The 140,272-nt window shown below is 44.6% G+C and overlaps 1 protein-coding gene across 1 annotated transcript; it reads left to right on the plus strand.

The window, feature by feature from the left end:
* The first annotated feature begins 10,538 nt into the window (after positions 1–10,538).
* On the plus strand, positions 10,539–117,352 carry MAPK1 (mitogen-activated protein kinase 1). The gene is made up of 9 exons (XM_007974911.3): positions 10,539–10,879; positions 67,099–67,281; positions 69,213–69,402; positions 75,875–75,991; positions 85,901–86,015; positions 86,318–86,449; positions 103,155–103,264; positions 107,188–107,313; positions 113,425–117,352. Exons 1-8 carry the CDS (start codon positions 10,761–10,763, stop codon positions 107,302–107,304), a joined length of 1,083 nt encoding a protein of 360 aa, XP_007973102.1. The 5' UTR covers positions 10,539–10,760; the 3' UTR covers positions 107,305–107,313; positions 113,425–117,352.
* The last annotated feature ends 22,920 nt before the right edge of the window (positions 117,353–140,272 follow it).

Raw genomic sequence — 140,272 nt, forward strand, 5'->3', positions numbered from 1 at the left:
CTTTAGTTTCACAATGTCTTTTTTTTAAATTTTTTTTTGAGATAGGATTTTGCTCTGTTGGCCAGGCTGGAGTGCAATGATGTGATCATAGCTTACTGCAGCGTCTAACTCCTGAGCTTAAGGGATTCTCCTGCCTCAGCCTCCTGTGTAGCTGGTACTACAAGTACGTATCACCACACTGAGTTAACTTTTTTATTTTTATTTTTGTTTTTTTTTGTTTTGTGTTGTTTTGTTTTTTGAGACAGAGTCTTGCTCTGTCACCCAGGCTGGAGTACAGTGGCTCGGTCTTGGCTCACTGCACGCGCTGCCTTCCGGGTTCACGCCATTCTCCTGCCTCAGCTCCTGAGTAGCTGGGACTATAGGCACCCGCCACCATGCCCGGCTAATTTTTTGTATTTTTTAGTAGGGACGGGGTTTCACTGTGTTAGCCAGGATGGTCTTGATCTCCTGACCTTGTGATCCCCCTGCCTTGGCCTCCCAAAGTGCTGGGATTACAGGCATGAGCCACCGTGCCCGGCCTTATTTTTATTTTTGTAGAGACAGAGTCTTGCTATGTTGACCTGGCTGGTCTTGAACTCCTGGCCTCAAGTAATCCTCCCACCTCAGCCTCTCAAAGCACTGGGATTATAGGTGTAAGCCACCATGCCCAGTAACAAAGCCTTTTTATATTATATATATTATTAATATATATACTATTATATGTGTATATATACATATACATACTATATACATACACACACACATAAATAGGCATATCTTTTTAAACAACAGCATACATTCAGTTTGCTTTTTGATGTGATCTGAGGTTTTAATATTTTAAATAGTAATTTTAGAAATTTACATTTTTACTTGTTTACATCTGGCTTGTTATACCTAATTCAACCTTTGCTCATCTAATTTTCTAATTTTCTAATTTTCTGGTGTTTTGATATTCTTGTTTATAATTCCTTGCCATTTCTTTTTTAATTTACAAATGTGAGCAAAGTATCTAGTATACTTTCTAAGACTCTTGATTTTTGCTTTATGAATTATGTTGTTCCTTTCATCTCATGTAATGAATTATAAGGTATACGTTAGGCTTTTTACACAGAAAAATTACATGAACTTATATATTTTTTAAAATAACTTTTATCCTCATGTTACATAAAACAAAGACATAGTCTCCGGCTTTTCTACCCTCTTTCTTCTCCCCTGGTTTTCAGTGCATAATCTGAGATTTAAAACCCTATCTCGGTTCTCAACTTTTTCTTTTGCATTTTGTTACCATAGCAACAACAATTATTTCAACTTATCAGTATCAGTCTCTACTGAGTGGTGTTTTTATTCAGTTATCTCTCTATCTTTAGCTAGTTTCAAGGCTCATTGCCAGTTCTTTTCTCTCATTTCATCATTCATGAGTTTCTGATTCATGTCTCAGTGATTTATTGCACAGTTCTGAGCAGTTTCTGCAGAAAAATGAGTTAATTGGGTAGTGCATTAGTCAGAACTCTTATGGTTTTAAGTAACAGAAACCTAAAGTTCAGGCTTAGCTATATCCAGCCTCAAACTGTGGCATGAATTAATTGTCTTCATCTCTGTCTTCCTCTCGGAGTGTGTTTCTTGCATCATGGCATGTCTGGCCACAGACTCACATTCACTGTCCACCACCCCAGCAGAAAGGGAACACCTTCTTCCTAATAGTTTCTGCAAAAGTCTGAGCTGAATATCATTGGCTTGAATCAGGTCACATGTCCATCCTTTGAGCCAATGTCTATAATTCTGATTACGGAGCCCTAGGTCACATGGTTCTCTTGAACTTGGGGATGAGGCCAGCCCTTCAAACCACATGAGTGCAGAAGGGACAGGTCACCAAATAAAAACTGGGTTGGCTGGGCATGGTGGCTCATGCCTGTAATCCCAGCATTTTGGGAGGCCGAGGTGGGCGGATCAACTGAGGTCAGAAGTTCGAGACCAGCCTGGCCAATGTGGCGAAATCCCATCTCTACAAAAAAAATACAAAAATTAGCTGGGCATGGTGGTGAGTACCTGTAATCCCACCTACTCTGGAGGCTGAGGCTGGAGAATCGCTTGAACCTGGGAGGCAGAGGTTGTAGTGAGCCAAGATCGCGCCATTGCATTCCAGCCTGGATGACAACAGCAAGACTCAGTTTCAAAAAAAAACAAAACAAAACTAGGTTGATGCTACCAGAAGGAGGAGTCAATGCTGGGTAGATGTCCATTATTTTCTGAGATTCTGCAGCTCTGTGAGTTATTGCCACCGTATTGAGTCAGTAAGAAAGACACTCAGGTAGTCGGCCTTATGTTTAGATGGTAGCTTAGTTATCGTCTGACCATGTTCCAGAGGCTGTTTCTCCACCGTGTTTCCAGAAACTTGTTGTCAGTGGGACTAGATGACTGTTCCCTCTGGGCCTGGCTCATGCTAACCTGACTCAGCACAGACCGATGAGACTAAACCCCATCTTAGAATGAACAGTCATTGCCATAGGACCCAAATGGGGCTGTCCTCTGGTCAGGGAACTTTCCTATCAGAAAACCACAAGTGAACCCAAACTCTAATCATAGGTTGCTTAGTGCCCATGGAACTAGGCAAGAGGTGCTCTCTGGAGAAAATTAGCAGTCAGATGCATCATCCCATGATAGCGTGGTGGTTTTAAATGTCCACCAATGCTGGAATAGTGGAGAGACAACATGTTAGAGGGAGAGAGATGGATACATGCTAAAACCAAAAGACACCAGAGAACTGAGGGTAGATTAGCATGGCTGGTGCGTGGAAAGCAAGGGTCAGGGAGGGAAGAGGAGATTAGGGTGGAGACGTGGCCAGCAAAGCTCTCACTCTGAGTGTGATGGGGGGCCACTTAAGAAGGAGAGGGACAGGCTGAGTGCAGTGGCTCACGCCTGTAATCCTAGTACTTTCGGAGGCCGAGGTGGGTGGATTGCCTGAGCTCAGGAGCGTGAGACCTGGACAACACGGTGAAACCCTGTCTCTACTAAAATACAAAAATTAGCTAAGCGTGTCAGCGTGCGCCTGAAGTCCCAGCTACTTGGGAGGTTGAGGCAGGAGAATTGCTTGAACCTGGGAGGCAGAGGTTGCAGTGGGACAAGATTGTGCCACTGCACTCCAGCCTGGGCAACAGAGCAAGGCTCCATCTCGAAAAATAAAAAATAAAAAAATAAGGGGAGGGACAGCCAGGCATGCCTGTAATCCTAGAACTTTGGGAGGCCAAAATGGGAGGATCATTTGTGGCTAGGAGTTTGAAGCCAGCCTGGGTAATACAGTGAGACCTTGTCTCTACAAAAAAATTTTAAAATTAGCCAGGCATGGTGGCACGTGCCTGTAGTCCTGGCTACTTGGGAGGCTATGGTAGCAGGATGGCTTGAGCCCAGGAGTTCAAGGCTGCAGTGAGCTATGATTACACCACTGCACTACAGCCTGGACAACACAGCAAAACCCTATCTCCTAAAAAATTAAAAAAAAAAAAAAAAAGAAGAGGAGGAGGAGAGACAGTCAGATTTGTTGTGGAAAGATTTATCTGGATTTAAGAGAAAGAAACAATTGGACCGGGGCACACTGAAAGCAGAAAACTTAATTAAGGATGTTGTGGTAGTCTTGGTTAGAGTTGACACAACACGTGAACCAGCAGAGTGGCACTGGGGATGAAGTGGTGACATTTAAAAGTGATTCTCAGCCCAGCACGGTGGCTCATGCCGGTAATCCCAGCACTTTGGGAGGCCGAGGTGGGCAGATCACCTCAGGTCAGGAGTACAAGATCAGCCTGGCCAACATGGCAAAACCCTGTCTCTACCAAAAATACAAAAATTAGCTGGGTGTGGTGGCGAGCACCTGTAATCCCAACTACTCAGGAGGCTGAGGCAGGAGTATTGCTTGAACTGGGGAGGCAAAGGTTGTAGTGAGTTGAGATTGTGCCACTGCACTCCAGCTTGGGTGACAGAGTGGAACTTCATCTCAAAAAAAAAAAAGTAAAATAAATAAAAACAGTGCTTCTCAAAGTTTAAAGTGTGTATCAATCACCTGGGTATCTTATTAAAATCCTGATTTTATTCAGGTTGGGTCTGAGATGCTGCATTTCTAACAAACTTGTGAATAATGCTGATGCTGCTGGTCTGAAGACCACTTTTATTGTTTTTTGAGACATACTTTTTTAATTTTTATTTTTATTTTGAGGCGGAGTCTCGCTCTGTCGCCCAGGCTGGAGTGCAGTGGCGCAATCTCGGCTCACTGCAAGCTCCGCCTCCCGGATTCATGCCATTCTCCTGCCTCAGCCTCCCGAGTAGCAGGGACTACAAGTGCCCGCCACCACGCCTAGCTAATTTTTTTTTGTATTTTTAGTGGAGACGAGGTTTCACCATGTTAGCCAGGATGGTCTCGATCTCCTGACCTTGTGATCCGCCCTCCTCGGCCTCCCAAAGTGCTGGGATTACAGGCGTGAGCCACTGTGCCCGGCCGAGACATACTTCTTTTTGATGTCTGTCGATGTCTTGCTCTTTCGACAAGGCTGGAATGCAGTGGTGCAATCATAGTTCATTGCAGACTCGACCTCCCAGCTAAGTTGATCCTCCCATCTCGGCCTCCTGAGTAGCTGGGACCATGGGTGAGTGCCACTACACCTGGCTAGTTTTTTGTTTGTTTTTTGAGATGGAGTTTTGCTCTGTTGCCTAAGCTGGAGTGCAGTGGCACAATGTTGGCTCATTGCAACCTCCGCCTCTCCTGGGTTCAATCTATTCTTGTGCCTCAGCCTCCTAAGTAGCTGGGATTTCAGGGGTCTGCCACCATGCCTGGCAAATTTTTGTATTTGTTTTTTGTGGGTTTTTTTTTTTTTTTGAGAAGGAGTCTCGCTCTGTCGCCTAGGCTGGAGTGCAGTGGCACTATCTCGGCTCACTGCAAGCTCCGCCTCCCTGGTTCACGCCATTCTCCTGCCTCAGCCTCCCCAGTAGCTGGGACTACAGGTGCCCACCACCACGCCTGGCTAATTTTTTGTATTTTTAGTACAGACGGTGTTTCATCTTGTTAGCCAGGATAGTCTCGATCTCCTGACCTTGTGATCCGCCTGTCTCAGCCTCCCGGAGTGTTGGGATTACAGGTGTATTTGTATTTTTTTTTTTTTTTTTGAGACACAGTTTTGCCCTTGTCACCCAGCCTGGAGTGCAATGGCATGATCTTGGCTCACTGCAAACTCCGCCTCTCAGGTTCAAGCGATTCACCTGCCTCAGCCTCCTGAGTAGCTGGAATTACAGGTGCCCACCACCACACCCAGCTAATTTTTGTATTTTTAGTACAGGCAGGGTTTCACCATGTTGGTCAGGCTGGTCTCAAACTCCTGACCTCAAGCGAGCCACCTCACCTCAGCCTCCCAAAGTGCCGGGATTATAGATGTGAGCCACCATGCCCGGCCACACCTGGCTAGTTGTAAAATTTTATGTAGAGATGGGGTCTCCCTATGTTGCCCAGTCTCAAACACCTGAGCTTAAACAATCCTTCTGCCTCAGCCTCCCAAAGTGCTGGGATTACACACATGAGCTACCACACCTGGCCTGGAGACCACACTTTAGGTAGCAAAGATTTCTTAACTATTAAAGAAACAGAATTTATAGTTCATAATTGATTGGATGGGGTATGGGGTAAGGCTTGAGGTAAAATGTGTTGTTAAAGATTATAGTGAAATCTCCAGCTTAAGTGTCTGGGTGAAGGTGATGCTATCCACAGATACAAGATAAAGAACAGGTTTAGGTGAGGTAGATAACAGATAACATTTAGTGGGTACATAACATAATATGTGTCAGGCTCTTCACATATGTTGTTTTACGTACTCTGTCCAACAGACTTATGTGAGGTAGGCACTACTGTGATCCCATTTTAAGTCTGAGGAAAATGAGGACAAGGTCACACAGCTAGTAAGTAGAGCAGCCAAGATTCAGTCTCAGCACAGAACTCATGCAGTTAACCAATGGCAGTTTAAATTTGTGGCGCTGAAACACCTGTAGGATGTCACATGGAGCCGTCCTGTGTGCAGGTGGACATGCTGACCTGGAATTCAGGAGAGATCTTCTGAGCAATAAAGATCTGAGAGGTGCGGGACACGGTGGCTCATACCTGTATTCTTAGCACTTTGGGAGGCCGAGGCGGGCAGATCACGAGGTCAGGAGTTTGAGACCAGCCTGGCCAATATGGTGAAACCCTGCCTCTACTAAAACTACAAAAAAAAAAAATTAGCCAGGCGTGGTGGCGCATGCCTGTAATCCCAGTTACTCGGGAGGCTGAGGCACAAAAATTGCTTGAACCTGGGAGGTGGAGGTTGCAATGAGCCGAGATCGTGCCATGGCACTCCAGCCTGAAAAACAGAGTGAGATTCTGTCTCAAAAAAAAAGAAAAAAAAAAGGATCTGGGAGGAAGGAGGTGCATACCAATAGTCCCAGTTACTTGGGAGGCTGAAGTAGGAGAATTGTTTGAAGCCAGGAGTTCAAAACCAGCCTGAGCAACAAGTGAGACCCTGTCTCTCTCTCCCTTTTTAAATTTTATTTATTATTATTATTATTATTATTTTTTGAGATGGAGTCTCACTCTGTTACTCAGGCTGGAGTGCAGTGGTGCAATCTCGGCTCACTGCAACCTCCACCTCCTGGGTTCAAGAGATTCTCCTGCCTCAGCCTCCTGAGTAGCTGGGATTACAGGTATGAGCCACCATGCCCAACTAATTTTTCTGTATTTTTAGTAGAAACAGGGTTTCGTCATGTTGGCCAGGCTGGTCTCAAACTCCTGACCTCAGGTGATCCGCACACCTTGGCCTCCCAAAGTGCTGTATCACAGGCGTGGGCCACTGCGCCCACCCCCGTCTCCTTTTATATATAATTTTTCAAAAAAAAAAAAAAAAAAAGATCTAGGAGGAATTAAGGCACTGGAGTGAATGAAATCATCTATGAAGGATCAAAATCTACCCCTTCCAAGTGGTGTCAATCTTGTTCTATTTTTCCTTTGTCTTTTAAGTGTTGCAGAGGAGAAATCCGAAGAAAGACAGTTTTTAGCATTTTTTTTTTTTTTTTCCCTGAGATGAGTCTCGTTCTTATCACCATCTATGAATCTATGAAGGGTCAAAACCTACCCTTTCAAAGTGTTATCAATCTTGTTCCATTTTCCTTTGGCTTTTAAGTGTTGCAGAGGGGAAATCTGAATAAAGCCAGTTTTTAGCTTTTTTTTTGAAATGGAGTCTCGTTCTTGTTACCCAGGCTGGAGTGCAATGGCGCAATCTCAGCTCACTGCAACCTGTGCCTTGCAGGTTCAAGTGATTCTCCTGCCTCAGCCTCCCAAGTAGCTAGGATTACAGGTGCCAGCCACCATGCCTGGCTAATTTTTGTATTTTTAGTAGAGACGGGGTTTTACCACGTTGGCCAGGCTGATCTCAAACTCCTGACCTCAGGTGATCCACCCGCCTCAGCCTCCCAAAGTGCTGGGATTACAGGCGTGAGCCACCTCACCCAGCCATCTTTTTTTCTCCCCCGCCTGGAGACAGAGTCTCACTCCGTTGTCCAGGTTGGAGTGCAGTGGCATGATCTCAGCTCACTGCAACCTCCACCTCCTAAATTCAAGCAATTCTCCTGCCTCAGCCTCCCAAGTAGCTGGGATTACAGGTGCACACCACCACACCCAGCTACTTTTTGTATTTTTAGAAGAGACGGGGTTTTGTCATGTTGGCCAGGCTGGTCTAGAACTCCTGACCTCATGATCCGCCCACCCTGGCCTCCCAAAGTGCTGGGATTACAAGCGCAAGCCACCACGCCCGCTGGCCAGCTCTTTGATAAATAACATTTTTTCCCTAATTGGGTCTATTAGTGTTTGTTCTTTGTCCTTGAAACTTAATAGTTTTCCCAGATTATGTGTTGTTGTTGGTTTCTTATTAATTTTTCTCAATCTCAGTGAACTCACTATATTTCCACCTCCACCTCAGATCTTTTTGCAACCTAAGGAAACTTTTCTCCAATTGTAATTTTGATTATTTACTCTAACCGATTTGCTCTGTCTTCCTGTGGGGATGCCTAGAGTTAGAATCCCTAGATGCTGTCCATCCCCATTATCTTCTCTTACAGAATTCCATCACTTTGCTCCATATTCTTGAAATTTTTCTCATGTTTATCTTCTATGTTGCTGATGTACTCCTCCACATCGAGTCTACTTTTTTTTTTTTTGAGACGGAGTCTTACTCTGTGGCCCAGGCTAGAGTTCAGTGGCGCAATCTCGGCTCACTGCAACCTCTGCCTCCCGGGTTCAAGCAATTCTCCTGCCTCAGCCTCCCGAGTAGCTGGGACTACAGGCGCACTGGCACACCTAGCTAATTTTTTGTATTTCAGTAGAGACAGGTTTACACCGTGTTGCCTACGTTGGTCCCCAACTCCTGAGCTCAGGCAATCTGCCCTCCTCGGCCTCCCAGTGTTGGGATTACAGGCGTGAACCACCGTGCCCGGCCAGTTATTGTGGTTTTAATTTCATGGTACTCCATTTATCTTGGCCTGCTTTTTAAAAAAATACGCAATGTCCTCTTCTGAGAATAACGATTAGGTATTTTCTAAAATCGGGTCCTGCTTCATAGGCTAAATATATTGTGAAGGAGTAAATTTTGGCTGCAGCAGTTTATTCCTTTTCTCATGTGTCACATCCTTTTTCCCCCACAGGATTTTTTGTTTGTTTCTCTGTTTTAGAGACAGGGTATTGCTCTGTTGTCCAGGCTAGCCTTGAATTCTTGGGTCCAAGTTGGGATTACAGGTGTGAGCCACCACACCAGCTTCCATGAGAGAGTTAAACAAACAAAAAACTTTGTCTATTCTCCTTTGAGATTGACTAATTGATCTTTGTTGATGTCTAGAAGTCAAGAGTTGATGGTTTTAAACTTGGAAGTGAGGATATAGGGTCAGCCACTCTTCCTTCTCCCTCCAAAGATGGCAGGGGAAATGGTTCAGAAGCAGTGGCTGGGTCATTGTCTCCTTGTCTTAGCTTTCCTTGGTATCCGCCTGCTTCAGGACTCTAATTTTTATTTTTTCAACCTCTGTTGTTTGTGACTGTTTCTGGGTCTGGTGTGTCTGTCTCTTTATCTCTAAATCTTGATGTTTTGGTTTTAGTGACTTCATCTTTACATTTCTATTTCAGTACCTGCTCTGTCAATATTTCTGCCCATCTGTACCAATCTGGGTCTGTTTCCGAACGCAAATGTATCTCTCATGTGTTTCGACCCACTGACCCCTAATCCCTAATCCCTTACTCTCTGCTTTGTATTTCTTTTTTCTTTTCTTTCCATTTTTTTTTTTTTTTTTGGAGACGGAGTCTTGCTCTGTTGCCCAGCCTAGAGTGCAGTGGCGCAGCTCACCGCAACCTCCTCCTCCGGGGTTCAAGCGATTCTCCTGCCTCAGCCTCCCGCATAGCTGGGATTACAGGCACCCACCACCACGCCAAGCTAATTTTTGTATTATTATTATTTTGTTTTCGAGACGAAGTCTTGCTCTGTCGCCCAGGCTGAAGTGCAGTGAAGCGATCTCGGCTCACTGCAACCTCCGCCTCCCGGGTTCAAGCCATCCTCCTGCCTCAGCCTCCCAAGTAACTGGGATAACAGGCGCCTGCCACCGCGCCTGGTTAAGTTTTATATTTTTAGTAGAGACGGGGTTTTACCATGTTGGCCAGGCTGGTTTTGAACTCCTGATCTCGTGATCCGCCCACCTCAGTTTCCCAAAGTGCTGGGATTACAGGCATGAGCCACCTCGCCCAGACTTAATTTTTGTATTTTCAGTAGAGACCTGGTCTCAAACTCCTGATCTCAAGTGATCCGCCCGCCTTGGCCTCCCAAAGTGACAGGCGTGAGGCACCGCACCCTCCCTTCTGCTCTGTACTTCTTCATCGTACTTATCACAACTTGAGTATTACACGTATTTGTCTGTCTCCCCTCTCTAAAAAGTAACTCCCAGGAACATGGAGTGTGCTCTACAAACATCTGAACCAACCTGATTCGCGTATCCTCTCAGTGTCTCCTTTTAATCCCAACAATTGTGTTTCACACTTTCTCAGTATGCAAATATCTTTCTCGGTCTGGGGTCATGCCTTTCGGTTTCTGCCCCAGTGCCAAGGCCTCTTAAGTTTATCAGCGTGTGGACCACGGATTCGCAGAGGCCTGAGCTGTGGCGCGGCCCGGCTATCGCGCGTCGTCTGGCCTCAAGCACAACCCCTTGTCCCTCGCTGGCTCTATTCGGTACTTCCTTGGGTGCTCGCCCGGACCCCTGACATCTCTCACTTCAGCCCCGTGGGTTCTGCCCCACGTCTGTCTCCCTGGGTGTCTGAAGAGACAAGTCCCGCGCCAACGCCCCCGTGAACGCACGTGACCGCGCCCGGTGGTGCTCCCTTAGTCAACGCCGCCGCAGTGCCCCTCCCGGAGCCCGCCGCTTCCGCCGGGCCGCGCGGCCCCGCCCCCAGCCGCTAGGAACCAATCCGCATGCACGCTGCTTGGCCCCGCCCCGGCACCCTTCTCGGCGCGCGCCCCTCCCTCCGCCCGCCCGCCGGCCCGCCCGTCAGTCTGGCAGGCAAGCAGTCGGTCCGAGTGGTTGTGGGCTCTTCAGGTCTCCCACACGGCGTCTTCTTTCCTCCTCCCGGTCAGCGGCGGCGGCTGCACCGGCGGCGGCGCAGTCCCTTCAGGAGGGGCGATAGAAGCTGAGCGGCGGCCGCCGAGCGTCGAGCTCAGCGCGGCGGAGGCGGCGGCGGCCCGGCAGCCAACATGGCGGCGGCGGCGGCGGCGGGCGCGGGCCCGGAGATGGTCCGCGGGCAGGTGTTCGACGTGGGACCACGCTACACCAACCTCTCGTACATCGGCGAGGGTGCCTACGGCATGGTGTGGTGAGTGTCCGCGCCTGGCCACGCCCGGCCCCCCCGCCGTCCGGGGCCGCAGCGGACGCAGCCTCGGCCTCGCCGGCGCCTCGGCCTCAGGCGCCGCGGCGACCTCGAACCCGGACTTCACTGCGGTCCGCACGCCAGGGCTCGGGCGGGGCCCCGGGCCGGTTGAGGTTTAGGTGGTGTTGCTGCTCTCGCCCTTCCTGGGCCGGTGGTCGCTCGGGAAGGGGCGCAGCGGGGTGGGCGGGGGGCGGAGGCCGGGACTAGTGGACCCTCGGCCCCGGGCGCAGCGCCGCCTTTAAAGTCTGGACCCTCGGGAAGGCAACGGAAGCGCCTCCACCCCCCAATTTGCTAGTATCATGGCCTTCTTTTGGACTTTCGATTGTAAAACCGGGAATTCCATCAGATGCTTGTAGGTGTTGGCGGCGGTGGCTGCTGAGGTCCTGAAAGCGGTTCGCCTCCGTGTGTGTGCAGAACACCGAAATAATTTTTCTCTCCTCGCCTCTGTTTGCAGCCAACGGCTTTCATTAACTATCCTCAGCGGTGCTAATGGTGGTCTCCGCGCAGGCTTTCTAAAATGGATTACTGACATCAGTGTTGGTGGAGTATTTCCGTCTTGAAGTTTGTACTTTCAAGTGGATTTTAATATCGTACTGCTAGCGTTTCAGGAAGGATAAACCAACATTACTCTCTTCATTTATTAAAGATCCATTTAGAGTTGGGCCTAATTTGACTTTTTTTTTTTTAGCCCCCAAGTGAGCTCTTTTACCAGCATAAATGCTCCCAGATGTTTTAGCGCAATTGCTGTGGACTCCTGTTAATGATTTAGTGGTCATTATATATGCAGCCTTAATGGAGTTATTGCAGAATCACGTGTAGACTCCCTCATCTTGATTCAGGTCCCTTAGAAAAGTGAAATGATAGTGAGAGTTTTTCTTTTTCTCTTTTTTTTGAGACGGGGTCTTGCTCTGTTGCCCAGGCTGAAGTGCAGTGGCGTGATGTCTGTTCACTTCAACCTCCGCCTCCTAGGTTCAAGCGATTCTCTTGCCTCAGCCTCCCTAGTAGCTGAGACTACAGGCACGCGCCACCACGCCCGGCTAATTGTATTTTTTAGTAGAGACAGGGTTTCACCATGTTGACCCGGATGGTCTCGATCTGTTGATCTAGTGATCCGCCCGCCTTGGCCCCCCAAAGTGCTGGGATTACAGGCGTGAGCCACCGTGCCCCGCTGACGGTATTGTTTTTAGTAAAGCAAACTAGCGGTAGCATTTTGTGCTGGTGAGGACTTGTGGAAATAGATTTCCTTAAATCTGAATCTTGTGAATGTGTCTTTTGTGTTGACTGAAGGAAGTAAACTAATAATTTTATTGAGCACTTCGTGGCAGGTACTGTGCTACATATATTTCATTTTATTTGAACAGCCACATTGAGGGAAGAAAAGATGGTGTTATTCCTTTTTTCAGGTGAGAAAGTGTTTCGAGGTGAAGCCAATTCCTGAGGTCATAGAACTAGAGTTATTAAGATCGTAGACTGAGATTCTACTAGACACACTGCAGCTCTTTTCAGCTGTTTTTAGGAAAACACTCTGCGTTCTTTAGTGTAATTAATACTTGCAGAATTTTCTGTGTCTTACTGTTACAAAGTAAACATAAGTCTGTTTCAGAAATGTATTCAAATTTCAATTATCATCATTTTAGAAATGCCATAGAAGGCATGTTTTACCAAGTATGGTAGCTAGATAGAAAGATTAGTTAAAATTCTTTTAAAAGAGACTTTAATTGAATCTTTAATGTTTTCACTTTCTTTAGGAGCAAAATGCTGAATACAACTGTGAAAATTAATATGAACTCACAGGCTTAGGAGCCAAGAGAGAATTTAAATTAGGTCGAGCCTAAAAGAAGTAAGGCCCTTTTTGAAAAGTAATGAAGAGAAAGTATTGCCAGTAGCATTATTTCTCCACCATAGGTCTCATTGCTGTTGCACTCACTGGGAAGCGTGCCAGTGAACATGTCTCATTATGAGAGGCTCAGAATTTCCCATCACATCTTTTGGCCCTTTTAACAAGATTAGCTTATCTAAAATGTGGACTGAAAAAAGTCTTTTACGTTTAGGACATGTCAATTGAAAAGATACCCCCATCTGATAAGATTTCTCCTGTCTGATAAGATTTTTACTAGTCTGAAGTTGTTTAGGTGTGGGAACCACTTCTGTCACTGCTGTAGGTTTATTTGACCATCTCACTCTCCATTTGAAATGCTAAGTCCTCTTTTTGTGATTTTCCTTTCCTAAGTGAAATACAAATTGGAATTTGAATCCTAGATCCAGATTATAGCCTTTTATCAGGTTGATGACATACCCTGCTGTTAACCTCCATTGCACGTTATTAGCATTTAATAAAGGTTGGCTAACAGTGCTGGGTTTATGGAGGGCTTGTTGAAATATTCACTAATATTTGAATAGTGATCTTTTAAAAAATGTTTCCAGAAGGATTTATGGATTTTTAGCCATTTTTTAGATTTATCCCCCTCCATTTCCTTATCAATTCATTAGGAATTGTGACTATTTTGTTTAGAACCCTTTCCTAATCATTATGTAGAGGATGTAAAGATGAAGAGTGGGGTTTGAGTTGGGCCTTTAAGAGTGGGTGTGATTTTGATGTGCAGATAATAGGAGCAAGTGACAGCTTGAGCTGTGGAATCTAATCCTGGAAATGTACTTAGGTGGCAAACTGTAGAGGACTCCAAAGGCAAAAGTAAGTTTTACTGTATATTTGTTCAGTGGAGGAAGCATCTTTTTATTTATTTATTTAATTTTTTTTTTTTTTTTTTTTTTTTTTTTTTTTTTTGAGACGGAGTCTTGCTCTGTCGCCCAGGCTGGAGTGCAGTGGCCGGATCTCAGCTCACTGCAAGCTCCGCCTCCCGGGTTCATGCCATTCTCCTGCCTCAGCCTCCCGAGTAGCTGGGACTACAGGCGCCCGCCACCTCGCCCGGCTATTTTTTTTGTAGTTTTATTAGAGACGGGGTTTCACTGTGTTAGCCAGGATGGTCTCGATCTTCTGACCTCGTGATCCGCCCGTCTCGGCCTCCCAAAGTGCTGGGATTACAGGCTTGAGCCACTGCGCCCGGCCTTTTTTTTTTTTTTGAGATGGAGCCTTGCCCTGTCGCCCAGGCTGGGGTGCAGTGGCATGATCTCTGCTCTCTGCAACGTCTGCCTCCTAGGTTCAAGCGATTCTCCTACTTCAGCCTCTTGAGTAGCTGGAACTACAGGCGTGTGCCACCATGCTCAGCTAATTTTTTTGTATTTTTGTAGAGATGGGGTTTTGCCATGTTGGCCAAGATGGTCTCGAACTCCTGACCTCAAGTGATTCCCCCTGACCTCAGCCTCCCAGAGTGCTGTGATTATAGGCATGAGCCACCGCGCCTGGCCTTGTTTTGAAAGAGGCAGTCATACATGGTCAATTTTGAAATTTTTTGGGAAGACGAATCAACACTAGTGGGAATGAAGGAGGAAGAACTGGAGTGGGGAAATAAATTAGGAAAGCATAACCACCTAGAGGTGCAGTAATAAAGTGGTAGCGAAAGGTGGCAGGTAGAGGTGAAGAGCTTTGTATTGACAGAAATAGTAACAGGGACCCTTGTGGGAAGAGTGGTAGAAAGAGTTTTAATCATGGCAAGTATGGGTGGAATCAAACGATGATGAGACCTTAAAGGGTAAGAGACCAAGAGAGGTGGGATTTGGATTGGAGGAATTTCTGAGATAGAGCAAGGCTTGCTGGTTGATTGGCTCTGGGCGGTTGTTCATTCTGAGGCTGGGTTGGGAGCCTGGGAGATGGTGGTGCCATTATCCAAATAAAGGAATACTGTTAGGCAGAGCAGATTTGTCAGGGAGAAATAGTTCTAGTTTGAACGTGTTAAGTTTGTAATGCCTGTAGGCCGTTCAGGCTATGTCCAGAAGCCATCTTAAAATTTGTAAGAGGGGAGCAGGAACTGAAGATGAAAATTTGTGTAAATAGTAGTTAAAATCTTAAGTGGATGAGCACAGATTTTTTTTCTTTTTTTTTTTTTTTTTTTTGTTGAGACGGAGTCTCGCTCTGTCTCCCAGGCTGGAGTGCAGTGGCGCAATCTCGGCTCACTGCAGGCTCTGCCTCCCGGGTTCATGCCATTCTCCTGCCTCAGCCTCCCAAGTAGCTGGGACTACAGGCGCCTGCCACCACGCCCAGCTAATTTTTTGCATTTTTAGTAGAGACGAGGTTTCACCGTGTTAGCCAGGATGGTCTCGATCTGACCTCGTGCTCCGCCCGTCTCGGCCTCCCAAAGTGCTGGGATTACCAGCGTGAGCCACTGCGCCCGGCAAGCACAGATTCTTATTTGGGTCATTGGTTAGGTGAGATTGCAGTCATATGTTTTCTATATTTATCTTTTTGGTAAGAAATACATAGCATTTGATAGAGTTTTTCAAAAGAGTCCATTATCCCAGAAACATTACGAACCACTGAAGTAGAACAGGAGGACCAACCAGGTATCTCTGGCGAAGAAAGAGGAAGCTGAGGACTGGTTAGATGTATAAGAGAACAGTGTAGACAGGGAGGAAGGAGAGGAGAGATTGAAACACTCTTAGTATGCTTGGTCATCTTAGACTAATATAGCAAGTGTCTATTTTGGATAAATTGAGTTTGAAATACTGTTTCTGAATGCGACAAGAGAGCTCATGGGGTCATCTCCATAGAGATGTTAATTGAAGCCTTGAGAGTAGATAAAACATCTGAGAACTAAGCCAAAGGAGTGCCTACCTTTACTATGTCAATAAAGGGCAAGTTATGGAAGAGGACAGAGGAAATGTGGCCAGAGAGATCAAAGAACTGGGAGTGCACATTATCAAAGTAGCCAAGGGAGATGGTACTCATTAAGGGATTGGTATTGAATACTATAGAAGGGAAACAATGCAGCTGACAAGTCATATTTGTTGACTTTCAGCCCTTTTTTTTTTGAGACAGAGTCTTGTTCTGTCTCCCAGACTGGAGTGCAGTGGCATAATCTTGGCTCACTGCAACCTCTGCGTCCTGGATTCAGGTGATTGTCTTGCCTCAGCCTCCCGAGTAGCTGAGATTACAGTTGTGTGCCACCACACCCGGCTAATTTTTGTATTTTTAGTAGAGACGGGGTATCGCCATGTTGGCCAGGCTGGTCTCAAACTCCTGACCTCAGGTGATCACCCTGCCTCAGCCTCCCAAAGTGCTGGGATTACAGTGTGAGCCACTGTGCCTGGCCTCTTTTTCTTTTTTTTAAAGCGATGATGTTCATCTTGGGAAAGCTGAATGAATAAAAAAAAGAGGGGATGGTTTCAACTAAAATTTCACTGTGATCACATTCCTGATGGCAGAATTTCCTGTCTTGTTAAGGTTATTGTGATTATAGCAGACTAGTAGAACTACCACTTATTCAGCACTCTGTTTTGTATTTTACATACGTTAATGCTAAGCCATATAACCGTGCAGCAAAAGTGGTAACTTATGTTTGTTTTTTACCCCACAAGTGAAGAAACTTGAGGCACACAGAGGTTAGTTAACTTGCCCAGTGACACACAGCTAGGAAGTGATGGAGCAACCCCAGTTTGTCTGGTTCCTAAGTAATGCTCCACCGAAGATCAAAGTTGAGAAAATAGATTATTTCAGTAACAAGAAGTATCTGTTGTCTGCTTTTGCTTGTATCACTTTTTAGCATTTAAAACCTTTCATGCAGAGTTTTTACTCAGAAAATGTTTATTGAACTCTTCATCCAAATAATGGGATGGAATTAGGGAATAATACAGAAAAGATACCAGTGCTGTCCAGGAGTTTGTGAAGTGCTGAGAGAAAAAGAAGAGCAGAGTGACTTGGGGCTGTCTTTTATGGCTTCCCAGACTTCTGACCTAAGTGTTGATGTGTGAGTAGGAGTTTGCCCTGAGAAGTGCATTCTAGGCAAAGCGAAGTGTGCACGTAAAGGCACAGAGCATGAACGCAGTGCATCAGGTCAGGAAAGCCACAAATTTCTTGGGATGGCTGGAGTCTAGGGTGCCTTAGTAAGAAGGTGGGAGTTGACACAGCTGAGGGTAGGCAAGGCCAAATCCTGAAGGGCATTATTTGCTAAGGACTTTGGACTTGATCTTGTAGGTGACAGAGTCATTAAAGGATGTCCCTCTTTCTGCCAGTTCCACCCCCACTTTGTCTCTTATGCTTTCTGCCCATTGTTCCTACCTGTTTTTTTTTTTTTTTTTGAGATGGAGTTTTGCTTGGCGGCTCACTGCATCCTCGCCTCCTGGGTTCAAGCAGTTCAGCCTCAGCCTCCTGAGTAGCTGGGATTACAGGCATGTGCTACCACGCCTGGCTAATTTTTGTATTTTTAGTAGAGAGAGGATTTCCCCTTGTCAGCCAGGCTGGTCTCAAACTTCTGACCTCAGGTGATCCACCTGCCTCAGCCTCCCAAAGTACTGGGATTACAGGCGTGAGCCATCGCACCTGGCTGCATTGTGCCTACTTTATCTCGTGGTATTCAGTGGGGGTGATTTTACCTCCCTGCTACAGAGCCATTTGGAACTGTATTGGTGGGGGGGCTTTTTGTTGTGTTGTCACGTTGATTAGGGGGTGTTATTGGCCTTCAGTAGGCGTGTCAGGGGCAGACATGCTAAATGATCTGGATTGCACGGTACACTCCCTCCACTGGAGAATCATCCTGCCAAGATGCCCATACTACATCACCCCAGCCCGCCCCAAGAAACATCAGGCCCTATTTAAGTCCCGCTTTTCTCTAAAGCTCGTCTCTATGAACTTTGCCTTGTTGATTCTTGCTAATGCACTCTCTTCATGGATCTCTGCTGGGTGTTTGTACCAGCTGTTTGAAAGGCAGGAACAGCAATAGCATACCTATAAAAGCTCTAGACCTGGAGACAGAGATCTTGATTGAGATTCTTAGTTTTGCTTGCTCATTGTTTACTTGCCATTTAATCAAGAAGTCTCTTGTACGCTTTTGGAGCTCAAAGATGCAAAGAGAGCAGCTTACGTAAGTAACAGAAGAATCTAGTGTTTCTGAGCAGAGTTTAGAGTAAAAGGATAACTCAAAACAAAATTGATTTTTATATTAATAGTATCCCTAATGATGTATTCCTGGTAGTTAGCTATAACCATTACACCATTCCCGTAATCTGATTTGTATAAATTCAAGTTGAGTTTTCCCAAAAGCTATATGTAATTTATTCCTCACCTTGCTCACAATTTAAATACCTATTGATTGAAAAACACCTGATTCCCCAACAAACATCCAGAGCTCCTTGCCTCCAGCCTACTCCACCCACCCTCTTGCCTAATCCTGAGATGCTTTTTGCTCCCCTTTAACTTTGCTTTTTTTCTTTCACTTCTTGAGGCTCCCACACTGAGAGGTGCCTAGCAGCTCATCCAGTAGCTGCACTGCCTCTGCTCCCTCTAGGAAAGGCCACCCACCTGAGCTTTGAAATGGCCCACACCATACCAGAAGGAGGAAGGGAAATTCCTGGAGGATTCAGACCCTACCCAGGCTTTCTGGAAACTGAGCAGAACCACAGGCGGAGAAAGCTATAGGCAGCTGAACAAAATTTATGTGTTTCTATTTCCCCAGCTATAAAATGAAAGGTTTGGGCTCTGTCTGTGGTTTTCAAACATTCTCCTCTCTTAGGGGCTTCAGGCCTCACCCCAAGGAGGGAAACTTCACATACAGCATCCTCTCCCCAATCCCTGTTTTTTCCATTCTTTGCTCTTCTTTTATCTACCTCCTTCCCCTCCCCTTTCCCTTCTTTCTTCCTCTGTCCTTAGTCTTTTTTCTGTTTCTTAATTTCCTTTTAGTCATTATCATTTTCCTTTTTTTTTTGAGACGTAGACTCGCTCTGTCACCCAGGCTGGGGTGCAGTGGCGTGATCTCAGCTCACTGCAACCTCTGCCTCCCGGGTTCAAGTGATTTCTCCTGCCTCACCCTCCTGAGTAGCTGAGACAACAGGCGCGTGCCACCACATCAGGCTAATTTTTTGTATTTTTAGTAGAGAAGGGATTTCACAGTGTTAGCCAGGATGGTCTCAATCTCTTGACCTCGTGATCTGCCCGCCTTGGCCTCCCAGAGTGCTGGGATTACAGGCATGAGCCACTGTGCCTGGCAGTCATTATCATTTTCAATTCACATAGGTAGTAACTATTAGGGTTAGCAGGGTAAGATTCCATTTGGAAAAAGGATTTGATTGCTTTAAAAATGATGTTGGGCAACCCACAGGATAGATGCTCTCCAAGGTCCCTCCCAGATTCTCAGACTCAAGGCAGGCCCTGGGGTTTGAACCTATAGCCAGTAGGAGCTGGATAGCAGGTGTCTGCATGGTATATGCCATGACCAACTGACTAATGTTAGTTGCAAGCCTGCCTTGCTGGTTTCAGCTTCATTCTCATTCTTGTCTTTTTTCTTTTCTTTTTTTTGAGACAGTCTCACTCTGTTGCCCAGGCTGGAGTGCAGTGGTACAATCTTGGCTCACTGCAACCTCTGCCCCCAGGTTGAAGCAGTTCTCCTGCCTCAGCCTGTTGAGTAGCTGGGATTACAGGCGCCTGCCACTGTGCCCGGCTAATTTTTTTTTTTTTTTGTAGTTTTTGGTAGAGATGGGCTTTCACCATGTTGCCCAGGCTGGTCTTGAACTTCTGACCTCGTGATCCACTCGCCTTGGCCTCCCAAAGCGCTGGGATTATAGGTGTGAGCCACCGCACCTGACCATCATCCTTATCTTTGAGGTATTATATTTTTCACTTTACACATAAGGAAACTAGGTCTCAGGTAACTCGTTCCGGGTTCACAGCCAGTAAGTATATTGCAGAACTGAGATCTAAATTGAGATTTATGTAGACCCCAAATCCTGTGACCTTTTTTTCTTTTAACTACTATAGGTTTTCTCTGTTATACCGAGTTACCTAGAAACGTACTTCCTACAGCCTGGGTTTCTGAATGGATTAGCCCAAAAGTATAAAATGATTATGTCATTGCAGACAGACCTGAAGAAGAGACCAGAAAGGATTAGAGTTAAAGTAACTTTGTTTTTTGTTTTTGTTTTTTCTTTGTCTCCAAAGGCTCTGTCATCTAGCAGCTTAGTTTTTATCAGGAAGTAGTGTTGATTTCTTCCCATTCCTTCTAGTTACCTCTACCAGTTTCTTGATTTTCATTCATTTAATATTATTAAACATGTACCTGATTATGTGCTAGGCAGTAGAAACAAAGTAGTGAACAAAAGTTGTTCTTACACTTTGGTGTTTACAGTCCACCAGGGCAGTAGTAACATTTACTGAGTGTGATGAGGTGTGGAGTGCCATTGGATGATATAAAAGGTGAAGCTACGATATGGTGAGTAGTCAGGAAGGGTTTCCTGGAGGAAGTGGCGTTTAAGCTGGGACCTGAAGGAAGACTTAGAGCTAGCTAGGTAAAAGGTAGGGTAGAGTGCTGGAGTGTTTTAGACACTACCTTGTAGAGACTGCATTATAGAAAATGAAAAGTTCATGATTAAGATCTGGGGGCCTTTGTCGTGTTACTGCAAGGATAGAAAGTGCAGTTAAAGCTTCAGGTATAGTTGGAACGAGGAACTGGAAAATAGACCAACGGAGCTACCTCCCTCCCTCTTTACTGTTACAAAATCTTCTTGCACCCTACGTCTCTGAACAGCTGGGTTTTTCCCCCCTCTTTTCTCTTTTGTCACTTCCCCATGCACTAAGCAGAGGAGAGCTGACCCTAGCTCCCTGAAGGTGTGTGTCTTCAGGTTTTTTAATGACCAGAGGCTGAGAACACTCTGAATCCAATTCCAAGTGGAACAAAATCTGTAAAAACACTGTTAGGGAGATCATTCTGCACAGAAGAGTTAACTCCACCTGGCCTTTCCAGCCTGGGAGAGTGTCTGCCTCTGGTCTAGTCAACTGAGGCCCAAGGTGCGGTCATTTATTAAATAAAGCTGCATATCTCGGAAGGTCTGAAGGGCAAGGTGGGAGTTGTCAAAAGGGGGTCTCTCATTGATTTCTGACTTGTTAGGTTAAAGTTCTTGGTGCTGTTTTCCCTGCCATTCTCCAGGGAGTGTGTATCACTCTCCAGTTTTTACAGATGAGGAAAATGAAAAAAAAGTTGGGTAACTTGCCAGTCACAAGTAAGGGGTCAAAGGATTGTCACGAGGATTAAATAAAACAGTATAGTTGAAGTGCTGAGCACTTGGTACCTCGTTAATTCTCTGTTACTCCTTTGAAGTAAATAGGGTTGGCAAGATGTGAATCCCCTTTTGCCTCAGTCTCTATGTAAAGCAGAATGTGCAGAAGTACAAATATTCGGCTTGGAGGTCAGATGGACTTCACAATGGTATGGAAGTGATACACATTCAGTAGACACCTTACTTCCGAGTACCCATGCAACTGTTCTGTTTTTCATTTTCAATGTAGTATTTTATACATCATATGAGTTATTCTACACTTTTATTATAAAATGGATTTTGTGTTAGATGATTTTGCCCACCTGTAGGCTAGTGTAAGTGTTCTGAACATGTTTAAGGTAGGCTAAGCTAAGCTATGATGTTTGGTAGGTTAGGTGTATTAAATGCATTTTCAGCTAAGCTGGGCGCAGGACTCATGCCCAGGACTTTGGGAGGCTGAGGCGTGAGGATTCCTTGAGCTTAGGAGTTTGAGACCAATCCAGGCAACACAGTGAGGCCTCATCTGTACTAAAGGTACTAAAAATTAAAAAAAAAAAAAAAAGCCAGGTGTGGTGGTACATGCCTATAGTCCCAGCTACTTGGGAGCTTGAGGCTGAGGATCACTTGAACCTGGGTGGTCAAGGCTACAGTGAGCTGTCATTGTGCCACCACATTCCCGCCTGGCCACAGAGCAAGAAGTTTTCCAAAAAAGAAGCATTTCACCTTACGAGGTTTTCCATTTATGATGGGTTTATCGGGATGTAAGCCCGTAGTAAGTCAAGGAACATCTTTATATAGTTAGAATAGGGACAGTCATGTGTTTCATGCATAATTCAGATCTTCAGGAGGCAACATCAGGGAAACCTGAGTTTAGGGATATTCTACAAAATAACTAGCCTGTAAACCTCAAAATTAAGTCAAGATCATGGAACCAAGAAAACACTGAGGAATTGTTCCACATTAAAGAAGTGTACAAAAACATGGCAACTCCATGTGGTTCATAATTCTGAGTCGGCATGATTGGCAAAACTAGAATGAAGATTAGATTGTAGTCGTGTATCTGTGTTAATGATTTTATTTTTATCTTCCTTTTTTTAACTCTTTTTTTTTGGTATTTTCTTTTTTATTTTTTTTCCTTCATTTTTGTTTGTTTTTTTGTTTGTTTTTGGTTACAAACCCTTGTGTCAATGGCTGACTGCTCTGCTGTGTACAAAACCCGAACCCAGGAACAGGTTGTCTATGAATGATTTAGCACTGGGTCCCCTGTGAATGTGCATTGTGTTACGGGCGAAAAGGTGGCTGCCTTTCTACTGCGCCAAGTTTTCCAGCTTGAGGGACTTTCCATATCTGGTCCTCAGCTATGATGTGGTGGGGGACCAGCTATCTGAGGCTAACCGAGGCTCCACAGGTGGCTGCCCTATCATTTCGCTGGGGCAGGATTCTGACTTAGAGGCCTTTGGTCATAATCTTACAGATGAGTGTTGATTATTTCGACGGTTGCATTTTGATTTTGTGGGAGAATAGTCTTGTTTTGTTTGTAGGAAATAGTCACTAAAGTATTGGGGGATAATGAGAAAGAAATATTGACAAACTTACCCTCACATGCTTCGGAGACTAAAAGTTTGATAAGCTAGATGTAGAGCTTTTTTATGGTTTGAGATATAGTTCCTTTTCTCTAAAGAGTTGTTGGTGAGTCCCTTTCAAAAAGGTACTTGAGTGAGGATGTGTTGAAATTTGTGGGAAGCGGTGAAAGGCAGCTTTTAGCTTACTGAAAGAGGACTGGCCTGGAAGGCAAGAGACCTGAGTCTTGGTCCCTGCTTCCGATGGCATGTCACATGGGCATGTGCTGGCCACTCTGCTTCTGCAGATTTTTGCTTTTCTCATCTGTGGAGTTAAGGGATTGGTATGGTTTCTAGGGTCTCTTACAGCTCTAATATTGTCGCCGCCCTCAGGAACATTATATGAAATTAGCGTGTATGCTGTATATTAAGAAGATTCGTGTGTAGATTGTTTCCCAGTTACTGAGCTGTCTTTAGTGTAATTTACCTCAGAAATCTCTGGATAATCATTATTGAGATATAATGAAATAGGAAAAAGCTTGAGGTTAAAAACTAGTAAATTGATTTACTTCAACATTAAAAGCTCACAATTAAACCCTTGAGGAAAATGACTTTTTTTTTTTTGCTCTGCAAGTAAGGTTGGAACTTCGTAATAGTGTATGACAGTAGTCGTTTACCTCACAAATTAGATTATTCATGTGTATTTGACTGAAGAGAGTTTTTACCTAGTGGCTGGAATGAAGGTTAATGCTACTATTTTGACATTGGGAAAAAAAGGTGTAATGAAAAATGTCAAATTTGAGAGATGGAGAAATACTTAAATGGAACTGATTTAAAAGCAGTTCTGAAAAAGAAAGAACTTGGTACAGTCTTTCTATGAAAGAAAAGACTTTACTGCACAGCTAAAGAAAATAAAGCAAAAACAATACATTGCCCCAATTAATATTTGAATTCTCTGAACACAAGGCAGGCTACCAAAGTAGAGAGTAGTATCTTTGCCTCACCTTGGCCACAAGAATTTGTTTTGTTAGTAACCAAGTTCAGTGTACTGCTATTTAGCTTTCTTACTACAGATATTAAAATGTTTCTTTTTGGGGTTTGTTTGAAATTTTTTTTTCCCTTTTCAATTTAGCCATGCTGAACGTATCCTCAAATAAATTTACATTTTTCCCGTTAAATCAACTTTGTTTCTGTTCCATGGTTGAAGCGAATACTTTATAGAGAAAAAAAATCAGTGTAGACCTTTCACACGTTAATTATTACTGCAGGGCTATATAGGCATATAAAAATATTAGATGTTATGTTTTGGACCAGTGAAAAAACAGTTGGTAGTAATGCTAGATTAAGACTTGCCAGAATGTTCATCCCCTTAGTGAGCCGTTCTACCTATGATAACATTTTGTAATGTTTTCAGGCATTCTTTTGGGACAGCCTTGATCACTTATCATTCAAAGGTATGATAAAAGTGACAGTCTTTAGACGTGTTGTAAATTCTTTCTCTCTTTTGTCCAAAGGGAGCTAGAAAGAAAAGATATTTGTGATTCTCTGTGCACTTGAACACAACTGCTAGAAAGAGCTATTTAATTATTGCCACCAAGGCAGTGTAAGAGTTTATAGTAACATTAAGAGTGTTTCCAGTTATCCCAGCAGGGCAAGATTCAGCATTCAAGAACTGGTAAATTTTGGCCACACGCAGTGGCTCATGCCTGTAATCCCAGCACTTTGGGAGGCTGAGGCAGGCGGATCACCTGAGGTCAGGAGTTCGAGACCAGCCTGACCAACATGGAGAAACCCAGTCTCTACTAGGCTGGTCTCGAGCTCCTGACCTCAGGTGATCCGCCCGCCACCGCGCCCAGCCTATTCTTTTTTTTTTTTTTTTGAGACGGAGTCTTGCTCTGTCACCCCAGGCTGGAGTGCAGTGGCCGGATCTCAGCTCACTGCAAGCTCCTCCTCTCGGGTTCACGCCATTCTCCTGCCTCAGCCTCCCGAGTAGCTGGGACTACAGGCACCCGCCACTTTGCCCGGCTAGTTTTTTGTACTTTTTAGTAGAGACGGGGTTTCACCGTGTTAGTCAGGATGGTCTCAATCTCCTGACCTCATGATCCGCCTGTCTCGGCCTCCCAAAGTGCTGGGATTACAGGCTTGAGCCACCGTGCCCGGCCTTACTTATTTCTACATTTACTAGAGTATTGTATTTTCTTACCTCTTTCAATCTTATTTTGAAATATCCATTTAAACATATGTAAGATATAAGTACTGTTTGTGACTGGGCATGGTGGCTCATGCCTGTAATCCCAGCACTTTGGAAGGCCAAGGCGGACAGATCACTTGAGGTCAGGAGTTCAAGACCAGCCTGGCCAACATGGCAAAATCCTGTCTCTACTAAAAATACAGAAATTAGCTGGGCATGGTGGCGCCTGCCTGTAATTCTAGCTACTCCAGAGGCTGGGGCATGAGAATCATGTCAACCCAGGAGGCAAAGGCTGCAGTGAGCTGAGATCGCGCCACTGCGCTCCAGCCTGGGCGACAGAGCAAGACTCTGTCTCAGAAAAAAAAAAGAAAAAAGTACTATTTACAGAATAAGTTAAATATGTGTAATCACTGTTCGAATTGCAAAAGAGAACGTTGCTAGTACCTTAGAAACGCCTTCTCAAATCTCCTTGAGTTGAGTACATTCCGGCTGGGCACGGTGGCTCACGCCTGTAATCCCAGCACTTTGGGATGCCGAGGCAGGCGGATCATGAGGTCAGGAGATCGAGACCATCCTGGTGAACACGGTGAAACCCCGTCTCTACTAAAAACACAAAAATATTAGCCAGGCGTGGTGGCGGGCAACTGTAGTCCCAGCTTCTCGGGAGGCTGAGGCAGGAGAATGGCGTGAACTGGCAGTGGAGCTTGCAGTGAGCGGAGATCGCGCCACTGCACTCCAGCCTGGGCGACAGAGCGAGACTTCGTCTCAAAAAAAAAAAAAAAAAAAGAGTTGAGTACATTCCTTAATTTTGTGATAATTGTTCTTTTCAGACTCTTCTCCCTTTTTATTCTTTACTTTTATTGAAGTATAATATACTTAAAGAAAAGTGGCCAGATGTAGTGGTTCATGCCTGTAATTCCAACACTTTAGGGGGCCAAGGTGAGAGGATCACTTGAGCCCAGGAGTTCAAGACCAGCCTAGGCTGATGATAGACGTGAGCAACCTTGTCCTGCTAGGTATATACTTAGTAGCAGAATGACTGTGTCAGTCTGTGCATAGATTCCACTTTAGTGGATGTGCCAAACAGTTTTCCAAAGTGGTAAGATATTTCCATTAGCAGTGTATTAGAGTTCAAACCAGTGTATATTCTCAAAAACACTTGTTATCATTTTTAGCCTCTCTAGTGGGTATGAAGTGGTATGCATTGTGGATTTTGTTTGCATTTCTCTGATATTTTAGCTCTTTTTTGGTGTTTTAACTCTTTTTTGTATGTTTATGAGGCATTTGGCTATCTCGTGAAGTATTTAAGAGTTATTTTGCAAATTTTTCTGTGGAGATTTTTGTTTCATTAAATTATAGGAGTTCTTTGTAGATTCTGACGAGTCTTTTTTAAGATTTATGTGCTGCAAGTATTTTCTCTCCATCCGAGTGTTACCTTTTCTTTTCTTTTTTTTTTTGGAGACAATCTCAATTTGTCGCCCAGGCTGGAGTGTGGTGGCAGGATCTTGGCTCACTGTAACCTCTGCTTCCTGGGTTCAAGCGATTCTCCTGCCTCAGCCTCCCAAGTAGCTGGGATTACAGGCACGCGCCACCATGCCCAGCTAATTTTTGTATTTTTAGAGATGGGATTTCACTATGTTGGCTAGGCTGGTCTCAAACTCCTGACCTCAGGCGATCCACCCCCCTCCCCCACCCGGCCTCCCAAAGTGGTGGGATTATAGGCATGAACCACTGTGCCCGGCCCCTTTTCACAATCTTAATGGAATCTTTGATTCTGTTTTATAAATGTCAGTTCTTTGGTGGAATTCATCATTTTGTCATCTGATTTCTTGAGCATATTAATTACAGCTGTTATTTTATTTTTTATTTTTTGAGACAGTCTCGCTCTCTGCAGCCTCTGCCTCGCAGGTTCAAGCGATTTTCATGCCTCAGCCACCTGAGTAGCTGGGATTACAGGCAAGTGCCACTATGTCCAGCTAATTTTTGTATTTTTAATAGAGATGAGGTTTCACCATGTTGGCCAGGCTGGTCTGGAACTCCTTACCTCAGGTAATCCACCCGCTTTGGCCTCCCAAAGTCCTGGGATTACAGGTGTAAGCCACTGCGCCTGGCTGAATTACAGCTATTTTAAAGACCATCTTCAGTAAGTAGTAACTAGGTCACTGTGGATATGTTTTTGTTGTCCCTTTTTTCTCGTTTCTGTTTCCTTGTATGCTTGGTAATGTTCAAGCGAATCCTGGATACTGTGTATGAAAATCGTAGATGCTGTAGGTGACATTTTTCTCCAGAGAGAGCTCGCCCTACTCACTGATAGGCAGATACAGTGGTGACAGATAACCATAATTTAGTCAGAGAATGAGCTGATTTGAGGATTGGTTGCAGTTTTTATATGGCTTTGTCTACCTCTGATTTTTGCTCCCCTTTACTCCTAGAAGTGTAGCCGTCCATGGATTCTGAGAACCTGAGGTGTTTATGTTTACTAAGGTTCTTAAACTCCTGATTGATCTTAAGTTACTATTTTTGTCTCCTTAGCACTGTGAGACTGCAAGAAATTATCTTTCTCTTTTCAGTAGCTTTTTGCTTAAAGCCTTGCCTATGGTTTTCAGGTGTGCTGAATCTGGCAGGGTCTGTCTGAACTTCTAGGTTTCTAAATTACTGGAAACAAGTCAAGAGCATTTTCTTTATATTCTTTTTACACTTATCTTCCTGGCCAGACTTACATTCTTTTAGTGATTGTATTCTCTGGAACCTAGAATTTGGCAACTGACTTAACAGACTTTCTTCATGTAGTCCAGTGGTTCTCAAACATGGAGATACTATAGAAACTAGAACATAGGAAGGGAAGTTGGACAGATAACTTCTGTTTTTCCTGTATGCCCTCAGAGTCATTTGTGTCCACAAATTGCCCATTTCAGGTGATTGTGAATTTTCTCTAGTGCTATTACTCCTTTTAGATTTGGAATTTCCAAAGGTGAGAGAAAATCAGATTTCCAGGCATGAGTAGATGTCTAGAAAATCGTTTATGGGGGTTAATTCACTGAATGTTTAATGGCCATCACAACATGAAGAACAGATACTATATTAATGGGGTGGGGGAATACAAGATTAGTAAGATGTGGTCCTGGTCTGTAGAGTTCTTACATCAGCTGCCCTGCATCTGATCAGCAGTGGTCTCTGCAGATATTCTGTGTTCGTCATATATTTGGAGCTCTAGTTGGACGCTCTTCTTCTCTGGTAGGCTTCTTGAAAGCCTGGGTTTCTCTTTCAGGCCCCCCGTCATTGCTGTGGCTTCTTTGATTAGTTTCAGAAGGGCCCCAGATGCCACAATAGCCCTAAAGTCTACCAGTTCCAGATGAACATGAAATAAGGAAAAAGAAAATGGAGGTGTGTTTGGTGAAGGTGGGGGCACTCTATTTGTGTGGAAGGTGATAGACTTGCACTTTACTTACATATACAAGAGTTAGAACTGTGGGGAAGTACTTTCAGATCAGTGGAATAAAGATAGCATGTGAAAACAGAATAATTATAAAAGTGTCTTTTATACAGCACTTTGTACTTTTTAAATTGCTTTCACTGCTGTCACATCAAACCTCTTCACACTTCTTTAGGATAGATAAAGCACAATTATTTCTCTTATGCAGATGGGGAAACAGACCTAGGCAGGGGGTAGTGACCTGCCCACAGGTCTAACAGCATTTGAGTGATAATTAGAACTAAAGTGGAAGAATTTTTATTTGAGAAGTTTAGCAATGAGAGTCAAAATCTTCTTAGGAGCTGTAGGTTTTTGTACCAATGGAGAGATCTCTTTTTCTGTTGGATATAATTGACAATGTTAGAAGAGATATTCACTGGAGGAAGGCCTCGGAGAAGGAGTGAGGAACAGATCTCCTGCCTGTATTGTGCCTCCATTGTCTCTAGTGTAGTTGTAGATATTGTGAGATTACAGATGGGAAAGAAAGAGATCTTCACCCTCAGCTCAAGAGAAGAAGGTAAGGATGCTGTAGAAACAGATGTCACAGCAAAAGCATGCCAATCTGAGTGTGGTCAAGGGATTTTATGCCAGTTGGCTTTAGGTTCTGGTAAGAGGTAAGGTGGGGCATCTGCCAAGAGTGCATGAGGGATCAAGGGCTTGGAAAGTGTGAAGAAAGTTTGAGACAGCTGTTGTGTGCTTAAAATTAACTAAAGATGAATAAAAAGATTGGCCCCTTTCATTGAGAGTAGGGACTTTGTTCTCTGCTGTATCCCCAGCACCTAGTATACACATTGCACATAGTAGGTACTCAGTAAATATTTGTTGAATCAGGCAGATTCATGCCTAGGTCTGTTTCCGCATCTGCATAACAGAGAAATAAGGCTGGCTAACCCTGTGCCATCCCCGTAATAGTCTTCATCTTCTCTTCTCTTCTCTTCACTTTTCCATTCATTTATCTGCATTAGTTGAATACATGAATGAAGAAAGGAATAGCCTCACTGAAGTTATAAACCTTTTTAAGAACAGCAGGTAACATATCTCATTTATCAAATTAGTAACTGCATTTGAAAATTAAGTTCTGGCACTAATGCCTGGGTGACTTAGAGCATGTCCTGTAACTTCTCAGAGTCTCATTTTACTCTGGTGAAACAAGGAGCATGATCATGTCTTTTGAGTGTTGAAATGACTATATTAACTAAATCACTATGTAATCCTAAGAGCAATCTTTATGCATCCCAGGATGGGGTAGAGAATAAAGTATTGAAGTGAATGACTGTGGGATATAGGCTAGACACCTATGTACATAGATAATTTCATGGAGCTTTTTTAAAAGTTATGGTAAGATACACATAACAAAATTTACCATCTTGGCCGGGTGCTCACACCAGTGATCCCAGCAGTTTGGGAGGCCGAGGCAGGCGGGTCACCTGAGGTCGGCAATTTGAGACCAGCCTGACAACATGGAGAAACCCCGTCTCTACTGAAAATAAAAAATTAGCCGGGCATGGTGGTGCATGCCTAATCCCAGTTACTCAGGAGGCTGAGCCAGGAGAATCGCTTGAACCTGGGGGGCAGAGGTTGTGGTGAGCTGAGATTGCATCATTGCACTCCAGACTGGGCAGCAAGAGCGAAACTTTGTCTCAAAAGAAAAAAAAAAATTTACCATCTTAACTATTTTTAGGTGTACTGTTCAGTAGCGTTAAGTAGATTCGCATTGTGCAACCAATTTCCAGAGCTCTTTACATCATGCAAAGCTGAAACTCTATACCCATTAAATAACAACTCTCCATTTTCCCTTCTTCCAAGCCCCTGGCAGCCACCATTTTACTTTCTGTCTCTATGAAATCTGACTACTCTCGTTACCTCATATAAGTGAAATCATACAATATTTGTCTGTTGTATGATCGGCTTATTTCACTTACTGTAATGGCCTTAAGGCTCATCCATGTTGTAGCATGTGTCACAATTTCCTTTTTAAGGTGGAACAATACTCCATTGTAAATATACACACCACTCATCTGTTGGTGAACACTTGGGTTGCTTTTGCCTCTTGTGAATAAGGCTGCTATGAATATAAGTGTACACCTATCTCTTTGGGACCCTGCTTTCGATTCTTTTGGGTAGGAACCCAGAAGGGCACTACTGGATCGTATGGTAATTCTGTGTTTAATTTTGAGGAATCACAAACTCCTGAGCTCAAGTGATCCTCACACCTCAGCCTCCCATACTGTTTCCAAAGCGGCTGCACCTTTTCACATTCCCACCAACAGTGCAAAAGGGTTCCAGTTTCTCCACAACCTTGCCAACACAGTGCCCAGGAGGCAGAGGTTGCAGTGAGCCAAGACCACGCCACTGCACTCCAGCCTGGGTGACAGAGTGAGACTCCATCTCAGAAAAAAAAAGACCTGATTTGGCCATGGGAGTTCTGCCCTCATGAATGTACTTATTAGCTTATTATCACAGAGTGGGTTGTTCTAAAAGCGAGTTGGGCCCTCTCTGTCTCTTATGCTCATGCCTTTGCTTGTCCTTCTGCCATGGGATGATGCAGCAAGAAGGCCTCTGCCAGATGCAGGCCCCCTTGACCTTGGCCCCTTTCATTGAGAGTAGGGACTTTGTTCTCTGCTGTATCCCCAGCACCTAGTATACACTCTGGAACTATAAGAAATACTTTTCTTTTCTTATAAATTACCCAGTCTGTGGTACTCTGTTATAGCAACACAAAACAGACTAAGACAGAAGGGATTTTAATGGGATGGTTGGAAGCTGAATGTGGACTACCTAGAGTGGATGCCATGTTGTTGGTTGTAGCAAAGCCATGTTAAAAGGTAAGCCTATTGCTACAATGTAAAAGTAGGTAATATTTTATTTACATACTGTATCGTAAGTATCAACATTATAAGGGGGATAAGTACACTGGAGCTTAATGTTAAGTGTTCCTGTCGTCTATAACCATTTGATCACTATATCTACTCCTAATAAATCTCACGTGTTCTTTAAAAATATCCTAGTAATTCTTTGGGTTTTGAATCTTTACTCTCCAATACAAGTATGTATACATCTAAATTTTAAAACTATGCATGCGGGCATTCTGACTAGATCTCCAAGGTTTGGCTGACCTGTTAAATGACATAACTCGAGTAAATTATCAGACATATCAAAAGTACAAACTTGATGGGCTTGGTTGAGATATAGTAATCCTCAGCGTGCTGCCTGGTGACCCCTGCACTCTCCCCTCTGACAGGAGAGCTCAGCCTTACCCTTCGCTGAAGAAGTGAGTTCTCTTTGCCTCTTTTCTGCCTCTGATGTCTTCTCATCTCCAAATATGGTCTGTACCCCTCACACCACAAATAAAGTGTTCTTACTTCAGCAAAACCATAGGGAGGAGCCCGTCACCACTGGAATTGGTTCTGATGGTTGAAACTCATTCCTCATTCAGGATCCGTCCACAGATCCACAGTGCTTTATTTGCAGCTCAGGGTTTCAGACCTTTCTGGGTATCTTTTATAAGCTCATTTGGGGCAAAACCTGACCTAGACTGCCATGAGGCTGTTCATAGTCTTTATTTTTCCCATCTAGTGTGATTATTTGTATGTTGGCTGCAGAAATATCAGTGCTGGATTGCTGAATACACACCAGACCTCACCAGGGATGTATGCACATATGTATGCACTGTATTACCTTTCTAAAATCTGAAAAATACTGAATTCTTAAACAGCTTTGTTCTAAGGGCTAGTGAATCTGTGCTTCTCCTGAACTTGCTACAATTTGTAATCCCTAAATAATATAGTTTGATGATCATCTCAGTTTTTTTTCTTTAATTAGAGAAAATTTGGAAAATACAGGAAGGCACCTCTATACAAAAAGCATTCACCTATAATGCTGCTACCCAGGGGTATCTGCTGTCAACATCCTGGCACATTTTTTCCTATTAAAATTTGGATTACATTTTATATACCTCATATCGTTTGGTATTCTGAATCTTTGACCCAACACAGTAGTATAAGCATTTTCCAGACCACTAAACTGTCTTTGAAAACAGTCAAAATTTTATTTCATTTTTTTTTTAGACAGGGTCTTACTCTGTAACCCAGGCTGGAGTAGAGTGGTGTAATCTTGACTCACTGCAACCTCTGCCTCACAGGTTCAAGCGATTGTCCCACCTCAGCCTCCCTTAGTAGCTGGGACTACAGGCGCACCCCACAGCCCGCTAATTTTTGTAGATGAGGTTTCACCATGTTGCCCAGGCTGCTCTCATACTCCTGGACTCAAGCGATCCACCCACGTCAGTCTCCCAAAGTGCTGGGATTATAGGCATGAGCCGCCACAACTGACCAACAGTCAAAATTTTAAAACTGTCTGGGCATGGTGGGCTCACGCCTGTAATCCCAGCACTTTGGGAGGCTGAGGCGGGTGGATCACAAGGTCAAGAGATTGAGACCATCCTGGCCAACGTGGTGAAACCCCATCTCTACTAAAAATACAAAAATTAGTTGGGCATGGTGGCGCATGCCTGTAGTCCCAGCTACTTGGGAGGTTGAGGGAGGAGAATTGCTTGAACCCGGGAGGCGGAGGTTGCAGTGAACCGAGATTGCACCACTGCACTCCAGCCTGGTGACAGAGACTCCGTCTCAGAAAAAACCAAACTTAAAACCGTATCATTATTCATACATTCTTTTACTTGTTAGCAATATTTTTAAATACTAAAACTAAAAGGGCTTAACTTTTTTAAAATAAATTTTTAATTTTATTTAAAAATTTTATCTTAGAGACAGGGTCTTACTCTATCACCCAGGCTGGAGCATAGTGGCATAATCTTAGCTCACTGCAGCCTCAAGCTCCTATGCTCAAGTGATCTCTTGCCTCAGTCTCCCAAGTAGCAGGGATTACAGGCACAATCCACCGTGCCCGGCTTTGTTTAATGTTCTTCTCATGATTAAAGTGGGGTTATGGGTTTGGGGGGCAGGAAGACCACAAAGATAGTGCCATTCTCATCATGTCACACCAAGGGCATATACTGTCAACAGAACACTCTTGTTGACCTTGATCACCTGGCTAAAGTGGTGTTTGCCAGGTGTCTCACTGTTTTCTCCTCTTTGCATAATGTACTCACTGGAAGCAAGTCATTAAGTGTACCCCACACTGAAGGAGTTGGGAGTTACCTTCCACCTCCTTGATGGTGGAGTAGCAACATAAATTATTTGGTATTCTTCTATTTGGGAGATTGTCTCTTCTCCCCGTTTGTGTGTATCACTATGGACTTGTGAATATTAATTTTATATTTTGGATTACAATCCCAGTGGCACTTCGATTTTGGTGCTTATATTTTTCCAGCTTTGGGCATTGGGAGCTCTTTCAGTTGACTTCTGTGTCTCTTTGACATACCTTAATTATTTACATGTAAAAAAATTTTTTGGCACCTTCCTGGCACTACAATATGTTCCAAGTTTATCTAGTATATTTCTTGCCCCAGGGACTTAACTTCAAAAGAACCAAGGCTTTATTGAGATATAATTTGCTAACATTTCACCCATTTAAAGTGTACAATTCAGCATGTTGTTTTTTGTTTGTTTTGTTTTGTTTTTTTTCTTGATATGGAGTCTGTGTCGCCAGACTGGAGTGCAGTGGTGTAATCTTGGCTCACTGCAACCTCAGCCTCCTGGGTTCAAGCGATTCTCCCATCTCGGCCTCCCGAGTAGCTGGGATTACAGGTGTGCACCACCACACCCGGCTGATTTTTGTATTTTTAGTAGAGACGGGGTTTCACCATGTTGGCCAGGATGGTCTCAATCTCTTGACCTCGTGATCTGCCCACCTCGGCCTCCCAAAGTAGCTTTTTAAAATAGATACACAGATATGTTTAATAACCATCAAAGTCAATTTTTAGAATAATCACCTCAACAAGAAACCCTTGACTGGATACAGTGGCTCACACCTATAATTTCAGCACTTTGGTAGGCATAGGCAGGAGTATCGCTTGAGCCTAGGAGTTTGAGACCAGCCTGGGTAAAATAGTGAAACCCAGTTTGTACAAAAAAAAAAAAGAAAAAAGTTAGCCAGGAATTGTAGCATGGCCCTGAGGTCCCAGCTACTTGGGAGGCTGAGGCAGGAGAATTGCTTGAGCCTAGGTCAAGGCTATAGTAAGCTGTGACCATACGACTGCACTCTATCCTGGGCAACAAAGCAAGACCCTGTGTCAAAAAAAGAAAGAAAGAAACCAATCCTGTACCCTTTAGCTATTTACTCTCTTTCTCTCCCCTTCTTTTTCAGTGTAAAGCAACTACCAATCTAATTTCTATCTGTATAGATTTGCCCATCTGGACATTTTGTATAAATGGCATCACATGTGGCTTCTTTCACTTAGCGTAATGGTTCAAGATTCATCCGTGTTGTAGCATTTATCAGTACTTCATTCCATTTTTATGGCTGAATAATAGTCCATTGTGTGGCTACACCACCTTTTGCTTGTCTATCAGTTGATGGAGCTTGGTTTGTTTCCATCTTTTTATTATTATGAATAATGCTGCTACGAACATTTGTGTTCAAGTTTCTATGTGGTCATGGTTTTCATTTACCAAGTCCTATGGTAATTCTGTGCTTAACCATTTAAACATACATTGAAGTATTGATCTTTTTATTTTTTGTTAGAGACAGGGTCTCACTCTGTCATCCAGGCTGCAGTTCAGTGGTGTGATCACGACTCGTTGCAGCCTTGAACTCCTGGGCTCAAGCAGTCCTCCTGCCTTAACCTCCCAAGTAACTGGAATCACAGGCATGCATCACCATATCTGGCTAATTTTTAATTTTTTGTAGAGACAGGGACTTGCCATGTTGCCCAGACTGGTCTTAAACTCCTGGGCTCAAGCAGTCCTCCCACCTCGGCCTCTCAATGTGCTAGGATTACAGGCATGAGTCACCATGCCTGGCCTATTACTGAGTTTTTTTGTTTGTTTTGTTTTTGTTTTTGTTTTTGAGACAGAGTCTCACTCTGTTGCCCAGGCTGGAGTGCAGTGGTGTGATCTCAGCTCACCGCAACCTCTGCCTCCTCAGTTCAAGCGATTATCCTGCCTCAACCTCGCGAGTAGCCGTGATTACAGGCACCCACCACCATGCCCAGCTAATTTTTGTATTTTTAGTAGAGATGGGGTTTCACCGTGTTGGGCAGGCTGGTCTCAAACTTCTGACTTCAGGTGATCCGCCAACCTCGGCCTCACAAAGTGCTGAGATTACAGGTGTGAACCACCATGCCCGGTTCCTATGATTGAGTTTTAAAAATTCTTTATACATTCTAGATACAAATTCCTTATCAAATACATGATATGCAAATATTTTTCTCCCATTCTGTGAGTTGTCTTCATTTTCTTTCTAGTGTCCTTTGAAGCACAAACTTCTTAAATTTTGGTCAAGTCCAATTTATGTATTTTTTCTTTCATTGCTTATGCTTTTCATGTCATATATATAAGAATCCATTGCCAGATTTTCAGGGTTTACCCTGAAGATTTATCCGTATGTTTCTTTGTAGAGTTTTATTGTTCTAGCTCTAACATTTAAGTGTTTGAGCCATTGTATATTGTGAAGTGTAAGGATCCAGCTTTATTCATTTACACATGGCTGTCTAGTGGTACCAGCATCATTTGTTGAAAAGACTATCCTTTCCTCACTGAGTGGTGTTGGCAGCCTTGTCAAAAATCAGTTGAACATAGATGGGTTTATTTCTAGATTTTCATTTCTGTCCCATCAATCTATATCCTTTTTCTTTGTGCCAGCACCACACTTTTGATACTTACCTTGCAATAAGTTTTGGAACTTGAGATGATAATGGGCTTAACTTTTAAATGACTTCCCAAGTAACTAAGGGCTTATACAGGATTTGCTTTTTTAGTTTAGTTACTATTTTTATTTAAAATCATATTCTTAGTTTTCTGAAGTTGTACTAGCATTTTTAAAAAACTAATTACTTAATTTATTTTTTTGAGACCGAGTCTTGCTCTGTCACCCAGGCCGGAGTGCAGTGGTACCATCTCAGCTCACTGCAACCTCCGCCTCCGGGTTCAAGCAATTCTCCTGTCTCCGCCTCCCAAGTAGCTGGAATTACAGGCGCACACCACCACGGCTCGGCTAATATTTGTATTTTTAGTAGAGACAGGGTTTCATGATGTTGGCCAGACTGGTCTCAAAACTCCTGACCTCAGGTGATCCACCCGCCTCAGCCTCCCAAAGTGCTGGAATTATACAGGTGTGAGCCACCACGCCTGGCCGTATTAGCTAGTTTTATAGTGAAAGATTTTATTTTAATGTTGTATTTTTTGACCAGCATCTCTCCAGTCTCCCATGAAAGATTTTTAAAATCAACAAAAACAAGCCTTCTGCTGTACACCACTTACTGAAAAATCACTTTTTGTTACTCTATCCAGTACTTTTTAAATTGATATGTAGTCCTAAATTTAACTTCCTAGGCCCTGCCTCAGAGTCTGCAAGACAAGTGCCATTTGTTCTCTCCCCTTCATAGCCAGGCTTTCTTGGGAATGGTTCATCCTGCTCGCTCTGCTTTCTTTGCCCACCTCTTCTGCCTATGACAGCCAGACTTTACTGCCTACCCCCACTCTTGCACTCTGAACTGATGGTGTGCACACTGTATGTACAGTCTGTTTTGATTTTGATCTTTCTGGACTGGTTGCTTTTTCCTGAAGGCCTTCCTCACCAAAGATTCTTTTTCCCCTTTTTTTTTGCCATTCTCCCTGGAAAATCAAAAGATTTTAATTTTTTTCTGGAGCACTTGATGTTATAAGCCATTTCCTTTTTAAAAAGTTACATCTACTACTTTGCTGAGATACCTCTGTTTTTCCCAAGTCTTTGACTCTTTGTTCTTAGTTCTTGGGCCCTCTGTGTTCCATACACTCTCTCTGGATGATCTCATCCAAATTCCTAGGGGCTGATTACTCTCCTGTCCTAAAAATAAAACAAAGCCAAAACCTCTACTTCCCTTTGAAGCACTACCATCCTTGTTTCTTCCAGGGCCCTGCCCACTGTTTCACTTTCTCCCTCCCACTTCAGGCTACAGCTCCCTTTGCTCTGCCGAACCAGTTCTCAGCAAGGATTGTTTTGTTTTTTAAACCTACTTAATGATTATCCCATACTGTGTGTCCTATTTTTTCCTCTTTCTACGTATCTGACTCCAACATGTAACATCAACATAACGTTAAATTGTATTAAAAACAAGTTGTTTATATAACTGTTCCTCATTTGTTGGGCATTTGTATTGTTTCATTTTTTCATTTTAAAAAAATTTTTAAATTTTTTATTTTCAAGAGACAGGAGCTCACTATGTTGCCAAGGCTGGTCTCAAACTCCTGGACTCAAGCGATCCTCCCACCTTGGCCTCCCAAAGTGCTGGGATTACAGGCGTGAGCTACCACACCCGGCCCTCATTTTAGTTTTAATTTACTTTTAACTTTTTAGAGACAACCTCACTTTGTTGCCCAGGCTAGAGTGCAATGGCATGATCATGGCTCACTGCAGAACCTCCCGGGCTCAGGTGTTTCTACCACCTCAGCCTCCCAAGTAGCTGGGACCACAGGCGCACACCATCACCCCAGATATTTTTTTTTTTTTTAAATTTTGAGACGGAGTCTCGCTCTGTCTTCCAGGCAGGAGTGCAGTGGCGCAGTCTCGCCTCACTGCAACCTCTGCCTTTTGGGTTCAAGTGATTCTCCTACCTCAGCCTCCTGAGTAGCTGGGATTACAGGCACATGCCACCACACCCGGCTACAGATAATTTTTTTGTATTTTTTTGTAGAGGCTGGGTTTCTGCATATTGCCCAGGGCTGATCTCGAACTTCTAGGCTCAAGGAGTCCACAGCTGCAGCTTCCCAGAGTGCTGGGATTACAGGCATGAGCCCTACAGTTTTTTTCTCCCCCTAGATGTATACTTTTAAATTCTGTGTGTGTGTGTTTGTTTTTTAGAGTCTCACTGTGTCGCCCAGGCTGGAGTGCAGTGGCATGATCTCGGCTCACTGCAACCTCTGCCTCCTGGGTTCAAGTGATTATCCTGCCTCAGCCTCCCAAGAAGCTGGGACTACAAGCTTGCACCACTACCACATCTGGCTAATTTTTGTATTTTTAGTAGAGACTGGGTTTTTCTGTGTTGGCCAGGCTGGTCTTGAACTCCTGACCTCAAGTGATCTGCCTGCCTCAGCCTACCAAAGTGCTGGGATTACAGGTGCAAATTGCCCACCCGGCCTATATACTTTTAAATTTTTTACTGTAGGGCCTCTGTCTTGAGTGCTTATCAGCTTTTCTTCTCTGGTGAAGTGGGTTGGCCAGGATAAAAAGTATCATCAAGATGCCGTTTCTCTCCTCTTCCCCACCCCAACTCCCAGAGCTGATCTGTCTCCCTACTCCAGGCTTTCATGCCCTGTTTTGATTACTGTCAGCTTTCCGGAGTGAAGGGATCTCTCTTTTAAATGTTAGCTCCTGAAATAATGATCTGAGAATAGGGATTTTTATCTTAAGGGACCATTTTTTTTTTTTTTTTGACATAATTTACCTATCAGAGAAAAGAAAAACTCCACCTTTAAAAAGTATATAATTTAGTTGTTTTCAGTATATATTAACAAAGTTTTGGAACCACCACCACTGTCTAATCCTCTAATCCCAGAACATTTTATTACCTCAAAAAGCAACCCCACTCCCATTAGCAGTCACTCTCCATTTCTTCCCTCCCCCAGCATGTAGCAACCAGCCTCTATCTCCTTTAACAATGTAGAACCAGCCCTACTTGACTCTGAGTGTGCAAGTGTTCTTTTGCACTCTTGTTTGCTTACATTTCTGCATGCATTTTACTGTTTTGTATCAGGATTTATTTATTTATGTATTTAGCATTGATTTCATAACATCAATTTCGAGAGTAATCATTGTCAATTTTTAATTTTTTTGGCTGGGTCCGGGTAGGTGTCTTCTCATTCTCTTTCTATATTCTAGATCTTTCTTTTTTCTTCTTCCTGCTATTTATTTCTTTAGTTAGTTTTAGAGACTGGGTCTCTGTTGCCCAGGCTAGACTGCAGTGATCATAGCTCATTGCAGCCTCCAACTCCTGGGCCCCTTCCTCCCTCAGTTCAGCCTCCCGAGTAACTGGGACTACAGACAGGAGCCATCATGCCCAGCTAATTTTTAAAATGTTTTGTGTTAATGGAGACTACTTTCTGTGTTGCCTAGGCTGGTCTGAAACTCATAGGGGCAAGCCATCCACCTGCTTCAGCTTCCCCAAATGCTGGAATTACAGGTGTGAGCCATCATGCCTGACTTTTTGTGGACTTCTGATTCTGTGAAGCTGTCTCCTTTTCTCTTGAGCCTTGATGGTTTGTACTTAACACTCCCAGCTCCTTCCTAGGCTGCCCTTTAAAATTTGCTTGCTGTGTTCCTTGCAGTTGAGTCTTATCTTTGTTCTTTGTTTATAATGTGTTTATTTTCTTGGGTTTTGAAGGCGGCATTCTGTACTATTTCTCAGCTTAGCTCTTCCCAGCATTCTGTTGTGTAGGACTTTCTGGGCACATTCTTGTATAATGGAAAGAACATAGAATTTAGAAGAATGAATAAGGGTTAATCCTAGCTCTGTTTATCACTTAGATTCTATGGTAGTACTTTTAACTATTTTAAAGTCCTATGTAGTTATCATGTTCTAGAAATTAGCATATATATGTGTGTGTGTATATATATACACACACAAATGTGTATATATATATATATTTTTTTTTTGTGATGGAGTTTTGCTCGATCTTGGCTCACTGCAGCTCCGCCTCCCTGGTTCAAGTGATTCAGCCTCCCAAGTAACTGGGATTACAGGCATGCAGCACCATGCCTGGCTAATTTTATATTTTTAGTAGAGGCAGGGTTTCACCATGTTGGTCAGGCTGGTCTCGAACTCCTGACCTCAAGTGATCCATCCGCCTCTGCCTCCCAAAGTGCTAGGATTACAGGCGTGAGCCACCACTCCCAGCCTCATAATTTTTGTATCTAACGAAATATAAGGAAAACTGGCCAGGCCTGGTGACTCATGCCTGTAACCCCAGCACTTTGGGAGGCCAAAGCAGGTGGATCACCTGAGGGCAGGGATTCGAGATCAGCCTGGCCAACATGGCTAAACTCTATCTCTACTGAGGTGGCGGGCACCTGTAATCCCAGCTGCTCGGGAGGCTGAGATGGGAAAATCTCTTGAACCCGGGAGGCAGAGGTTGCAGTGAGCCAAGATTGCACTACTGCACTCCAGTCAAGGCGAGATTCTGTATCAAAAAAAAAAAAAAAAGGAAAAGAAATATAAGGAAAACTAGTGCAGAGTTTACAATTATCAACAAAAAGAATAAGAATGATGATTATTAAATTTAATTATTTAAGGGCCACGTGTGGTGACTCACCCCTATAATCCTAGCACTTTGGGTGGCCAAGGCAGGCAGATCACTTGAGACGAGGAGTTCGAGACCAGCCTGCCCAACATGGTGAAACCCCGTCTCTACTAAAAATATGAAAAAATTACAGGGTACCTGTAATCCCAGCTACTTGGGAGGCTGAAACAGGAGAATTGCTTGAACCTGGGAGGTGGAGGTTGCAGTGACCAGATGTTGCGCCACTGCATTCCAGCCTGGGTGACAGAGCAAGACTCCATCTCAAAAAAAAAGAAAAAATAATTATTTAAAATTATATTAAAATAACGAAAAAATGAGATTGGAGATGAAAGTGATAAAAATCTAGATGGCAGTGACACTGTTTGTATTTGTATTGAATTTATGAAACAAGTTCACATACCTATTCATCCAAGTAACCTTATATGTGGGATAAGTATTCTTTACATTTTACGGAGGAAGATACTGAGGTTCAGTGAGGTTAAGATAATTGCCCGAGGTTACAGGCACAGAGCTATGACTGTACAAGAACTTGAATTCAGGTTTCAGGACTTCCAAGACTAAGGCTTTGTATCCTGACCCAAAATAAAAGTTGAATAGTTTTAAGGTGATTTCTTCAAATATACTCTATCACATAAGTAGGTTTTCAGGAGTGAGTGAAGATGGCACAAGTTTGAACATTCGTCCTGGAGATCATCTGTTACTCTGAATGTATCGTGGGTTAGTGTTGTGGGCATAGCTGCTATCTGGGGGCAGGTTGAAAAGCTGCCACATTGCCACTGTCATCCTACGGAATACTAGTCAAACAGAATTATGAGTTCTTGTGAAATTACTCAAATTTTTTATTTCTCAAGTTACAGTGGAAATCTTATTTCTGAAATAAGTTTCTTTTCTTCCCATATTGTCTCCTCACTTGCACTCTTGAGCAGTAAATACATCTGTTCCAAACACAAGCAAAGACCTAGACAGAGAAATAACTGCCAGAATCAGTGGCAATGTTGCAGCTTTTCAGCCTGCCCCCAGATAACAGCCACGCCCACAGCACTAACCCACTGCATATTCAGAGTAACAGATGATCTGCAGGACGACTGCTGAAACTCCTGCTGCCTTCCCTCACTCCAGAAAACCTACTGAAGACCCGAGGAATGGAGGACTAGATTGAAGAATTGGGAAGTCACTGGGAACCAAGGCAGTACTTCTGTCATTCTCTGTGGAGCAGCAGGCCTTGTTTCTGCAGTCCAGATCTGTCTACTACTTGGCTCCTCTCTCTCTGCAGAATGAAGTCTGGGTGCATGTGGTCCATCCCAGCATTCCCAGTTATGCAACCAGATAGTCTTCTGCCAGCCAGCCTGGCCCCTTGGAGTCTCTGTGCTCCAGTTCCAGGCTCTCTGAGAAGAGCTAGTTGGCCCAGCTCTGCCTTAGAATGGATTCTTGTCTGGGCTGGGTAGTACCTCATCAGCTGTGGCCAGGAGCAATACTCTCATCAGCACAGACAAAATGGGACAGATCCCTATTGGGTAAAGGTGATATGGGCTGGGGTAAGTACCCTGAAAGGTGTGTCTGTCACAAAAAACTGCCTGGGAGAACTCTGTCAAGTTCCAGGCTCCACTGTCCAGGGGTTTTGTTCAGTCAATAGGTACAAAATAGAAACTAAGTGTCCACATGTTTAAAAAGCTCCCTGGATGAGTCTGATGCCTCCTCATATTTAGAAATCACTTTAATATGTGTAAATAAATTAATGTGTATTTGTGTTTGCATGAGGAAATAGTGGAAAGATAAGCAACTAATAAAAATGGTAATGGGTGGAGATTGATGAGGCTGGCGAGGATGGGGGAGCAAGATCTCTCTTACACACACACACACACACACACACACACACACACACATTTTAAACAACTTAAAAATTTAAAGAAACACTTCAGCTTAACAATTAGAAGTCAAAACAATGATTTTAAAATTGAATATACTGAGGACCAGAAGGTGCATTGTATCTGGGACCAGGTTTCTCATCTGTGAAGTAATTCCAGGTTTTGGTATCAGTCACTTAAATGTAATTTGTTTTTCCTCATCAGCATAATCCCATAGAAGTTCATACTGGTAGGCAGGAGAAGGGAATAGATCCCAAAGGGAATTGGAAGAATTTGGGTTCTATTGTTTTGTCTTTGTTCTGTAGAGAAAGTACTTGCACGGTGGACCTAAAACCATGAGATATGGGCCCAGGACAAAGTGAGCTGAGAAGAAAAGGGTTGGTGCAGTGACTCTCCATCTTAGTTGAGCTTTGGAATCACTTGGGGTCCTTTAAAAGATAAAATCCCAATTCATATATGCATATACGCACAGTCTGGGACAATTCTTCTTAGGGATTTTTTTGTTGTTTTGAGACAGGGTCTTCCTCAAACTCCTGGGCTAAAGCAGTCCTGTTGCCTTAGCCTCCCAAATAGCTGGGATTACAGGTGTGAGCCACTGCATTTGGCTCGTCTGATTTTTTGTTTGTTTGAGACAGTGTTTTGCTCTTGTTGCCCAGGCTGGAGTGCAGTGGCGCGATTTTGGCTCAGTGCAACCTCCGTCTCCCAGGTTCAATCGATTCTCCTGCCTCAGCCTCCCAAATAGCTGGGATTACAGGCGCTCACCACTGTGCCTGGCTAGTTTTTTGTGTTTTTAATAGAGACGAGGTTTCATCATGTTGGCCAGGCTGGTCTGGAACTCCTTACCTCAGATGATCCAACCACCTTGGCCTCCCAAAGCGCTGGGATTACAGGCGTGAGCCACCGCACCCAGCCTTGTCTGATTTTTTTCATGATTAGAATGAGGTTATGCATTTTTAAGTGCTGTGCCCTTCTCAGCACATCGTATCTGAGAATTCATGATGTTGCTGTGTCTTAGATGTTAATCATTTGGTTAAGGTGGTATCTGCCTGTTTATCCTTTTACAACTATTGTCCTAGATATGTTAGGGGATGTACTCTGAGACTGTGATCAGTTTTACTCACTAATTTTAGCATCCATCCATGGGTCTTATCTGAAACTATTATTGTGGTTTTTGCCTAAGTCTGATTTTTCCCCCAAATTTCCTTCATTCCTTCTGTATTAATTGGAGTGCATCTGTAAGGAAGAACTATCCTCCCTCTCATGTATTCACTTGTTTATGTAGGTGTGGATACATGGATGCATGTTTTTTTCTGTGGATTTAGTCTAATACTGTGATTTATTTTGTTGCTCAGATTGTTAGAAATTTCAGCTTTTGTTTGCTCTTTCAGGTTGGCATCTAGGCCCTTTCAATAGCTCTGTCCCCCAGGCTGGAGTGCAATGGCATGATCTCAGCTCACTGCAACCTCCGCCTCCTGGGTTCAAGCAATTCTCCTACCTCAGCCTCCTGAGTAGCTACGATTACAGGTGCCCGCCACCACGCCGGGCTAATTTATTTATTTATTTAGTAAAGGAATGTATTTATTTAGTAAAGGAGGAGTTGCACCATGTTGACCAGGCTGGTCTCAAACTCCTGACCTCAAATGATCCACCCACCTCGGCCTCCCAAAATAGGATTACAGCCCGGCTGTCAGTATGCTTTTAAGTGTGCTCATTGCTACCCGGTGTCACTGCTTCTAAGTCTTCTCAGCAAACAGAACTAGGAAATAGGCTTATGTATACTCAGCTACATATTACACATGTATCTATGTTTATTTCTGTGTATGTCTGTGTATATGTTACAAATGAGTTCATACTGATATCTCATTCTAATCCAACACTGTATGATTTATTTTAGCCTTCCCCCATATTTGTAATTATTTTGCCAATTATTAGGCTGTCATTATCCTTCATTTTTTAAAACTTACTTTTTCAGTACCACTGTCAATATGAATTAGTGTCAGAATTGCTAACCCATATCTTTGTGAGAAACAAATTTACTAACTAGGTAACAGGATTTGTGTTACAGTTTTTATGGCTTTGTTTAGCTTTATGATATTCAGTCAAAATAGGTTTTCAAACTTTCTTCCTCATGCTCATCAGTGTGGTTATGTTATTCGTTTATAATGCAGTTAGATTCGCTTGTTATTGTTTGTATTCTGAGTTTTTAAATTTTTTTAGTATGTGCTACATTACTCTGGTTTTGAGTCATCTATACAAAAGATATACTCAGAGAAGTAATCACCCGTTCCTTATCCCTACCATCCATTCCCATTTCCTTTTATCCCTTTCCCACCTATCCCCTGTGGGTAGCTGATCTCTTTAGTTTCTGGTTTATCCTTCCTGTATTTCTTTTGTACAAATAAGCAGATATATGTTTATGTTCTTATTCCCATTTCTTATATGAAGGATAGCATAGTCTAAATCTTTTTTTTACTTTGCTTTTTTCACTTAACAATGTATCTTGGAATTCATTCTGTGTCAGTTCTTAGACATCTTAGAGTGATTTTCATTTATTTTTACTGCTACATAATACTCCATGTGGATATACCATAGTGTCTTCAGTCTCCTCCAATGTGTGGGCATTTAGATTGTTTCCAGTATTTTGCAATTACAAATAGTGCTACAGTGGATAACCTTGTGCATATGTTTTTTTTTTCTCCCATATCATTGGAGGTGTACCTTCAGAGTAGGTTTTTTGTTTGTTTGTTTTTGTTTGTTTTTTCTGTTTGAGAGGGAGTCTCGCTCCGTCGCCCAGGCTGGAGTGCAGTGGCCGGATCTCAGCTCACTGCAAGCTCCGCCTCCTGGGTTTACGCCATTCTCCTGCCTCAGCCTCCGGAGTTAACTGGGACTACAGGCGCCAGCCACCTCGCCTGGCTAGTTTTTTGTATTTTTTTTTTTTTAGTAGAGACAGGGTTTCAACGTGTTAACCAGGATGGTCTCCATCTCCTGACTTCGTGATTCGCCCGTCTCGGCCTCCTAAAGTGCTGGGATTACAGTTGTTTTGTTTTTTGAGACGGAGTCTCGCTCTGTCACCCAGGCTGGAGTGCAGTGGTGCGATCTCGGCTCACTGCAAACTCCACCTCCTGGGTTCACGTCATTCTCCTGCCTCAGCCTCCCGAGTAGCTGGGACTACAGGCTCCTGCCACCATGCCCAGCTAATTTTTTCTATTTTTTATTAGAGACGGGGTTTCACCATGTTGGCCAGGATGGTCTCCATCTCCTGACCTCGTGATCCGCCCGCCTCGGCCCCCCAAAGTGCTGGGATTACAGGCGTGAGCCACTGCGCCTGGCCAGAGTATATTCTTAGAAGTAGGTTTGCTGGGTTAAAAGATGTACACATATATAATTTTGTTAGGTATTGCCCAATTCCCCTCCAGAAGAGTTGTACAGTTTGCATTCCCACCAGCCATATATGAAAACTTCCTTGCATATATTTTAAAACACATACAGATGAATGATTATCAGTTTTGTTTAGGATCTTCCTTTCCTTCTGCAGTTCCTCTTCTATCATGACAGGTTGCAAAAGAAACCAACTGCAACTTTTTCATGAAAAGAAGTAAAATTAGTTTTCCAGAGCTGACTGAAGATTTTCTTACTGGCATTTAAAAGTTATAATTATGTATTACATTTTTCCACTTTACCTAGTTTAGCATCTGTTATATAACATCTCACCACCTGCTTAGTTGTGCAGGCAGTTCTTCAGTTTAGATAGTAATACTGAATACTGCAAGTTTAAACATTTTCCCCCTCTTAGAGAGTCATTTTCCTCATTTCTGAGACAGGTGTTTAATATTTCTGAAAGTAAAGCAGTTCAGAAAATATTTGCATTTCTTCACTCTATTGTTTCGGTGACAGAGGTGGTCGTCTGAGCGTCTCTTCCTTTGACTTGACTCGTTGGGTACAGCTTACAAAAGCATGCCAGGGTCACCATGACAAAGTAGATCATCCTCTTTTCAGACTATGGCTCCCTATCCTGCCCTCTCTCCCTGAGGTCCCCTGACTTGAGACCCTCACCTTTATGTTTTCCCGGTGTGCTGGTCCTCTCTGGCCTTGCTCTGGATTCTGTCTGCTAACCTTCCCACTCTGACCAGATTCTCAGTTCTCCTGATCCCTCAACTCCCGCTGTACAGGAACCCTACTGTTTATTTTGTCTGATCTTGCTCAGACTGCTGATACATGCTGGAGAAAATCACTTTAATTGTCATGATTGGCAGCACTAAACATCTCTGGATTCTTTCTGCTGAGTCTTCAATGTGTTCTTTTAACTTGTCCCCATTCGGGTCCCTTTCTCACCTTCCCTGTGCCTGGTTTGCTTTCACATCTTTTGCCTTCCAGTCTACTCTCCCATACTCCCACACCTCATTTACAACACATACTTGCCTTATTTCAGGAGAGACAGGTTTTGACTTATCCTGAGAAAATAGATCTAAATAGCCAGAACTATAGGCTACTTTGGGAGGCAGTACATTTTCTATATCATGATCATTATTATTATTTTTCTTGTCCTTACTGCCTGCCTTCTTCAACTTCTTTTCAATTGACCTGTTCGAATCTGGCTCAATGATGAACCTGAACTTGGTTGATCACCACAAGAGGCTGTGGCCAAGGACTATTGGCCTATATAAGGTGTCATGGTTCAGAACATGGGTTTTGGGGGTCAGCACACCTGAATTTGAATCTCAGTTCTGTTAACTACTAGATATGTAATCATGAACAAGTTAATTGACCCTCCATTCTGCCTCAGTTTCTTCATCTATAAAGTAGGGGTTATGCTTCATAGGGTTGTGGTGAAGATAATATATAATTTTTCTTAAGTTCTTAGCACTGTGCTAATGACTATGATCATTATGATTAAATGTGGTCGTTCCTCATTTTCTCACTCTATCTCAGGTCACTTAATGCTCTTGGTTTGTGTTGATATTACTTCTAGTTGTTGTCATAACTCACCGCCAGCTGGTCTCACCCAGACCATTGTAAAGTTCTTTTCCACTGAAAGTGGGAGGAAATAATTGAGGAGAAAGGAAATGTAGGGAAGTGATCAAGAAGTGGGTATCCCATCTATTTCATCAGGGTCTCCTTTTCTTTCTCACGGCAAGTTCAGAACACTTCTAAGTAGTAACTGCTTTGCGTTAGAGAGTATCTGTTACCAAGTCTCACTTTGGACTACCCTAGCATGCTTTAAGTAAAACAAAGCTTGCTTGGTTATGGATTTTTAAGATGATGGATAGTCACAATACTAAATCCTGATAGTGTATCATAGATCAAGTAAAATAGACATATTTTTCCTATTCATGAAGAGAGAAATGTTTTTCATACTTCTTTAATAATTTGGGTACTACAGTTCACCAAAAATTTGTGGAACCTTTTCTGAATGTGTCACTACAAGTCTTCCTCTATGTCAGTGTCTATGCATACACATGTATAACTGAGTGTGGGTTTTTTTTTTCATTCTCTTTATCCATATTTTTTGTTTTGTGCTGCTTATGTTTGGATGTAGCCTGAACGTGAAATAATGGAATCTTCTTTTTGTAACTTGGCCAACATTATCAAAGCATATGTGTAGGAAATAGGACTAAAACTCAGACCTCCTGGTTTGAAGCCCAGTGTTCTTTTCTGATGTTACTTCCTTTTTAGGGTATCACATGATAAATGTAATGAATAATAATAAGTAAAATAATTTTTTTTTTTTTCTTGAGATGGAGTTTCGCTCTGTTGCCCAGGCTGGAGTGCAGTGACATGATCTCAGCTCACTGCAACCTCCGCCTCCCGGGTTCATGCCATTCTCCTGCCTCAGCCTCCCGAGTAGCAGGGACCACAGGTGCCCGCCACCATGCCTGGCTAATTTTTTGTACTTTTAGTAGAGCTGGGGTTTCACCATGTCAGCCAGGATGGTCTCGATCTCCTGACCTTGTGATCCGCCCGCCTGAGCCTCCCAAAGTGCTGGGATTACAGGCGTGAGTCACCACGCCCGGCCAAGTAAAATAATTTTTTTTTTTTTTTTTTTTTTTTTTTGAGACGGAGTCTCGCTCTGTCGCCCAGGCTGGAGTGCAGTGGCCCGATCTCAGCTCACTGCAAGCTCCGCCTCCCGGGTTCACGCCATTCTCCTGCCTCAGCCTCCCGAGTAGCTGGGACTACAGGCGCCCGCCACCGCGCCCAGCTAGTTTTTTGTATTTTTTAGTAGAGACGGGGTTTCACCATGTTAGCCAGGATGGTCTCGATCTCCTGACCTCGTGATCCGCCCGTCTCGGCCTCCCAAAGTGCTAGGATTACAGGCTTGAGCCACCGCGCCCGGCCGTAAAATAATTTTTAAAAGACCTTACAACTTTTTTTTGAAGACTTACTATCTTTTAGGCTGCATCTGCTTTTTCTGTAATCTTCACAACCCCCAGACTTTCCTCATCTAGCCAAGCAAATGCTTGCTCAGAGATACTAGGTAACTCAACTAGTGTCTCTCAGCTAGTGAGGGATAGGACCAGAATTGAAACCTTTTCTGGGTCTTTTAGCCTATTTTATTACTGAAGAAATTGACAAATGCATATGTAACCAACAAAACTTGTTCAAGCTCTGGGCTCTCCAGAGCACCTTTTCTAGAGAAGTTGCACACTTGTTAATGACCAGATTTTAAGCCATGGTACCTATAGTATGTTGGAACATTAGCTCTTAAAATAATTATAAATGCAAAGCATTTACTGTTACTGGTTTTATTGCTAAAATAACCTTAGGCTAGCTTTTAATTGTTCACTTAATGGTTTGCAGCATCTGAAAAAAAAAAAAACCTCTGCACTGTTTTTCTTGGTTAGTGAATTGTCAGAGAACCAACCTAAAGTAAGGAATACATTTTCTTTTTTTTGGAATACAGTTTCTTTTAAAGCAATCATTAGTATTAGCTACTTATTTATTTTTGGAACATTAGTTTGGCTTAGTCTAACTTACTTAGCATCTGAAGACAAGTTAATTTTTATCTGTGAAACAAAGTACTGTAGTTTCGTGTTCAGATAATTAAAGTTCACCAAAATGGGTGGCTTAGAGAACAGCTTAATAGCTTTCCCTAAAAATAACCCATTAATAGTTGATAGGTAGCATTTTAGTTGCTACAGTATATGGTGCTTGTGCATGATAATAACGTTTGTCTAAATAAGGTGGATATATTATCCACAGATATTGAGCCTCTACTATGAGACATGACTATAATGACGGGATGGAGAGGATGGAAAGAAAACCAAAAAATATTAGAAATTTTATGTCAAAGCCTTTGAAATGATTGTGGAAGGCTGGGCATTTATTCTAATGATACTGTCATTACTCAAAACTTGTTTGGAGAGCATTTCTCTTGGAATTTCCTTGAATACAAGCTTATGAACCATGAAAGAGAATCAACCCGTTAATTTTGTAGCACAGCTAAATTTTTTTAAAAATCACCTTTTGAGATATAATTTATATGCAATAAAATGTATCTTTTTATGTGTACTGTTCAGTGAAATCTTGACACATGTATGTAGTTGTGTAACTGCCACCACAATAAAGATACAGAACATTTACATCACTTCAGAAAGCTTTTTTGGGCACCTTTGCAGTCAGTTTGTGCCTCAGGCAAGCACGGTTTTCTTTTCTTTCCTTTTTTTTTTTTTTTTTTTTTTTTTTTTTAAGACGGATCCAGCTCTGTCACCCAGGCCAGAGTGCAGTGGCGCGATCTCGACTCATTGCAACCTCCTGCCTTTCAAGTTCAACCGATTCTCTTGCCTTGGCCTCCTGACTAGCTGGAATTACAGACCTGAACCACCACACACAGCTAATTTTTGTATTTTTAGTAGAGATGGGGTTTCACCATGTTGGCCAAGCTGGTCTCAAACTCCTAACCTCATCATCTGCCCACCTCAGCCTCCCAAAGTCATAGGATTACAGGTGTGAGCCACTGTACCTGGCCACGGCTTTCTATCACTATAGGTTAGCTTCAGCTTTTCTAGAATCTCATATAAATGGGATTTAAAAGTTTGTTCTCTTTGTGTTTGGCTTCTTTCATTTAGCATAGTGTTTTCCAGATTTGTCTTTGTTTCATGGATTAGTAGTAATTCCTTTTATTGCTGAGTACTGTCCTGTTGCATGCATGTACCACAGTTTGTTTACCCTTTCCTTGTTAATTAACATTTGGGTTGTACCCAGTTTGGGGTTGTTAGGAATAAAGCTCCTACAGACATCTGTATATGAGAGTTTCAGCTTTGCTGCATCCTCACCAACACTTGGTATTGGTCAGTTATTTTAGCCATTCTAATGGGTATTTGGTTTTAATTTACATTTCCTTTATGACTCATCCGTCATATTTTCATATTTGTTGTCACAAAGGAAGTGTTTATTCTTTTGCCTATTTGTAATATTGCATTGTTTGTAGTCTTGTTTTGAAGTTTTAAGAGTTTTTTATGTATTCTAAATACAAGTCCTACCTATTGCAATTTTCTTCTCCTATCTGCACAATTCATTTTTGACCATGATGATCTTATCTGGCCTGCTCTGCTCACCATCTCATTCATGGATCCCATTCAGTAGCCTTTCCCTTTCAGTCTTGGCTGTCTCTTTCCGTTTCCACCGTCACTACTCTTACACATTCCAAGGACTTTACCACTCCCTTCAGAGATGTGGTGGGTGGTTTTTTTTTTTTTTTTTTTTAATTGTTTTACTGACTTGAGAGTGCTACTGGCAACCTGGTTAATTCTGGCTCATCCTTCAGTTCTCTGTTTAAGTGCCTTCCTAATTTCCTTAAGAGAAGAAGAGCCTTCCATAAGCTTCTATTTTAAACTAAGTTTTCTAGTTATCCTTAATAACATTAATTATATAACTTGCATTTTCCTTAGCAATTATCATAATGTATAATATAGTCATATGTTATGACAAATATGTTTATTAATATCTATGTCTCTCTTTTTTTTTTTTTTTTTTTGGTGACGGAATCTCCCTCTGTCACCCAGGTTGGAGTGCAGTGGCATGATCTCAGCTCACTGCAACCTCTGCCTCCTTGGTTCAAGTGATTATCCTGTCTCAGCCTCCCAAGTAGCTGGGACTACAAATGCACGGCACCACGCCCAACTAATTTTTGTATTTTCAGTAGAGACGGAGTTTCACCATGTTGATCAGGCAGGTCTCGAACTCCTGACCTCAGGTGATCCACCCGCCGCAGCCTCCCAAAGTGCTGGAATTACAGGTGTGAGCCACCGCGCCCGGCCTCTGTGTCTCTTTATCTCCTCTCATATAGTTTATGAGGGCAGAGAGCATTCTATTTTTACTGCTTTATCCACAGTGCTTAACGTAATGTAAGTGATTATTTAATAAATAAAATTGACTTTAACATTTGAATGTTTTTAAAGTTATTTGATGCACATCCTTTAAGATCCCAAACTGACGTTTTTTTCTCTTGAATACAAACTTCTGTACTAGTTTCCTGTCCCTGCCATTTCCACTGCATCTGTAAATTGCCCTTAAAACAAGAGTTCTCATCTTTTTTTTTTTTTTTTTTTGAGACGGAGTCTCGCTTTGTCGCCCAGGCTGGAGTGCAGTGGCGCGATCTCGGCTCACTGCAAGCTCCGCCTCCTGGGTTCATGCCATTCTCCTGCCTCAGCCTCCAAGTAGCTGGGACTACAGGCACGCACCACCACGCCCGGCTAATTTTTTGTATTTTTAGTAGAGACGGGGTTTCACCATGTTAGCCAGGATGGTCTCGATCTCCTGACCTTGTGATCCGCCCTCCTCGGCCTCCCCAAGGGTTGGGATTACAGGCGTGAGCCACTGCGCCCGGCCTTTTTTTTTTTTTTTTTTTTAATGCCGTGAATCCTTTAGGCAGTTAGTGAGACTTGTGGCTCCTTTTCAGATTAATGTTTTAAATGAATAAAATGTGAGATTACAAAGGGAGTCAGTTATACTGAAATACCACTTTTGAAAAATTAAGAAGCCTTTATATGTCCTTCTTTACTAATGCAGTAAATAGCAAGATCAGGCAGCAGGTCTAACAAGCACTGTAATTTCAAAGTGTTGATGGGTATAGATATTTCAAGAATTATAACTAGTCTCCCTATGTCTAGTTTTAGCCTCTTTAGTCAAGTTTTTTTTCTCTCTCTCTCTTTTTTTTCTTTTTGAAGTGGAGTTTTGCTCTGTCGCCCAGGCTGGAGTGCAGTGGCATGATCTTGGCTCACTGCACCCTCCACCTCCTGGGTTCAAGCAATTCTCCTGCCTCAGCCTCTCAGGTAGCTGGAATTACAGGAACCTGCTAATTTTTGTATTTTTAGTAGAGACAGGGTTTCACCATGTTGGTCAGGCTGGTCTCAAACTCCTGACCCCAGGTGATCCACCTGCCTCAGCCTCCCAAAGTGCTGGGATTACAGGCATGAGCCACCACACCCGGCCTTCAGTCAGTTCTATACCTGTGTTTCTGATTCCCCTCCTCTCCCCTCCCTCCCTTTCCCCTCCCTTCTCCTGCCTTCCCCTGCCCTGCTTTCCCCGAGACAGAGTCTCACTGTGTCACCTAGGCTAGAGTGCAATGGCATGATCTTGGCTCACTACAACCACTGCCTCCTGGATTCAAGTGATTCTCCTGCCTCAGCCTCCCAAGTAGCTGGGATTACAGGCACGCACCACCACGCCTAATTTTTGTGTTTTTAGTAGATATGGGGTTTCACCATGTTGGCCAGGCTGGTCTCAAACTCCTGACTTCTGGTGGTCCACCCGCCTCGGCCTCCCAAAGTGCTGGGATTACGGGCATGAGCCACCACATCTGGACTCTTCATTTTCTATTATCGAAGTAAAGTACAGATTTCTCAGCTTTCGAGTAACATCACCTTTTGTTCTTCCCTGGACAGGTGTAAACTCCAGCCATATTGAACTATCCAGCACTGGTACTCAGCCTTCCATGCTTCAGCTCCTGTAGCTGCTTCTTCCTTAAGTGCTTTTTCATGTGCTGCCTATTAAAATCCTGCCTGCTTTTCAAGGCACCATTAAATACCACCTTCTTAGAGAGGTCCACAGATACTAATGTAGAGCAGAGCCTGACAGATAATAAACACTCAACAAATTAGATACTATTAAATAAGAATTGTTGATAACTTCTTTTCAGTACCATCATTACCTGGCCAGTAAATAAACTATAAATATTTTGAGTAATATACATCTATAAACTAAGACAAAGCAGTTTTTTCAGTAAGTATAAGCAAGTTTAATGTAAAGTGAATGCATAAATGATTAATGTGTAGAATTTTGTTTTAATCTCAGTTTGAATGTTTATCAGTTTTAATCAGAGCACAGGGAGAAAATGATTTCATGGGCAGATATGGACATTTCTTATTCTTCATACTTAATCACAAACCCCACCAGTCTATAAGATTGATTTCAAGTACTATCAGTCTTTTTTTGTAAAACAGAATCCTCAAGCTCCTAAGAACTCTGTTTTTTAATACCTTTAATGTACTTAAATTGCTACTGAGTATATGTCTGCCTCATATAAAATACACCAAAAACTGAAGTCTTCACATAGGAAGATGCAAGACTTGAAAGTACTGTGTATTGCACTAACTATATTAACATTTGTTGCTTTTCACACAGTAGTAAATATGGTGTTGAAAGGAGGAGATGAGCAGGTACAGTGGCTCATACCTGTAATCCCAGCACTTTGGGAGGCTGAGGCGGGTGGATCACGAGGTCAGGAGTTTGAGACCATCCTGACTAACATGGTGAAACCCTGCTCTACTAAAAATATAAAAATTAGTCAGGCGTGGTGGCACGCGCCTGCTACTCAGGAGGCTGAGGCAGGAGAATCACTTGAACCTGGGAGGCGGAGCTTGCAGTGTGCCAAGATCGCACCACTGTACTCCAGCCTGGGCAACAGAGCAAGACTCTCTCAAAAAAAAAAAAAAATGCGGTAGCTGTATTGGAAGTGGTATAGCTGTGGGGATCAGGTTGGTTCATTGCTTTTTGAGCTTCTGTGGGCATTGGAGAACAATGGTAATGTCAAGTGCCCTATTTACAGGGTCAGGGCCATGGACAGACCTAAATATTTCTCAAGAACGCAAGTACCTCCAGGATGTAGGGGGTTATGAGAAATGATAGAACAAATAAACATCAGTGAAAGGAACTGTACCTTACCACAAAAGCAAAACTTTCAAATGAATAAAGTCTTAAGAATAAAGAATAGGCCAGGCGCAGTGGCTCATGCCTATAATCCCAGCACTTTGAGAGGCTTAAGGTCTGGAGTTTGAGACCAGCCTGGCCAACATAGTGAAACTCTGTCTCTACTTAAAACAAAAATTAGCTGGGCTTGGTGGCCTGTACCTGTGGGTAGTCCCAGCTACTTGGGAGGCTGAAGCAGGAGAATCACTTGAACCTGGGAGGGTGAGATGACAGTGAGCCGAGATCGCACAACTGCACTCCAGTCTGGGTGACAGCAAGATTCTGTCTTAAAAAAAAAAAGAAAGAAAGAAAAGAAAAAGACATTTGAAATATCTTGGGTCACTTGAGCCTGGGGCCCATTAGTATTTCATGTATTTTGGGGCTAGGACAGGTGGAAGCTGAGTTGTCAGGACCAAAGTACTTCTGGCTAACAGCTTGTTCTTTATGGCATTTGTGGCCACCTGTAGGATTTTTGTTAGCATATCTTCGTTGACAGGCATTAGATAAGGATACTGTTTTTTTTCCTGCCCTGCAAATTTGGTTGCAGCTGCAGTAAAGAACACATGAGCTATTTAGAACATATAGTTGTGCCCTTGAGGAATTTCATCTAATTGGATGGAGACTGCTTGAACAGGACCCTGCTGGGACATGGGAGGTTTGTGAAATGCACCCATTTCTTGTGAGCCTACTATTTGCCCATTTATCCAGAGCTGTGGCTCCCTCATTCTGAGTTGGCAGGAAGGGCTCCTTGCCTGCAGGTGACCCAGTGCACCATCCTCCCCATTCTTTCAACAAGCTGCTACCTGAGGAAATGTTGTAAAAATATAAATGTTGGCATGCTTAAAGTCTGTGCTTAGCATCCTTTGGTGGCTTCCCAGGATACAATTATGAAAATATAAATATGGCCTGGCTCTTGCCCACCCTCCAGCTTCCCCTGTCATGTCCCTGTATGTCCCCCTCTCTGCAGGCACTCTGTCACCCCGGGTTCCCACAGGCCTCTACACCACTGCCCCACATTTCTGCCTGGAATTTACTCTCGCTTCTCTTCGCCCCCTAGTTAGCGATTGGAGCCTTCTCTTTTACCCTACCTGGTCCTGCAGCCTTCAGCCTCCCCTTCCCCTGCCCCCGACCATGGCTTTCATAACACCCTATGCCTCTCAGTTTTTCACCTGGATTTAAGTTTTTTTCCTTATCCTTGCCTTAACAGTCTTTAAAAAGTAGTCGTCCGTACTCCTCCTGCTCTTCTCCCCATCCTCTCCATTTCCTTACTTGAACCAAAGTTACCACACATCATCTGGTTGCATGCAGATTCAGTGAATGCTTTCCAGTTCTTACCTTTCTCATTCTCTCCTGTTTGAAACGCCTTCCTTCTTTGTCTTGGGAAGCACCACCCTTTTCTGGTTCTGCTACATGATTAAGCAGAAGTACATGGACATGGCCTTTGGAGTTGGACAACAAAATTATTTTTCCTTTTTTTTTTTTTTTTTTTTTTTGAGACGGCGTCTTGCTCTGCCGCCCGGGCTTGAGTGCAGTGGCACGACCTAGGCTCACTGTAAGCTCCACCTCCGGGTTCACACCATTCTCCTGCCTCAGCCTCCCAAGTAGCTGGGACTACAGGCGCCCGCCACCACGCCCGGCTAATTTTTTGTATTTTTAGTAGAGACGGGGGTTTCATCATGTTCACCAGGATGGTCTTGATCTCCTGACCTCGTGATCCTCCCACCTCAGCCTCCCAAAGTGTTGGGATTACAGGCGTGAGCCACTGCACCTGGCCTAAAGGTTCTTACTCCATTACCATTTCTTTCCATTTTCTTGAACTGATTCTTCATCCTCATGCTGCTCCTGAGTTTTGTCCTCCAACCTCTTTTCTTGAAATTCTCTCTCTGCAGGAGTGCTAACCACTGTGGCTTCTGTTAAGGATTCCCAACTTGATCTCTCCTGATGCTGCTGGAAGGATGGAACCATCGTCTTCTCCATCTGAATTGCCCACAGGCATCCTTAGATTTTTAAATCAGGATGCTCAAAACTATCTTTGTCCCTCACCTCCACTTTCTTTATGTACCTCCCAGACCCAGGCCTACCTCGCCTAAGTTAAGAATACAAATGGAGCCCTACATATCATAAAAATAAAAAAAAAAAAAGATCGACCTAAGAAACATTAAGCAGACTTTGCTGTCTCCTCCTGCCATGACAGATATGCCTTCTTTTCCCTTTTTTTTGAGATAGGGTCTCACTTTGTCACCCAGGCTGGAGTGCAGTGGCACAATCATGGCTCACTGCAGCCTCAACCTCCCTGGCTCAGGTGATCCTCCTGCCTAGTCCCCTAAATGGCTGAGACTACAGGCAAGTGCCACCATGCCCAGCTAATTTTTGTGTTTTTTGTAGAGACAGGGTTTCATGATGTTGTCCACACTGATCTCGAACACCTGGATTCAAGTGATCTGCCCTCCTCACCCTCCCAAAGTGCTGGGATTACAAGCGTGCACCACCATGCCCGCACCAGGCCTAGTATACCTTCTTAATGACCTGAAAGGTTGGATTCAAATAGAAAATACTCAGGCTCCTTAGAGTTCTGTGTCAGTAGTTCCAGCAGAGCAGGCCTTCAGCATAGTCCTCTTCCCTCCCCAGCCACAGCACTGTCCATGTGTTGTGAGGTCGAGCACATGTGTGTGGCCTCCTGCCTGCACAGTCTAGGCACAATACATGCCAGTGAGCAGCTGCCCCTTTGACCACCACCTCAAGTGCACCTGCTGGGTGTGGACCTACACTTTTCCAGATGCAGGGGATTCTGGGGCACCTGAGGAGCATGGTCCCCTGACCCCAGAAACCTTCTCTCATGGGCATGGGCATGGCTGGGTGAGGGTTAGTGGCCAGTGACCACAGATGTCCCAGTCGCTTACCTCGCCTCATGTTTCCTCTTTCTTTTCTTTGCGGTCTTGCTTTTCTGTCAGAAGCCTACTCATCCTTCAGGATATGGCTTTTGTGGGCTTCATCTTCTTTTAATCCTTCCCTTAGTATTTGAAATTAACCCAGCTCCTCCTCGTGTTTCAGAAGTGCTTTACTGTGATAAAAGGCAAAGTATGTTCTGTGTTCCTGTCTCCTTCCCTCACAAAGTTGCAAGTTTCTTAAGAGCAGGATCATTGTTTGTTTTTGCCACCAGTCCTAACATGAAGCCTCACAAATGGGAAGTTCTTGACAAGCGTGGCTTGAATTCACTGAAACTCTTGTCTTCATTTCGTGTTGTTGTGGTAACCCTATCAAAACAGGAAATAAAGCTAGTTTAGCATGACTTGTTCATAATTGACTCATGCTGGTTCCCTTTTCTTCCCTAAGCGATCTCAAAAACATCTGTTAAATAATCTACTCCAGAATTTCGTGGACTTCTACGTTTATTGATCAATACACTTCTGGAATCTGTTTCCCACTCGCCGCAGCACTGGAATGGATCATGTGGCCAAAGAGCCCTGGTTGCTTTTTTTTTTTTTTTAATTGCTTTACTAAGAAATAATTGATATACAAAATATTGCACACATTTAAAGTATAAAGTTGGATAAGTTTTAATACATTATACACCTACGAAACCATCAACACAGTCAGGATAAAGAACATACTCATTGCCTCCAAAAGTTACCTCCTTTCCAATTGTAATCTTCTTCCTCCCATTCCCAGGCAACCCTGGAGGTAAATCCAAAGTAAACCCAGGATTACTTTGTATTTTCTATAAATGGAAATACATTTCTTTTGGTCTGGCTTCACTCACCATAATTATTTGAGATGCATCTGTGTTGCATATATCGATAGTTCATTTCCTGTTATTAAATAGCAGGAATCTCATTTCCTTTTCTTATCAAATAGCAGGAATCTCATTTCCTTTTCTTATCAAATAGCAGGAATCTATCCGTTTTGAGACTTGAGATGGGTGTGCTCACTTCGGACCTTAATATCCTCCCATTCTCCATGATTTATAGGTCTTAGGATAGAATTCATCTGGGACTTGAGGTTGTGTTCATTTAAGATAACTAGACAGTCTCAATATCTTGGAATCCTCAAGGGAAGAGTATTATTATTTTTTTATTTTTTTGAGATGGAGTCTAGCTCTGTCGCCCAGGCTAGAGAGCAGTGGCACAGTCTCGGCTCACTGTAGCCCCTGCCTTCTGGGTTCATGCGATTCTCCTGCCTCAGCCTCGCAAGTAGGTGGGATTACGGGCGTGTGCCACCATGCCCGGCTAATTTTTTTTTATCTTTAGTAGAGATGGGGTTTCACCATGTTGGCCAGGCTGGTATCAAACTCTTAATCTCATGATACGCCTACCTTGGCCTTCTAAAGTGCTGGGAGTACAGGTGTGAGCAACCATCCCCGGCCCAGAGTATTAATCATAATCTTTGCATCCTAATGTTAGAATAGTTCTTTATATATAGAAGGTACTAACCCCATTATTGGCCAGGTGTGGTGGTTCACGCCTGTAATCCTAGCACTTTGGGAGGCCAAGGCAAGAGGATCACTTGAGTTCAGGAGTTCGAGACCAGCCTGGGCAACATTGTAGAACCCTGCGTCTCCAAAAAAACTTTTTTTAATTAGCCAGGCATGGTGGTGCTCGCCTGTGGTCCCCGCTACACTGCTACACTACTGGCTACATGGGAGGTTGGGGCTGCAGTCAGCCATGATTGCGCCAGTACACTCTAGCATCGGTGACAGAGTAGCCCATCTCAAAAGAAAGAAATAAAAGGGCCAGGCGCAGTGGCTCACGCCTGTAATCCCAGAACTTTGGGAGGCCGAGGTGGGTGGATCGTGAGGTCAGGAGATCAAGACCATCCTGGCCAAAATGGTGAAACCCTGTCTCTACTGAAATACAAAAAATTAGCTGGGCATGGTGACGGGTGCCGGTAGTCCCGGCTACTCAGGAGGCTGAGGCAGGAAAATCGCTTGAACCCAGGAGGCAGAGGTTGCAGTGAGCCAAGATTGCACCACTGCACTCCAGCCTGGGCAACAGAGCGAGACTCCCATCTCAAAAAAAAATTTAACATTTAATATTTTTCCCTCTTTAACATGTCTCATTCCCCCTTAAAAAAATTTTTTTTACATGTCATATGCACGTAGTCCCAACTACTTGGAAGGCTGAGGAAGTGACTTCCGGAGTTCAGGACCGGCCTAGGCAGCATAGTGAGACTTCATCTTTCTCTCTCTCTCTCTTTTTCCCCCCTGAGACGGAGTCTTGCTCTGTCGCCTAGAGCTGGAGTGCAGTGGCGCGATCTTGGCTCACTCAACCTTTGCCTTCTGGGTTCAAGCAATTATCTTGCCTCAGCCTCCTGAGTAGCTGGAATTACAGGTTCGTGCCTCCACGCCCTGCTAATTTTTGTATTTTTAGTGGAGACGGGGTTTCACCATGTTAGCCAGGCTGGTCTCGATCTCCTGACCTCGTGCTCCGCCTGCCTCGGCCTCCCAAAGTCCTGGGATTACAGGTGTGAACCGCTGTGCCCATCCGAGACTTCATCACTTTACAAAGAAAAATGGTTTTGGTTAATTATATGTTTTGGCAAAAAACAAAATTAACCGTCTTAACCATTTTTAAGTACACAGTTCAGTAGTGTTAAGTATATTCACATTGTTGCACAACAGATGTGGAACTTTTTCATCTTGGAAAATAAATTGAAAACCTGTACTCTTGAACATATCTCCCCATTTCTCCCTCTCCTCAGCCATTTGTAACCACCTTTCTCCTTTCTGATTCTATGAGTTTATTAATATTCAATACCTCATATAAGTGAAATTATGCAGTATTTGTCTTTTTGTGACTTGTTTATTTCTGTTGATACAATGTCTTCAAGCTTCATCCATGTTATAGCATGCGATAGAATGACCTTTTTGGTTTTTCCCACCACCTTTATTGGGGCATAATTATCAAATAAAAGTTGAATGTATTTACTGTGTTCAATGTGATGTTTTGATATATGTATACCATGCGAAATGATCCCCACAGTAAAGCTAATTAAGATACCCATCACCTCACATAGTTATGTTTGTGTGTGGTGGGGGCAAGTACATTTACGTGTTTTTGTTTTTGTTTTTTTTCCTTCAGAGACGGAGTTTCACTCTTGTTGCCTGGGCTAGAGTGCAGTGGTGCCATCTCAGCTCACTGCAACCTCCGCCTCTTGGGTTCAAGTGATTCTCCTGACTCAGCCTCCCAAGTAGCCAGGATTACAGGCACCTGCCATCACGCCTGGCTAACTTTGATATTTTTAGTAGAGACAGGGTTTCACCATGTTGGCCAGGCTGGTCTCAAACTTCTGACCTCAGGTTTTCCGCCTGCCATGGCCTCCCAAAGTGCTGGGATTACAGGCGTGAGCCACCGCACGCAGCTATTAGCCATTCTAATAGCTGTGAGGTGATATCTCATTGTGGTTTTGATTGGCATTTTTCTGATTAGTGATGTTGAGCCTTTTTTCATATACCTGTTGGCCATTTGTATGTCTTATTTTGAGAAATGTCTGTTTGGGTTCTTTGCCCCCACTCTCTACCACACTCACCTGCTTTTTTTTCCATTTTTGAGACAGGGTCTCTCTATGTTGCCCAGGCTGGTCTTGAACTCTTGGTCTCAAGCAGTCTTCCTACCTCAGCCTCCTGAATTGCTAGGACTACAAGCAAGTGCCACTGCTCCTGGCCTTTGCCCATTTTTAAATATTTTGTTTCCTGCTGTTGAATTGTTTGAATTTCTTATATATTTTAAATATTAGCCCTTCATCAGATATGTGGTTTGTAAATATTTTCTCCCATTCTGTGTGTTGTCTCTTCACTCTGTTGATTGCTGCTTGTGCTGTGCAGAAGCTTTTTAGTTTGATGCAATTCTATTTGTCTATTTTTGCTTTTGTTGCCTGTGCTTTGGGGGTCATAACCAAAAAATAATTGCCCAGACCAGTGTCAAGAAGCTTTCCCCCTATATTTCTAGTAGTTTTGTTTGTTTGTTTGTTTGTTTGTTTCAAATGGAGTCTCGCTGTGTTGCCCATGCTGGAGTGCAGTGGTGCGATCTCAGCTCACTGCAAGCTCTGCCTCCCAGGTTCACACCATTCTCCTGCCTCAGCTTCCTGAGTAGCTAGGACTATAGGCGCCCTGCCACCATGCCCATCTAATTTTTTTTTTCTTTGTTTGTATTTTTAGTAGAGACAGGGTTTCACCATGTTAGCGAGGATGGTCTTGATCTCCTGACCTTGTGATCCACACGCATTGGCCTCCCAAAGTGCTGGGATTACAGGCATGAGCCACCACGCCCGGCCTCTTGTAGTAGTTTTATGATTTCAGGTTTTACAATTTTTGTCTTTAATCTGTCTCGATTTGATTTTTGTATAGGGTGTGAAATAAGTATCCATTTTCTTCTTTTGCAAGTGGATATCCAATTTTCCCAGCACCATTTATTGAAGAGACTATCCTTTATGTTTGGGCTCTTTATTCTGTTCTATTTGTCTATTTGTCTGTTTTCATGCCAGTACCATGCTGATTCCCTGCCCCCCACGCAGCTTTATTAAGGTATAATTGACAAATACAAATTAGTATATGAAGCTGAAGTGGAAGTGCTGGAAAAAAAATTAGTATATATTCATGGTGTACAACATGATGTTTTGATATATGTGTATATTGTGAAATGATTAAATCAAGCTAATTAACGTATCTGTTATCTCACATACTTCTTGTGGTGAGAATGTTTAAGATCTAATCTTTTAGCAGTTTGCAAGTATATAATACCGGTGGCCATCCCACTCGACGCTGCAGCACACCGATGCGAGGGCAGCTATCCGCGGTCACACAGGTGGCCTTCACCCACCTCGGCCTTCAGTGTAGCTGGGACCACTCGTAACTCCTTCTATATTTTGCTGTAGGATAGAGCTGTAGAACTTACTCATCCTGGTTAACTGAAACTTTATACTCTAACAAATTATCTGCACATTTCACCCTATCCCTGCAGTGTTATGCTGTTTTGGTTACTATAGCTTTGTAGTGTATTTTGAAATCAGGTGATCTGAAGCCTCCACCTTTGTTCTTGCTCAAGATTGCTTTGGCTATATGGGGTCTTTTGTGGTTCCATATATTAATTTAAAGCTTGCATTTTCTGTTTCTGTGAAAAATGGCATTGAAACTTTGATAGGGATTACATTGACTCTGCAGACCACACTGAGTAGTGTAGACAATTAAGAATATTAATTTAGGCCAGGCACAGTGGCTCATGCCTGTAATCCTAGCACTTTGGGAGGCTGAGGTGGGAGGATCACTTAAGACCAGGAGTTCAAGACCAGCCTGGATAACATAGTGAGACCCCATCTCTACCAAAAAGTTTTTAAATTAAAAACAATTGGCTGGGCGCAGTGGCTCACACGTGTAATCCCAGCACTTTGGGAGGCCGAGGCGGGCAGATCACAAGGTCAGGAGATCGAGACCATACTGGCTAACACGGTGAAACCGTGTCTCTACCAAAAATACAAAAAAAAGAAATTAACTGGACGTGGTGGCGGGTGCCTGTAGTCCCAGCTACTCAGGAGGCTGAGGCAGGAGAATGGCGAGAACCTGGGAGGCAGAGCTTGCAGTGAGCCGAGATGCGCTACTGCACTCCAGCCTGGGTGACAGAGCGAGACTGTGTCTCAAAAAAACAAATAAAAAATAAAAAATATTAGCCAGCCATGGTTTTTGGATGTTGAATTGAATTTCCTTGTTTTTTTTTTTTTTTTTTTTTAAGCTGAATAATATTCCAGTCTATGTATATGCTACATTTTCTTTATCCATTCATCCATAGTGGACATTTCGGTTGCTTCCACATCTTGTATATTGTGCATAATGCTGCAGTGAACATGAACCTGCCAATAACTCTTAAAGATTCTACTTTGAATTGTTTTGGATATATGTTCAGAAGTGGGATTGCTGGACCATATGAGATTTCTATTTTTAATTTTTCGAGGAATTTCCACGTGGTTACACCATTTTACACACTCAACAATAGAGTACAAGGTTCGAATTTATCCACATCCTCACACTTACTCTTTTCTGTTTGTTTGTTTGTTTGTTTGTTTTTAATAGTGGCAATCCTGGCTGGTCGTGGTGGGTAGCTCACGCCTGTAATGCCAGCACTTTGGGAGGCCGAGGCAGGCGGGTCACGAGGTCAGGAGATCCTGTAATCCCAGCTGCTTGGGAGGCTGAGGCGGGAGAATCGCATAAACCCGGGAGGCAGAGGTTGCAGTGAGCCGAGATTATGCCACTGCACCCCAGCCTGGCGAAAGAGCAAGACTCTGTCTCAAAATAAAAAAGGCGTCACATTGAATACACGTTTCAAAAGAAGACATAAGAAAAGATGGTCATCATCACGAATCATTAGAGAAATGCAAATCAAAACCACAATGAGCTATCACCACATATACATTAGGACTGCCTCCCCCTACCCCCCACTTTTTTTTTTGAGACCGAGTCTCGCTCTGTTGCTAGGCTGGAGTGAAGTGGTGTGATTTCGGCTCACTGCAGCCTCCGCCTCCTGGGTTCAAGCGATTCTCCTGCCTCAGCCTCCCGAGTAGCTGGGACTATGGGTGTGCACCACTCCACCCAGCTAATTTTTGTATTTTTAGTAGAGACGGGATTTCACATTTTTGGCCAGGATGGCTCGATCTCCTGACCTCATGATCCACCTGCCTTGGCCTCCCAAAGTGCTGGGATTACAGACGTGAGCCACCGCGCCCAGCCTTCTTTGTTAATGTTCCTTTTTAATGAACCATCTTTAGATTCCTGTGATAAGAGACACATAGCAAAAACCTGTAGTGTGGTGGTAGTTAGGGACAAAAGGGGTTGAGCAAAACAAGATACAGTTGGTAATGTCAAAGTGATTTTAAAGCATAAACTATTCATAGACACCAGAAAGTTCATGGTATGCCTTATTTCCCAAGTATCAACAATAAAATATATAAAACAAAACCTATAAATCCAAGGAGAAACTAGCAAGTATGGAGTTGTTACGGAAGAGTGCATCCCTCTTTGTCATCAGTTCTCTGAAAGATAGATTGCGTAAACCAAAAAGGCAGCAGAATGGTTAAGTGGAGCAGACAGGAACAGACCAAACTCCATGGACCAAACTCCTTTTTTTCAAGTGGTACCAGATGAGGATGATCTCATGTTTTCTCAATTAAAAGGAGGCAGTTGACCGGGTGTGGTGGCTCACGCCTATAATCCCAGCACTTTGGGAGGCCGAGGTGGGCCGATCACGAGATCAGGAGATCAAGACCATCCTGGCTAACATGGTGAAACCCTGTCTCTACTAAAAATACAAAAAATTAGCCGGGCGTGGTGGCAGGCTCCTGGAGGCTGAGGCAGGAGAATGGCATGAACCCAGGAGGCGGAGCTTGCAGTGAGCCGAGATCGCACCACTGCACTCCAGCCTGGGCGACAGAGTGAGGCTCCTTCCCAAAAAAATTTTTAAAAAGTGGGGGGCAGTTATTTCGTCACTGAGTGTTGATACAGTAGAGGGGCACACTGACCATAAGCTCCTCTCTCCAAAAATTTTGTTGGATTATAATTTTGCAGAGCAAGTTATGGCCACATTTGACTGTTAACACTAGAAATTTATAATATTAACACTAGAAAGTTGTAATGTTGAGTTTAAACCAGTATTTTGTAACTAATCTGTCCTGTCGTTGAACTCTTGTTCTATGGGTTGAATTACCAAAATAGAATTTTTATTTCTAAAAATATTCCCAATATTGAATAAGCTTGCTTATTATATATGCTTTTTAATGCTATGTTAAATTATTATTATTATATGTGCTGTTGCCTGTCTAGTTGAAAATTACTGGCTTAGGGCCTCATGCACCAAACCAAAGCAAAATAAGATTTGAGTAGTGGTTCTTTTACTTAAGAAAATATATTATATTTCAGAGCATTTGGGGCCACCTGTGTACTGTGTGTTAATGGTATTGTAGGATAATTGGATCCTAGTAAGACGAAGTTTCCCTCCAGAGCATTATCTTGTCATAGAATCAGATAAATATATCAATAATTCTTTGGATTAGTAGACTGATAAATATTATTATAGAAGCATAAACTTTATTTAGAGACAGAGTCTCACTCTGTTGCCCAGGCTGGAGGGCAGTGGTACAGTCTTGGCTTACTGCCACCTCCATCTCCCAGGTTCAAGTGATTCTTGTGCCTCAGCCTCCCAGGTAACTGGGATACAGGTGTGTGCCACCATGCCTGGCTAATTTTTTTGTATTTTTAGTAGAGGCAGAGTTTCACCATGTCATCCAGGCTGGTCTCAAAACTCCTGTCCTCTAGTGATCCGCCCACCTCAGCTTCCCAAAGTGCTGGGATTGCAGGCGTGAGCCACTGCACCCAGCCTTAGAAGCATAAACTTTAGAATAAAGTTATTTTACTGTTTTCTGTTCTAGCACTTATCCCAAGGAAACAAGAAATGTTGTCTTATTGCCTGTCAGTGTTATTTTATTGTAGAAGCATAAACTTTAGAATAAAGTTATTTTACTGTTTTCTGTTCTAGCACTTATCCCAAGGAAACAAGAAATGTTGTCTTATTGCCTGTCAGTGTTATTTTATTGCTTTGGTCAGTGGGCCAGATGTTGACATTTAGTAGTATGAAAATTTCTTATACACAAGATTTTAATAGAATGTTTATCATAAAGATAGTAGTAATTCTCAAGATTCAAATTCATAAAATTGAAGGTATAATTTTTATTACTGCTTTTACTTAGAATTCTGGTATATTAGACATTAAGGACAACTTGGAAAGAACTGGGCCCCGTGTGGCTGCCGCAAATGTGTTTTTCGAATGATACTTTCTAGGTTTTGTTATAAAACTGCCCAAACATCTTGATTCAGTTTCTTGGAAGAAATGGTCATGTCATTTTGCAAGTGAGAGAAACAAAGTTGATACAAATCATCAAGGTGTTCTCTTGGGTCCATTTTTGTTAGGGATAAAGATGTACGGTTGTCGGTTATTTGAATGTTTCTTCTGTGTCAGAGGAATTTGATACAACAGTAGGAAGGTGTTTTGGAGGCAGAAGGGATTATTCTCACCAGAATGCAGTTGCCGTTTAAGACAATGGGAAAATGCTTGTTTGTGTATTTCTGGGTTTATGAAAATACACATTCACCTAGTTAACAGGTCTAGGTTCTGTCTTAGTTTTGAGAGTCGCTGTATGCTATCTCATGTCAGTTGCATCCATCCTCCCTAGCTTGAGGCCTTTTTGTGGATAATATACATGCTACCTTCACAGGTGTGAAACAGGTGTTTACACAGAGTGTTAAAAATATAATACTTTGCCAATTTGCATTCTTCAAATATTCTGAGGGCTGTTTTTAATGCCATCTGTCTTTCTCTCTCTTTTAAGCTCTGCTTATGATAATGTCAACAAAGTTCGAGTAGCTATCAAGAAAATCAGCCCCTTTGAGCACCAGACCTACTGCCAGAGAACCCTGCGGGAGATAAAAATCTTACTGCGCTTCAGACATGAGAACATCATTGGAATCAATGACATTATTCGAGCACCAACCATCGAGCAAATGAAAGATGTGTATCCTTTTTAGGCAACTAGCCAGTTCCACTGCTTGGTAACTTTGTTGAGTAAATAGAACTTGAAATTTCCTGAACTTAAAGGAAAAGTGCTTTAAACATGCTAAAGGGAAAATCGTAATCTGTTTGCCATTTACTCCCTAAGTCTAGTCATGGAAAATCTTGGTTAACTCCATTTGCAGTCATGTTTTTTTCTGTCCAAGAGATGGTTTGTTGTGATGATGAAAAGGTAAAGGGAAGATCAGTAGTAGACTAAGAAAGAGGGTGCCCTGGCTATCTACCGGGTGAAATTAGGACTGTCCTGATCTTAGAATCAGGTCACCACTTTAGGTCTCAGTTTCCCCTCCTTTAAAATGAAGGAACTGGTTGTCATGATCTTTAAGGTCAACTGGGCTCTGAAATTATGTGATTAACTATGACCAACATTTAGATACCTGGACTGAACAAGCCTAGAGGATGCTGCCTGGGCAAAGACTCCATTTGAAAGATAGAGAGGTCGCGGTGGCTCAAGCCTGTAATCCTAGCACTTTGGGAGGCCGAGACGGGCGGATCACGAGGTCAGGAGATCGAGACCATCCTGGCTAACATGGTGAAACCCCGTCTCTACTAAAAAATACAAAAAAACTAGCCGGGCGCGGTGGCGGGCGCCTGTAGTCCCAGCTACTCGGGAGGCTGAGGCAGGAGAATGGCGTAAACCCGGGAGGCGGAGCTTGCAGTGAGCTGAGATCGGCCACTGCACTCCAGCCTGGGCGACAGAGCGAGACTCCGTCTCAAAAAAAAAAAAAAAAAGAAAGAAAGATAGAGAGGTTAAGTATACTGAAGAGGATCTTCCAGAAGGGAGAGGGTTTACAGCACTCCTACCAGTTTACCCAATTTGTATTCCACCCTCCAGGGTGCGGGAGCTCGCTGTCTCTAGGCAGCCCTTTCCATTTTTAAACAGTTCTGTTAATAAGTTGTAGTGATATTTGAAGTGAAATGCCTCCTGCCACTACCACCTGTTGGTCCTACTTTACTTTTGCCATGAAAATAAGCCTCTCTCAAATGACAGATTTTAAAATCATGTTTCCTTTGAATCCCATGCTGCGCCGCCTCTAGCATAAATATGTAAGAAACAGAGAATAGTATTTACACAGAAGAGAGTAAAAAAAATGCAGAAGTACTGCTAATGAAATAATACTATGATGAAGTTAAAGGCTAAATGCTTTAATAATTTAATTTCTGTTAGAAAGAAAGTAGCCATAGCTGAAGTTTTAGGTAGTTAAATAAGTGACTAGGCAAGAAAGCAAGAGGAGCAAAACACGCACAAACCCCTTCTTAGCACGACTTGCCCATAGTCTTATTTATTTAGGATCTTAACAGTTATGGGAGAGTAAGAAAATAGACTTAGGGTTGGATTTACTAGTAAGGGTATGTTTCTAGACCTATATTTCTGGAAGTTTTATGTTTGGCTTTTGAGGAGCTTGGGAGAGGAGGGGAGTGGCAACAAGAAGGAAAAAGAATAGTGACATTACAGGTTACTGGACCAAACAGAGGAGGGAATATGTGCTCCTTACAGGCCACCAGTATTTCCAACAAACCTTGGAGGGGATTCGTTGATGGTGGACAATTTAGAGAACAAAGAGGTTGAGACTTGAAGATTGACCAGAATTTCTGTAACAGCCTGTTTCAGATCTCAGTCTAGGCCCATAGCTGCATCAGTCAGATGTAATGCCGTAATTCTTGCCATCTCACAGGACCTAAAAGAAGTTAATGACTTCAGATTCCTTCCATGAAAGAAACCAAGTTTTCCTCAGTTTTTTCTTTCCTTTAAGGGCCTCATGGTGTAATAATGGACTGTTTGGGAAGAGAGTCAAGAGAGGATGCATTTTTGTTTTCAACGCTTTGCTAAATATGACCAGCTAATTGGTGTTTTTACTTAACCTGTGCAAACAGATACATAGTACAAGACCTCATGGAAACAGATCTTTACAAGCTCTTGAAGACACAACACCTCAGCAACGACCATATCTGCTATTTTCTTTACCAGATCCTCAGAGGGTTAAAATATATCCATTCAGCTAACGTTCTGCACCGTGACCTCAAGCCTTCCAACCTGCTGCTCAACACCACCTGTGATCTCAAGGTCAGCCAGGTTATTAACTATTAAGCTGATATATATTGAAAAACTCTTTCACTGAAGCGTAGTTATATTTGTCATTATTGTATTTTAAATGAAACCAGAAATGCCCAAAAACATTTTTATGGCAAAAATGCTAGTAGAGTGATAGTCCTCTTCTTCCTTATCCCATTGCTCCTTTTTCCCCAGAGATACTTTTTTTTTTCTTTTTTTTTTTTAAGGTAGAGTCTTAGTATGTTGCCCAGCCTGGTCTGAAGTCCTGGGCTCAAGCAGTCCTCCTTTCTCGGCCTCCCAAAGTGCTGGGATTACATACATGGGCCACAGCACCAGGCCAAGATAACTAACTATTGTAACAAATTGGTGGCCGGTTGCAGTGGCTCACGCTTGTAATCCTGGCACCTTGGGAGGCCGAGGTGGGTGGAGCACCTGAGGTCAGGAGTTCGAGACCAGCCTGGCCAACATAGCAAAACCCCATTTCTACTAAAAATATAAAAATCAGCTGGGCATGGTGGCATGCGCCTGTAATCCCAGCTACGTGGGAACTGAGGCAGGAGAACCGCTTGAACCTGGGAGGTGGAGGTTGCAGGGAGCCAAGATCACACCACTGCACACCAGCCTGAGTGACAGAGCAAAACTCTGTCCTCAAAAAGCAAACAAAAAACAAATTGGTGTATTTTCTCCCAAAGTATTTTCTGTGCTCTTACATACATGTGTACTTTTATACTTTATGTAGGTAAACAGGATCATGTACATTATGTATTAGTTTTAAAATCATCTGTTTCGTTGGTAACATTTTTCTTCAATACATTTTATTCAAAAGATAGCAGCATGAAACTTAACCTCACTGACTTTAATACCTAATATGGCATTCCAACTAAATAAGAAAACCCCAAATTCTTTACAGTCCTCAGAGTTCTCCTGAAAATATGCAGCATTTACATATTTCTATTTTAATGGGTGTCACAGGTAAACAAGGAGGGAAATTTATGGATATCTTAGATGTGATAGAGTGATGTCGATTCAGTCTAAAAAAATGCACAGGAATTCAAGAAGACCTAAATAAATGGAAAGATATCCCATGTCCGTGGATTATAAGACTTAATACTGTTAAGATGGCAGTATTCTCCAAACTGATCTACAGATTTAGTGCAATACCTATCAAAGCCCCAGCTGTTTTTTTCCTATAGAAATTGACAGGCTGATCCTAAACTTCATATGGAAATTCATATGGAGGACTGATACACTTCCTGATTTCAAAACTTGCTGCAAAACACAGTAATCAAGACAGTGTGCTACTGGCATGAGAATAGACATATAGGTCAGTGGAATAGAAGTGAGAGTCAGTAAATAAGCCCATATATCTCTGGTCAACTGAATTTTGACAAGGATGCCAGGACCCTTCATTGGGGAGAGAATAGTCTTTTCAGCAAATGAGTCTGGGACAACTGAATAGCCACATACAAAAAGATGAAAAAATTAATTCAAAATGGCTGGGTGCAGTGGTTTGCGCCTGTAATCCCAGCACTTTGGGAGGCCAAGGCAGGTGGATTGCCTGAGCTCCGGAGCAAGTCCAGCCTGGGCAACATGGCAAACCCCATCTATACCAAAAATACAAAAAAATTAATCTGGGCATGGTGGTATGTGCCTGTGGTCCCAGCTACTCAGGAGGCTGAGAGGGAGGACTGCTTGAGCCTGGGAGGTGGAAGTTGCAGTGAGCAGAGATTGTGCCACTGCACTCCATCTGGGGTGACAGGGTGAGACCCTGTCTCAAAAGGGGAAAAAAATTCAAAATGGATTGAAGAACTCAATTTAAAAGCTAAAACTTTAATACTCTTACGAAACATAGAAGTAAATCTTTGCAATCTTATGTTAGGCAAAGCCTCTTAGGCATGACACCAAAAGCACAGGCAACAAAAGAAAAAAAGTGAATTCCATCAAGATTAGAAACTTATGCTACAAAGCAAACCATCAAAAAAGTGAAAAGGCAAGCCACAGAATGAGAGAAGGTATTTGCAAATCATACATCTGGTAAGAGACTTACAACTAGAATATATGAAGAACTCATAATATAACTCAATAAATGAAAAGGTAAATAGCCTGGTTTAAAAAATGGACAAAGGATCTGAATAGACATTTCTCTAAAGAAGATATACAAATGGCCAGTAAGCACATGGAATGGTAGACGCTTGACATCATCAGTCAATAGAAAAATGCAAATCAAAATTACATTGAATTAACTTTATCCTAACTAGGATGGCTGTAATTTAAAAAGTCCGATAATAAGTGTTGGTGAGGATTCCACTCCTTAGTGAAAATGAAAACATGCATCTACACAAAAACTTGAACACGAATTTTCATAGCGGTATTGTTCACTATAGCCAATAAGTAGAAACAATCTAAATGTCGAACTGATGATGAATAAATAAAATGTGGTGGATCCACACAGTAGAAGAGAAAGGAGTGAAGCACTGATAATGCTACAACATAGATGAATCTTGCAAACGTTATGTCTGTGAAGGAAGGCAGTCGCAAAAGACACATATTGTATGATTCTGTTTACATGAAATGTCTAGAATAGGCAAATCCATAGAGACAGAAATTAGATTAGTGGATTACTGATTGCCTAGAGCTGGAGGAGTTGGGAGAATAATGAAAGAAGAAATACTAACTCACTGGAGTCTCTTTTTGAGGTTATAAAAATATTTTCAAATTGGATGGTGGTAATGGTTGTGTAAGTCCACCGTTATTATACTAAAACCATTGAGTTATACACTTTAAATGAGCAAATTGTATGATGTGTGAATTATAGCTTAATAAAGCTACTTAAGTATGTATAGATGTCTAGCAATAATCTTTTGTTGGATTTCAGTTCGACAGACACTCCTATGAGAAACCCCGTGAGATATGCCAGACAAGAGAGATGAGGGTCTGCCCTTGAAATCTGAAAACTGATAGATCAGAAATCTGGTAGACAGTAGGTGATTATAATGAGATGTTCTGTAAGTGAGATGGAAAAAAAAATGGTGTACAGATGCAAAGGAGAGAAGTGGTTTAGCTCTGGCTGGGGCTAGGAGGCAGCAGGAAGAAGGTGGTGTCTGTGCCGGCCCTCGAAGATGGGTAGCTTTTCCTGTGGGAGGCCAGCGGCTGTATTGGACATAGGGTATTGTAGGCAGAGGGTACAGAAATAAAATAAGGGAGGAACTACTACCGAAAACACTGAGTCTTCCTCCCTGTGGCTGCAGCATTGGATGAGTAATAGGGAGTCATTGACACTAAGCTGGAAAGGTTGGTTGCAAGTAGATCATGGGGAACCGTCTAGAACTATGTGTAAAAAGCAGTGGGTTTTGTCACGGTGGGTGAACACGGTGGCCAATGTCCAGTAAGGTATTGTAGAGGACGGCTTCCTTCATCAGATATTGTGTGGATTGGACTCTGTCACCTCTTAGGATCCTTCTGATACAGGTTTATGTCCTTTCCACATGGGATGGAACCAGCTTCTTTCCCTGGATCAGTGCAACTAAGAGTCAGGTGGGCACAAAACAAATAAAGCTATGTTTAGGATGGCTGTACTGCTTCTTTGACACTTAATGATTTTCTTGAAAATTTGCAGTGAATATTTTTATGTCTCCTCGTGTTTTGTTTTTCTTTTGGTTATCATCATAGCCCTGTTATGGCAGATTGCTTTTGTTTTTGGAGAGACATTCTCAATCAATATTTTAAGCATATAACATTTCTGGGAAGAATTGGCTCTTATTTTTGCTTGAAAGTGTTCATCCTTAAGAATAAAACAAACAGAACCAGACTACCTTCTCTGTTGTCTCTTCCCAGTTTATGGACTTGTCTTTAAGGCCATTCTGTTCACCTGTCACACTCACACACACATGAGTTGTTGGCCATGGCATAATTCAGGCATCGTCTTGAATACCCAAGTTAACACAAGGAATCAGAAGCATAACATTGTATTTTGAATATTTAAAGTGGTACAATTCACTAACTATTTTATTTTATTTATTTTATTTATTTTAATTTGAATTTTATATACTTTTTCGAGACAGAGTCTTGCTCTGTTGCCCAGGCTGGAGTGCGGTGGCATGATTTCAGCTCACTGCAACCTTCACCTCCTGGGTTCAAGCAGTTCTCCTGCCGAAGCCTCCTAAGTAGCTGGGATTACAGGTGCCCGCCACCATGCCTGGCTAATTTTTATATTTTTGGTAGAGACGGGGTTTCACCATGTTGGCCAGGCTGGTCTCGAACTTCTGATCTCGTGATCCGCCAGCTTTGACCTCCCAAAGTGCTGGGATTGTACGGGTGTTTGCCACCGCACCCAACCCAACCTTCACTAATATTTTAAAAGTATACAGTGGCCAGGTGCCGTGGCTCATGCCTGTAATCCCAGCACTTTGGGTGGCTGAGGCAGGCGAATGGCCTGAGGTCAGCAGTTCAAGTCCAATCTGGCCAACTTGGTGAAACCCTGTCTCTACTGAAAATACAAACAAATTAGCTGGGTGTGGTGGGACACGCCTGTAATCCCAGCTACTTGGGAGACTGAGGCATGAGAATCACTGGGAGGCAGAGGTTGGAGTGAGCTGAGATGGCACTACTGCACTCCAGCCTGGACGACAGGGTGAGACTCCGTCTCAGAAAAAAAAAAAAAGTATGCAGCACTGTGTTTACATCATTCTCATGGATATGAATTCAAGAAGAGAGAATCTCATTCAAAGATGGGTATGGTATGTCACTGATTTGGTACAGTGAGCATGTCCAAGCAGGGCAAGAGGCAGTGGTAGTTCAGTGTACATATGACATGAACTACCTGTCTTACTACATGACATGTACATATGAGAGTGTACATAGAACACCACGTGAGGAGAGGACTTGTGTTTCCTGGAGCTCTGGGATCACTACGCATTTATCACATCCTCAGTGCCTTGTGGTGACCGTGATGCCCATTCCCACAGGACCCTTGGCCTAGGAAGTTTGTAACTTGCAGCCTCACTGACCTCCTGTTATTTCGGTCCTTTTGAATTTTCAAGAGGATTTCGTCCCTTTATCCAATGGCTTCTGTGTTACAAAGTGTTTTTTACTCTTGAACCCTTACTGATACCTGCTATTTTCAGTGTCTTAGACCTTTAACTTTTGGCTCTGGTATCAGTCAAGGCCGACAGAAATAAGCTTGCTTTTGGGTTTCTGTAAACATGCTTTGCACTTATTATCTGAAGCTTAAGACCCAGCAGACATTGACATCTCAGGACCCTTCCAGGATCCTCTCTTGTAGACTTTATTTTTCAGGACCACGGGAACTCACCAGGGTTACAGACCCTATTTGGAGGCTCTGCTAGCACATTTCTAGTGTAACTACCAGGGAATGTGACCTATAGTAGTCTGTACCCTTGTTTACTAGACTGATCCCACAGAAATCCCAGTAGGAGTCACAAGATGCTGGGATCACAACATGTGAAAATTCTGGCTGTGCCTGTGAAAGACTCTGATAGATACAAATGAAACACGTCTTTTGGGCTCCCTTTGTTTTTGAAAATCTGAATTTACACAGCCCAAAAGATACGTTTTCTTGAACCATTTCTTTATTTTCCTTTGTATGGAATTATACTGAGTACTACTCCTTTTTTATTTTGTAGCGTTGGCATTGTATTGGTTAGTGTCATGTAAATTTGGTTAGTCTTTGATATTATAGTGTTGACAGACCTTAAAAAAAAATCATGGCCAGGCCTGGTGGCTCACATCTGTAATCCCAACACTTTGGGAGGCTGAGGTGGTTGAGGCACCTGAGAGGAGGAGTTTGAGACCAGCCTGGCCAACATGGTGAAACACCATCTCTACCAAAAAAGAAAATAAGCCACACCATGGTATTGGAGGGCCAGATGATGAAAGGCCAGTAGATGGTTGAGACCGGAGAAAATGAGAAACTATGAATTTTTTAAAAATAAAACATTCTTCAGTATATGAAACTTAAAAAAAAAAAAAAGCTTTGGGAGTAGGTTTGACTACCTGGAAGGAGAAGGAAGTGGGAAGATTCTTTGGAAATACTTATATTTATAGACTAAGTAGAAGACTCACAGAAAGTAGAGTCTGAGAAATAGAAGGTCAGTGCAGATCTTCACAGCAGTCATCAAAGGGTACTGGCTGTTTTTGGTGACTTTACCCAGAATAGTTTTTGTCAATTCACCTAATTGAGATTGCTTTGTGCTAAGCAGATAATGAAAGGTAGGGATGCTTCTTAAAGTGTGTCCTATAAAGATTTCTTCAGCCTGCGTCCTGGTCTCTAACATGTTGATTGCTTTTCAGGTTGTTGGGGAAATTAATTAATGAATTTCTAGAATGCCCAGAAAGTATCTGCAACATAGTAATGGTAGCAACTAGTTAGTATCATTATGATTGCTATTGCCTTTTTTATTTTTGTGATGTTTTGATGTGAAAGGTTAGAATTTCTAAGAAGTTATCCTGTTTTTTTCTCTCTTAGATCTGTGACTTTGGCCTGGCCCGTGTTGCAGATCCAGACCATGATCACACAGGGTTCCTGACAGAATATGTGGCTACACGTTGGTACAGGGCTCCAGAAATTATGTTGAATTCCAAGGTAAGGACTAAGTTTGCATAAAAAGAAATCCAGTAAGTAGGAGAACTTTCTGAATGCATTGCAGTAAGCCATAAGTCTCCCTCTCAGTCTCTGTTTCTACTTGTTGAGAGTTGGCCTACCTGGTCAGAGCCAAGGTGCTGTCTTTTTTTAAAATTTAATTTAATTTAATTTTTTTTTTTTGAGACAGGGTCTTACTCTGTCACCCAGGCTGGAGTGCAGTGGGACCATCACGGCTCACAGTCTCAACCTTCCAGGCTCAAGTGACCCTCCTCACCTCAGTCTCCAGAGTAGCTGGAACTACAGAGTGCACCACTACGCCTGGCTGATTTTTTTTTTTTTTTTTTTTTTTTTTTTTTTTTTGAGATGGAGTCTCCCTCTGTCGCCCAGGCTGGAGTGCAGTAGTGCAATCTCGGCTCACTGCAAGCTCCGCCTCCTGGGTTCATGCCATTCTCCTGCTTCAGCCTCCCAAGTAGCTGGGACTGCAGGCGCCCGCCACCACGCCCGGCTAATTTTTTGTATTTTTAGTAGAGATAGGATTTCACCGTGTTAGCCAGGATGGTCTCTATCTCCTGACCTCATGATCTGCCTGCCTCAGCCTCCCAAAGTGCTGGGATTACAGGCGTGAGCCACTGCTCCTGGCCACACCTGGCTGATTTTTAAATTTTTTTTGTAAAAGTAGGGAGTCTTCCTATGTTGCCCAGGCTGGTCTTGAATTCCTGAGCTCAAGGGCTCCGCCCACCTCAGCCCCCGCACCAAAGTGCTGGGGTTACAGGGATGAGCCACCACACCTGGCCCCAAGGTGCTGTCTAAATTTTGTTTGGCGTTGAACTTCTGGGCCCTAGGGCTCAGCCTCTACCTCAGCTGGTATAGTGCTGACAGTTGTAGAGTAGGAGAGGGTGTGCCTCTCCAGTCACTATTACCATAAGTGGTCTGTGTTTCACTCCTTGGACAGCTGTCCTGAAGTCCTGCCTATCGCTGTCACTGTTAGGTGTGCCCTGGGTTTGTTGTAGAGGTTATTCAGTAATGTGTATTTCTGTAAACATGGGCCAGGGCTGTTCTATAAAGGTCAAATTTTTCTGATAATGAAGAATGTCTCTTTGGCAGAATTATATTGTAATTTGTTGTACTTGAAGAAAACATAAATGTGGACATAGTAGGAACTGCTGTGGATTCCTTTGAAATTATATGATTTCCATGGTTTCCTGCTTCCAAATGAAGTGCTTTCCTCTGCATCTGTGAGTGGCTATAGAGAGTGCACCAGGTCTCATCCACACTCTACTAGCAAGGTCTGTGTCTTGGTCATAAGAAATGGTTGAATAAGTTTACAAAAGCCCAAAAAAGTGAAGTGTGACATTTTTTGTTGGGTTTATGAGCCAGGAGGCAAAAATTGAGGGCTGCTATGGAGATTGAGATTCAGTATTTTTACTGTCATTTGCAAATAATATATGAATAAGGTGTGAAAATTGAGTAGTTAAGTAGGCCTGACATACTACCTATAACTAGTGTCTCAGGTTTATAAGATTCTTAAACACAGTTCCATCTGCTATCATGTAAAGATACTTGAAGAAAAGCAACAAAAATAGACATTGGATCTTGTATCTAGGGCCCAGGAACCAGAAATAGTCCTGAGAGGCTTAGTGGAAATGAAACAACAGGTCTAATTAGCTCATAGGCTTCTTTCTCTTCCTCCATCCTTTGTGAGTACAGATAAGCCATTAGATTTTTTTCATAAGGAAATGGAATTTGTTTAAAGCATTTAGTTTTTCTTGATGTCCTACATTTGTTCAGTTTAGTTATAAAAGTAAAATCTCATTAACATAAATTCCATTATAAAGAAGGATTTGGTGTAACAGATGTTTCAGAGGAGAAAATGCCATGTTGACTCTCTAATTCTGTATCACAAATAATCCCACATAACAGGTTCTTTCTCTGACTGGCCACGTGACAGCCATTCTAAACAAGGAGCATTGGCATGCCAGTGTTCAGTGCCAGTTGTAAAGGGAGCTGTTGGTGTGCGTTTGTCCTGGTGTGGCTTCTTGGTCTTGCAGTCTCCGTTCTGACTTTGATGCCCCCACTGTCTTCACTTCTTGATTACCCTCCAGGGAGAAGTAGCCAGAGAGGGTGTTCTTCAAGATGACCAGCTTTTCCTTCTACTTGCAGGGTCACCAAAGTGAAAATTGAGTGTTCATTTTTTTCTTATTTGCAATACCTGTAGCTTGAGAATGTTACTTCTAACAGTTGTCTTCATTTTGTTCATTTTTATTAATGTAGAGAATTATCAAACCCATAGAAAAATTGAGAGTAGAGTGAACACCCATATGCCCCCGTCCTTGATTCTCCAGCTGTTAACATCTTGTCATATTTCTTATCCCTCCTTCCCTCTCTTACTCTTTCCTTTCTCTCCCTCTCTCTTTTTCTGTCTCTTCTCTTTTGTCAGACCATGTGACACTTCAGCAACATATACCACTTCACTCCTAGACCCGTTGGGGCATACGAATGCTTCTTACAAAGAAAGTGTTCTTCCCTCAGCTAGAGTACCCTTAGCCTTTCATAAAATGATCAGCATTAATTCCATGACATCCCATCCCCCCAAAAAAGTCTAGGTAACTCTGTTTTCAACACATGATTTAATTGTTTCATACATTATTCTTAGTCTAGAACAGTCTTGCCCTTTCTCTCTTCTTCAAGATATTCAAGACTTTGCAATGTACAGATCAGTTGTTTCACAGAGTGGTTCACATTGTGGATTCTTCCAATGAGTTTTTCCTGATGAGATGTAGCTTGCACGTTTCTGACATGACCACTACAGATTCCTGGAGAATGGTGTATGTGAATCTGTTTCCCAGCAGGCTTCCCCCAGTAATTCAGCACTTACTTCTGTCAGTTATCATATTGGGGGTTATAAAATGGTAATTTTCTAAATTTATTCTTCCTTTTACTTGTATTAGCTAGCATTCTTCTATGAAGATTTTTCCCATTTACCTTTCTCTTCTGTGTATCCTACCTTTGTTTTTAAAACACTATTACAGACCCAGGATTTTTTTTTTTTTTTTTTTTTTTTTTTTGAGATGGAGTCTCGCTCTGCGCCCAGGCTGGAGTGCAGTGGCGCGATCTCGGCTCACTGGAAGCTCCGCCTCCCGGGTTCGCGCCATTCTCCTGCCTCAGCCTCCCAAGTAGCTGGGACTACAGGCGCCCGCCACCACGCCCGGCTAATTTTTTGTGTTTTTAGTAGAGATGGGGTTTCACCGTGTTAGCCAAGATGGTCTCCATCTCCTGACCTCATGATCCGCCCACCTCGGCCTCTCCCAAAGTGCTGGGATTACAGGCGTGAGCCACCACACCCGGCCTAGGATTTTTTTTTATGTGTTGTCCATTTTAATTTTCTTTTTTTTTTTTTTAACTCATATTGTCCCACTTTTGAGAAGCTAGAGCACTCTGTGTACATATTTGTAACGTTTTGTAGAATTTCAGCTTTCAGAAAACTTGCTCTGTTTTAGCTTGTTTAGGAAAGAAAAAAATTTTTAAAAAGAAAAGTTGCCAAGCACGGTGGCTCACACTTGTAATCCCAGCACTTCGGGAGGCCGAGATGGGTGGATTACTCACCAGGAGTTCGATACCAGCCTGGCCAACTTGGTGAAACCCCATCTCTGCTAAAAATACAAAAAATTAGCCAGGCATGATGGCGGACACCTGTAATCCCAGCTACTCAGGAGGCTGAGGCATGAGAATTGTTTGAACCCGGGAGGCAGAGGTTGCAGTGAGGCGAGGTCATGCCACTATACTCCAGCCTGGACAACAGAGTGAGACTCTGTCTAAAAAAATAAAAGTTGTAAGAAAAGTATAAGGTAGCCATTCTCAAACCTTCTGGTCTCAGGATCCATTTACATTTCTTTGTTTTGTTCGTTCGTTCGTTCATTCTTTCTTTCGTTCGTTCTTTCTGTTTTTTTGAGAATGGGTCTCGCTCTGTCACCCAGGCTGGAGTGCTCGGCTCACTGCAACCGCCGCCTCCCAGGTTCAAGTGATTCTCATGCCTCAGCCTCCTGAGTAGCTGGGATTACAGGCGCATGCCACCATGCGCAGCTAATTTTTGTATTTTTAGTAAAGTTGGGGTTTCACCATGTTGGTCAGGCTGGTCTAAAACTCCTGACTTCAAGTCATCCACCCCCCTCAGCCTCCCAAAGTCTGGGATTACAGATGTGAGCCATTGCACCTAGCCTCTTTTTTTTCTTTTTGAAACGAAGTCTCGCTCTGTCGCCCAGGTGGAGTGTAACGGCGCCATCTCAGTTCACTGCAACCTCCGCGTCCCGGGTTCAAGCAGTTCTCCCTGCCTCAGCCTCCCAAGTAGCTGGGATTACAGGCGCCCACCACCACGCCTGCCTGATTTTTGTATTTTTAATAGAGACTGGGTTTCACCACATTGGCCAGGCTGGCCTTGAACTCCTGACCTCAGATGACCCACCCACCTCAGCCTAAAGTGCTGGGATTACAGGCGTGAGCCACCGTGCCTGGCTTTTGGTTTTTTTTTTTTTTTTTTTTTGAGACAGCATTTCTCTCTGTCACCCAGGATGGCAGCCTCCCCGTCCTGGGCCCAAGCGTTCCTCTGGCCTCGCCTCCCGTTTTGCTGGGACTACAAGTGTGTACCACCATGCCTGGCTAATTTTTGTATGTTTTTGTAGGGACAGGGTTTTGCCAAGTTGGCCAGACTGGTCTCAAACTCCTGGGCTCAACTGATCCACCCACCTCAGCCTCCCATATTGCTGGGATTATGGGCATGAGCCACTGCGCCAAGATCCCTTTACATATGTTAAAAATTATCAAGAATCAGCTAGGTGTGGTGGCTCACACCTGTAATCCCAGCACTTTGGGAGGCTGAGGCAGATGGATCAGTTGAGCCCAGGAGTTTGAGACCAGCCTGGCCAACATGGAGAAGCCCTGTCTCTACTAAAAATACAAAAAATGCACTGGGCGTGGTGGTACATGCCTGTAATCCCAGCTACTTGGAGGCTGAGGCAGGAGAATTGCTTGAACCCGGGAGGTGGAGGTTGCAATGAGCCAAGATCGTGCCACAGTACTCCAGCACTGCACAGTGAGACTCTGTCTCAAAAAAAAAAAAAAAAACCCAAGGACCTACACACATTTTTTTATTTATATAGGTTATATCTATTGTTATTTTAAATATGAAACTTTTTTTTTTTTTTTGAGAGACGTCTTGTTCTCGTCCCCCAGGCTTGAGTGCAGTGGCTCAATCTTGGCTCACTACAACCTCCGCCTCCTGGGTTCAAACGATTCTCCTGCCTTCTGCCTCCCAAGTAGCTGGGATTAAGGCACCTGCCACCATGCCCGGCTAATTTTTGTATTTTTTAGTGAAGACGGGGTTTCACCATGTTGGCCAGGCTGGTCTCAAACTCCTGACCTCAGGTGATCTAACTGCCTCAGCTTTCCAAAGTCCTGGGATTACAGGCGTGAGCCACCACGCCCGGCCTGTAATATGAAACTTGAAAATGTATTAATTAATTTTTAAATAGTAAACCCACTACATGTTAAGTTATACGTTTTTCATAAGAATAAGTTTATTTTCCACAATAAAAACATTTTAGTGAGGCCAGACGTGATGGCTTTTCCCTATAATCCCAACGCTTTGGGAGGCCAATGCAGGAGGATCACCAGGAGTTTGAAACCAGCCCTGGCGACATAGTGAGACTGTCTGTACAAAAAAAAAAAAAAATTTTTTTTTTTTTTTTTTTTTTTTTTTTTTTTGAGATGGAATCTCGCTCTGTCGCCCAGGCTGGAGTATAGTGGTGCGATCTCAGCTCACTGCAATCTCCGCCTCTTGGGTTCATGCCATTCTCTTGCCTCAGCCTCCCAAGTAGCTAGGACAGGCGGCCACCACCACACCTGGCTAATTTTTTTTGTATTTTTAGTGGAGACGAGGTTTCACCATGTTAGTCAGGATGGGCTCAATCTCCTGACCTTGTGGTCCGCCCGCCTCGGCCTCCCAAAGTGCTGGGATTACAGGCATGAGCCACCGCACCCTGCAGTCTGTACAAAAAATTTTAAAATCAGCTGGGCGTGGTGGCATGCACCTATAGTCCCAGCCACTCAAGAGGCTGAGATGAGAGGATTTCTTGAGCCCAGGAGATTGAGGCTGCAGTGTACCATGATCACACTACTGCACTCCAGCCTGGGCAACAGGGTGAGATCCTGTCTTTAAAAAAAACAAAACAAAAAACAACCTTTTGGTGAAAAGAGTGGCATTGTTTTCATTTTTGCAAGTCTCTTTAATGTCTGGCTTAATAGAAGACAGTTGGATTCTCATCTGGTTCTGTATTCAGTCTGTCAAATATGTTGTTTTGGTTTAAGTTCATGAGGAAAATTCTGCACACAGGTATGTAGCTGGAAAAAGGAGGGAAATTTTAGTAGTCTTTTCAGCTACTTGTGGCTATTCTTTGATACTATTCCCAATTTGAACTAGTGGTGGTTTCTTAAAGGTTAATTGCAGTGTGGAATCTGAAATCATATCAGTGAACTCTTGATACTATTTTGTTAAAATTCATTAGTCTACCTTGCACTCATACTCATGCATGATTTTGTTACGTATTTGGAAAATACTGGTTCACTGAGTTACACAGATATTCCAAATGTCACATTTCATGTACAGATCATCACTCTTCATGTTGCATCTGGAAAAATCTCCTTTCCACTCGTGACTGAAAAGGATGAAAATGTCATAGTAGTATAATAAATGTACTGTGACTTCTCAAATCCTCTAGAGGGAACCCATAGGGGTCTCTGGAACACTCTTGTAGAACCACCAGTTAGAACTCCTAAATACCCTTTACCCCAGATTCAGGCTCACCGATTTTTTATCTTTTGCCCCATTTGCTTTATCATTCTTTGTGTGCATGTGTGTGGGCACTCCCACGCACTCTGAGTCATTTGAGAGTAAATTGTAGATTTGCCCCTTTACCTTGTTTCAGTAGGTATTCAAACCGTGGTTCTGTTGTTCCCTGGGGACATGTGGCAATGTTTAGAGACATTTTTGGTTGTCACAGTGAGGGGTATGGGGTGCTCCTTGCTTCAAGAGGCCAGAGATGCTGCTAAAAATCCTACAGTGTGCAGAACAGCCCTCCCAATAGAAACTTCCTCAGCCCAAAATGTTAGTCATACCGAGGTTGAAAAACCCTGCCTTAAGAGTATTCTCTAACATGACCACAGTACAGTTTTCAAAATCAGGAAACTTAATACTGATTCAATATCTAACGCACAGTTTATATTCACATTTTGGATATTATCCCAATAACCTTTGAACTATACCCCACCCAAACCACCCCCCCACCTGGGCACAGGCTCACATGTTATACTGTCATGGGTTTTGTTTGTTTGCTTGCTTGTTTAAGACCGGGTTCTCAGGCCAGGCATAGTGGCTCACACCTGTAATCCCAGCACTTTGGGAGGCTGAGGCAGGTAAATCACATGAGGTCAGGAGTTCGAGATCAGCCTGGCCAACATGGCAAAACCCTGTCTCTACTAAAAATGCAAAAAATTTCACTGGGCATAGTGGCAGTCGCCTGTGATCCCAGCTACTCAGGAGGCTGAGGCAGGAGAATTGCTTGAACCCATGAGGCGGAGGTTGCATGAGCTGAGATCGCGCCATTGCACTCCAGCCTGGGTGACAAAGCCAGACTCCGTCTCCCAAAAAAAAAAACAAAACAGGTTCTCATTCTGTCACCCAGGCTGGGGTACCGTGGCACCGTCTCAGCTCACTGCAACTCCGCCTCCTGGGCTCAAGGCCATCCTCCCAACTCAGCCTCCCAAGTATCTGAGACTACAGGCACGTGCTACTGCTCCTGGCTAATTTACTTATTTATATTTGTACTTTTCATAGCGACAGGTTGTTGTGTTTCTTTAGCCTCCTTTAAGAGTGCCGATGAGCTATTTTGTAGAATGCCCTTCAGTTTTGTGTCATACATTTTTTACATGAATATCAGAAAAGCAGTGTTTTACTTCTCATTTCATTGTATTAGAAGGCTCATCTGGAGCCAGGCATGGTGCCTCATGCCATAATCCCGGTATTTTGGCTGAGGCAGGAGGATCATTTGAGCCCAGGAGTTTGAAACCAGCCTGGGCAAATAGTGGGGGTCCTTCTCTACAAAAAATTTAAAAATTCACCAGGTGTGGTGGTATATGCCTGTAGCCCCAGCTACTCAGGAGGCTGAGGTGAGAGGATCACCTGAGACAAGGAAGTTGAATTTGCAGTGAGGCATGATTACACCATTGCACTTCAGCCTGAGTGACAGAGTGATGACACCATCTCTTAATTTTAAGAGTCAGCTTATATTCCTTGGAGAAACATCTTTTTTGCACCATTGTTATGATTCAGACAGAATCCTTACATGATTTTTTTTTTATTTTTATTTTTAGAGACAGGGTCTCACTGTGTCACTCAGGCTGGAATGCATTGGCTCAGTCATAAGTCACACTGCAGCCTCCAATCCCTGAGCTCAAGTGATCCTCCCACCTCAGCCTCCCGAGTAACTGGGACTGCAGGTGTGAGCCACTGTGTGTGGCAAAAAAAAAAAAAAAAATAATAATAATAATAATAATAGTAAAATAATTAGATAATACCCGGTGTTGTTGAGGACATGAGGAAGTGCATTTTCTTTCACATGCTGCCATTAGGAGTTTAACAGTGCAACTGCAGTCATAGCTCACTGCAGCCTCAAACTCCTGGGCTCGAGCAGTGCTCCCACCTCAGCTTCCCAAAGTATCCTCCCATGACTTCTAACAGGATTCCTTTAAAAGAAAATATATTCCTGAAAAGCGAATAGGAAAAGAAGATGAGAATTCTTTTATTTATTTATTTATTTATTTATTTATTTATTTTTATTATTTTTTTGGAGATGGAGTCTCCCTCTGTTGCCCAGGCTGGAGTGCAGTGATGCAGTCTCAACTCACTGCAACCTCTGCCTCCCAGGTTCAAGTGATTCTCCTGCCTAAGGCTCCTGAGTAGCTGGAACTATGGGTGCCCACCAGCACACCCGGCTAATTTTTGTAGTTTTAGTAGAGACAGGGTTTTACCATGTTGGCTAGGCTGGTCTTGAACTCCTGATGTCAGGTGATTCACCCATCTTGGGCTCCCAAAGTGCTGGGATTGCGGACACGAGCCACCATGCCCAGCCGAGAATATTTTGGAAGAGATTGGTAAAATATGATGGAGCTAGCACACTCTCCCCCCAGCCCAGAAAAGATTTTTAGACCTTTTTTCTTTTTCCAGCTCCAATTTATGACAATTCTAAATCTGTCTCTCAAATTGTTTCAAAAAAGGACTGATGTATACTTTGGAAATTCTAATTTAATAAGTTAATCAACTTTGTGGGTTTGTTGTTGTTTTGAGATGGAGTCTCGCTCTGTCACCCAGGCTGGAGTGCAGTGGTACGATCTTGGCTCACTGTAACCTCTGCCTCCTGGGTTCAAGCAATTCTCCTGCCTCAGCCTCCCACATAGCTGGAATAACAGGCACCCACCACCATGGCCGGCTAATTTTTTTTTATTTTTAGTAGAGATCGGGTTTCACCATGTTGGCCAGGCAAAGCTCAAACTCCTGGCCTCAAGTGATCTGCCCGCCTCTGCCTCCCAAAGTGCTGGGATTACAGGAATGAGCCACTGTGCCCAGCCCAAGTTAATCAACTATGAAGAGAAAAATAAAATCACATAATCTTGGTTGTTCAGCTTCTCAAAGAAAGCCAAATTGTTTTTTGTTTTTCCATGCTGTTTACTCATATGTCCGAATTTTAGAGTCAAAGGAGAAGTTCAGAGTCCCATCAGCAATGCACCTGTCATACAGGAAGATCTCTTCATGTCCTATAACACCAGATGCCATTTTCAGTCTTTTCTTTCTTTCTCCTGCAGGGCTACACCAAGTCCATTGATATTTGGTCTGTAGGCTGCATTCTGGCAGAAATGCTTTCTAACAGGCCCATCTTTCCAGGGAAGCATTATCTTGACCAGCTGAACCACATTCTGGGTAAGGTTCCCGAGCCCTTCAGGAGCTAGATTTACTCAAGTTGGCCTGCCTACAGCTTATATCAAAGTCACTTCATTAAATTAAGAAGTGTTCTAATACACTCTTTAACCTGTGGTAGGTGTGAATTTTTAACCTTCCCTGATTTAAAATGTTAAGAACTTTTGTGTAAAAACTTAAGAAAGGTAAGCATTAGGGGTGGTGATAAACCGTTAATTATCAGGGTTCATTCTGACTCACAGTTGATGATGTGTAGTCATTTGCCTTGGTCTTGATAACTAACAGCTAATTTTTTTATCTGATAGGTATTCTTGGATCCCCATCACAAGAAGACCTGAATTGTATAATAAATTTAAAAGCTAGGAACTATTTGCTTTCTCTTCCACACAAAAATAAGGTGCCATGGAACAGGCTGTTCCCAAATGCTGACTCCAAAGGTAAATGTTATTTCGTTCATCAGTTTTTTCTTAGACTTAGCTTCGTGTTTGTTAAAATTGTTAGGTCACTAGCCTGAAAAGTGAGCCTATGGCTATTGGATAATGCTTTCTTTAGTGCTCACTCTGAATTACTGTCTTCCCTTTTTTTTTTTGGAGACAATGGCAGTGCAGTAAGGGAGCCTGGTAATGACTGTCTAGTTCTCCCCCTTTTGGTTTCTTTGCTAATTTTAACTTGCATTAAGGTCACTTTCTTTTGTTTTGTTTTTGTTTGGGACAGAGTCTCACTCTGTCGCCCAGGCTGGAATGTAGTGCCCCTATCTCAGCTCATTGCAGCCTCCTCCTCCTGGGTTCAAGCAAGTCTCCTGCCTCAGTCTCCCGAGTAACTGGGACTACAGGCGCGCACCACCACGCCGGCTCATTTTTGTATTTTTAGTAGAGATAGGGTTTCACCATGCTGGCCAGGCTGGTATCGAACTCCTGACCTTTTGATCTGCCTGCCTCGGCCTAAGTACTGGGATTACAGGCGTGAGCCACAGCGCTTGGCTTAATAAGGTCACGTTTTTAGGTCTCAGGAACTCTAGAACCCTGCAAACAAATCACACTTTTTCATCTTGTCACTTGATAATTTTTAAAATCAGGTTTATTGAATAATAATTTACACAGAATAAAATTCACACTTTTTAGTTGTGTGGGCCTCTGAATTTTAACAAACATGAACTGTCGTATAACAACCACTGCAATTGAGATGTGGAATAATACTCCCATCATCCCCAAAAGTTGCCTTGTGCCATTTGTAGTGGGTCACCCCTCTCCAAACCCAGTTTCTGGCAATCATTGATCTGATTTCTATCCCTATAGTTTTGCCTTTTCTGGCATGTCATGTTAATGGAATCATGGAGTATGTAGCCTTTTTGTGTCTAGATTCTCACATTCAGCATAATGCATTTGAGATTTATAAAAATCCACGTCATTGCTTGTGTCAGTCTCTTCAACAAATGGTGCTGGAACAATTAGACACCCATATGCAAAATTTACAAAACTCAAAATGGAACATAAACCTAAATATAAGGCCTAAAGTTATTAACCTTCAAGAAGAAAACAGGAGAGAATCTTCATGACCTTATGTTAGGCAAAGATTTTTTAGAGTACCCATAAAAGAAAAAAGTGATACATTTGATTTTTACCCTTTTTTTTTTTTTTAGGTCATCTTCGTTTAATAATTGTATTATCCTTTATTCCCATTTAACATGTACCTGTTAAATATATTAGGCAGCTAGTTTTTAAAACATCATGCTATTATGAAACCATGATAGGCAGAATAATGACCCCCCCATCCACCCCCATGGCTATATTCTAATTTCTAGAGCCTATAACTGTGTTAGGTTCCCTGGCAAACAGGAGTTATGGTTGCCGATGCAATCCAGATTGTTTATCAGCTGACCTTTTTTTTTTTTTTTTTTTTCCCCCAACTGCTCCTTACAGAGCAGGGCTAATCCATGAGCAGTGTGGTATGCCCAGAGTAGGCCCATCAGCTGACTTTTAAGATAGGAAGGTTGCCAGGCACGGTGGCTCACACCTGTAATCCCAGCACTTTGGGAGGCTGAGGTGAGTGGATCACAAGGTCAGGAGATGGAGACCATCCTGGCTAATATGGTGAAATCCCATCTCTACTAAAAAAAAAAAAAAATACAAAAAATTAGCTGGGCGTGGTGGCAGGCACCTGTAATCCCAGCTACCTGGGAGGCTGAGGCAGGAAAATGGCATGAATCCAGGAGGGGGAGCTTGCAGTGGGCCGAGATCTCACCACTGCACTCCAGCCTGGGCTACAGAGCCAGACTCTGTCTCAAAAAAAAAAAAAAAAGATAGGAAGATTTTTCCTGGATTGTCTCTCTAGGTAGGTGGATTATCTAGGTGGGCCCATTTATAAAAACAGGATTCCTTAAAAGTGGAGGAGGGAATCTGAATAGGGTGCTTGTCCTTCCATATCTTTATCTGCATACGTGTGCGTATTTTCTCTATAATTAATTTTTTAAAAATATTATAAGGGTTAACTTTTTTAAAAATTCAGAAATTATAGAAATATTTAAGAAGGTAAAATTCTTTTATAATTATTCCCTAAATGTCATTGTTAATAGAATTATGTCTTGAACATCTTTTCACATCAGTGCATAGATCTAGCTTATCGTTAATGATTTTATAGTATTTTTATCCCGTCTTCTGTTAGAAATTTAGCTATTTCTAACTTCCTGTTTTATCTATATGTGTTTATCTGTACATGCATATGAATATATGTGTATATGTAGATTTAACAACTGTCTACTTAAATGTTGAATTGGTTTTATGTATTGACCTGAGTGAAGGTTGAGAAATACTTGGTTGTTTAGAACTGAATTTCTTTTGAAAATGGGAGAAACTTTCTTTTAATCTTTCATATAAAGGTAGAGGAATTTCATCATTGTAGACAGTTAAGAAGTATAGGAGGAATGGTAAGGGAGTATGATCCTGATCACCAGGATCCCACAGTAACCTTTTGGTTTTTTTGCACTAATGTGTGCAAGCTTCTATCTGTGTGGTTGTAATTATATAATGTATTTTGGTTTTGGGGTTTTTGTTTTTTTTTTTTTTTTTTTTTTTTTTTGGAGACAGATCTGGCTATATCACCCAGGCTGGAGTGCAATGGCACAATCTCGGCTCACTGCAACCTCCACCTCCCAGGCTCAAGCCATCCTCCCACCTCAGCCACCTGCGTAGCTGGGACTACAACTGAGTAGCTGGAACTAACTCCGCCACCATGCCTATCTAATTTTTGTATTCTTTATAGAGACAGGGTTTCACCGTGTTGCCCAGTCTGGTCCCAAAGTCTTGAGCTCAAGCTCTCTGCTCACCCTGGGCTTCTAAAATGTTAGGATTACAGGCGTGAGCAGCCACACCCGGCCTGTAATGTATTTTGATGGTAGGATATTTTTAGCTAGAATGTCACATGCATAATACATGTTACTGATTAGATTGGCTTGTATATTATACCTCCTAAGCATGTTACCTAAATGTTACTAAATGTTATTTCCTGAGTCGCTTTTTTAAAGAGATGCATAAGCAACAGAGATGCATCATTAGGCCTGGTATGGTGGCTCATGCCTGTGATCCTAGCCCATTGGGAGGTCAACGCAGGAGGATCGCTTGAGGCCAGGAATTTGAGACCTGCTTGGACAACATAGTAAGACCCCATCTCTACAAAATTAAACACTCAAAATTCAGCCAAGTGTAGTAGTACCTACCTGTAGTCTGAACTACCTGGGGAACTGAGGAGGGAGGATTGCATAAGCCCAAGGAGGTCAAAGCTGCTGTTAGCTGTGATTGCATCATTGCACGCCATGCTGACGGAGAGACTCTTCTCTCTCTTAAAAAACAAAAAAAAGGACTACTCCCAGATGTTCCTCTCCTGTTTGTTTCCTTACTCTTGTCTGTAGTTAATCATGATTTGCATCAAACTATTTCTGATTCTTTTTTTATGCTTGTTTTCATTTTCTTTTTTTCTTTTTTTTCTGAGACAGAGTCTCACTCTGTCGCCCAGGCTAGAGTTCAGTGGCATGATCTCGGCTCATTGCAACCTCTGCCTCCCGGGTTCAAGCAGTTCTTTGCCTCAGCCTCCCAAGTAGCTGGGATTACAGGTGCCTGCCACCGTGCCTGGCTAATTTTTGTATTTTTAGTCTAGATGGGGTTTCACCATCTTGGCCAGGCTGGTCTTGAACTCCTGACCTCATGATCCACCTGCCTCAGCCTGAGCCACCGTGCCCGGCCGCTTATTTTCATTTTCTTTTTTCTCCCCTCCCCTCCCCTCCTTTCTTTCTTCCTTTCTTTCTTTCAAGTTTCGCTCCTGTTGCCCAGCGGGCTGGAGTGCAATGGCGTGATCTTGGCTCACTGCAACCTCTGCCTCCCGAGTTCATGTGATTCCCCTGCCTTAGCCTCCCAAGTAGCTGGGATTACAGGCATGCACCAGCTAATTTTGTATTTTTAATAGAGATGGGGTTTTAGCATGTTGGTCAGGCTGGTCTCAAACTCCTGATCTCAGGTGATCCACCTGCCTCAGCCGCTCTAAGTGCTGGGATTACAGGCGTGAGCCACAGCTCCTACCCAGCCTGCATTTTGTTTTTTATTTCATTTTATTATTATTATTTTTAATTTTTTTTGAGACAGAATTTCACTCTTGTTGCCCAGGCTGGAGTGCAATGGTGTGATCTTGTCTCACTGCAACCTCCACCTCCCAGGTTCAAGCGATTCTCCTGCCTCAACCTCCTGAGTAGCTGGGATTATGGGCGCACGCCACCATGCCCAGCTAATTTTTTGTATTTTTAGTAGATACGGGGTTTCGTCACATTGGCCAGGCTGGTCTCAATCTCCTGACGTCAGGTGATCCGCCACCTCGGCCTTCCAAAGTGCTGGGGTTAACAGGCGTGAGCCACCTCACCTGGCCTCACTTTTTTTCTTTTGAGATGGGATCTTACTGTGTTGCCCAGGCTGGAGTACAATGGCGTGATCACAGCTCACTTCAGCCTCGACCCCCCTGGGCTTGCGTGATCTGCCCACCTCAGCCTCCTGAGTAGCTGGGACCACAAGCGCATGTCACCACGCCCAGCTAATTTTTTGTATTTTTCATAGAGACAGCATTGCCCCACGTTGCCAGACTGGTCTTGAATTCCTGGGCTCAAGCAATCTACCCTCCTTGGCCTCCCAAAGTGTTGGGATTACAGCCTGGGCACGGTGGATTACACCTGTCATCCCAACACTTTGGGAGGCCACATTGGGCAGATCATAAGGTCAGGAGATCGAGACCACGGTGAAGCCCCGTCTCTACTAAAATACAAAAAAGTTAGCTGGCGGGCACCTGTAGTCCCAGCTACTCGGGAGACTGAGGCAGGAGAATGGCATGAACCCAGGAGGCGGAGCTTGCAGTGGGCTGAGGCAGGAGAATGGCATGAACCCAGGAGGCGGAGCTTGCAGTGAGCCAAGATCATGCCACTGCACTCCAGCCTGGGCAACAGAGCAAGACTCCGTCTCAAAAAAAAAAAAAAAAAGTTTTGGGATTACAGGCGTGAGCCACCACTCCTGGCCATTTTTTTTAGGTTAAGATTATGAAGTTTGAGATTCATTCATGCAGATAATTGACACCACTAAAATCCAGGAAATTAAATTTGCAGTGCTGGTATTGGGTGAATATAATGAAGAAGTAGTGCAAAGCTCTAAATAAAATAAAGAAAGTGGAGAAATGGGAATTGGTGGTGCTACAGGGAGCAGTATAGCATCAGGTGTTAGGAGTACAGGTTTTGTAGCCTGACCTCCTGGGTACAGTCCACAACCCAGCCTCTTACTGGCTGTGTGACTATTAGACAAACTCCTTAACCTTTCTGAGCCTCAGTTTTCTTTTGTTTCTTTTTTAGGGGGAGTGGTGGATTGTGTTTTTGTTTGGTTTGGTTTTGAGATGGAGTCCTGCTCTGTCACCCAGGCTGGAGTGCAGAGGCATGATCATAGCTCACTGCAACCTCAAACTCCCGGGCTCAAGCAGTCCTCCCACTTCAGCCTCCTAAGTATCTGAGACTATAGGCATGCACCACCACATCTGGCTAATTTTTGTATTTTTTGTAGAGATGGGTTCTCACTATGGTGCCCAGGCTGGTCTTGAACTACTAGGCTCAAGCAGTCCTCCTGCCTCGGCCTCCCAAAGTGCTGATATTACAGACATGCGCCATCACACCCAGCCGGTTTTCTTTTTTATATGATTATTGATAGTACCTGCATCACAGGATTGTGTGGATGTTCATACCACTGGCATTTGTAGGTCTAACATCTTTCCATATCTCGCTCTGTTGCCCAGGCTGGAGTGCAAGAGGTGCGATCTTGCCTTACTGCAACCTCCACCTCCCAGGTTCAAGCTATTTCTCCTGCCTTAGCCTCCTGCGTAGCTGGAATTACAGGCACTTGCCACCACGCCCAACTAATTTTTATTTATTTATTTATTTATTTGATTTTTATTTTTATTTTGAGATGGAGTCTCGCTCTGTTGCCCAGGCTGGAGTGCAGTGGTGAGATCTTGGCTCACTGCAAGCTCCGCCTCCTGGGTTGACGCCATTCTCCTGTCTCAGCCTCCCGAGTAGCTGGGACTACAGGCACCTGCCACTACGCCCGGCTAATTTTTTGTATTTTTAGTAGAGGTGGGGTTTCACCTTGTTAGCCAGGATGGTCTGGATCTCCTGACCTCGTGATCCATCTGCCTCGGCCTCTCAGAGTGCTGGGATTACAGGTGTGAGCCACTGTACCCGGCCTAATTTTTTTTTAATTTTTAGTAGAGACTGGTTTCATCATGTTGGTCAGGCTGGTCACAAACTCCTGACCTCAGTTGATCCACCTGCTTTGGCCTCCCAAAATGCTGGAATTACAGGTGTGAGCCACCGTGCCCGGCCTCTAGTTGTTAAAGAGTGACTACCTAATGTTCCCTTGTAGGGATGACCTGTAAGTGTCCTTCAGCCATACTCACATTGGACATTAAAGTTTATATCAGTTACCTATTGCTGCATTAAAAAACCACTCCAAAACTCAGGCTTGAAACAAGAGCCATGCATTTGTTCATGAGTCCATTGGGCTGGTGCAGCTGAGTAGTTCTGCTGAGCCCGCCTGGGCTCAGCCATGCACTACTATCATCTGCTGGCTCCCTCCACCATCCCTCAGTTGTAGTGGTTTAATGTCTTACAGTTGGTCCTTCCTGCAGTTGCCTCTTTATCCTAAAGTAGACTAGACTCAGTGGCTTCTCATGATGGCATAAATATTCCAAAAGAGCAAGAGCCTATGCTGCAAGGTCTCTTGGGACCAAATCTCAGAACAACACTTCAACAGTTCTACCATGCTTTTTTGTTGTTGTTGTTTTGAGACAAGATCTCACTCTGCCACTCAAACTGGAGTGCAGTTGCACAGTCTCAACTCACTGCAACCTCCACCTCCTGGGCTCAAGCAGTCCTGTGTCTCAGCCTCTTGAGTAGCTGGGACCACAAGTACGTGCCGCCGTGCCTGGCTAATTTTTTTTTTTGATAGAGTCTTACTCTGTCTCCCAGGCTGGAGTGCAGTGGCATAGTCTCAGCTCACTGCAACCTCTGCCTCCCAGGTTCAAGCGATTCTTCCACCCCAGCCTCCTGAATAGCTGGGATTATAGGCACATATCACCACACCTGGCTAATTTTTGCTTTTTATGTACGTATGTATGTGTTTATTTAATCTCGAGACGGGGTCTTACTCTGTCACACAGGCTGGAGTGCAATGGTGCGATCTCGGCTCACTGCAACCTCCGCTTCCCAGGTTCAAGCAGTTCTCCTGCCTCAGCCTCCCTAGTAGCTGGGACTACAGGCACACACTGCCATACCTGGCAAATTTTTTGTATTTTTAGCCAGGATGTTGGCCATGTTGGCCAGGATCGTCTTGATCCCCTGACCTCGTGATCCACCCGCCTTGGCCTCCCAAAGTGCTGGGATTACAGGCGTGAGCCACCACACCTGGCCAGTTGTTTTTATATTTTTAAGAAAACACACATAAATTCATTCGTTCAGTGAATAAATTTGAGTATCTGTTCTGTTCCATCAAGGCTTCTAAGGCCCTGGACATACATAGTACCAGCAATAAGTGGGATTAAGAACGTGTTTGGAGATGGGAGGTCTGAGGACTCATTAAAAAAAGAGAGAGAGAGAGAGCTTTCTTACAGAACTGATAGTCTAAGTTTGTCAAGAAATAATGGAAGACCTCAGGGAACTCAAGAGATTTAAAAACTTACAAGCTAGAATTTTTAAGTTCAGGTAGTGAGAGTTTACCGAAAAGGAAGTTGAAACAGCTCTTAAATGTATAAAAGGTACTCATTTTTACTCATTATGCAAGATATAAACATTGAAAAGTCAAAAAGTCAGGAATTGCTTTTTTTTTTTTTTTCTTTTTTAACGCCGTCCTCATCACAGAAGCGAACATCAAAGTTTGATACCCTACTGTGTGGTCAAGGCTGTGGGGAAAGGGCGTTTTCAGAGAGAACTGGTGGAGTGTAAATTGGTTGAGTCTCTGTAGAGGACAGTCTGGCGATTCTGTCACATGTCTTTTGTTCCAGCAGTTGTGGGTATTGAACTTTTAGGTCTACCAAGTAAATGGGGGAGTGGTATTTAATTTGTTTTTCTGTAATTAAGAGTGAGATTGAAATTTTTTCATGTTTGTTGGAAATTTTTGATCGCTGTATCCCTTAAACCAGCAGTATTGTAGATTTTTCTGTAAAGGAGTCTTAGCTTACGATTCTCTCAAATGACTTCAGTGAGAGGGAAGAAATTATTATTCAGCAGATGGTACTGGGCTAGTTGAATAGCTATTTGGAGGAAAATCAATTTAAATCATTATACATCAAAATGAATTCTAAAATAATTGATACTTAAAAATTGTATCATGAAAAACTAACAATATTTAGAGTATACAGTATTTTTCTGATCTCTGCATGGAGAAAGACTTCCTATCTTTTTGTGGGTTTTTTTTTTGTTTTTTTGTTTTTTTTTTGAGACGGAGTCTCGTTGTCGCCCAGGCTGGAGTGCAGTGGCGTCATCTTTGCTCACTGCAAGCTCTGCCTCCCAGGTTCATGCCATTCTCCTGCCTCAACCTCCCGAGTAGCTGGGACTACAGGCGCCCGCCACCACACCCAACTAATTTCTTGTATTTTTAGTAGAGACGGGGTTTCACCGTGTTAGCCAGGATGGTCTCGATCTCCTGACCTCGTGACCCATCCGCCTCGGCCTCCCAAAGTGCTGGGATTACAGGCGTAACCCACCGCGCCTGACCGACTTCCTATGTTTTAAAACAAACATCGAGGAAAGAGAGACATATAAAAGTTTAAAAGCTAAATAAAATTAGATTAGGTGTGGACAGTAGGTCTAAAATGTTCTAAATTGAGTAACACTTGATCTTCTCCTAACTCTTCTGTAGAAGGCAGCAAAATGCAGTGGTGATACCCAGTGCTCTGGAATCAGCCTCCTGAGTTCACACTAGGGTTCTGCTACTTGGATTTTTGACTTTGGACAAGTTATTTAAGCTCTGTTTCATGATTTCCTCAACCCAAAATTGAGACAATTTGTAGTTCCCACCTCATAGGATAATTAAAAGAGTTAAGGAATTATTATTAACTTTAAATTCATTATTAGTATTATTAGTATCTAAAGAGCAAAGACAAATCTAAGACCACAGTGTATAAATAAATAAGCAAAGGACAAGAACACACAGTCTACAAGGAAATACAGATCTGAGGAAAACTATAGGAGGAGCAGTTTGGGTGACAGCAGTTGAGAATTTGGTTTAGTCTATGTTTAATTTAAGGCACCTGTAAAGCATTAGAAACAACGTAAGTGCCAAATGTTAATCAAATGGCTGAGTAAATTATGAGACATCTACTTAAAGGAATATTTTAACGCCGCTGAAAGTGATTTTTTTTACAGAGTTTTCATAGTGGGAGAAAATACTAATGACCAGTATTTACTAAGGGAAAATAAAACAGCATTTGTCATACATATTGTGATTTCAACCTTCTAAAAGAAAATGCACAGAAAAGAATTCAACAACATATGTGAAAAGATAAGCAGTGGTTACCATTGAATGATGGTGCTTGGGGACCAAGGGAATGTGGGTGAGTCATTCACACAGACCAGAAGACCAGGTTTGGTGTGTCAGCTGTCTGAGGTCTTTCTTTTCAGTTCCACAGTTCCACATAACAAGAACTTACTGGCCTGAGAAAGGGTTTTATTGGCTCTGATAACTGAAAAGTTAAGTTGCATGTGGATTGATGGGCACAGACACTGTGTCTAGCATCTGGACTTCTTTATCATCCAGCTTTGCCTTGCTCTGGACTGTCTGTAGGTCAGCCTCTCTTCTCATGGTGGCAATAAGAGACTTGACCTGATCGTTGCAGCCAAGACTTGGGCTGACTCTCATCACCTCTTTGTGCTCAGCTTGGATGCCATGCCTATCCCTGATCTGTCACTGTGGCCAAGGGGACTCAGGTGAATGTGGCCTAGTCAGTGTCACCATTCCCACAGCACAGCCCAGAAGCGTGGGCAAGCCTGAGCGCTCCCCTATGGCAAACACAGTTGGATGGATTATAGAGAGCCAGTGGATGGATACTGGTGGGCACAACCAGCAGGTGAACCCAAGAGTGAAGGAAGATAAGGAATTCTATTTTCTCCCCTCATCCTCTTTTTTGTTTTTTCCTGAAGAGACAGGATCTCCATCTGTTGCCCAGGCTGGAAGGCTGGAGTGCAGTGGCACAATCACAGCTCACTGCGGCCTTGAACTCCTGGGGTCGGGCAAGCACCATGCCTGGCTAATTTTAAAAAAGAAATTTTGTAGAGATGGGATCTCACTGTGTTTCCCAGTCCTGTCTTGAACTCCTGGGCTCACGGGATCCTCCCACCACTACCACACCCAGACCTACCTTTTTTTTTTTTTTTTTTTTTTTTTTTGAGACGGAGTCTCGCTCTGTTGCCCAGGCTGGAGTGCAGTGGCGACATCTTGGCTCACTGCAAGCCCTGCCCCCCAGGTTCATGCCATTCTCCTGCCTCAGCCTCTGGAGTAGCTGGGACTACAGGCGCCCACCACTATGCCCGGCTAATTTCTTGTATCTTTTAGTAGAGATGGGGTTTCACTGTGTTAGCCAGAATGGTCTCGATTTCCTGACCTGGTGATCTGCCCGCCTCAGCCTCCCAAACTGCTAGGATTACATGCGTGAGCCACCGCTTCTGGCCCCCACTTTTTTTTTTAATTAAAAAATGCAATTTCTGTAAGAAGTCTGTCTCCATTTCTCAGATAACCTAATGTTTGGAAAGCTTGCAGACTTTGTTATTACCCATGTAGATGCATACATTGATTATAAATTGAATCATAGGCTATATATTATTTTATTACCTACACAGAGTTGGATTTATTAATCTACAGCCTGGTCACCCTCAACTCAAGATAGCTTTGGGAGGTATTTAACCTGTGGTCTTTCAAATCATGCAAGGGGTTGAAAAGATAGTAGAATGCGATTGTGGTCAAGTGCGGTGGCTCATGTCTGTAATCCCAGCACTATGGGAGGCCAAGGTGGGTGGATCACTTGAGCCCAGGAGTTCAACACCAGCCTGAGCATCATGGCGAAACCCCGTCTCTGCCAAAAATACAAAAGTAAGCCTGAGGTGGTGACACACACCTGTAATCCCAGCTACTCAGGAGGCTGAAGTAGGAGGATCGCTTGAACCCAGGAGGCAGAGGTTGCAGTGATCCAAGATCGCACCACTGGATTCCATCCTGTGCAACAAAGCGAGACCCTGTCTCAAAAAAAAAAAAAAAATGTGAGATTGTGAGAAGTTGAAGAACACAAACCTTCAGCCGGTGATGGAATAGGGACAAAGAAAAGAAACTAGTGCCATGTGATATCACAGAAGCAGAAGATGGCATTTTGAGAAAGTAGGCATGCACAACAGTGTCCATGCAGCAGAGAGGTCTAGCAAGATACAGATTGGAAAATGTGGGTTGATTTTCCAGTGAGGGGCTTGTTGGTGACCACACAAGAGGAGTTGAAACAGTGAGTGGAAGTGGGAAGTTTGAAATGGAAAGTGGAGACAGAAACGACTGGTCCACATGAGGGGAAGGGGTTGTGGACCAGGCCACAAGTTAGGGAGAATTGACTTTGAGTAGAGAGAGGATATCTTTCTTGGCAGTGTCAGTAAGGATATATGTGGATCTGGCTAGGAGGGAATTCTGGGAAGATCACTCTTGGGCACCTCAGTTTTCTCTATAGCATCCTCAAGAAAATGTGCTGAGAGTAATGAGGGTCAGCTAGCAAGAAGGTCATGATTCAAGCCATGCAAGTTGGGTGAAATCTGAGAGTAGAGGAGGGGGCTGACCAAGGCTTTCCAGAAGCTGTTGAGGGCCTTGAGGAAACTGAAAATCTTGATTTTTTGTAGCACAGTAGTTACTGATAGTGTTGAGATCCCCAGGATCCTTTCAGGGTATCCATGAGGTTAAAGTTGTTTTAATAATCCTCTTAAGGAGTTACTCACACTGCTCTCTATGTTGCCATCAGCACTTGTGGCACAGGAGCAGTGGTGAGCAGAGCCCGCAGCACCACAGCCAGGTCAAGGCGGTGGAACTAGAGAGGTTACTGAGCTCTGCACTGCCACAGCTCAAACCAGCTCAAACCAGTGCCAGTGAAAAGTACTCACCATATTAAATCCATCCTTAATACATGTCTTCACAATGTCTGTGTGACAAACACATATACAGCATTTTTGCTGCATACTGAATGCGGTGGTTTTCTCAGGGAGAAGCACTTATGTAACTATTTGAGCTATGAGCGGAATTAACTGCTTTTTAAATCAACCCTCAGTAGTTTTTATGAGTATGAAGAGTTTGTGAGATCAGAAAGTTTGAGAAGCACTGTCGCACTGGCACACTTTGCACAGTTCAGTCTTTTCTCTGGCCCTGCACAGAAACATGAGTTGAGGATGGAAATGACAGGTTGCAGCATTGATTCAGGCTCAGAGTTTCACGAGGCAGTCAAGATGGACACGAAGAGGCACTGTGGAGAGCCAGTCGACTGGCTTTCCCCAGGTCCAGGACAGGGCAAGAAGGAAAAAAGGATGATGGATTAGAAGAAAGAGTTGGGGTCAGGTTGTTATATACTAGTTGAAGTTAACGAGAAGGGCCAGGCTGGCCAGGCGCGGTGGCTCACACTTGTAATCCCAGCACTTTGGGAGGCCAAGGTGGGTGAATCACAAGGTCAGGAGTTCGAGACCACCCTGGCCAACATGGTGAAACCCCGTCTCTACTTAAAAATACAAAAAATTAGCCTGGCATGGTGGTAGGCGCCTGTAATCCCAGCTACTCAGGAGGCTGAGGCAGGAGAATCGCTTGAACCCAGGAGGTGGAGGTTGGGCAACAGAGCAAGACTCCGTTTCAAAAAAGAAAAAAAAGAGGGAAGGACCAGGCACAGTGGCTCACGTCTGTAATCTCAGCACTTTGGGAGGCTGAGGCAGAAGGATCGCTTGAGCCCAGGAGTTCCAGACCAGCCTGGGCAACATAGTGACACCCCATCTCTACAAAAAAATTAATTTAAAAAAATTAGCTGGGTGTGGTAACATGTGCCTGTATTACCAGCTACTCGAGAGGCTGAGGCAGGAGGATTGCTTGAACCCAGAAGTTCAAGGCTGCAGTAAGCTATGATCATGCCACTGCACTCCAGTCTGGGCCGTAGAACAAAATCCAAACTCTGTTTCAAAAAACACAGAAAGAGAAGATGTGGCATTCTGGAAGGCACTGGGAAAGTCAGGATTTGTGGTCAGGTGTAATACTAGCCTCAAAGGGACTTCCAGTCTCTTAGGAGAAATAAAACCTGTATCCAAGTAAGCATCTACACAGGCAACCATGATTCACACCCTCTGAGTGTTACCAGTGGATGCCCATGTGGCGTGGGAGGAGGGAGTCCGGACACTCTTGACTGTGGGATCCGCACCTGCCAGCTGCTTCCCATTTCTCTCCTTTTCTCCTTCTGTAGCTATGAATAATGTAGAAATAGCACTTGCAGTAAAAGAAGGCTGGAGATCTAGCTATTTTTCAAGTAGCAAATCTTTTTTAATAAAGCTGTCTTCCTTCGAAATTTATGCCTGGAGGTTTAAGGGCCTAGAATTTATTTAACTTGAAGGAACTAATGGATCTGTTTCAGAAATGCTTAAGCTGCAAAACATCCAGTTGGCTTGGAGTGCCTCTCTGCTTAACACTAACAAGTTTGGGTAGGACCCTCCTGCCCCCAGTGATTTAGAAGTAGTGCTGTTAGAATCTCATTGTGGTCTAGGCCTCCTGGACTTTTCCTAGCACAGACAGTATCTAACTGGGTGAAAAGCCAAATGACTTAATCTAGTTTCAAGAAAGTCCTTGAGAAAATGTCTGTGAGTTCTATGTGGGGAGGGCTGGTTGGGAGCAGGAAGCAAAGTGGGAGTTATTACCTATATTATAGACCACAGGAATCTTAAGATTCGGCAAGGGTTGTGTGTCTTGTACACATATCTACAAGTGTTCGTTGGAAGTAGGATTTGAGCCAGAGATGCCTGGGTTCTTGATCATCATGCTTCTTTATTCTGACCCTTGAGAGGGCCACTTCCTAAACCTAGCCAGTTTGTGTGCCCACAGACCCAGGGTCCCAGCTGCAGGCATAACCACCTCTTCTACTGCGCAGATGCTGCTTCAGTCACGGCAAAACCTGTCTAGATTCTCTACTCTGAAAAGTTCTCTAGGCTATAAAACAAAATATCATTATTCCATAATTTTCTAAAGTGCACTTGTATGTATTGAAAAGATTATAGATAGAAACATATATAACTTGTAAATGTATTCTATGCAGAATTTCTCATTATGTCCAGCATGTGGTTTGCCATGTTTATCATCTCCTGTTGTCTTAAGGTCAGGGGTTGCAACAAGGGAAGTCAAAATTGGGGGCTGGTGCTGAGCACAGATACACACCCACAGCCCTTCAATGACCTCAGATGGCAAGATGTCTCCCACCTCCACCCAGCACCCAAGCAATCCCTTTGGAAGGTCTACTGACTGTTCTTAAGGGTTAGGCAACATTTTCTTAGTGAGTAAACGGTGAAAACTAACTTACTTGAAAATAGTGAGCTAGAAGTGATTTCCTTAAACTGATCGTGAGTATTGTACCAAATTTTATGTGATTGTTCATCATTCTAGGAATGGTGAGAAGGGACATACAATTAAATTTTAAAATGTTTTAAGAAGAAATAAATGATATTTTATCATTCTACTTTGAGGACTTAATAGTATGTGCTAATTTGCAGATGGATGAAGTTGACCTTGCCGCCTACAAATAACCTAATAAGAAATGATCATTGCCAGCTGGGCGCGGTGGCTCACGCCTGTAATCCCAGCACTTCGGGAGGCCAAGGCGGGCAGATCACGAGGTCAGGAGATTGAGACCATCCTGGCTAACACGGTGAAACCCCGCCTTTACTAAAAATACAAAAAATTAGCCAGGCGTGGTGGCGGACGCCTGTAGTCCCAGCCACTCAGGAGGCTGAGGCAGGAGAATGGTGTGAACCCGGGAGGCAGAGCTTGCAGTAAGCCAAGATCGCACCGCTGCACTCCAGTCTGGGCGACAGAAGGAGACTCCGTCTCAAAAAAAAAAAAAAAAAAGAAATTGTCAGAAAAGAGACTTCATTAAGTAGTGCCAGTGTTTTTGTTTTGTTTTGGTTTGGTTTGGTTTGGTTTGGTTTTTGAGACGGAGTCTCAGTCTGTCACCCAGGCTGGAGTGCAGTGGCACGGTCTCAGCTCACTGCAACCTCTGCCTCCCAGGTTTAAGCAATTCTTCCGCCTCAGCCTCCTGAGTAGCTGGGACTACAGGCATGTGCTGCCACGCCCAGCTAATTTTTGTATTTTTTCTTTTTTTTAAGTAGAGACAAGTTTCACTGTATTGGCCAGGCTGGTCTTCAACTCCTGACTTCGCCCACCTCAGCCTCCCAAAGTGCTGGGATTACAGGCGTGAGCCACCACACCTGGCCAGTTTTTGTCTTGTTTTAGTGTCACTACATTGTCTAAAAATTTGTGGGTTTTATTGATTGGCTAGTTTTTCAGACTTGTTCCTTGGAGGCTTGGATTTTTTGGGGTGCCTCGGGCTGTGAACTAGGACCTAAGGGAAGACAGAGTATCTTCTTTTTTACCTCTGCCATATCTTGAGGCTCCTCTTAGGGTTTAATTTGAAGAAAAGACCTGCTACTTAAATTGAAACCAGTAGTCTGAGCATCACTAAATAAAAGGATACATGAAATATTTTTAAAAGGAGCCCCTTTACTACCTTTTTACAAGAACAATAATGTTCTTTAGCATGTATTGTTTCTCAATACACCTACTCCTGCTACTAAACACAGTATTTCCTCACATTTCTCTTAACCCTTGTCCCAGCCACTGTTAGCCAGACCCTCCAGCCGTCTTTTGGCTGAGGTGGTGACTGGGGGCCAGCCATGGGGGCCATCAGGGTGAGCTGCTTGTCAGCGCCCCCTCCATCACAGTGCAGTTGATCCACATTTGTTCCTGCTGCTGCACCCTAGCGGTAAAAGAACTGCTCAGCTATTGACTATTGGCCAGGGCAAAAGAGGACTTAAGGCGTTGGGCCTTGCAGAAAGACTCAGCTGCAGAGTTGGCTGGGAGGCCTTTGGTCACACACGTCTCTCAACCAGATCCTGGAAGAAGAGTGTTTTCTTCTGTGACCTTGGAGACCTGTTCTGTGTGTCAGGAGACAAATAGACCAGGACAAAAATGACTTCCAAGTTGATCTGAGAAAAGTACATACATAAAACCTTTGCCTTTGATACCTGCAGCACAGAGTCCTATCTTAGGAAAAGTCCAGGTTTTGTAGGCAGACCTGGGTTCGAATCCTGATCCCTGCTCCTTCCCGAGTGATGAGGTCTGCGATTGTCAGGTGGTCAGCCCCTACGTTCACAGTCTCAGGAGGCTTGGAGATACAGTCAGCATCTTTTGTGCTGGCTGCTGTCTCCGTAGTCATGCTTAGGTTAGTTGTTTTGTGGGTGAGTTTACTTAAACAGGAAATTGAAGTATTTGCGTGACTACTACTCCTGCTCTCACTACTGCAAAACCTTTCTCTTTACAGCTCTGGACTTACTGGACAAAATGTTGACATTCAACCCTCACAAGAGGATTGAAGTAGAACAGGCTCTGGCCCACCCATATCTGGAGCAGTATTACGACCCGAGTGACGAGGTAAGAGCTCATGTTCCTGGCTGCTGCTTCAGGGACATAGATCAGCCAGCAGTGGACCAACCATATCTTGCTTAGATTTTCCTGAGATGTACCTGGTGCCATACCTGGTTCTTCCAACAAGCCCACCTTTGCCTTGAGGACGAGTGCTGTGGGGCATAGCTTGAAACCTCCTCCCCGCATAACTCTCTATCTCAGCAGACTTCTCCAGGCTACCTGCAACAGGTAGGGGTGGGGAAAATACATGTATAAAGGGGACAGCTGCACCAGTGTGGAGCACAGAGAGGACAGAGGTCTGAGACTGGAGGCCATTGTCATGGTTTGATAGGAAGAGACACCTGAAGTGATGTGCTGGCCCTGAGGATGGCCAGAGTGGAGAGGAGGTGGTCAGCCTGCTGACAGGGACAGCACACAGAATAGGGAGGGAAGTCAACCTGGACAGTTTCCACTGTGGCTTGGCGACTCCATGTCGGGTGTGCTATTCCCTAGAGACAAGGACATGAGAGTCTGTTGTAAGAAGTGATGAGGCCAGAGTGGATGTGGCAGCTCTTCAGAGCAGGCGGGGCATTCGAGTAGAAGAAGCTGCATGTCATGTTCTCCCCAAGACAGTCCTTGTGCCTTGGCTCTCTGGTTCCTCTGGGGTTCAGTTTTAACTTTAATCTCTGGAGGATAACAAAGAAAAATGCAGTATGAACCAAAATTTTGGATCGTTCTAGTTGAGGCTCACATGCACAGAGAATAGTCTTTACCCTCCTGTTTTTGAAAGAATCAGCTTTCCCTTCCACATCCATCTCCCTACCTCCAGCAACAAATGAGGCAGCTTGTGAAATACCTACAACGTAGCCAGTAACACAGAATAGGTGGGAATACAAGTTTGGGGTTCTTCTAAGCTTAGTGGGCTGGAGATTTCCCAAGCTTCTGAGTCCAAATCAGCCGGCTGGGATGGTGGATGATGCATGTAGGACACCTACTGTGATCCTAGATGCATAGTCCTCCTTCGGGTTGAGCTATTTATTCTGGACTTGAGTCCTTGTCCGCTTTTGGATGGCCAAAGCTTAGTGCAGAGTTTGGGGTCTGTGCTTCCTCCTCCTAAAGGCCTCGTGTGAGGATTACATGGGTGAGACGTGAGAATCTAGGCATTCACTGACTGACAACTGGTATCATCATCAGCTTAGTTCTGTAACATTGCATTAGTTCACGGGCATTTAAAAATCAAAACGTGGCCAGGCACAGTGGCTCACACCTGTAGTCCCAGCTGTTCAGAAGGCTGAGGTGGAAAGATTGCTTGAGCCCAGGAGATCGAGGTTTCATTGAGCTGTGATCACACCACTGCACTCCAGCTTGGGTGACAGGCAAAACTCTTTCTCTAATAAATAATATCATTGTCACTGAGTGTGTATGGGGTTCTTTGATCTAGACTATTTAAGCTATTTAAACTCATATTTTACTTAAATAGCTTTCTGGAGTATGGTTAAAAATTAAAATGGGAACTGGACACGATGGCTCACGCCTGTAATCCCAACACTTTGGGAGGTCGAGGCAGGCGGATGACTTGAGGTCAGGAGTTCGAGACCAGCCTGGCCAACATGGGGAAACCCCTTCTCTACTAAAAATACAAAAATAGCTGGACATGATAGTGCGTGTTTGTAATCCCAGCCACTCTGGAGGCTGAAGTATAAGAATCACTTGAACCTAGGAGGCAGAGGTTGCAGCGAGTCAAGATCATGCCACTGCATACCAGCCTGGGCAATAGAATGAGACAGTCTCAAAAAAAAAAAAAAAAAAAAAAATGGGGCCAGGTGTGGTGGCTCACACTTGTAATTCCAGCACTTTGGGAGGTCAAAGTGGGTGGATCACCTGAGGTCAGGAGTAGACCAGCCTGGCCAACATGGTGAAAACCCTGTCTCTACTAAAAATACAAAAATTAGGCGGGTGTTGTGGCAGGCAGGCGCATATAATCCCAGCTACTCTGGAGGCTGAGGCAGGAGAATCACTTGAACCCAGGAGGAGGAGGTTGCAATAAGCCAGGATTGTACCACTGCACTCCAGCCTGGGCAACAGAGCAAGGTTTTGTGTCAAAAAAAAAAAAGAGAGAAGAAAACTTGTGAGAAAATACAAGAGTTTTTTTTTTTCATACTACAAAGATGTAGCTCTATAATCTTGTTACAGTTATTAACATTTTGGAGTATTTCCTTCTCAGTCTTATATTTCTGTATCTAAATTTTTAAAATAAAATAGTTTTCATTTTCTTGACACAATATAGGCATTTTCCTATTAATCTGCCTTGCAGTTTATTTTTTTTTCTCTTTTTTCTTTTTCTTTTCTTTTTTTTTTTTTTTTTCTTTTTTGAGATGGAGTCTTGCTCTGTCACCAGGCCAGGCTGGAGTACAATATGGTGTGATCTCGGCTCACTGTAACCTCCACCTCCTGGGTTCAAGCAATTCTCCTGCCTCAGCCTCCCGAGTGGCTTGAACTACAGGCACGCACCACCACACCCAGCTAATTTTTGTAGTTTTACTAGAGACGGAGTGCCAGGATGGTCTCAATCTCTTGACCTCAGGATCTGCCTTCCTCGGCCTCCCAAAAGTGCTGGGATTACAGGCGTGAGCCACCATGCCTGGCCAGTTTTTTTGTTTTGTTTTGTTTTTTTGAGACGGAATCTTGCTCTGTCGCCCAGGCCAGAGTGCAGTGGCGCAATCTCAGCTCACTGCAACCTCCACCTCCTGGGTTCAAGCAATTCTCCTTCCTCAGCCTCCCAAGTAGCTGGGATGACAGGGACCTGCCACCATGCCTAGCTAATTTTTGTGTATTTTCAGTAGAGATAGGGTTTTGCTATGTTGGTCAGGCTGGTCTCAAATGATTCTCCCACCTTGGCCTCCCATAGTGCTGGGGTTACAGGTGTGAGCCACTGCGCCTGGCCTTGCAGCTTGATTTTTAACAGCTCTAAGATGTTTTTTCGGCCGGGCGCGGTGGCTCAAGCCTGTAATCCCAGCACTTTGAGAGGCCAAGGCGGGTGGATCACGAGGTCAGGAGATCGAGACTATCCTGGCTAACATGGTGAAACCCCGTCTCTACTAAAAATACAAAAAACTAGCTGGGCGTGGTGGCGGGCGCCTGTAGTCCCAGCTACTCGGGAGGCTGAGGCGGGAGAATGGCGTGAACCCGGGAGGCGGAGCTTGCAGTGAGCCGAGATTGCGCCACTGCACTCCAGCCTGGGAGACACAGCGAGACTCCGTCTCAAAAAAAAAAAAAAAAAAAAGATGTTTTTTCGTATAAAGATACCATGATTTATTTAACAAAATGCATGTATTTTAGTATTATGGGTGTTGATTGGATAAACACCCACCACCTCCACAGCCTCACATTTCTCTTATTTCAGCATTCACTGCCTTAAAACATTTTAAAATTCTTCTGGGATTTGTGATAAGTTCAGAAGAACACTTTAAACGGATTCAGTTGCTCCTGATCTAAGTGCTTATGAGACCTTCTGGAGTGTGGGCACAACTCTTAGTCTTTCGCTCTGTCCTCCAGACTGGAGTGCCACGGCACGATCTCAGCTCACTGCAACCTCTGCCTCCTGGGTTCAAGCAGTTCTCCTGCCTCAGCCTTCTGAGTAGCTGAGATTACAGGCGTGCACCACCACACTCGGCTAATTTTTTATATTTTTGGTAGAGACAGGTTTTCACTATGTTGGACCAGGCTGGTCTCGAGCTTCTGACCTCAAGTGATCCGCCCACCTTGGCCTCCCAAAGTGCTGGAATTACAGGTGTGAGCCACCACGCCCGGCCAGCAACTCTTAAGTTTTTATGAGACATCAGTCCTGTTGTATAAATTCAGAATCTGAGCAGTGGTCATTTTATGAATCAGTAAATTACTGCCTTACCCATAACAACTTTGACTGTTAAATGTTTTGTTTTCTCTTAAAGCCCATTGCCGAAGCACCATTCAAGTTCGACATGGAATTGGATGACTTGCCTAAGGAAAAGCTCAAAGAACTAATTTTTGAAGAGACTGCTAGATTCCAGCCAGGATACAGATCTTAAATTTGTCAGGTACCTGGAGCTTTAATACAGTGAACTCCAGCAAGGGAGGCACTGCCTTTTGTTTCTAGAATGTTATGTTCCTCAAGGTCCGTTATTTTGTATTCTTTTCCAAGCTCCTTATTAAAAGGTTTTTTTTTTTTTTTAATTTAGAATTAAAAATTATTTAGAAAGTTACATATATTCTTTTAGGAATCTCTTTCTTGTTTATTAGAAACTCCAGGTACCTCCTTTACTCTCAAGGGTAGTGAATGTGATTATTTGGAAACAACTTTTTCATATTCTAGATTGTTCATGTTTGGGTTCTCATCCGTTCCTTGCTGCCTGTCCAGAGCAGTTTCACAGTTACATGAGCATCTCTCTAGAAAGGGTTCGCCTCAGGACTCCCTTCCTCCCAGGGAATGCAGAGCCACCAGTTAAATAAATCTAGTGTTAGGGTCCTCTGTGCCTGCCCCTTCGGAAACTCCTAGCTGGGACCTGGTTCTACAGTTGATGTCACATGCAAGGGGCCCAGACCGTGTTACCAGTTCAGACTAGCAGTGTAGGCTGGAGAGCTGGGGAAACTTCATCCAAGAGATGGAGGCTGGGCTGACCAGTCAGGGGGATTTACATGGGCCTGCACAGAAGCTACATGTGCTTAGGTCATAAGGGGAGGTGAACAACGTGACAATATTGGTAGATTTTAAAAACTGAGTAGACCCAACACAATGGCTCATGCCTATAATCCCAGCACTTTGAGAGGCTGAGGGGAGAGGATCTCTTGAATCTCAAGAGTCCAAGGCTGCAGTGAGCTATGACTGTATCACTGCATTCCATCCTGGGTGAACCCTGTCTCAAAAAAAAAAAGTATACAGGAAAAGAAGGCAAATCTTGATTTTAGAGAGTATATGACAAGAGGGGAGAGAACTGGACTTGTGTTTAGAACTCTGTAGAAAAGAGCAGTGCATAAAGAATTGTGAGCCAAGGTAGAAGCAGTTGCTGGGGAGATGCTTTGGACAGAACCGTGTTGCAGTTACAGGCGTCCATTCCCTGTCACTGAGGACAAAGAACCAAGCAGACTTGAGCTGAGGACTGACATGACCCACACAGCCTCCAAGCAGATAGCGCTGAAAGCCAGGCAGGGCAACAGAGTGGGGAATTGGTAGTTTGGGGGCTGGAAGATGGTGTTTTCAAAAGTCTGACATCAAAGCAGGAGGGGTTGAAATGAGGGAAGACTGGGTAGGACATCAGCTAAGAACAAATGCCTGGTCTTCCATACCAAAGGGGCTGTAGTGTTGGACTAGAAATGAAGTGGTGAGAAGCGGCAAATTCAAGAGAAGGAGGAAAGGCAAAGTCTGAAAGACTGCGAATTTTCTAAACCTACCAACTTAGGGGAGGCAGGGCTGCTGGCACTGTTACGCCCTCGCTTAGCCTGCTGTTGACACCAGACACACCCCAAAAGACGATCTCTCAAACCTAAGGGAAGTGTTGTGGAGTCACGCAAACAGGATGTGCAATGGACTGCTAGCCATAAGCCCTGCGTAGTGACTGAGAAAGAAGCCTGTTATCAGCAGGGGACTGAGCTGGTTCCTGTCTTCTGTTGCCCCATACTCATATGGCTGTCTAGTGGAGGAGGTGTTAGCCACAGTGATTTACACACTCACTCACTGACAGAAAGCTGGGCCCCAGGATCCAACCATTTTCACACCTGCCGTCCCCACAGAGCTTCCTTCCTGGCTCCTCCGTGAGGCGCTCACAGTGGAGCAATTGTCTCTGTTTCTCAAGAGTCCCTGCCCCACTGTGAGGCTCCAGGACACACTCCCAGTACAAGGTCAGGTTAACTAGACCCTGGTCAGCTGCTGCCTGTTTTTGTAAATGGAGCCGCACAGGGGCTTGGATTTGCTCACAGGTTACCTTTGCTGCCTTTCCTCTACAGCGGTGGAGTGGGGTAGTCACAACAGACCTGGGTGGCCTGTGAGGCCTGAGAGGTTTACTCTTTTGCCCTTTACAGAACCTAGAAGATGGAACTGAGCAACCTCTGTTGCTTTTCTTCCTTCACAATTCCTTTCACAGTCTTTTTCCCTCAGCCAGGTGGTGGTCTGTGATCATCTCATCTTCTCTGTCGCTTGAGGTCAGGCGTGCTGCCTGCTTAGTCTGCCTTAGATACCAAGAGCAAGCGGAGCAAGCAGGATCTAAATGCGGTCTCAAAGGGGCCCATAGTAGGGGAGAAAGGCACACAGACACAACTGTGCACATTTTTAGTATAAAAGAGCTTCTGGGGTTGACGTGATAATTCATTTTTCATCACTTAATCAGCATTGAGCACTTTTTTTGCCAGTTAGGAAGGGAACAAAGATGAATAAGACCCAGGCTTTGCTTTCCAGCAGCCTCATAGCAGGAAATGTAAACAACAAGGAGTGTACAGAGTCCCAGAGGTGGGCACGGGCATGGTGGGCCCCAGAGGGTAAGGCAGACATTAAAGCCTCGCAGAGTGTGGCCGACTTGCAGTTGGGCTGCAGCTGAAACCTGACAGTTGAGTTCTTTGCTGGTTGGGGAGGGGCACGGCTGTGTGGAACCTGGAAGGTGGTCATGCCAGACAGCTGAGCAAGAGGGGGCTGCAGAGAAAGAGGCCGGCCCAGGTTGTGGCCTTTGCCTCCCCAGGAGCCCAGCTCTCCCTCACAGGTAGCTGCCTGACCTGAAGCAATGGCTCAGGTGACTCTGGCGGCAGTAAAGATGCAGGAGGACCTCAGAGAGCAAGGACTTGGGGGACAGCTGGACAGGCCACTGGAGATAGGCAGCACCGCAGGCACAAGGATGACAAGACAGCGGCAGGGTTGTTCCTGGGGCCACAGGACACAGTTGCTGACAGCCTCCTGAAGCCAGCCTTGCAAGGTGGAGGACCAGTATCCCTGTCGGGTCCACCACCACTCTGAGAGTCCTGGCGTGGCAAGGACAGTCACCTCTGTGTGTTGTTCATTTGCTCCAGACACAAAAGACACACAGATGCTCTCTGTGTGTTTATAGCATGATTTTTTCCCCCAACATTCTTTTAATGACAGTTTTCAACTATTCTGAAAAGTTGAAGGAATTTACAGTAGACAGCCATATTCCCACCACCTAGATTATACAGTTAACATTAATTAACATCTTACTAGTTTTCTCATAGATCTGTCCATCTGTTCCTCTATCTACCCATCAACCCATCTCATTTTATCCATTCATTGCAAAGGAAGTTGCCAACATCTAGATTGACTTATAATTTAATCGTCTAGAATATCACATGAATCCAGGGGAAGCTGGGGCTGGGTTGGCTGATTAAACTATGGGATAGGTTCTTTCATAAACATTTCATTTTGGTGATCACAACAGAATGTTGGGAAGTCAGCACGCATCCCATGTTTATGGTTGAGGAAACTGAAGACATGAGCCTTTGAGCACTTTGCTCAAGATTGTACATCAAGTAGCAAAACTAAGCAGAGAATCCAGGTATTTTGGACCCAGAATACCATTTTCTTGAAATGTTTGCCAGCATGAAACAGTGGCAGGCTGCACACTGCCTGTGACTAGCCTTGCTCCCTGGGAAAGGTCTCGGGACTCATTCACAATACTAAGGAGCATTGTCTCTGAGTTTTCAGCCCACACACCGGAGATCAGGAGCTCTAAATTGGAGAACTCAGGAGGTAAACGTGTAATAAAACAAGGGAACACTGGGAGGGCACTGTTGACCGTTTGGCTGCAGCAGGAAGGGCCTAGAAACATACACCCCAGGACCACAGAGCACAGCTGTGGGGCCCCTTTGGTAGAGGAAGCAATCAAGTGATATTTGTAGTGTTGGCCGAAAGATCTTAAAGGGTCAAAGTATATTCATTGTGTTTTGCTTAAGGGGGTCAGTTTCCATGGGCAAGTTTAAAAACTGAACATGCCGGCCGGGCGCGGTGGCTCATGCCTGTAATCCCAGCAGTTTGGGAGGCCAAGGCAGGCGGATCACGAGGTCAGGAGATCAAGACCATCCTGGCTAACACGGTGAAACCTTGTCTCTACTAAAAATAAGCCGAGCGTGGTGGCAGGCGCCTGTAGTCCAGCTATTCGGGAGGCTGAGGCAGGAGAACGGCGTGAACCTGGGAAGCAGAGCTTGCAGTGAGCCGAGATAGCACCACTGCACTCCAGCCTGGGTGACACAGCGAGACTCTGTCTCAAAAAAAAAAAAAAGCTGAACATGCCTACTACCTGTGACAAGCCTCATTCCTACCCAGCCCATATCCTCAGTCTCCTACCCTGTGAGGCGGGTGAAGGTAGAAGTCAGTGCTCAACTTCCTTCTTCGTCCGCCTGATTGTGAATTTTCTCAGGTGGATTGATCAGTAGGGGCATGAACCGCATTTCCCTTTGGTTTATTGAAGATGAAAGCATTTTAGGGCAGCTTAACGTCCTGCCAACCCATAGGTTTGGCTGCAGTTCACCTCTACATGAAAGAGACTACTTCTCTCTCTCAGCCCATCTCCAAGTCCACAGTTTGGCTATAACACCCATTCTTCTTGCCCCAACTCTTGAGTGGCAGATGAAAACCATAGCTCTGAAAGTGCTCTGTGAAATAATAAGTGATACTCTGCTAGATTTTCATGCTGGAAAACATTTCACACCAATGAGAATCTCCAAAGGGAAGAGTCTGTTTTGTTTGCATTTTGAGACACTTGGTTGCCCCAGTGGCCTTCTCCACCTTCTTCATCCGAACCACAGAATGCAAAACATGGTTTGAGTGGCTGTTTTCACTTTTAAGGATGGGACAGGCTGGGTGCAGTGGTTCATGCCTGTAATCCCAGCACTTTGGGAGGCCTAAGTAAGTGGATCATTTGAGGTCAGGGAAACCAGTCTGGCCAACATGATGAAACCCTGCCTCTACTAAAAATATAAAAATTAGCTGGATGTAGTAGGAGGTGCCTGTAGTCCAAGCTACTTGGGAGGCTACAGCAGGAGAATTGCTTGAACCTGGGAGGCAGAGGTTGCAGGGAGCCGAGAGTGCACCACTGCACTCTAGCCTGGGCAACAGAGTGAAACTGTCTCCAAAAAAAAAAAAAAAAAACGGATGGGACAGAGTGATCGATAGCTGGGAGTGAAGTTCACTCATTATGTACAGTGGAAGCCATGAGGCAGTGGCTCTGCAGTCTGTGCCCACCCCTAGCAATCTGTTCTAGCAAGCCCTCCAGGTGCTTTCCAGGCTAGCATCTGAGAACCACTAGCCTGTAAACAGTTGGAGTAGATTTGGTTTGGAATAGAATTTCTCCAAGTAAAAGTAGAGACATTGGAAAAACAGGGAAAGCGTGCTGCTTGTGCTTGCCTGGTGTGATACTCCAGGTGGGCCCTGGCCGGGCATAGAGAGTGAGGGAAATGCTTCCTTTCAGGGCGCTGGTTCAGAGGCCTCATGGGAACATAGCTGTCAGGTCACCTCTGACCTGCGTGATCAGCACGTCTCCTGCCCGTGGGAACCAGTCACAGCTCCTTGCTAAAACCCCAGCCCATTACTCCCACTCACACTTCCCACCAGGACTGTTTTGCCCTCAGTCAGAGAAAATGTGAGCATTATTAACAGGGCACTGTCCTCTGACTGTGCAGTTAACTCTGTCCTAGCTGGTCTTTTAGAGAGAGAGACTTGCTAAGAATAGGAGGCGGCAGAAGACCCTTTTGCATAAAGATGTATTATTTTACAAAGGCCCTTAAACTCTAATTTTGACCATGGAGTAGTGTTGGATATCTTAGTATATGTGCTGCCGAAGCGAGCACTAGTGTTCGATATCTTATGATAAATAAAGGGCATCTTGGGAACACTGCAGTCAGTGTAGGCTGGGGTAGTGGTGTCTCTCCTATGAGTGTTGTGGAAACCACCTCAGAACTGTCTGAGAGAAGGTGCCTGTGGAGTGAGGGCTGACCCTGGCCCCTTCAGAACTGCCGTGTGTTACTCTTGCCCAAGTGTGTCCGATGAGATGGCCATTTTGCAGTTTTTTTTCCCTTTTCTATTTTCATAATGCTATTGCTGCTGCTGCTGTTTTAATGTGGTTCACTCTTGTCACTTTTGTGTTTTGTGATGCTGATGACAATGTTGTTTTCACATGACTCACTCTTAACTCAGTGGTCTGTTTGTGTTTCTGTAGGACAAGGGCTCAGAGGACTGGACGTGCTCAGACATCGGTGTTCTTCTTCCCAGTTCTTGACCCCTGGTCCTGTCTCCAGCCCGTCTTGGCTTATCCACTTTGACTCCTTTGAGCCGTTTGGAGGGGCGGTTTCTGGTAGTTGTGGCTTTTATGCTTTCAAAGAATTTCTTCAGTCCAGAGAATTCCTCCTGGCAGCCCTGTGTGTGTCACCCATTGGTGACCTGCGGCAGTATGTACTTCAGTGCACCTACTGCTTACTGTTGCTTTAGTCACTAACCGCTTTCTGGTTTGAAAGATGCAGTGGTTCCTCCCTCTCCTGAATCCTTTTCTACATGATGCCCTGCTGACCATGCAGCCGCACCAGAGAGAGATTCTTCCCCAGTTGGCTCTAGTCACTGGCATCTCACTTTATGATAGGGAAGGCTACTGCCTAGGGCACTTTAAGTCAGTGACAGCCCCTTATTTGCACTTCACCCTTTGACCATAACTGTTGCCCCAGAGCAGGAGCTTGTGGAAATACCTTGGCTGATGTTGCAGCCTGCAGCAAGTGCTTCCGTCTCGGGAATCCTTGGGGAGCACTTGTCCACGTCTTTTCTCATATCATGGTAGTCACTAACATATATAAGGTATGTGCTATTGACCCAGCTTTTAGAAATGCAGTCATTTTTCTAAATAAAAAGGAAGTACTGCACCCAGCAATGTCACTCTGTAGACTTACTGTGGTCACTTGTACCATATAGAGCTGTAACACTTGCCAAGAAGCGTTATGTGCAGTACTTAATGTTTGTAAGACTTACAAAAAAAAGATTTAAAGTAGCAGCTTCACTCGGCATTTGGTGAGAGAAGTACAAAGGTTGCAGTGCTGAGCTGTGGGTGGTTTCTGGGGATGTCCCAGGGTGGAACTCCACACGCTGGTGCACATACGCCTTTGAGCTACTTCAAATGTGCGTGTTTCAGTAACCATGTTCCATGCCTGAGGATTTAGCAGAGAGGAACACTGCGTCTTTAAATAAGAAAGTATACAATTCTTTTTCCTTCTACAGCATGTCAGCATCTCAAGTTCGTTTTTCAACCTACAATATAACGATTTGTAATAAAGCCTCCACGAGCTCATGACATGAAGCACTGTTTGTTGTCAAGTACTCAAATATTTCTGATACTGCTGAGTCAGACCGTCAGAAAAAGCTAGCACTAACTCGTGTTTGGAGCTCTATCCATATTTTACTGATCTCTTTAAGTATTTGTTCCTGCCACTGTGTACTGTGGAGTTGACTCGGTGTTCTGTCCCAGTGCGGTGCCTCCTCTTGACTTCCCCACTGCTCTCTGTGGTGAGAAATTTGCCTTGTTCAATAATTACTGTACCCTCGCATGACTGTTACAGCTTTCTGTGCAGAGATGACTGTCCAAGTGCCACATGCCTACAATTGAAATGAAAACTCTATTGTTACCTCGATTGAGTTGTGTTCCACAGAAAATGCTATCCAGCAGATCATTTAGGAAAAATAATTCTATTTTTAGCTTTTCATTTCTCAGCTGTCCTTTTTTCTTGTTTGATTTTTGACAGCAATGGAGAATGGGTTATATAAAGACTGCCTGCTAATACGAACAGAAACGCATTTGTAATTCATGAAAATAAATGTACATCTTCTATCTTCACATTCATGTTAAGATTCAGTGTTGCTTTCCTCTGGATCAGCGTGTCTGAATGGACAGTCAGGTTCAGGTTGTGCTGAACACAGAAATGCTCACAGGCCTCACTTTGCCGCCCAGGCACTGGCCCAGCACTTGGGTTTACATAAGATGAGTTAGAAAGGTGTTTCTGTAGGGTCCTTTTTACCTCTGCTCAGCGGAGAATCGATTCTGTCATGTTCCTTTATTCACAATCTTAGGTCTCAAATATTCTGTCAAACCCTAATGAAGAAGCCCCATCTCAGGTTGGATTCCCTGGTTCTCTCTAAAGAGGGCCTGCCCGCGTGCCCCAGAGCTGCTGCTGGGCACAGCCGAGTGTTGGGAAGGGCCACCCCGCAGTGCGCAGTCCTCACCACCCAGCCCGGGGTGCTCACGCTCCCCACTCCTGTGGCCGAGGAAGGATAGCCGGCTCATCCCCAGAAAACAGACCCACATCTCTATTCTTGCCCTGAAATACGCCCTTTTCACTTGCGTGCTCAGAGCTGCCATCTGAAGGTCCACACAGCATTGACAAGACACAGAAATTTGACTGTTACCTGATAACACTGATAAGTCAGTTTTCATTTTTAAAACATTGACAGTTTTATTACTCTTGTTTCTTTATACTTTTTAAATGGAAAGTTAGTATTATGAGGTTAATTTGCAATCCTCTTCTAATTAGAAAACCACAGCCTTGGCTACTAACATCTGGAGACTATGAGCTCCTTCCCATTCCCCTTCCTGGTACTGTGGAGTCAGATTGGCATGAAACCACTAACTTCATTCTAGAATCATTGTAGCCATAAGTTGTGTGCTTTTTATTAATCATGCCAAACATAATGTAACAGGGCAGAGAATGGTTCTAACCAAGGTACCTATGAAAAGCGCTATCATGTGTAGTAGATGCATCATTTTGGTTCTTCTTACATTTGTAAAAATGTACAGATTAGGTCATCTTAGTTCATATTAGTGACACTGAACAGCACCTCCACTATTAGTATGTTCAAATAAGCTTTCAGACTAATAGCTTTTTTGGTGTCTAAAATGTAAGCAAAAAATTCCTGTTGAAACATTCCAGTCCTTTCATTTAGTATTTGGTATAAAAGAAATACCGAACAAGCCAGTGGGATGGATTTGAAAGAACTCATCGTGAGGACTCTGTCCTGACACAGGTTCTCAAAGCTAGCAGAGATATGCAGACATTGTGGCATCGGGGTAGAAGAATAGTGTGTTTGGTGTGCCATGCACAGTGTGCGGTCTGTGCACACTCATTCCTTATGCTCTTGGGCACAGGCAGTGGGTGTAGATGTAGCCGGTAGCTTTGACAAGCTACATGTGGCTCACCAGTGGTTGTCTCTAAGGAATGGCAAAGGTAAACTACCCACACCGCATGCCACATCATATTTCAACCATTCAGAGGAGACTGTTTTCTCTTTATTTGCTTATATGTTAATATGGTTTTTAAATTGGTAACTTTTATATAGTATGGTAACAGTATGTTAATACACACATACATATGCACACATGCTTTGAGTCCTTCCATAATACTTTTATATTTGTAAATCAATGTTTTGGAGCAATCCCAAGTTTAAGGGAAATATTTTTGTAAATGTAATGGTTTTGAAAATCTGAGCAATCCTTTCGCTTATACATTTTTAAAGCATTTGTGCTTTAAAATTGTTATGCTGGTGTTTGAAACATGATACTCCTGTAGTGCAGATGAGAAGCTATCACAGTGAATATGCGGTTTCTCTTACGTCATCCACCTTGACACGATGGGTCAGAAACAAATGGAAATCCAGAGCAAGTCCTCCAGGGTTGCACCAGGTTTACCTAAAGCTTGTTGCCTTTTTTTGTGCTGTTTATCCGTGTAGAGCACTCAAGAAAGTTCTGAAACTGCTTTGTATCTGCTTTGTACTGTTGGTGCCTTCTTGGTATTGCACCCCAAAATTCTGCATAGACTATTTAGCATAATGGTAAGTTAAAAAATGTTAAAGGAAGATTTTATTAAGAATCTGAATGTTTATTCATTATATTGTTACAATTTAACATTAACATTTATTTGTGGTATTTGTGATTTGGTTAATCTGTATAAAAATTGTAAGTAGAAAGGTTTATATTTCATCTTAATTCTTTTGATGTTGTAAACGTACTTTTTAAAAGATGGATTATTTGAATGTTTATGGCACCTGACTTGTAAAAAAAAAAAACTACAAAAAAATCCTTAGAATCATTAAATTGTGTCCCTGTATTACCAAAATAACACAGCACCGTGCATGTATAGTTTAATTGCAGTTTCATTCGTGAAAGCGTGGAATTGGCTAGTCCTTCATGACGTTCCCCAGGTGTCTTCCAGATTTGCTCTGCGTGTGGTAACTTGTGTTAGGGCTGTGAGCTGCTCCTCGAGTTGAATGGGGATGTCAGTGCTCCCTAGGGTTCTCCAGGTGGTTCTGCAGACCTTTGCCTATGGGGGGAGGTAGGCGGAGCCTACACCCATCTCCTCATTCTCCTGAACTTGAGCAGCCCCACTGCTGGGCAGATGTCCTGGGCAACCCCTTATTTCAGAGCAAGAAGCTGAAAGATAAGGGTTCTTGGACATTTGGTTCTTACCAATATTGGGCATTATGCAATGACTTATTTACAAAACAAAGATACTGGAAAATGTTTTGGATATGGTGTTGTGGAAAGAGCACAGGCCTGGGACTCATCCAGCTGGGTTCAGAACTATCCCCTGCTTAGAACTGCAGCTGGCTGTGGGCCAGTCATTCTGCATCTCTGCTTTCTCTCTCTGCTTCAAACTGTCAGCTGTAAAGTGGAAGCAGTATTACTTGCCTTGTATATGGTAAAGATTATAAAAATACATTTCAACTGTTTAGCATAGTACTTCAAAGCAAGTACTCAGTAAATAGCAAGTCTTTTTAAATGCTGCTTTATTTCATTAAATTTTGTTGTAAGGTCTCACCAAAATGCCTGCAAACAGACGTATCTGCTAATCTGAGAGGAAACCCTCCTGTCAGAAACCTTCAGGGAAGTGAGCTCATCGCACGTAAACTGGGAGTTTGTAATGGGGTATTTGAAGCACCGTGGGAGTATTCCACTGGCCCTCTCCCTGAGAGACTTAACACTCTTCCCTGTTGTCCAGATTCTGTAGAAAGTGATCAGAATAATCATCTTCCTTGTTCAGCAGAGAAACCTGGTCCCATTTTCCCCGCTTTGTGATGGGCTCCTCCTCTCAGCAGTAGCTCAGCAGTTCCAGATGGCAGTTCGGACCAGCATCTAGGCTGGCTGGTTCACTGTATTTACTCAGAACCAACACATTCAGAGCTCGCCTGGACCATCTGAGGGGAACAGGAAACACCCCTAGGCTGTGGAGGCAAGTGTAGACCCCCAGCCCCGGCCCTGAAGCCAAGGGGGACATAGTTTGGGAGTGGCCAAAGAGGAGCAGCGCAGGGATGGGTTTTGCTAGGGACAGGCTTAGCATCCCTGACTCTAGGAAGAAGGAGAGTGAGGCGGAGAAACAGTGGAGGGGATGGTGGCACTGGGCCCCATGGGGCCAGGATGGACACAGAGCTCGTTCTCTTGAGTCTGGCGCCAAGGACAGCTGAAGACAGTATCATTTTCAGGTGGAGAGGAGAGAATGGAGGGAGCTCATGCCCTATGACGTTGTCTTGCAGGTGAAGGTGGGAGACAAGGTCTCTGCTGACGATGAGGCAGAGCCACCGTGAAAATTGTAATAGGAGGACTGCCCACCACTGGAAGGGCCTGCAATGACACTAGGACACCCTCTGCCTGCATGTCATGTTAGCTGGGCTGGGCTAAATAGAAGACCAAGGGGAAGAGGTGCAGTGGGGAGACCATGTGGGATGCAACCACAGGGCCGGTGGAGGGACTGTGGCATGTGGGCGGAGACTGCATGACTGGGCATCTGCTGTGTCTGAGCATGTGTGGGCAGTGGTCCTAGACCCCACCATGTCCGGACAATGATGTAGAGCGCCTCAGCATCGCCAGTCTAGACTGTGTCTATGGAGAGCAGAAAGTTGTCTAGGGCTGCCTGGGGAACTGTGAGGCCAGCTATATCACCCTCACCGCAGATGGTGACATTATGTACAGTGGTGGCAGGAGCAAGGAGGGAGGGAAGAAAGACCTTGTCCAGCTTTAGTCACAAAATACCCAATGGAAGACACCAGTGCCAATCCTGTGGGTTTCCTTGGGACTTCACACTGGCTTTCTTATCTACTCCAGATCCATTCAGCAGTCACTGAGTTCCTGCCAAATATGTCATAGCGCCAGAGGCCAGGAGCAGGGTCTGCAGCAGGACAATTCCCATATTCAGGAAATGCCTGGAGCTGCCAGTCCCTGGGGGAAGGGAAAACACCTTTCAGCCATATGCAGGCCAAGAAGACCGATGTCCAGTAGCTTTGTGATATTTATTTTTTTAATATTTTTTTTGAGACAGTCTTGCTCTGTCACTCAGGCTGGAGTGCAGTGGCATGATCTCTGCTCACTGCAGCCTCCGCCTCCTGGGGTCAAGCAATTGTCCTGCCTCAGCCTCCCAACTAGCTGGGATTACAGGCACGTGCCACCACACCTAGCAAATTTTTGTATTTTTAGTAGAGACGGGATTTCACCATGTTGGGCAGGCTGGTCTCAAACTCCTGACCTCAGACAATTCAGCTTCCCACAGTGCTGGGATTACAGGTGTGAGCCACTGCACAGGGCCTGTGGTATTTCTGTGGGGATCCACAAATTGTGTGTAAAAGCTGATGATTACAGCAAGAATGTGAACAGTAGCAGTTCTCCATTTGAAAGCAAAGTTTTGTCTTTAGGTATCAGAAGGACCCTCTGGGCCATTGTCACTCCCTGTACTCTGAGAGTCACCCTAGTACTACGGGGCACACACAGAAAACAGCAGCCTGCTTGCTTTGAAAGGAAAGGCGTCTTTAATCACCAATGCTTGGAGAAATTATTTTGTTTCCTTCTTCCTTCCATCTTGTTTCCTAACTTCTTACCCAAATTTGGAGTCTAAGGGAGTTTAATGTCCCACATGCACACATCAGGCCTACAGATGCTCTCCCTTGAGTCGACTGGGATGTGTCCCAAGCACAGGAATCCCAGCAGTTTCAGCTCGGTACAGAACCACCATGCTCCGGACACAGGCTTGGGTAAGACATGTCAAAATTAAAATACTAGGTAAGAGAAGTACCTGATTTGGTAGAAGTTGGGGAGGAATCCTTGAATTTCATGGCCAGAAGGAGCCACTGCCCCTTTTGTTTAGTAAGACCAGACAGTAACAGAAGCCAGTTGTCAGCTGTGAAAGTGGTGGGTGAAGCAGGGGAGGCTCCTCTATGGTGGGACCCTGGACAAGGGAAGCCGAATGTGTGAAGGGGTGTGGGGGTGTGCGGTACCCTGGGACACGAGGGCAAAGTTTTCAAGCCTGGAACAGGGCACTGGAGGAAGATGTGCTGCCATTCAGCAGTGCGGGCCCTCGAGCTAGCAGTCCATGTGCAGAGGGGCCAGTTCTGAGACCAGTTTGGAGAGTCAGGCAGTGATCCCGTGGCCATGCCATCATTCCTTCAGCCTGCCCCCTCTTTAATCCCAGAGTGCTCTTTCTTAATACTTCCTTTAAACTACTAAATTGTTCCCATTCCATGGGGAGTGGGCTAAGCTTTACAGGCTAGGAAATGTAGATTTTCTGAGATGGAACCAACTACACGAGGAGGAAGGCACTAAGGCCATAGGATGAGACCCATGATAGGGCTGAGCATTTGGAAGCCAACCCTGGTTGCTTTTCAAGAATTGCTTTGTGGCTGGGTGCAGTGGTTCACACCTGTAATTGCAGAACTTTGGGAGGCTGAGGCAGGTGGATTGCTTGAACCCAGGAGGTTGAGACCAGCCTGGGCAACATATGGGACCCACCCCCCTCACCCCGCCGGCTCTGCAAAAAAATTAAAAATTAGCCAGGCGTGGTGTCATGAGCCTACTACTAAGGAGACTGAGGCTGGAGGATCGCTTGAACCTGGGAGGTCAAGGCTCCAGTGAACCATGATTGTGCCACTGCACTCCAGCCTGGACGACAATTTGTTTTCTAAATTGCTTTTGAAAGTCTGCTGCATTACACATTCCACAAAGCAGTGGTTTTCAAGTACTTTTATCACTGGTATCCTTTCATGAAATGAAATCAGTAGAACTTTCCCTGCTCCGAATAAGCAAGGGTGGGAACCTGTCTACCTCCCACAGATAGCATAATGTGCCTGGCACAGAGGAGCCAAAAAAAGGTGATGGGAACAGAGAGAGGACAGCAAATGTTACAAAAGACTAAGCAATTGAGAAAACAGAACAAGACCACAGGTGACTGTTAACGCCTCCACAGTGGACCAAGGTAGGACAGAGAGCTGGCAGCACGGGCATCACCATCAGGTTGGCAGCAGAAAGGCCTCGCTAGGGAATTGAGTACAGTCATCTAACTAGTTTAAAAGTATAGAAAGGATGACTAAGGCTACTGGAGAAGTCATACAAATGGGGGAGGGGCAGGCAATGGCTGATAATACATGCATTTGTAAGGCGATGAGTATTGCAGTCAACAAAACAAACGGGACTGCCCTCCCAACACTGATAACTGAGCAGGGAGGCCAGGCATTAGTTAGTTTAACCATTTAATATAAAGAAGTTAAAATTAGCCAGGCACGGTGGCTCACACCTGTAATCCCAGCACTTTGGGAGGCCAAGGTGGGCGGATCACGAGGTCAGGAGATCGAGACCATCCTGGCTAACACAGTGAAACCCCGCCTCTTCTAAAAATACAAAAAAAAAAAAAAAAAAAAAAAAAAAAAAAAAAAAAAAAGCCGGGCGTGGTGGTGGGCGCCTGTAGTCCCAGCTACTCGGGAGGCTGAGGCAGGAGAATGGCATGAACCCAGGAGGCAGGGAGCTTGCAATGAGCTGAGATTGTGCCACTGCACTTCAGCCTGGGCGACAGAGCAAGACCCCATCTCAAAAAAAAAAAAAAAAAAAAGTTAAAATTACAAATGCAGTAAGTGCTTTAAGGAGAATAAGTGCAGGAATGAGAGCAGCACGGACTCCCACAGTTTTAGAAAAAGCTCTGTCACTGCTAGATTGGAAACAAAAATCCATAAATCTGGCTGGGCGTGGTGGCGGATGCCTGTAGTCCCAGTTACTTGGAGGCTGAGGCGTGAGAATCGCTTGAACCCAGGAGGCGGAGGTTGCAGTGAGCCGAGATGGCGCCACTGCACTCCAGCCTGGGCGTCAGAGTGAGAACTCTGTCTCAAAAAAAAAAAAAAAAAAAAAAAAATTCCATAAATCTGCAACATCTCAGTTAAGAAAGGCAGGCTGGGCCAATGCAGATTTCAAATGGGAGAAAGTCATACTGTCAGTGAAGGCTGCCCGTGGCCAGAAGGCACCAGGGGATTAGCACCCTGGACTCAGCGTTGCTGGGAAACGGGGCCCCCAGGCTGGGAGCACAGTGTTTAAAGGGCGTCTACCAAAGAGGGGAGCACAGGGCAAGGAGGAGCTGCAAGGGGCCTTGGCTGCCAAAGTGAATTCTGAGGAGAGAGCTATTGCTGCCTGCGATGTGCAGGCAACACAGAACACGAATGGAATCAGCAGGCAGGAGAGGCAGATAAGGACACAGCCCCTTTCTTGTTTCTGTTTTCTCACAAGCGATGAAAGCGGAAAAGAGGGTGAGCAGGTGGCCTGCACATGTGCCTCCTGTGCTGCGGCCCCTCCCAGGACCATCAGCCAGGCCCCTGGGAGGGAGCCAGCCGCAGCGTGACCGGCTCTTCTCTGATGGGAAGAGAGCCTTGGATAGACTGAAGTGAAGACAGTTCTGCAAGGGCAAGGCCGACCCAAGGCATTGTGTTTTTTCAGAGAGGGAGAATTAGACTCCCACCAAGCAGACACCAGAGTCACTGGTTGGTGGGTGACAGTGGGGTCACAGTGGCTGCATGTCCTCCCCCAGGGCGAGCGTGACTGTGCTGACCTGGGTGGGGCAGCATGCACACCCCTCTGGCAGCCCTTTGTTGCTCGCTGATGACGAGTTTGGATGATCCCGCCAAAAAGCATACTGAGATGTAGTCTCCAGTGTTGGAGGTGGGGCCTGGTGGGAGGTGCTACCCTTGTGAGATGTGGTTGTGTAAAAGCCTGTGACACCTCCCCACACTCACGCTCTCACCCCTGCTCGGGCCTTGTGCCGCACCTGCTCCCACTTCCCTTTCTGCCAGGAGTAAAAGCTCCCTGAGGTCTCCCAGAAGCCAAGCAGATGCTAGTGCCATGCTTCCTGTGCGGTCTGCAGAACTGTGAGCCAATTCAACCTCTTTTCTCTATAAATTACCCAGTCTCAGATATTCTTTTATACCAACACAAGAACAGCCTAACACACTCACATATCCGACATTAACGCGAAACCAACTCAGCTATGTGTATACACAAGCTCCCCTGTTTTAAGAACGTGCTGTTGGCCAGTCGAGGTGGCTCACGCCTGTAATCCCAGCAGTTCGGGAGGCTTAGACTGGTGGATCACGAGGTCAGGAGATCCAGACCATCCTGGCTAACACGGTGAAACCCCGTCTCTACTAAAAATACAAAAAATTAGCCGGGCTTGGTGGCAGGTGCCTGTAGTCCCAGCTACTTGGGAGGCTGAGGCAGGAGAATGGCGTGAACCCAGGAGGCGGAGCTTGCAGTGAGCTGAGATCGCACCACTGCACTCCAGCCTGGACAACAGAGCAAGACTCCATCTCAAAAAAAAACAAAACAAAAAAAACGTCATCAAAATAGGAGGCCCCACCTGAGATCAGAGAACACAGAGTCTCCCCCTGGCAAAAGGAGTGCCAGAGGCAAGACAGACACCCCCAGCCACCCAGGGTGGCCACATCTGGGCACTGGAGGAAGTGTCCTGGCAGTGAGGACTCCTCGTGGCTGAGACATTGGCCCAGCCCCACCTTGGCACAATTGCCAAAGACTCCACTAGATGCTCCCATGAGCTGCGCAGCCCAAGGTTGCGGTCAGAGACAGTAAGGCCACCTGGGTGACAGCGTGATCTGCTGTACACCCCTCCCCTCCCCTCTTTGTCTTTGCTTTGTGCTTTCTTTTCCTTGGAAGTGGCAGGTGTACATTTCTGGCTCTGAGCCCATGTCAGACCCCCGAAGGAGCCCCCACTGTCCTGATCCCCTGCACAGCAGCCCACCACAGGCAGCAGGCACGCGCGGTGGGAATCAGGTAACGCAGTTTCCTCAGAAGCCCCCTCCATGGAAGACCACTCTCTGCTGCTGCTGCAGCCTGCTGGCCCTGTGCCCTTTCAGGATCAGCCCTTCGACCCCAGCCTAGGGCCCTGGCCAGGCCTCCACTGCCAGCCCCAAGACCTAAAGCACAGCGTGTGCCTGCCAGATCTGACTCCAGAGGATGGAGGAAAGGCCTGAGACCACACCCCCTGGCCACAGCAGAGAGCAGCACACCCCTGGTGTGCTGGAGAATTTCTAAGGTGCAGCACCCTCTTGACAGGTACACTGGGAGGTTTAATACTTTGTATTACCTTGGTAACCAGAGAAGAGGAATCATTAAAACTCAAAAACAGTGCTGTGTGTAGTGGCTCACACCTGTAATCCCTGCGCTTTGACAGGCCAAGGTAAGAGGATCGTTTGAGACTGGGTGTTCAAAGCCAGCCTGGACAACACAGGCTGTATTTACCTCTACAAAAAATAATTTTTAAAAAAATTGGCCAGGCATAGTGGCACACACCTGTGGTCCCAGCTACTGGGGAGGCTGAGGCAGGAGGATCACATGAACCCAGTAGTTCAAGGCTGCAGTGAGCTATGATTGCACCACTGCACTCCTCCTAGGCAACAGAGCAAGACCCAGGGCCAGGCACAGTGGCTCATGCCTGTAATCCCAGCACTTTAGGAAGCCGAGGCAGGTGGATCACGTGAGGTCAGGAGTTCAAGACCAGCTGGGCCAACACAGCAAAACCCTGTCTCTTTAAAAGAAAAAAATGCTGTGTCAGCTAGCGGTGAGGAGGCTACCTGCAGGTGCCGAGAACTCCAGGACATTTCTGTCCACAGAAATCTTTCATTTTACCTCCCGCCATTGATGCTTTCATCTGTTCACTCTGCACGAAAAGTAGACCTTGCACTGCATTTACAAATGTTTGGCTCTCCAGGACTCTCATGTTAAATCTTGAAGGTCATAGTTAACATTCCATTGTCAAGATCCTCTCAGTTCACTGGGAGCCCATGTCTCTCCTTGCCATGGTTATCAAACTTCTCTTAGACAAGTCCTGACCCCTGTGAAGCCCCGAAGCCTCTTCTCTTCAGCAAACCTGGCCATTCCTCCCCTCTTGCTCATCTCTCTATTTTTAAAGTAGATTTCACTCTTTTAGTACCGCTTTTTACAGAGTAATTAAGCAGATAGTACATGGAGTCCCACACACCCACCCCTGCACCGTCAGCACACCTATCCCCCGCCAACCCTTGACAACCACGGGGCTTTTTACTGTTGCTGTGGTTTTGCCTTTCCAAACTGTCATGTAGTTAGAACAGAATGTGTCGTTTTCCGACTGGCTTCTTTCAGCCATATGCAGTCAATATTCCTCCATGTCTGTTTGTGGCTGCATAGCTCATTTCTTCTTGTCACTGAATAATATTCCATTGTATGGATATACCACCGATTGTGTCTCCATTCCTCCATTCGGCTATCAAAGAATGTCTCACTTGCGTCCAATTTTTGGCAATTTGTAAATAAAGCTGCTGTAAACATATCCAAGTGCTGGTTTTGGGGTGAACTTAAGTTTTCAGCTCATTCAGCATGACTCTACCAGGGCCGGATGTTTTAAAGAAGAAATATTAGCGGGGCGCGGTAGCTCACACCTGTAATCCCAGCACTTTGGGAGGCCCAGGTGGGCAGATCACAAGGTCAGGAGTTCAAGACCAGCCTGGCCAAGATGGTGAAACCCCATCTCTACTAAAAATACAAAAATTAGCCAGGTGTGGTGGTGGGCGCCTGTCATCCCAGCTACTTGGGAGGCTGAGGCAGGAGAATCGCTTGAACCCAGGAGGCAGAGGTTGCAGTGAGCTGAGATGGCACCACTGCACTCAAGCCTGGGTGACAGAGTGAGACTCCATCTCAAAAAAAAAGAAATATCAATTCTCTACAATCTCTATCAGAAAATAGAAGCAGAGGAATCACTCATAACTCATTCTATAATGTCAGCATTACCCTAATCCCAAAACCAGATAAAGATGTTATATAGGCCGGGCACCATGACTCAAGCCTGTAATCCCAGCACTTTAGGAGGCCGGGGCAGGTGGATCACTTGAGGTCAGGCGTTCAAGACCAGCCTGGCCAACATGGTGAAACTACTAAAAAGTACAAAAAAATTAGCTGGGCATGATGGCACGTGCCTGTAATCCCAGCTACTCAGGAGACTGAGGCAGGAGAATCGTTTGGACCCAGGAGGTGGAGGTTGCAGTGAGCCGAGATCACGCCATTGCACTCCAGCCTGGCTGACAGAAGGAGACTCTGTCTCAAAAAATAAATAAATAAAAAATAAAGGAAAACTATGGAGCAATATCTTTTCATGATCATAGATGCAAAATTGCTCAGTAAAATATGAGCAAATAGAACCCAACAATGTATACAAAGAAGTATACGTCTTGACCAGGTGGGATTGATTCCTGGCATGGAAATCTGGCTCAACATTCAAAAATCGGGCCAATTTTACCCATTCACACCTGTAATCCCAGCACGTTAGGGTCAAGGCAGGCAGATCACTCGAGCCCAGGAGTTTAAGACCAGCCTGCTCAATGTGGCAAAACCCCATCTCTACAAAAAATATACAGACAGCCGGGCATGGTGGCGAGTGCCTGTGGTCCCAGCTACTCAGGAGGCTGAGGTGGGAGCAACACCTAGGCCCAGGAAGTCAAAGCTGCAGTGAGCAGTGATGGCAAAACGTCACTTCTGCCTGGGAGACAGAGTGAAATCCTGCCTAAAAAAAAAAGAAAATAAATAAATCAGGGCCAGGCACAGTGGCTCCTGCCTGTAATCCCAGCACTTTGGGAAGCCGAGGCAGGTGGGTCACCTGAGGTCAGGAGTTCGAGACCAGCTGGGCCAACATGGCAAAACCCTGTCTCTACTAAAAATACAAAAATTAGCTGGGCGTGGTGGCATGCGCCTGTAATCCCAGCTACTTGGGAGGCTGAGGCAAGAGAATCACTTGAACCCAGGAGGTGGAGGTTGCAGTGAGCCGAGATGGTGCCATTGCACTCCAGTCTGGGCAACAGAGCGAGACTGTCTTGAAAAAAAAAAAAAATCAACTGTGATCATCACATCAACAGGCTAAAAAAGAAAAATCATACATGATCAGATAGACAGATTCAGAAAGAAGCCAGGTATGGTGGCTTGCAACTATACTCCCTGCTACTCAGAAGGCTGAGGCAGGAGGATCACCTAAGCCCAGGAACTTGAGACCAGCTTCAGCAACAAAATCTGACACCCATTCACGGTAAAAACTCCCAGCAAATTAGAATAGAGAGGAACTTTTTTAACTTGATAAAGAACATCTTCAAAACACCCACAGCTAACATGCTTAATGGTGAGAAACAAGAAGTTCACCCTCTATAATTGGGTGTCCCCTCCCACCACTCCGATTATACATAGTATTGAAAGAGAAAAACCACCATCCTAGTATATTGTGTCCAATGAAACTGTTTTTCATAATGGAGGTAAAATATAGCTGGGCATAGTGGTTCATGCCTGTAATCCCAGCACTTTGGGAGGCCAAGGCAGGAGGATTTCTTGGGGCCAGCAGGTTGAGACCAGCCTGGGCAACAAAGTGAGACTCTGCCTCTACCAGAAAAAAAAAAAAGAAAGAAAAAGGAAAAAAAAAAAATCAGCTTGTTTCCGCAAGCCTGTAGTCGCAGCTACTCAGGAGGCTGAGGCAGGGGGATCACTTGAGTCTAGGAGTTCAAGATTGCAGTGAGCTATGATGGCACCACTATACTCCAGCTTGAGTGACAGAAGAAGAGCCTGTCTCAAAAACAAAACAAGACCGGTTGCAGTGGCTCACACTTGTAATCCCAGCACTTTGGGAGGCCGAGGCAGGTGGATCACCTGAGGTCAGGAGTTCAAGACCATCCTGGCCAACATGGTGAGACCCCCTCTCTACTAAAAATACAAAAATTAGCTGGGTGTGGTGGTGGGCACCTGTAATCCCAGCTTCTTGAGAGGCTGAGGCAGGAGAATCGCTAGAACCCAGAGACGTCGGTTGCAGTGAGCCAAGATCATGCCATTGCACTCTAGCCTAGAAGACAAGGTGACAAGAAGACAAGGAAGACAAGAAGACAAGGTTTTTGTCTCAAAAACAAAACAAAACAAACTGCCAGGCACAGTGGCTCACTCCTATAATCCCAGCACTTTGGGAAGCCAAGGCGGGAGGATTGCTTGAGTCTAGAAGTTCAAAGTCGCAGTGAGCTTAGATCGCGCCACTGCACTCCATCCTGAGCCACAGAGCAAGCCCCTGCCTCTAAAATATAAATACTTTATTAGACAAGCAAAAGCAGAGGGCATTTTGCCAGTAGCACTGCTTTATAAGAAATGTTAAAATAAGTTCTTTTTTTTTTTGAGACGGAGTCTCGCTCTGTCGCCCAGGCTGGAATGCAGTGGCCGGATCTCAGCTCACTGCAAGCTCCGCCTCCCAGGTTCACACCATTCTCCTGCCTCAGCCTCCCGAGTAGCTGGGATTACAGGCGCCCACCACGTTGTCCCGCTAGTTTTTTTTGTATTTTTTAGTAGAGAGGGGGTTTCACCGTGTTAGCCAGGATGGTCTCGATCTCCTGACCTTGTGATCCACTCGTCTCGGCCTCCCAAAGTGCTGGGATTACAGGCTTGAGCCACCGTGCCCGGCCAAAATAAGTTCTTCATCAGCCTGGGCAACATTGTGAAACCCCATCTCTACAAAAAATACAAAAATTGACTGGGCATGGTCGCTCACACCTGTAGCTACTTTGGGGGCTGAGGCGGGAGGATCACTTGAACCCTGGAGGTGGAGGTTGTAGTGAGCCATTATCATACCACTGCACTCCAGCCTGGGTAACAGAGTGAGGCCCTGTTTCAAAAAAAAGTTCTTGAGAGGGAAGGAGAATGATATAAGTTGGAAGCTCAGATCTACATAAACATTTTAAATCCCTGCTCCTCTCTTAAAGCTTCCATTTCTCTGCGTACATCACCCATCTGTTCTTGCTTGTCCCACTTTTTCCATTAGAGCCCTTAGCATACTAATCCTAGGTATTTTAAATTCTCAGTCTGATCATTCCAAAGTCTCTGCCATCTGAGTCTGGGTCTGTCACTTGCTTTGTCTCTTCAAACTGTGTTTTTTCTGATCTTTTAGCATGCCTCACAATTTTTTGTTGAAAGATGTGATCTTTTGGGTAATAACACTGAGTGGGATAGGCCTTTAGTGTGAAGTTTTTCTGTTTTTCTGGCTAAGAGTGAGGCTGTGTTTTGCTGTAGGTGTCAGAGGCTAAAATGTTCTTCAGTGTCTTTGTTTCTGTTTCCCCTCTCGTCTTTGTTTTTTCCCTGGACACTTTTCCTTAAGTGGAGCCTGAGTCTTCCTTCTTTCAGCAGTGACCCTCTGTATTGTGTGGGAGCCTTGCAGACAGGCGGCAAGGTGTGGATGGAGGGGAAACGCTCTGGGATCCCACGATTAGCTCTCAGTCTTTTAGTGAGCCTGTGTCCCTGGGCTGTGACCTTCACAGGTGCATCTTAGCTTTTCTTGCCCTCTTGGGTAAGTCAGAAGGGTTAGCGAGAAACGGAGTTGGGTGTGTCCCTTCCCCCGTGTTGGATAAGGCTCTGGGAGGTCTTCTCTCCTGCTGGCTGGTCTTTTTGTTGAGGACACACTCTAGGAACAATTCCGAATGGTTGCTTTTCCCTTCTCCCTGGTCAAACACAAGGGACTTCCCTCCATTCTTCACTATGAGAACCTGACAGGGCCCTTTGGAGGTAAAACCAACAAAAGTGTGGGAGTCCTGCTTAGACTGGATCCCCATGAGGTTGTGGTTTTGTTTTGTTTTGTTTGTTTTGTTTTTTGAGATGGAGTCTCTCTCCATCGCCCAGGCTGGAGTGCAGCGGCACAATCTCAGCTCACCGCAACCTCCGCCTCCCAGGTTCACACGATTCTCCTGCCTCAGCCTCCCAAGTAACTGGGATTACAGGCGCATACCACCACACCCGGCTAATTTTTGTATTTTCAGTAGAAACAGGGTTTCACCATGTTGGCCTGGCTGGTCTCGAACTCCTGACCTCAAGTGATCTGCCCACCTCAGCCTCCCAAAGTGCTGGGATTATAGGTGTGAGCCACCGCGCGTGGCCCCTGCAATGAGTTTTTGACTCTTGAAACTCATACAAAATCCGGCCATTCATCTAAGTCGCCATTTAAGGGGTCCTTTAAGTCTTCCTGCCAGCTCCCGGCCCTGGTGGCTTCTGCTCCCAGCAAACTGTGATCTCGGGCCTTTGCCTGCCTCTCTGGCTTTTGGGGTAGTGGCTTGTCCTATGGCCTCACTTCCCTGATGGATCTAAGAAAATAATTGAGTTTCACTTTATTCAGTTATGTTTTTGTTGTAAGGGCAGGAGCGATGACTTGACGTGTTGGAACTGAAACTGGAAGTCACCCCCATTCTCATACCTGTTACCCAGTGCGTTTCCTAACAGATGAATCCAGAAGGTCAGGGTATTCGCTCACCAGGTGTGGTTGGAGAAACCATGAATCCAGTGTCTTGGACAAACCAGAGGACTAGAGGAGTACCTTGTATCTGATTTCACATATGCCAACAATGACCACAGTGCAGAGGGCCGGGGGCCTGGGGACATATCTGTTGTGGGTGGCCAATAACAAAAGTCCATTCCAAAACAGGTAAGGAATCACGAAGCTACAGACACCTTTCCTCCTCCCCAGCTGATGGTCAGTGAGGGAAAACTGCCTGCTTACATGAGGAAAGCATCCACTATTAGTAAACAGGGAAACACAAATTAAAGATGAAGTGCCATTTTGTGTATACCTGACTTTGGTTTTTCGCAAAAGAGAACTTATGAAAGCCAAATGTCCAGCACTTTGGGAGGCCAAGGCAGGAGGATCATTTAAGAGCTGGAGTTCGAGACCAGCCTGGGCAACATGGCAAGCCCCGTTTCTCCAAAAACAAGAAAAAAAATTGTTTTAAATTAGCCCGGCATGGTGGCACACACCTATAGTCCTAGCTACTTGGGAAGCTGGGGTGGGAGGATTGCTTGACCCAGGATTCAGTGCTGCAGTGAGCCGTGATTGAACCACTGCACTTCAGGCTGGGTGACACAGTGAAACCCCATCTCTAAAAATAAAAAATTATAATAAAATAAAAATAACTGCCAAGTGCCATAAAGGTATAAAGAAATCCATCCCCTTTAGCATTGTTAACAGCACCGTAGAGGAATACAGTGGGATCTGGAAGATGCAACTGGAGCCAACAAGAAGATGAGTTTGGCTCCGGCATTCTATTCCTGAGATTTTCTTCTCTTGACAAAAATTCAAGAGGAAACAGCTCATATACAAAGATGTTTATACCGGCATTATTTATAATAGCAAAACTAAGGTGAGTAGCCTCCAATGCCCAACATGCCAGCATGAGGGAATTGGTCTAGCAAATTTAGCAAGTAAACGCGCCAGTCACCGAGTGTCTCCACATTACCGCCCATGCTTGCATCCTCCCTGCACCAAGCAAATGCTAGTCACACTGGTGAATGAGGTAGCCTGTCCACTCCTCTGAAGTTTCATCGCCCCCGTGTCTTGCTCCACTTGCCAGGAAGTTCCTGGGAAGCACAGTGTGTGGCCTGCTCACTCTGGCCTGCCTGCCACTTACCTCAGTCCCTGGTATCAAGAAAGACTCCAAAGGACAGCTGACGCTTAAAATGTGGGCCACAGACCAGCACCACTGTCATCACCTGGTCATAAATACAGACTCTCTGTGGGGAGGGGGATGCGAGGACTTGTTATTTAATAGGTACAGTTTCCATTTTGCCATATGGAAAGTGTTTTGGAGATTTGCACATCAGTGTGAACACATTGAACGCTGCTGAACTGTACACTTAAAAAAGGCTTAACATGGGCCGGGTGCAGTGGCTCACGCCTGGAATCCCAGCATTTTGGGAGGTCAAGGCAGGATGATTGCTTGAGCCCAGGAATTTGAGACCAGCCTGGGCAACATAGGAAGACCCCATTTCTACAAAAATAAAAATAAAAAATTAGCTGGGCATAGTGGTGCAGACCTGTAGTCCCAGCTACGCAGGCGACTAAGATGGAAGGATTACTTGAGTCCAGGAGGCTGCAGTGAGCAGTGATTGTACCTTTGCACTCTGGCCTGGGTGGCAGAATGAAACTTCATCCCTTAAAAAAAAAAAAAAAACAAAAAAGGTTTAACATGGTAAATTTTATGCTGTGTGTATTTTACCACAATTTAAAATAATGGGCTGGGTACAGTGGCTCACACCTATAATCCCAGCACTTTGGGAGGCCAACGCGGGTGGATCGCTTGAGTCCAGGAGTTTGAGACCAGCCTGGCCAACATGGCAAAACCCCATCTCTACAAAAACTGCAAAAAATTAGCCAGGTGTAGTGGCGCACGCCTGTGGTCCCAGCTACTCGGGAGGCTGAGGCAGGAGAATCACTTGAGCCTGGGAAGCGAAGGTTGCAGTGAGCCGTGATTGTGCCACTGCACTCCAGCCTGGGCAACAGCGTGAAATCCCATCTCAAAAATAAATAAATAGGCCGAGCACGGTGGCTCATGCCTGTAATCCCAGCCAAGCTACTCGGGAGGCTGAGGCAGGAGAATGACGTGAACCCAGGAGGCAGAGCTTGCAGTGAGCCGAGATCACGCCACTGCACTCCAGCCTGGGCGACAGAGCAAGACTCCGTCTCAAAATAAATAAATAAATAAATTAATTAATTAAAATAAAATGCAGAATCTTTTTTTGAGACAGAGCCAAGATTGCACCACCCAGGCTGGCATGCAGTGGCACAATCTCTGCTCACTGCAACCTTTGCCTCCCAGGTTCAAGCAATCCTCATGCCTCAGCCTCCAGAGTAACTGAGACCACAGGTATGTGCCACCATGCCTGGCTATTTTTTTTTTATTTTAGTAGAGATGGGGCTTCACCATGTTGGCCAGGCTGGTCTCGAACTCCTGACCTCAAGTGATTGCCCACCTTGGCGTCCCAAAGTGCTGGGATTACAGGTGAGAGCCACCGTTGCCTGGCCTAAAATGCAGAATCTCAGGCCACACCCCAGACTTACCATTTTAGCAACCACATTTTAACAAAATCCCCAGGTGATTCATGTAAGTTTTGAGAAGGCCTGTACATTGGGTGTATAGCTACTCTTGGTTGTTTGTTTTTTGAAATGGAGTCTGGCTTTGTTGCCCAGGCTGCAGTGCAACAGCACGATCTCAGCTCACTACAACCTCTGCCTCCTGGGTTCAAACCTCCTGAGTAGCTGGGATTACAGGTGAGCACCACCAAGGCCGGTTAATTTTTGTATTTTTAGTAGAGATAGGGTTTCACCATGTTGGCCAGGCTGGTCTTGAACTCCTGACCTCGTGATCCGTTCACCTCAGCCTCCCAAAGTGCTGGGATTAGAGGTGTGAGCCACCGCACCCGGCAACTACTCCTAAAATGTTTTTTAGGTTCCCATCATTACTTAACTCTTTCTAATGAACACATACGTTTTGTTTTTCTCCCTCACTGTGGGAGGCTGGTCCTTATCTTCTCTTGGACTCCTTCATTTACACGAAAAATGGAGAAATCAAGTGGCAGCTGGCAGACTCCAAGGACAGCATGATGCCATGGCAACCGCTTCCATCAATAACTTAATTTCATCTCTGCTCTTACATCTTTCTCTCCTCAGTTCTAAAGCTGGAAAATTTTTAATTTGGAAAGAACATAAGATGACTTGTGGTTGCTATGCCAACAGCACCTGCCTGCTTCCTAATGGGCTTTCTGATCATAAAGGAAAGTCTTAGCAAGTCACAGAACTTTAGACTCCAGAGGCTCTGGAGGGGACTCCACACAGCACGGCCTCTCACTTGGCCGAGGAGACCACTGGCACCCTGGAGGTTAAGTTCCCTGTCTATCCACAGCAATTCTACCAGCCTGCACTGAAGTTACACCAAAGCAGGCAGCTTAGTTTTGGCCAACCCGAAGGATTTAGGCAGGATTTGGGTGGAAGGCAGGCTGGGCGACCCTTGAGGAGAGTTGCTGTAAGTATCTTTCTACCCTCAAAATCCAGTATATTAGTCAGCTTGGGCTGCTGTAACAAAGTACCACAGACTGGGCAGCTTGAACAGCAGGGATTTATTTTCTCATAGTCCTGGAGGCTGGAAGTCCAATGTCAAGGCATCCGCAGGGTGGATTTCTTCTGTGGCCTCTCTCCCTGGCTTGTTGATGGCATCTTCTCCCTGTGGGCTCACATGGTCATCCCTCTGTGTGTGTCTGTGTTCTAATCTCTCTCTTTTTTTTTTAAGATGGAGTCTTGCTCTGTCGCCCAGGCTGGAGTGCAGTGGTGTGCTCCAGGCTCACTGCAGCCTCCACCTCCTAGGTTCAAGAGATTCTCCTGCCTCAGCCTCCTGAGTAGCTGGGACTACAGATGCGAGCCATCATGCCCAGCTAATTTTTGTATTTTTAGTTGAAAAAGGGTTTCACCATGTTGACCAGAATGGTCTCGATCCCCTGACCTTGTGATCCATCCACCTTGGCCTCCCAAAGTGTTGGGATTACAGGCGTGAGCCACCGTACCCGGCCAATCGCTCTTTTTTTTTTAAGAGACAGGTCTTGCTCTGTTGCCCAGGCTGGAATGCAGTGGCACAGTCATAGCTCACTACAGCCTCGGACTCCCGGGCTGAAGCCATCTTTCCACCTTAGCATCCCGAGTAGCTGGGACTACAGGCATGTGCTACCACACCCAACTAATTAAAAAAAAAAAAAAAAAAAAAGCCAGGCACAGTGGCTCACACCTGTAATCTTAGTACTTTGGGAGGCTGAGGTCGGGGGATCACTTGAGCCCAGGAGTTCAAGACCAACTTGGGCAACACAGAAAGGTTTTTTTTGGTTTGTTTGTTTGTTTTTTTTGAGACGGAATCTCCCTCTGTCGCCCAGGCCGGAATGCAGTGGCACTATCTCAGCTCACTGCAACCTCTGCCTCCCAGGTTCAAGCAATTCTTCTGCCTCAGCCTCCCAGGTAGCTGGGATTACAGATGTGCACCACCACACCTGTCTAATTTTGTACTTTTAATAAAGACAGGGTTTCACCTGTAGGCCAGGTTGGTCTCAAACTCCTGACCTCAAGTGATCCGCCCACATTGGCGTCCCAAAGTGCTGGGATTACAGGCGTGAGCCATGGCACGCAGCCTACAGAAACATTTAAAAATTAGCCAGGTGTGGTGGTGCCTGCCTGTAGTCCCAGCTACTTGGTAGGGTGAGGTGGGAGGATCGCTTGAGCCCAGGAGGCTGAAGCTGCAGTGAGCCGTGATCGCGCCACTGCACTCCAGCCTGAGCAACAGAGCAAGACCCTGTGTCCAAAAATAATAATTTGTTTTAGAGATGGGGGTCTCCTGACTGGGCCTCTTAAAGAGCCGAAATTATAGGTATAAGCCACTGTGTCTTGCCTAATCTGTTTTTTGTTTGTTTGTTTGTTTGTTTATTTGTTTTTGATCTGAAGTCTCGCTCTGTTGCCCAGGCTGGAGTGCAATGGCACAATCTCAGCTCACTGCAACCTCCGCCTCCCAGGTTCAAGCGATTCTCCTGCCTCAGCCTCCCAAGTAGCTGGGATTATAGGCGCCCAACACTGCACCTGGCTAATTTTTGTATTTTTAGTAGAGATGGGGTTTCACCATGTTAGGATGGTCTCGAACTCCTGACCTCAGATGATCCGCCCGCCTCGGCCTCCCAAAGTACTGGGATTACAAGTGTGAGCCACCGCACCTGGTCGCCTAATCTCTTTTTATAAGGACACTAGTCATATTGATTAAGGCCCACCCTCATGACCTCAATGTTTTCTTTAAATACTCTCTCTCCAAATGCAGTCACATGTGAGGGACACAGTCAGCCTGTACCACCCAGTCAGATGGGATCCCCTGGGGAGGCCTCAGCCTCTGCTGTGTCTCAGCCCTCCGGCGTTCTGGCTCCATCTTATCAGTCAACACATGCTGCCATTCTGTGCAGGGCTGGAGAGCCTGTGATGGGCACCAACCCTGCAGCAATTTCATAGGCTCCATACTCCTACCCATGCCTGGAATAGGCAGCCGGGTCTGTTCACCCATGTTGGGCTTCGAGTGAATGACTACACGGCCAGCTGACTGGCAGCTGTTTTTCAATACCTGGGAACACTGTGGGGCAACTCCCTGGTACAAATCTGTTTTCTCAGCTCTGGACTCTCACTGAGCCGCTACTCCTATCCCTCAGTCCTGCCTCTTCCCAAGAAATCCTGCCCTGGAAGCAGCTGGGCACCTGGAGGAAGGCTCGCGTTTCCTAAGCATGGACCGTGCCTGGCGTCTTGGGTCTTAGTTAATCCTCAGCCATCCTGCCGAGTGACGCTCTCAGCACCAGCGACCAGCCGAGAACACACCGAGGCCTCTTGCCAACCCCTGCTCGCATCCTGGGGAGGGGAAGAGAGACCACAATAACCAAGCGAAGGGGAAATACACAGACCAGTGCAAGGGAAAGAGCACGGAGGGGGCGGTCCTGAGTGTGCAGAGAGAGGGCCCCTGGGACCAGGATGCTGACAGGAGAGAAGCCTTGCAGGGAAGGGAACAGCAAGGACGTGGGAACATCCAGAGAGCAGTCCGCAAGGGAACAGCAAATCAAAGGGTTTCACATTGCCCAGGGAGAGGGCTAACCTGCACACCTGCTTCTGGGAGCTGATCACCAAGCCCTGGAGGTGTCTTGCCAGAGGGAAGTGGCGCTGCAGGTCACACCCAGAGGCTGGGGTCTAAGCTCCTCTTTCTGGGCCATCACCCACGCCTATGTGATGGAGCCCCAGTACAAACTCTGGGCCCCGTGCAGTGGCTAACAACTGTAATCCCAGCACTTTGGGAGGTCAAGGTGGGAGGATCACTTGAGGTCAGGAGTTTGAGACCAACCTTGGCAACATGGTGAAACCCCTTGTCTCTACTAAAAAAAAAATATATATATATATATATATATACACACACACACACACACACAAAATTAAGGGGGTGTGGTGGTGGGCACCTGTAACCCCAGCTACTTGGGAGGCTAAGGCAGGAGAATTATTTGAACCCAGGAGGTGGAGGTTGCAGTGAGCCCAGAACACACCATTGCATTCTAGCCTGGGCAATAGAGCAACTCTATCTCAAAATAAACAAAACAAAAAACTTTGTACTTTGTAGTTGGCTAAACTCTTGCAGGGACAGTAATAGGAAACTCAGGAGGAGAGAGAGGAAGGAGCCAAATCACTTCAGCCCATTAATGAACTCTAGCTTTTACCTGGGGTTTTTGAGGAGGTATACATCTGGCTTTTGTTCTAAAAGAATCGATCAGTAAAGAATAGAGTTAATTAAGGAGGCAAAGTTTGTAATTTAGAGGCCACTTGAGCAATGACAATAATCTAGACAAGAGAGGAGAGTGGCTCAGGCCCTGGGTGCTGGTGACAGGAGTGGGAGCCCGGGGACTTGCTGAGGGGTTGGACCTGTGGTGTGAGGGAAAGAGAGGAGTCAAGGAGGACTCTGAGGATTTGGCCTGTGCCTTAAGAAATGGCCATGCCCTTAATTGAGCTGGTGAAGACAGAGGCTTGGTTTGGTTTGTGTCGAGTTTAAAGTGTAGACCTCCAAGTGAGACTGGGAGCGGGCAGCTGCAGGTGAGAGCTTGGGGGTCAGGGGAGGGTTTGTGCTGAGGAACACACTTTTTTTTTTTTTTTTTTTTTGAGACGGAGTCTTCCTCTGTCACCCAGGCTGGAGGGCAGAGGCGCGATCTCCACTCACTGCAAGCTCCGCTGCCTCCCGGGTTCACACCATTCTCCTGCCTCAGCCTCCCAAGAAGCTGGGACTACAGGTGCCCAACACCACGCCCAGCTAATTTTTTGTATTTTTTAGTAGAGACGGGGTTTCACCGTGTTTGCCAGGATGATCTCGATCTCCTGACCTCATGATCTGCCCGCCTCGGCCTCCCAAAGTGCTGGGATTACAGGTGTGAGCCACCGAGCCTGGATCACACTTTTTTTTTTTGAGACAGGGCCTTGTTCTGTTGCCCAGGCTGGAGTGTTCCCTGCAGCCTCAGCTTCCCAGGTTTGAGTGATCCTCTCTCCTGAGCCTCCCAAGTACCTGGGACTGCAGGCATGTGGCCACTACACCTGGCTAATTTTGCATATATATGTGTGTGTGTGTGTGTGTATATATACATATATATATACCTATATATATATATATTTGAAATTGGTAGTGGGAATGGCTGTAGAACAATGTGAATGCCACTGAATTGCCCCCTTAAAATTGTTAAAATGGGCTAGGTGTGGTGGCTCACATATATACATATGTATCTCTCTCTCTCTGAAAAATATATATATCTCTATATATCTATATATTAGCATAATATATAATGCATATATATCTATATATTATATAATACATATATATGATTGATATATATGAGCTGGCAGAGACAGAGGCTTGGTTATATATACATATATAATATATATGTTATGTATATATTATATATGTTATATATGTATATATTATATAATATATACATAATATATATCTACGTAGATATATAGAGAAACATAGAGATATAGATATATAAATATATAGCTATATAGATATACACATATAGGGAGAGAGACAGAGGAGGTTTCACTAAGTTGCCCGGTCTGGTCTTGAGCTCCTGGGCTCAAGCAATCCACCTGCCTCGGCCTCCCAAAGTACTGGGATTATAGGGATGAGCCACTGTGGTCGGCAAGGAACACACTTGATCAGTAGCAGGCTCCACCGTGGTCTTCCACTGCCAATGAGCTTGGTGGAGATCACCTGTCAGGCCAGTGGAGGGAAAGGAGGAGACCTAAGGGCTCAACTTTTGGGGCCTCCAACATCAGGAGGGTAAGGACAGGTGGGGAAACGGAGGCCAGTGAGGAAGAAAGTAAGGCTCCAGAATCTAAGTGAAGAAAGTGTTTTTAAAAAGTGCCCCACTGTAGGAAATGCTAGTAGGACCATCCAGTAAGGTATGGGCTGAGCCCAGATGTGACGACATGACGTTTGGCGACATAATGTTGGAGCAGTTGGGATGGAACCCTAAGAACAGGAGGTGGACATGGGAGGAGCCCAGGCCAGGCCCTTCTGCGTCACTTGCCCTGAAAGTTGCAGAACAGGTGGGCATAACCAAAGAGGGCACGTGGAGCTGAGAAAGAACACGGCTCCTATCCTGATGGGACAGCCGAGTAAGCCGTGGGGCGCAGGACAAAGGGCGAACCATGTGTTCATGGCAGCAGGCAGGGCAGATGTTTAGGATGGGACGTTTAGTGGTGGGGGCGGGGAGGAGTCCTCTCCCATCTCTAAGTTCTCTGTAAAGTTGGACACAGAGTTAGCAGAGGGGAGGAGGCATGAGATCATCTTCCAGGATGGTGGAACCTGCACAGACCCGGAGGTGGAGCAGGCGGAGGGTTTTCAGGAGGACTAGGCTTCCCTAGAAACTGGTGTCCCCGAAGTAAGCAGCCAGCTGCAGCGGTGAGCTTCCCAGTAGCGGGGGGACGGGCGCTTAATTTCTCCAGGACAGGCAAGGGTGCGGTGTGGGAAAGGGGTCAGAGAGGAAGTGGGCATGGGGGAGGGCAGCCCCCAGGTGGCGGGCATGCTGAGACGTGGAGCTGGGACGCTAAAGGCAGGCAGCCTTGGAGCTTGAAGGCGGTGTTCGCGAGTGGGCTGCGGGGAAGTGGATTATAAATGGCGCGACCATGGGGCAGGCAGTGGGGGTGGCAGGTGGAGGCCTGGCTGATGGTGCTGCGGAGGCCACCCAGAAGGTCATGCCTGGGATTTTGTTAATAAAAACAGAGGAGGATAGAAATGTTGGGGCATTGCCCAAAATAAAAGTATGTATTAAATCATGAAACTTTTTGTTCATACAAATGTGTACTAGATCACAATGTAGACTTTCTTTT

Source organism: Chlorocebus sabaeus, chromosome 19 (genome assembly GCF_047675955.1).
Source record: "Chlorocebus sabaeus isolate Y175 chromosome 19, mChlSab1.0.hap1, whole genome shotgun sequence".
Lineage (NCBI taxonomy): Eukaryota > Metazoa > Chordata > Mammalia > Primates > Cercopithecidae > Chlorocebus > Chlorocebus sabaeus.

Coding starts and splice junctions, on each gene's coding strand:
- MAPK1 (XM_007974911.3), top strand. CDS start 10,761: ATGGCGGCGGCGGCGGCGGCGGGCGCGGGCCCGGAGATGGTCCGCGGG. Junction 86,450..103,154: donor CCCAAATGCTGACTCCAAAG/GTAAATGTTATT, acceptor TTCTCTTTACAG/CTCTGGACTTACTGGACAAA. Junction 103,265..107,187: donor ATTACGACCCGAGTGACGAG/GTAAGAGCTCAT, acceptor TTTCTCTTAAAG/CCCATTGCCGAAGCACCATT.